The following is a 144,179-nucleotide window of genomic DNA, read 5'->3' on the forward strand; positions in this document are numbered from 1 at the left end:
CATACACTCAGCTAAGTGGAAGTTCACAGCACTGTGTACATATGCTGAGTCTGTGTATATGTTTACTGTTTTCCCTTTGCCTAATTTCAAAGCCTCTATCACTGCTTTTAGCTCGGCTGCTTGCGCTGAAGGTTTGTTTCGCAATTTCTCTGCTCGCAAGACGTTTGTTTCTTTGGTGGTGGGATCGCAACTTATTACCGCATAAGAAGCTACGAGGCCATCTTTAGGGTGTTTGTAGCAACAGCCATCTGTGAATAATGTCAGTTCGGGATCTTTTAAAACTTCTGACTCTAATTTTTCTGACGCTTTTATTTCTGTAGCTACTCTTTTCTCACAGCAATGTGGAGAGCCCTCCCCCATTCCTTCGGCAGCATTCACTCCCTCATGAGTGAATGTGATGTTGGCCTGTGTGATTATCTGTTCAATTCGGTTCTGTCGTACGGATGTCAGCGTGAAAGACTTCCCAGTAACATACGCCACTGTGCTGTGTGATGTTAGAATGGTCAGTGGATGTCTCAGCACTATGTGTGATGTTTTTAAAATTATCTTTGCAAGTCCTGCGGCGTACTGAGTGCATGATGGGTGCCTTTTCTCAATAGGTTCCAACAAAATGGAAGTGTACAACAAAATGTGTCTCTCTCCCCCCTTTTTCTGAAAAAGCACACCGGAAACAGAATCTGCTTTCTCAGAAACATCCAGATAGAAGGGAATGGTATAGTCTGGGACAGAAAGGTCTACTGCACTCGACAGTAGTTGCTTGAGAGTGATAAATGAGTTTTCAGCAGCATACGTCCAAACAAGAGGGGCCGGTAAGTCACGCAAACCCGCTGTCTTCAGCATCTCACGCAAGGGGGCCGTATGTTCAGCAAAATCAGGTACAAAATGGCGGCTGTAATTGGCCAAACCGATAAACGCCAACATCTGTTTGACAGTCTGAGGCTTGGGATGATGTAGAATGGAGTCTCGATGGTTAGAGGAGACACTAGTGCCATTGCGACGGCCGAGGAAAAGCAACTTCAGAGCGTGCGCACTGCACCTTGGCGCGGGAGACTTTAAATCCGCAAGCAGACAGGTGCAGTAACAGGTCCCACGTGACCTGCAACGCCACCTCCGCAGATGGGGCTACGATTAGTATTTCGTCAACATACTGAATGATGCACGTGTCAGCGGGAACCATGAACGGGTCCAACATTTGTCTCAGGCTGGCGTTGAACAGACCTGGCGAGAGTACGAACCCCTGAGGTAGACGATTGTAAGTGTATTTCTGCCCCATAAAAGAAAACGCAAACATTTCCTGCATTGTGGGGTCCAATGGGATGCAGAAAAATGCATTGGCCAGATCAATACAGGTGAAATGGGTGTGTGCAGGTGTCAATTGAGACAGAGCAGAATGGAGGTTCGGAACTGGAACGGTGGCGGTAGACACAATGTCATTAATGGCCCGAAGATCGTGGACTATCCGATATTTACCCGTACCTTTCTTTTCTTTTGGCAAGATAGGTGTGTTCCACCGAGAGGACGATATTTTGCGCAAAACACCTGCAGCCATAAGACCAGAGATGGTGTCAGAAATACCCCTCTCCCCCTCTGGGGAAATAGGGTATTGGGGACGCCAAATCGGATCCAGTGAATTAGTGGAGAAAACTACAGGTGGAGCCGCAACGCAAAAACCGACATAAGTGGGGCCCGTGGACCATACTTCAGATGGGAGAGAATCCAGCATTTGAGCTGCACATTCGTGATCCTCTCGTTCGCAACTGTGTGTTCGGGAAACTATACAATGTTGTAACGTAGATACAGCAACAGATGCGAACGCAATCCGAAAAATGCATGTCAAAGGAGACCACTCCACACCAGGAAACGGCGATGGTTGCCAATCTGTGGCCTCTGAGGCCGGCTTAGTCATTGGGCCTAAATCTTTGGCTTGATATGAGGCAGCGATGGCAAGAGTGACATGCAGAAAGGAACTCTCAGAGCAGTACTGTTCCTTCTGGAACGGGTCTAAATTTATAGAGAAAACCACACCCTCTGGCCCTGCGTACAAATGAGACAGGGGGAGGGACCACTGCTGGCCCTCCAGATGTTCAGCAAACCAGTCCTGGTAAAGCAAGTCACCTGTCCTATCACAATTGAGAGTACAGTGGAAAGAGTCAATTGGCTCTTGTAGGGGTGGAGGGTCTTTAACCAGGGCAACCACTGCTGGAACAGGTGCATCCCTGAGGCAAAACCCGGGTCATCATCGAGTATTTTAGCCCAATAAATGTCTGCTACCGCATCCAACTGCCGACTGATCGGTTGTGCTCCCGCCGCGAGTTGCGCCATTATCAGGTCCATCATAGGAAATTGTGAGTCTTCATCCGAAGAACAGTGGTACGTCTGCCCATCAGGAAATGTCAATATCAACCCATCAGGGGAACGGTGAATGAGAGACGACGACTGAATGAGTAAGTCTCGGCCCAAAAGATTTATAGGGCAGCACGGTGCATAAATGAGTCTGTGTTCATGAATCTGGCTTGATAGCTGAATGAGAACAGGCTTGGTAGATGACAGGCTAGTAGAAGTCCCAGAGAAACCGGAAAGGTCAACACTGTCATCAGACAGTTCGACCCCTGGTGGCAGATGAGTGATAGATGTGGCATAGACTGGCACTTTTGGACTCTGTTGAGGCTGAAACGTCTTTTCGGAGCATAAAAAGTAATAAATGCAACTTAAAGCAGTAAAACGTGATGAGAGCATCAGGGACTCTTACACTATAGTACAACTTGAATGTCTGGTATTCTATGATGCATTAAATGCAGGAAATCATAGAATCTAAGTGTTCGACAACAAAAAGCACTTTTGGACTCTGTTGAGTCTGAAACGTCTTTTCGGAGCATAAAAGATGGAAATGCAACTTAAAGCAGTAAAACGTGATGAGAGCATCATGTACTCTTATATTACAATGAAACATGAATTGCTGGTATTCTATGATGCATTAAATGCAGGAAATCATAGAATCTAAGTGTTCGACAACAAAATGCACTTATGGAATCTGTTGAGCCTGAAACATCTTTTCGGAGCATAAAAAGTTATAAATGCAACTTAAAGCAGTAAAACGTGATGAGAGCATCAGGAACTCTTATATTACAATGAAACATGAATGTCTGGTATTCTATGATGCATTAAATGCAGGAAATCATAGAATCTAAGTGTTCGACAACAAAAAGCACTTTTGGACTCTGTTGAGGCTGAAACGTCTTTTCGGAGCATAAAAGATGGAAATGCAACTTAAAGCAGTAAAACGTGATGAGAGCATCAGGGACTCTTACACTATAGTACAACTTGAATGTCTGCTTTTCTATGATTCATTAAATGCAGGAAATCATAGAATCTAAGTGTTTGACAACAAAATGCACTTTTGGACTCTGTTGAGGCTGAACGTCTTTTCGGAGCATGAAAAGTTATAAATGCAACTTAAAGCAGTAAAACGTGATGAGAGCATCAGGAACTCTTATATTACAATGAAACATGAATGTCTGGTATTCTATGATGCATTAAATGCAGGAAATCATAGAATCTAAGTGTTCGACAACAAAATGCACTTTTGGACTCTGTTGAGGCTGAAGCGTCTTTAAGGAGCATAAAAGTTGGAAATGCAACTTAAAGCAGTAAAACGTGATGAGAGCATCAGGTACTCTTATATTACAATGAAACATGAATGTCTGGTATTCTATGATGCATTAAATGCAGTAAATCATAGAATCTAAGTGTTTGACAACAAAATGCACTTTTGGACTCTATTGAGGCTGAAACGTCTTTTCGGAGCATAAAAAGTTATAAATGCAACTTAAAGCAGTAAAACGTGATGAGAGCATCAGGCACTCTTACACTATAGTACAACTTGAATGTCTGCTTTTCTATGATTCATTAAATGCAGGAAATCATAGAATCTAAGTGTTTGACAACAAAATGCACTTTTGGACTCTGTTGAGGCTGAACGTCTTTTCGGAGCATAAAAAGTTATAAATGCAACTTAAAGCAGTAAAACGTGATGAGAGCATCAGGGACTCTTACACTATAGTACAACTTGAATGTCTGGTATTCTATGATGCATTAAATGCAGGAAATCATAGAATCTAAGTGTTCGACAACAAAAAGCACTTTTGGACTCTGTTGAGTCTGAAACGTCTTTTCGGAGCATAAAAGATGGAAATGCAACTTAAAGCAGTAAAACGTGATGAGAGCATCAGGTACTCTTACACTATAGTACAACTTGAATGTCTGGTATTCTGTGATGCATTAAATGCAGGAAATCATAGAATCTAAGTGTTCGACAACAAAATGCACTTTTGGACTCTGTTGAGGCTGAAACGTCTTTTCGGAGCATACAAGTTGGAAATGTAACTTAAAGCAGTAAAACGTGATGAGAGCATCAGGTACTCTTATATTACAATGAAACATAAATGGCTGGTATTCTATGATGCATTAAATGCAGGAAATCATAGAATCTAAGTGTTTGACAACAAAATGCACTTTTGGACTCTGTTGAGGCTGAACGTCTTTTCGGAGCATAAAAAGTTATAAATGCAACTTAAAGCAGTAAAACGTGATGAGAGCATCAGGGACTCTTACACTATAGTACAACTTGAATGTCTGGTATTATATCATGCATTAAATGCAGGAAATCATAGAATCTAAGTGTTTGACAACAAAATGCACTTTTGGACTCTATTGAGGCTGAAACGTCTTTTCGGAGCGTAAAAGTTGGAAATGCAACTTAAAGCAGTAAAACGTGATGAGAGCATCAGGGACTCTTACACTATAGTACAACTTGAATGGCTGGTATTCTAGCATGCATTAAATGCAGGAAATCATAGAATCTAAGTGTTTGACAACAAAATGCACTTTTGGACTCTATTGAGGCTGAAACGTCTTTTCGGAGCATAAAAAGTTATAAATGCAACTTAAAGCAGTAAAACGTGATGAGAGCATCAGGCACTCTTACACTACAGTACAACTTGAATGTCTGGTATTCAATGATGCATTAAATGTAGGAAATCATAGAATCTAAGTGTTCGACAACAAAATGCACTTTTGGACTCTGTTGAGGCTGAACGTCTTTTCGGAGCATAAAAAGTTATAAATGCAACTTAAAGCAGTAAAACGTGATGAGAGCATCAGGAACTCTTATATTACAATGAAACATGAATGTCTGGTATTCTATGATGCATTAAATGCAGGAAATCATAGAATCTAAGTGTTCGACAACAAAATGCACTTTTGGACTCTGTTGAGGCTGAAACGTCTTTTCGGAGCATAAAAGTTGGAAATGCAACTTAAAGCAGTAAAACGTGATGAGAGCACCAGGTACTCTTATGTTACAATGAAACATGAATGGCTGGTATTCTGTGATGCATTAAATGCAGTAAATCATAGAATCTAAGTGTTTGACAACAAAATGCACTTTTGGACTCTGTTGAGGCTGAAATGTCTTTTCGGAGCATACAAGTTGGAAATGTAACTTAAAGCAGTAAAACGTGATGAGAGCATCAGGGACTCTTACACTATAGTACAACTTGAATGTCTGGTATTCTATCATGCATTAAATGCAGGAAATCATACAATCTAAGTGTTTGACAACAAAATGCACTTTTGGACTCTGTTAAGGCTGAAACGTCTTTTCGGAGCATAAAAGATGGAAATGCAACTTAAAGCAGTAAAACGTGATGAGAGCATCAGGGACTCTTACACTATAGTACAACTTGAATGTCTGGTATTATATCATGGATTAAATGCAGGAAATCATAGAATCTAAGTGTTTGACAACAAAATGCACTTTTGGACTCTGTTGAGGCTGAAACGTCTTTTCGGAGCATAAAAGTCAGAAATGTAACTTAAAGCAGTAAAACGTGATGAGAGCATCAGGTACTCTTACACTATAGTACAACTTGAATGTCTGGTATTCTATGATGAATTAAATGCAGGAAATCATAGAATCTAAGTGTTTGACAACAAAATGTAATTTTGTACTCTGTTGAGGCTGAAACGTCTTTTCGGAGCATAAAAGTTGGAAATGCAACTTAAAGCAGTAAAACGTGATGAGAGCACCAGGTACTCTTATATTACAATGAAACATGAATGTCTGGTATTCTATCATGCATTAAATGCAGGAAATCATAGAATCTAAGTGTTTGACAACAAAATGCACTTTTGGACTCTGTTGAGGCTGAAACGTCTTTTCGGAGCATAAAAGTTGGAAATGCAACTTAAAGCAGTAAAACGTGATGAGAGCACCAGGTACTCTTATATTACAATGAAACATGAATGGCTGGTATTCTATGATGCATTAAATGCAGTAAATCATAGAATCTAAGTGTTCGACAACAAAAAGCACTTTTGGACTCTGTTGAGGCTGAAACGTCTTTTCGGAGCATAAAAGATGGAAATGCAACTTAAAGCAGTAAAACGTGATGAGAGCATCAGGTACTCTTACACTATAGTACAACTTGAATGTCTGGTATTCTGTGATGCATTAAATGCAGGAAATCATAGAATCTAAGTGTTCGACAACAAAATGCACTTATGGAATCTCCTGAGCCTGAAACATCTTTTCGGAGCATAAAAAGTTATAAATGCAACTTAAAGCAGTAAAACGTGATGAGAGCATCATGAACTCTTATATTACAATGAAACATGAATGTCTGGTATTCTATGATGCATTAAATGCAGGAAATCATAGAATCTAAGTGTTCGACAACAAAATGCACTTTTGGACTCTGTTGAGGCTGAAGCGTCTTTAAGGAGCATAAAAGTTGGAAATGCAACTTAAAGCAGTAAAACGTGATGAGAGCATCAGGTACTCTTATATTACAATGAAACATGAATGTCTGGTATTCTATGATGCATTAAATGCAGTAAATCATAGAATCTAAGTGTTTGACAACAAAATGCACTTTTGGACTCTGTTGAGGCTGAAACGTCTTTTCGGAGCGTAAAAGTTGGAAATGCAACTTAAAGCAGTAAAACGTGATGAGAGCATCAGGGACTCTTACACTATAGTACAAATTGAATGGCTGGTATTCTAGCATGCATTAAATGCAGGAAATCATAGAATCTAAGTGTTTGACAACAAAATGCACTTTTGGACTCTATTGAGGCTGAAACGTCTTTTCGGAGCATAAAAAGTTATAAATGCAACTTAAAGCAGTAAAACGTGATGAGAGCATCAGGCACTCTTACACTACAGTACAACTTGAATGTCTGGTATTCAATGATGCATTAAATGGAGGAAATCATAGAATCTAAGTGTTCGACAACAAAATGCACTTTTGGACTCTGTTGAGGCTGAACGTCTTTTCGGAGCATAAAAAGTTATAAATGCAACTTAAAGCAGTAAAACGTGATGAGAGCATCAGGAACTCTTATATTACAATGAAACATGAATGTCTGGTATTCTATGATGCATTAAATGCAGGAAATCATAGAATCTAAGTGTTCGACAACAAAATGCACTTTTGGACTCTGTTGAGGCTGAAACGTCTTTTCGGAGCATAAAAGTTGGAAATGCAACTTAAAGCAGTAAAACGTGATGAGAGCACCAGGTACTCTTATATTACAATGAAACATGAATGTCTGGTATTCTATCATGCATTAAATGCAGGAAATCATAGAATCTAAGTGTTTGACAACAAAATGCACTTTTGGACTCTGTTGAGGCTGAAACGTCTTTTCGGAGCATAAAAGTTGGAAATGCAACTTAAAGCAGTAAAACGTGATGAGAGCACCAGGTACTCTTATATTACAATGAAACATGAATGTCTGGTATTCTATGATGCATTAAATGCAGGAAATCATAGAATCTAAGTGTTTGACAACAAAATGCACTTTTGGACTCTGATGAGGCTGAAACGTCTTTTCGGAGCATAAAAGATGGAAATGCAACTTAAAGCAGTAAAACGTGATGAGAGCATCAGGGACTCTTACACTATAGTACAACTTGAATGTCTGCTTTTCTATGATTCATTAAATGCAGGAAATCATAGAATCTAAGTGTTTGACAACAAAATGCACTTTTGGACTCTGTTGAGGCTGAAACGTCTTTTCGGAGCATAAAAGATGGAAATGCAACTTAAAGCAGTAAAACGTGATGAGAGCATCATGTACTCTTAAATTACAATGAAACATGAATTGCTGGTATTCTATGATGCATTAAATGCAGGAAATCATAGAATCTAAGTGTTCGACAACAAAATGCACTTATGGAATCTGTTGAGCCTGAAACATCTTTTCGGAGCATAAAAAGTTATAAATGCAACTTAAAGCAGTAAAACGTGATGAGAGCATCAGGAACTCTTATATTACAATGAAACATGAATGTCTGGTATTCTATGATGCATTAAATGCAGGAAATCATAGAATCTAAGTGTTCGACAACAAAATGCACTTTTGGACTCTGTTGAGGCTGAAACGTCTTTTCGGAGCATAAAAGTTGGAAATGCAACTTAAAGCAGTAAAACGTGATGAGAGCATCAGGGACTCTTACACTATAGTACAACTTGAATGTCTGGTATTCTATGATGCATTAAATGCAGGAAATCATAGAATCTAAGTGTTCGACAACAAAATGCACTTTTGGACTCTGTTGAGGCTGAAACGTCTTTTCGGAGCATACAAGTTGGAAATGTAACTTAAAGCAGTAAAACGTGATGAGAGCATCAGGTACTCTTATATTACAATGAAACATAAATGGCTGGTATTCTATGATGCATTAAATGCAGGAAATCATAGAATCTAAGTGTTTGACAACAAAATGCACTTTTGGACTCTGATGAGGCTGAAACGTCTTTTCGGAGCATAAAAGATGGAAATGCAACTTAAAGCAGTAAAACGTGATGAGAGCATCAGGGACTCTTACACTATAGTACAACTTGAATGTCTGCTTTTCTATGATTCATTAAATGCAGGAAATCATAGAATCTAAGTGTTTGACAACAAAATGCACTTTTGGACTCTGTTGAGGCTGAACGTCTTTTCGGAGCATAAAAAGTTATAAATGCAACTTAAAGCAGTAAAACGTGATGAGAGCATCAGGAACTCTTATATTACAATGAAACATGAATGTCTGGTATTCTATGATGCATTAAATGCAGGAAATCATAGAATCTAAGTGTTTGACAACAAAATGCACTTTTGGACTCTGTTGAGGCTGAAACGTCTTTTCGGAGCATAAAAGTTGGAAATGCAACTTAAAGCAGTAAAACGTGATGAGAGCATCAGGTACTCTTACACTATAGTACAACTTCAATGTCTGGTATTCCATGAGGCATTAAATGCAGGAAACCATAGAATCTAAGTGTTCAACAACAAAATGGACTTATGGACTCTACTGAGGCTGAAACGTCTTTTCGGAGCATAAAAGATGGAAATGCAACTTAAAGCAGTAAAACGTGATGAGAGCATCAGGTACTCTTACACTATAGTACAACTTGAATGTCTGGTATTCTATGATGCATTAAATGTAGGAAATCATAGAATCTAAGTGTTCGACAACAAAATGCACTTTTGGACTCTGTTGAGGCTGAAACGTCTTTTCGAAGCATAAAAAGTTATAAATGCAACTTAAAGCAGTAAAACGTGACGAGAGCATCAGGCACTCTTACACTGCAGTACAACTTGAATGTCTGGTATTCAATGATGCATTAAATGCAGGAAATCATAGAATCTAAGTGTTTGACAACAAAATGCACTTTTGGACTCTGTTGAGGCTGAACGTCTTTTCGGAGCATAAAAAGTTATAAATGCAACTTAAAGCAGTAAAACGTGATGAGAGCATCAGGAACTCTTATATTACAATAAAACATGAATGTCTGGTATTCTATGATGCATTAAATGCAGGAAATCATAGAATCTAAGTGTTCGACAACAAAATGCACTTTTGGACTCTGTTGAGGCTGAAACGTCTTTTCGGAGCATAAAAGATGGAAATGCAACTTAAAGCAGTAAAACGTGATGAGAGCATCAGGTACTCTTATATTACAATGAAACATAAATGGCTGGTATTCTATGATGCATTAAATGCAGGAAATCATAGAATCTAAGTGTTTGACAACAAAATGCACTTTTGGACTCTGATGAGGCTGAAACGTCTTTTCGGAGCATAAAAGATGGAAATGCAACTTAAAGCAGTAAAACGTGATGAGAGCATCAGGGACTCTTACACTATAGTACAACTTGAATGTCTGCTTTTATATGATTCATTAAATGCAGGAAATCATAGAATCTAAGTGTTTGACAACAAAATGCACTTTTGGACTCTGTTGAGGCTGAACGTCTTTTCGGAGCATAACAAGTTATAAATGCAACTTAAAGCAGTAAAACGTGATGAGAGCATCAGGAACTCTTATATTACAATAAAACATGAATGTCTGGTATTCTATGATGCATTAAATGCAGGAAATCATAGAATCTAAGTGTTCGACAACAAAATGCACTTTTGGACTCTGTTGAGGCTGAAGCGTCTTTAAGGAGCATAAAAGTTGGAAATGCAACTTAAAGCAGTAAAACGTGATGAGAGCATCAGGTACTCTTATATTACAATGAAACATAAATGGCTGATATTCTATGATGCATTAAATGCAGGAAATCATAGAATCTAAGTGTTCGACAACAAAAAGCACTTTTGGACTCTACTGAGGCTGAAACGTCTTTTCGGAGCATAAAAGATGGAAATGCAACTTAAAGCAGTAAAACGTGATGAGAGCATCAGGTACTCTCATATTACAATGAAAAATGAATGTCTGGTTTTCTATGATGCATTAAATGTAGGAAATCATAGAATCTAAGTGTTTGACAACAAAATGCACTTTTGGACTCTGTTGAGGCTGAAACGTCTTTTCGAAGCATAAAAAGTTATAAATGCAACTTAAAGCAGTAAAACGTGACGAGAGCATCAGGCACTCTTACACTACAGTACAACTTGAATGTCTGGTATTCAATGATGCATTAAATGCAGGAAATCATAGAATTTAAATGTTTGACAACAAAATGCACTTTTGGACTCTGTTGAGGCTGAACGTCTTTTCGGAGCATAAAAAGTTATAAATGCAACTTAAAGCAGTAAAACGTGATGAGAGCATCAGGCACTCTTACACTACAGTACAACTTGAATGTCTGGTATTCAATGATGCATTAAATGTAGGAAATAATAGAATCTAAGTGTTCGACAACAAAAAGCACTTTTGGACTCTGTTGAGGCTGAAACGTCTTTTCGGAGCATAAAAGATGGAAATGCAACTTAAAGCAGTAAAACGTGATGAGAGCATCAGGTACTCTTACACTATAGTACAACTTGAATGTCTGGTATTCTGTGATGCATTAAATGCAGGAAATCATAGAATCTAAGTGTTCGACAACAAAATGCACTTTTGGACTCTGTTGAGGCTGAAACGTCTTTTCGGAGCATACAAGTTGGAAATGTAACTTAAAGCAGTAAAACGTGATGAGAGCATCAGGTACTCTTATATTACAATGAAACATAAATGGCTGGTATTCTATGATGCATTAAATGCAGGAAATCATAGAATCTAAGTGTTTGACAACAAAATGCACTTTTGGACTCTGTTGAGGCTGAACGTCTTTTCGGAGCATAAAAAGTTATAAATGCAACTTAAAGCAGTAAAACGTGATGAGAGCATCAGGGACTCTTACACTATAGTACAACTTGAATGTCTGGTATTCTATGATGCATTAAATGCAGGAAATCATAGAATCTAAGTGTTTGACAACAAAATGCACTTTTGGACTCTGATGAGGCTGAAACGTCTTTTCGGAGCATAAAAGATGGAAATGCAACTTAAAGCAGTAAAACGTGACGAGAGCATCAGGGACTCTTACACTATAGTACAACTTGAATGTCTGCTTTTCTATGATTCATTAAATGCAGGAAATCATAGAATCTAAGTGTTTGACAACAAAATGCACTTTTGGACTCTGTTGAGGCTGAACGTCTTTTCGGAGCATAACAAGTTATAAATGCAACTTAAAGCAGTAAAACGTGATGAGAGCATCAGGAACTCTTATATTACAATAAAACATGAATGTCTGGTATTCTATGATGCATTAAATGCAGGAAATCATAGAATCTAAGTGTTCGACAACAAAATGCACTTTTGGACTCTGTTGAGGCTGAAGCGTCTTTAAGGAGCATAAAAGTTGGAAATGCAACTTAAAGCAGTAAAACGTGATGAGAGCATCAGGTACTCTTATATTACAATGAAACATAAATGGCTGATATTCTATGATGCATTAAATGCAGGAAATCATAGAATCTAAGTGTTTGACAACAAAATGCACTTTTGGACTCTGTTGAGGCTGAAACGTCTTTTCGAAGCATAAAAAGTTATAAATGCAACTTAAAGCAGTAAAACGTGACGAGAGCATCAGGCACTCTTACACTACAGTACAACTTGAATGTCTGGTATTCAATGATGCATTAAATGCAGGAAATCATAGAATTTAAATGTTTGACAACAAAATGCACTTTTGGACTCTGTTGAGGCTGAACGTCTTTTCGGAGCATAAAAAGTTATAAATGCAACTTAAAGCAGTAAAACGTGATGAGAGCATCAGGCACTCTTACACTACAGTACAACTTGAATGTCTGGTATTCAATGATGCATTAAATGTAGGAAATAATAGAATCTAAGTGTTCGACAACAAAAAGCACTTTTGGACTCTGTTGAGGCTGAAACGTCTTTTCGGAGCATAAAAGATGGAAATGCAACTTAAAGCAGTAAAACGTGATGAGAGCATCAGGTACTCTTACACTATAGTACAACTTGAATGTCTGGTATTCTGTGATGCATTAAATGCAGGAAATCATAGAATCTAAGTGTTCGACAACAAAATGCACTTTTGGACTCTGTTGAGGCTGAAACGTCTTTTCGGAGCGTAAAAGTTGGAAATGCAACTTAAAGCAGTAAAACGTGATGAGAGCATCAGGGACTCTTACACTATAGTACAACTTGAATGGCTGGTATTCTAGCATGCATTAAATGCAGGAAATCATAGAATCTAAGTGTTTGACAACAAAATGCACTTTTGGACTCTGTTGAGGCTGAAACGTCTTTTCGGAGCATAAAAGATGGAAATGCAACTTAAAGCAGTAAAACGTGATGAGAGCATCAGGTACTCTTATATTACAATGAAACATAAATGGCTGGTATTCTATGATGCATTAAATGCAGGAAATCATAGAATCTAAGTGTTTGACAACAAAATGCACTTTTGGACTCTGATGAGGCTGAAACGTCTTTTCGGAGCATAAAAGATGGAAATGCAACTTAAAGCAGTAAAACGTGATGAGAGCATCAGGGACTCTTACACTATAGTACAACTTGAATGTCTGCTTTTCTATGATTCATTAAATGCAGGAAATCATAGAATCTAAGTGTTTGACAACAAAATGCACTTTTGGACTCTGTTGAGGCTGAACGTCTTTTCGGAGCATAAAAGATGGAAATGCAACTTAAAGCAGTAAAACGTGATGAGAGCATCAGGTACTCTTATATTACAATGAAACATAAATGGCTGGTATTCTATGATGCATTAAATGCAGGAAATCATAGAATCTAAGTGTTTGACAACAAAATGCACTTTTGGACTCTGATGAGGCTGAAACGTCTTTTCGGAGCATAAAAGATGGAAATGCAACTTAAAGCAGTAAAACGTGATGAGAGCATCAGGGACTCTTACACTATAGTACAACTTGAATGTCTGCTTTTCTATGATTCATTAAATGCAGGAAATCATAGAATCTAAGTGTTTGACAACAAAATGCACTTTTGGACTCTGTTGAGGCTGAACGTCTTTTCGGAGCATAACAAGTTATAAATGCAACTTAAAGCAGTAAAACGTGATGAGAGCATCAGGAACTCTTATATTACAATAAAACATGAATGTCTGGTATTCTATGATGCATTAAATGCAGGAAATCATAGAATCTAAGTGTTCGACAACAAAATGCACTTTTGGACTCTGTTGAGGCTGAAGCGTCTTTAAGGAGCATAAAAGTTGGAAATGCAACTTAAAGCAGTAAAACGTGATGAGAGCATCAGGTACTCTTATATTACAATGAAACATAAATGGCTGATATTCTATGATGCATTAAATGCAGGAAATCATAGAATCTAAGTGTTCGACAACAAAAAGCACTTTTGGACTCTGTTGAGGCTGAAACGTCTTTTCGGAGCATAAAAGATGGAAATGCAACTTAAAGCAGTAAAACGTGATGAGAGCATCAGGTACTCTTACACTATAGTACAACTTGAATGTCTGGTATTCTGTGATGCATTAAATGCAGGAAATCATAGAATCTAAGTGTTCGACAACAAAATGCACTTTTGGACTCTGTTGAGGCTGAAACGTCTTTTCGGAGCATACAAGTTGGAAATGTAACTTAAAGCAGTAAAACGTGATGAGAGCATCAGGTACTCTTATATTACAATGAAACATAAATGGCTGGTACTCTATGATGCATTAAATGCAGGAAATCATAGAATCTAAGTGTTTGACAACAAAATGCACTTTTGGACTCTGTTGAGGCTGAAACGTCTTTTCGGAGCATAAAAGATGGAAATGCAACTTAAAGCAGTAAAACGTGATGAGAGCATCAGGTACTCTTACACTATAGTACAACTTGAATGTCTGGTATTCTATGATGCATTAAATGTAGGAAATCATAGAATCTAAGTGTTCGACAACAAAATGCACTTTTGGACTCTGTTGAGGCTGAAACGTCTTTTCGGAGCATAAAAGTTGGAAATGCAACTTAAAGCAGTAAAACGTGATGAGAGCATCAGGTACTCTTACACTATAGTACAACTTCAATGTCTGGTATTCCATGAGGCATTAAATGCAGGAAACCATAGAATCTAAGTGTTCAACAACAAAATGGACTTATGGACTCTACTGAGGCTGAAACGTCTTTTCGGAGCATAAAAGATGGAAATGCAACTTAAAGCAGTAAAACGTGATGAGAGCATCAGGTACTCTTATATTACAATGAAAAATGAATGTCTGGTTTTCTATGATGCATTAAATGTAGGAAATCATAGAATCTAAGTGTTTGACAACAAAATGCACTTTTGGACTCTGTTGAGGCTGAAACGTCTTTTCGGAGCATAAAAGTTGGAAATGCAACTTAAAGCAGTAAAACGTGATGAGAGCATCAGGTACTCTTACACTATAGTACAACTTGAATGTCTGGTCTTCTATGATGCATTAAATGTAGGAAATCATAGAATCTAAGTGTTCGACAACAAAATGCACTTTTGGACTCTGTTGAGGCTGAAACGTCTTTTCGAAGCATAAAAAGTTATAAATGCAACTTAAAGCAGTAAAACGTGACGAGAGCATCAGGCACTCTTACACTGCAGTACAACTTGAATGTCTGGTATTCAATGATGCATTAAATGCAGGAAATCATAGAATCTAAGTGTTTGACAACAAAATGCACTTTTGGACTCTGTTGAGGCTGAACGTCTTTTCGGAGCATAAAAAGTTATAAATGCAACTTAAAGCAGTAAAACGTGATGAGAGCATCAGGAACTCTTATATTACAATGAAACATAAATGGCTGGTATTCTATGATGCATTAAATGCAGGAAATCATAGAATCTAAGTGTTTGACAACAAAATGCACTTTTGGACTCTGATGAGGCTGAAACGTCTTTTCGGAGCATAAAAGATGGAAATGCAACTTAAAGCAGTAAAACGTGATGAGAGCATCAGGGACTCTTACACTATAGTACAACTTGAATGTCTGCTTTTCTATGATTCATTAAATGCAGGAAATCATAGAATCTAAGTGTTTGACAACAAAATGCACTTTTGGACTCTGTTGAGGCTGAACGTCTTTTCGGAGCATAACAAGTTATAAATGCAACTTAAAGCAGTAAAACGTGATGAGAGCATCAGGAACTCTTATATTACAATAAAACATGAATGTCTGGTATTCTATGATGCATTAAATGCAGGAAATCATAGAATCTAAGTGTTCGACAACAAAATGCACTTTTGGACTCTGTTGAGGCTGAAGCGTCTTTAAGGAGCATAAAAGTTGGAAATGCAACTTAAAGCAGTAAAACGTGATGAGAGCATCAGGTACTCTTATATTACAATGAAACATAAATGGCTGATATTCTATGATGCATTAAATGCAGGAAATCATAGAATCTAAGTGTTCGACAACAAAAAGCACTTTTGGACTCTGTTGAGGCTGAAACGTCTTTTCGGAGCATAAAAGATGGAAATGCAACTTAAAGCAGTAAAACGTGATGAGAGCATCAGGTACTCTTACACTATAGTACAACTTGAATGTCTGGTATTCTGTGATGCATTAAATGCAGGAAATCATAGAATCTAAGTGTTCGACAACAAAATGCACTTTTGGACTCTGTTGAGGCTGAAACGTCTTTTCGGAGCATACAAGTTGGAAATGTAACTTAAAGCAGTAAAACGTGATGAGAGCATCAGGTACTCTTATATTACAATGAAACATAAATGGCTGGTACTCTATGATGCATTAAATGCAGGAAATCATAGAATCTAAGTGTTTGACAACAAAATGCACTTTTGGACTCTGATGAGGCTGAAACGTCTTTTCGGAGCATAAAAGATGGAAATGCAACTTAAAGCAGTAAAACGTGATGAGAGCATCAGGCACTCTTACACTACAGTACAACTTGAATGTCTGGTATTCAATGATGCATTAAATGTAGGAAATAATAGAATCTAAGTGTTCGACAACAAAAAGCACTTTTGGACTCTGTTGAGGCTGAAACGTCTTTTCGGAGCATAAAAGATGGAAATGCAACTTAAAGCAGTAAAACGTGATGAGAGCATCAGGTACTCTTACACTATAGTACAACTTGAATGTCTGGTATTCTGTGATGCATTAAATGCAGGAAATCATAGAATCTAAGTGTTCGACAACAAAATGCACTTTTGGACTCTGTTGAGGCTGAAACGTCTTTTCGGAGCATACAAGTTGGAAATGTAACTTAAAGCAGTAAAACGTGATGAGAGCATCAGGTACTCTTATATTACAATGAAACATAAATGGCTGGTATTCTATGATGCATTAAATGCAGGAAATCATAGAATCTAAGTGTTTGACAACAAAATGCACTTTTGGACTCTGTTGAGGCTGAACGTCTTTTCGGAGCATAAAAAGTTATAAATGCAACTTAAAGCAGTAAAACGTGATGAGAGCATCAGGGACTCTTACACTATAGTACAACTTGAATGTCTGGTATTCTATGATGCATTAAATGCAGGAAATCATAGAATCTAAGTGTTTGACAACAAAATGCACTTTTGGACTCTGATGAGGCTGAAACGTCTTTTCGGAGCATAAAAGATGGAAATGCAACTTAAAGCAGTAAAACGTGACGAGAGCATCAGGGACTCTTACACTATAGTACAACTTGAATGTCTGCTTTTCTATGATTCATTAAATGCAGGAAATCATAGAATCTAAGTGTTTGACAACAAAATGCACTTTTGGACTCTGTTGAGGCTGAACGTCTTTTCGGAGCATAACAAGTTATAAATGCAACTTAAAGCAGTAAAACGTGATGAGAGCATCAGGAACTCTTATATTACAATAAAACATGAATGTCTGGTATTCTATGATGCATTAAATGCAGGAAATCATAGAATCTAAGTGTTCGACAACAAAATGCACTTTTGGACTCTGTTGAGGCTGAAGCGTCTTTAAGGAGCATAAAAGTTGGAAATGCAACTTAAAGCAGTAAAACGTGATGAGAGCATCAGGTACTCTTATATTACAATGAAACATAAATGGCTGATATTCTATGATGCATTAAATGCAGGAAATCATAGAATCTAAGTGTTTGACAACAAAATGCACTTTTGGACTCTGTTGAGGCTGAAACGTCTTTTCGAAGCATAAAAAGTTATAAATGCAACTTAAAGCAGTAAAACGTGACGAGAGCATCAGGCACTCTTACACTACAGTACAACTTGAATGTCTGGTATTCAATGATGCATTAAATGCAGGAAATCATAGAATTTAAATGTTTGACAACAAAATGCACTTTTGGACTCTGTTGAGGCTGAACGTCTTTTCGGAGCATAAAAAGTTATAAATGCAACTTAAAGCAGTAAAACGTGATGAGAGCATCAGGCACTCTTACACTACAGTACAACTTGAATGTCTGGTATTCAATGATGCATTAAATGTAGGAAATAATAGAATCTAAGTGTTCGACAACAAAAAGCACTTTTGGACTCTGTTGAGGCTGAAACGTCTTTTCGGAGCATAAAAGATGGAAATGCAACTTAAAGCAGTAAAACGTGATGAGAGCATCAGGTACTCTTACACTATAGTACAACTTGAATGTCTGGTATTCTGTGATGCATTAAATGCAGGAAATCATAGAATCTAAGTGTTCGACAACAAAATGCACTTTTGGACTCTGTTGAGGCTGAAACGTCTTTTCGGAGCGTAAAAGTTGGAAATGCAACTTAAAGCAGTAAAACGTGATGAGAGCATCAGGGACTCTTACACTATAGTACAACTTGAATGGCTGGTATTCTAGCATGCATTAAATGCAGGAAATCATAGAATCTAAGTGTTTGACAACAAAATGCACTTTTGGACTCTGTTGAGGCTGAAACGTCTTTTCGGAGCATAAAAGATGGAAATGCAACTTAAAGCAGTAAAACGTGATGAGAGCATCAGGTACTCTTATATTACAATGAAACATAAATGGCTGGTATTCTATGATGCATTAAATGCAGGAAATCATAGAATCTAAGTGTTTGACAACAAAATGCACTTTTGGACTCTGATGAGGCTGAAACGTCTTTTCGGAGCATAAAAGATGGAAATGCAACTTAAAGCAGTAAAACGTGATGAGAGCATCAGGGACTCTTACACTATAGTACAACTTGAATGTCTGCTTTTCTATGATTCATTAAATGCAGGAAATCATAGAATCTAAGTGTTTGACAACAAAATGCACTTTTGGACTCTGTTGAGGCTGAACGTCTTTTCGGAGCATAAAAGATGGAAATGCAACTTAAAGCAGTAAAACGTGATGAGAGCATCAGGTACTCTTATATTACAATGAAACATAAATGGCTGGTATTCTATGATGCATTAAATGCAGGAAATCATAGAATCTAAGTGTTTGACAACAAAATGCACTTTTGGACTCTGATGAGGCTGAAACGTCTTTTCGGAGCATAAAAGATGGAAATGCAACTTAAAGCAGTAAAACGTGATGAGAGCATCAGGGACTCTTACACTATAGTACAACTTGAATGTCTGCTTTTCTATGATTCATTAAATGCAGGAAATCATAGAATCTAAGTGTTTGACAACAAAATGCACTTTTGGACTCTGTTGAGGCTGAACGTCTTTTCGGAGCATAACAAGTTATAAATGCAACTTAAAGCAGTAAAACGTGATGAGAGCATCAGGAACTCTTATATTACAATAAAACATGAATGTCTGGTATTCTATGATGCATTAAATGCAGGAAATCATAGAATCTAAGTGTTCGACAACAAAATGCACTTTTGGACTCTGTTGAGGCTGAAGCGTCTTTAAGGAGCATAAAAGTTGGAAATGCAACTTAAAGCAGTAAAACGTGATGAGAGCATCAGGTACTCTTATATTACAATGAAACATAAATGGCTGATATTCTATGATGCATTAAATGCAGGAAATCATAGAATCTAAGTGTTCGACAACAAAAAGCACTTTTGGACTCTGTTGAGGCTGAAACGTCTTTTCGGAGCATAAAAGATGGAAATGCAACTTAAAGCAGTAAAACGTGATGAGAGCATCAGGTACTCTTACACTATAGTACAACTTGAATGTCTGGTATTCTGTGATGCATTAAATGCAGGAAATCATAGAATCTAAGTGTTCGACAACAAAATGCACTTTTGGACTCTGTTGAGGCTGAAACGTCTTTTCGGAGCATACAAGTTGGAAATGTAACTTAAAGCAGTAAAACGTGATGAGAGCATCAGGTACTCTTATATTACAATGAAACATAAATGGCTGGTACTCTATGATGCATTAAATGCAGGAAATCATAGAATCTAAGTGTTTGACAACAAAATGCACTTTTGGACTCTGATGAGGCTGAAACGTCTTTTCGGAGCATAAAAGATGGAAATGCAACTTAAAGCAGTAAAACGTGATGAGAGCATCAGGTACTCTTACACTATAGTACAACTTGAATGTCTGGTATTCTATGATGCATTAAATGTAGGAAATCATAGAATCTAAGTGTTCGACAACAAAATGCACTTTTGGACTCTGTTGAGGCTGAAACGTCTTTTCGGAGCATAAAAGTTGGAAATGCAACTTAAAGCAGTAAAACGTGATGAGAGCATCAGGTACTCTTACACTATAGTACAACTTCAATGTCTGGTATTCCATGAGGCATTAAATGCAGGAAACCATAGAATCTAAGTGTTCAACAACAAAATGGACTTATGGACTCTACTGAGGCTGAAACGTCTTTTCGGAGCATAAAAGATGGAAATGCAACTTAAAGCAGTAAAACGTGATGAGAGCATCAGGTACTCTTATATTACAATGAAAAATGAATGTCTGGTTTTCTATGATGCATTAAATATAGGAAATCATAGAATCTAAGTGTTTGACAACAAAATGCACTTTTGGACTCTGTTGAGGCTGAAACGTCTTTTCGGAGCATAAAAGTTGGAAATGCAACTTAAAGCAGTAAAACGTGATGAGAGCATCAGGTACTCTTACACTATAGTACAACTTGAATGTCTGGTATTCTATGATGCATTAAATGTAGGAAATCATAGAATCTAAGTGTTCGACAACAAAATGCACTTTTGGACTCTGTTGAGGCTGAAACGTCTTTTCGAAGCATAAAAAGTTATAAATGCAACTTAAAGCAGTAAAACGTGACGAGAGCATCAGGCACTCTTACACTGCAGTACAACTTGAATGTCTGGTATTCAATGATGCATTAAATGCAGGAAATCATAGAATCTAAGTGTTTGACAACAAAATGCACTTTTGGACTCTGTTGAGGCTGAACGTCTTTTCGGAGCATAAAAAGTTATAAATGCAACTTAAAGCAGTAAAACGTGATGAGAGCATCAGGAACTCTTATATTACAATGAAACATAAATGGCTGGTATTCTATGATGCATTAAATGCAGGAAATCATAGAATCTAAGTGTTTGACAACAAAATGCACTTTTGGACTCTGATGAGGCTGAAACGTCTTTTCGGAGCATAAAAGATGGAAATGCAACTTAAAGCAGTAAAACGTGATGAGAGCATCAGGGACTCTTACACTATAGTACAACTTGAATGTCTGCTTTTCTATGATTCATTAAATGCAGGAAATCATAGAATCTAAGTGTTTGACAACAAAATGCACTTTTGGACTCTGTTGAGGCTGAACGTCTTTTCGGAGCATAACAAGTTATAAATGCAACTTAAAGCAGTAAAACGTGATGAGAGCATCAGGAACTCTTATATTACAATAAAACATGAATGTCTGGTATTCTATGATGCATTAAATGCAGGAAATCATAGAATCTAAGTGTTCGACAACAAAATGCACTTTTGGACTCTGTTGAGGCTGAAGCGTCTTTAAGGAGCATAAAAGTTGGAAATGCAACTTAAAGCAGTAAAACGTGATGAGAGCATCAGGTACTCTTATATTACAATGAAACATAAATGGCTGATATTCTATGATGCATTAAATGCAGGAAATCATAGAATCTAAGTGTTCGACAACAAAAAGCACTTTTGGACTCTGTTGAGGCTGAAACGTCTTTTCGGAGCATAAAAGATGGAAATGCAACTTAAAGCAGTAAAACGTGATGAGAGCATCAGGTACTCTTACACTATAGTACAACTTGAATGTCTGGTATTCTGTGATGCATTAAATGCAGGAAATCATAGAATCTAAGTGTTCGACAACAAAATGCACTTTTGGACTCTGTTGAGGCTGAAACGTCTTTTCGGAGCATACAAGTTGGAAATGTAACTTAAAGCAGTAAAACGTGATGAGAGCATCAGGTACTCTTATATTACAATGAAACATAAATGGCTGGTACTCTATGATGCATTAAATGCAGGAAATCATAGAATCTAAGTGTTTGACAACAAAATGCACTTTTGGACTCTGATGAGGCTGAAACGTCTTTTCGGAGCATAAAAGATGGAAATGCAACTTAAAGCAGTAAAACGTGATGAGAGCATCAGGTACTCTTACACTATAGTACAACTTGAATGTCTGGTATTCTATGATGCATTAAATGTAGGAAATCATAGAATCTAAGTGTTCGACAACAAAATGCACTTTTGGACTCTGTTGAGGCTGAAGCGTCTTTTCGGAGCATAAAAGTTGGAAATGCAACTTAAAGCAGTAAAACGTGATGAGAGCATCAGGTACTCTTACACTATAGTACAACTTCAATGTCTGGTATTCCATGAGGCATTAAATGCAGGAAACCATAGAATCTAAGTGTTCAACAACAAAATGGACTTATGGACTCTACTGAGGCTGAAACGTCTTTTCGGAGCATAAAAGATGGAAATGCAACTTAAAGCAGTAAAACGTGATAAGAGCATCAGGTACTCTTATATCACAATGAAAAATGAATGTCTGGTTTTCTATGATGCATTAAATGTAGGAAATCATAGAATCTAAGTGTTTGACAACAAAATGCACTTTTGGACTCTGTTGAGGCTGAAGCGTCTTTTCGAAGCATAAAAAGTTATAAATGCAACTTAAAGCAGTAAAACGTGATGAGAGCATCAGGGACTCTTACACTATAGTACAACTTGAATGTCTGGTATTCTATGATGCATTAAATGCAGGAAATCATAGAATCTAAGTGTTCGACAACAAAAAGCACTTTTGGACTCTGTTGAGGCTGAAAAGTCTTTTCGGAGCATAAAAGTTGGAAATGCAACTTAAAGCAGTAAAACGTGATGACAGCATCAGGTACTCTTACAATATAGTACAACTTGAATGTCTGGTATTCTATGATGCACTAAATGCAGGAAATCATAGAATCTAAGTGTTCGACAACAAAATGCACTTTTGGACTCTGTTAAGGCTGAAAAGTCTTTTCGGAGCATAAAAGATGGAAATGCAACTTAAAGCAGTAAAACGTGATGAGAGCATCATGTACTCTCATATTACAATGAAACATGAATTGCTGGTATTCTATGATGCATTAAATGCAGGAAATCATAGAATCTAAGTGTTCGACAACAAAATGCACTTATGGAATCTCCTGAGCCTGAAACATCTTTTCGGAGCATAAAAAGTTATAAATGCAACTTAAAGCAGTAAAACGTGATGAGAGCATCAGGAACTCTTATATTACAATGAAACATGAATGTCTGGTATTCTATGATGCATTAAATGCAGGAAATCATAGAATCTAAGTGTTCGACAACAAAAAGCACTTTTGGACTCTGTTGAGGCTGAAACGTCTTTTCGGAGCATAAAAGATGGAAATGCAACTTAAAGCAGTAAAACGTGATGAGAGCATCAGGTACTCTTACACTATAGTACAACTTGAATGTCTGGTATTCTGTGATGCATTAAATGCAGGAAATCATAGAATCTAAGTGTTCGACAACAAAATGCACTTTTGGACTCTGTTGAGGCTGAAACGTCTTTTCGGAGCATACAAGTTGGAAATGTAACTTAAAGCAGTAAAACGTGATGAGAGCATCAGGTACTCTTATATTACAATGAAACATAAATGGCTGGTATTCTATGATGCATTAAATGCAGGAAATCATAGAATCTAAGTGTTTGACAACAAAATGCACTTTTGGACTCTGTTGAGGCTGAACGTCTTTTCGGAGCATAAAAGATGGAAATGCAACTTAAAGCAGTAAAACGTGATGAGAGCATCAGGGACTCTTACACTATAGTACAACTTGAATGTCTGCTTTTCTATGATTCATTAAATGCAGGAAATCATAGAATCTAAGTGTTTGACAACAAAATGCACTTTTGGACTCTGTTGAGGCTGAACGTCTTTTCGGAGCATAAAAGATGGAAATGCAACTTAAAGCAGTAAAACGTGATGAGAGCATCAGGTACTCTTATATTACAATGAAACATAAATGGCTGGTATTCTATGATGCATTAAATGCAGGAAATCATAGAATCTAAGTGTTTGACAACAAAATGCACTTTTGGACTCTGATGAGGCTGAAACGTCTTTTCGGAGCATAAAAGATGGAAATGCAACTTAAAGCAGTAAAACGTGATGAGAGCATCAGGGACTCTTACACTATAGTACAACTTGAATGTCTGCTTTTCTATGATTCATTAAATGCAGGAAATCATAGAATCTAAGTGTTTGACAACAAAATGCACTTTTGGACTCTGTTGAGGCTGAACGTCTTTTCGGAGCATAACAAGTTATAAATGCAACTTAAAGCAGTAAAACGTGATGAGAGCATCAGGAACTCTTATATTACAATAAAACATGAATGTCTGGTATTCTATGATGCATTAAATGCAGGAAATCATAGAATCTAAGTGTTCGACAACAAAATGCACTTTTGGACTCTGTTGAGGCTGAAGCGTCTTTAAGGAGCATAAAAGTTGGAAATGCAACTTAAAGCAGTAAAACGTGATGAGAGCATCAGGTACTCTTATATTACAATGAAACATAAATGGCTGATATTCTATGATGCATTAAATGCAGGAAATCATAGAATCTAAGTGTTCGACAACAAAAAGCACTTTTGGACTCTGTTGAGGCTGAAACGTCTTTTCGGAGCATAAAAGATGGAAATGCAACTTAAAGCAGTAAAACGTGATGAGAGCATCAGGTACTCTTACACTATAGTACAACTTGAATGTCTGGTATTCTGTGATGCATTAAATGCAGGAAATCATAGAATCTAAGTGTTCGACAACAAAATGCACTTTTGGACTCTGTTGAGGCTGAAACGTCTTTTCGGAGCATACAAGTTGGAAATGTAACTTAAAGCAGTAAAACGTGATGAGAGCATCAGGTACTCTTATATTACAATGAAACATAAATGGCTGGTACTCTATGATGCATTAAATGCAGGAAATCATAGAATCTAAGTGTTTGACAACAAAATGCACTTTTGGACTCTGATGAGGCTGAAACGTCTTTTCGGAGCATAAAAGATGGAAATGCAACTTAAAGCAGTAAAACGTGATGAGAGCATCAGGTACTCTTACACTATAGTACAACTTGAATGTCTGGTATTCTATGATGCATTAAATGTAGGAAATCATAGAATCTAAGTGTTCGACAACAAAATGCACTTTTGGACTCTGTTGAGGCTGAAACGTCTTTTCGGAGCATAAAAGTTGGAAATGCAACTTAAAGCAGTAAAACGTGATGAGAGCATCAGGTACTCTTACACTATAGTACAACTTCAATGTCTGGTATTCCATGAGGCATTAAATGCAGGAAACCATAGAATCTAAGTGTTCAACAACAAAATGGACTTATGGACTCTACTGAGGCTGAAACGTCTTTTCGGAGCATAAAAGATGGAAATGCAACTTAAAGCAGTAAAACGTGATGAGAGCATCAGGTACTCTTATATTACAATGAAAAATGAATGTCTGGTTTTCTATGATGCATTAAATGTAGGAAATCATAGAATCTAAGTGTTTGACAACAAAATGCACTTTTGGACTCTGTTGAGGCTGAAACGTCTTTTCGGAGCATAAAAGTTGGAAATGCAACTTAAAGCAGTAAAACGTGATGAGAGCATCAGGTACTCTTACACTATAGTACAACTTGAATGTCTGGTATTCTATGATGCATTAAATGTAGGAAATCATAGAATCTAAGTGTTCGACAACAAAATGCACTTTTGGACTCTGTTGAGGCTGAAACGTCTTTTCGAAGCATAAAAAGTTATAAATGCAACTTAAAGCAGTAAAACGTGACGAGAGCATCAGGCACTCTTACACTGCAGTACAACTTGAATGTCTGGTATTCAATGATGCATTAAATGCAGGAAATCATAGAATCTAAGTGTTTGACAACAAAATGCACTTTTGGACTCTGTTGAGGCTGAACGTCTTTTCGGAGCATAAAAAGTTATAAATGCAACTTAAAGCAGTAAAACGTGATGAGAGCATCAGGAACTCTTATATTACAATGAAACATAAATGGCTGGTATTCTATGATGCATTAAATGCAGGAAATCATAGAATCTAAGTGTTTGACAACAAAATGCACTTTTGGACTCTGATGAGGCTGAAACGTCTTTTCGGAGCATAAAAGATGGAAATGCAACTTAAAGCAGTAAAACGTGATGAGAGCATCAGGGACTCTTGCACTATAGTACAACTTGAATGTCTGCTTTTCTATGATTCATTAAATGCAGGAAATCATAGAATCTAAGTGTTTGACAACAAAATGCACTTTTGGACTCTGTTGAGGCTGAACGTCTTTTCGGAGCATAACAAGTTATAAATGCAACTTAAAGCAGTAAAACGTGATGAGAGCATCAGGAACTCTTATATTACAATAAAACATGAATGTCTGGTATTCTATGATGCATTAAATGCAGGAAATCATAGAATCTAAGTGTTCGACAACAAAATGCACTTTTGGACTCTGTTGAGGCTGAAGCGTCTTTAAGGAGCATAAAAGTTGGAAATGCAACTTAAAGCAGTAAAACGTGATGAGAGCATCAGGTACTCTTATATTACAATGAAACATAAATGGCTGATATTCTATGATGCATTAAATGCAGGAAATCATAGAATCTAAGTGTTCGACAACAAAAAGCACTTTTGGACTCTGTTGAGGCTGAAACGTCTTTTCGGAGCATAAAAGATGGAAATGCAACTTAAAGCAGTAAAACGTGATGAGAGCATCAGGTACTCTTACACTATAGTACAACTTGAATGTCTGGTATTCTGTGATGCATTAAATGCAGGAAATCATAGAATCTAAGTGTTCGACAACAAAATGCACTTTTGGACTCTGTTGAGGCTGAAACGTCTTTTCGGAGCATACAAGTTGGAAATGTAACTTAAAGCAGTAAAACGTGATGAGAGCATCAGGTACTCTTATATTACAATGAAACATAAATGGCTGGTACTCTATGATGCATTAAATGCAGGAAATCATAGAATCTAAGTGTTTGACAACAAAATGCACTTTTGGACTCTGATGAGGCTGAAACGTCTTTTCGGAGCATAAAAGATGGAAATGCAACTTAAAGCAGTAAAACGTGATGAGAGCATCAGGTACTCTTACACTATAGTACAACTTGAATGTCTGGTATTCTATGATGCATTAAATGTAGGAAATCATAGAATCTAAGTGTTCGACAACAAAATGCACTTTTGGACTCTGTTGAGGCTGAAACGTCTTTTCGGAGCATAAAAGTTGGAAATGCAACTTAAAGCAGTAAAACGTGATGAGAGCATCAGGTACTCTTACACTATAGTACAACTTCAATGTCTGGTATTCCATGAGGCATTAAATGCAGGAAACCATAGAATCTAAGTGTTCAACAACAAAATGGACTTATGGACTCTACTGAGGCTGAAACGTCTTTTCGGAGCATAAAAGTTGGAAATGCAACTTAAAGCAGTAAAACGTGATGAGAGCATCAGGTACTCTTACACTATAGTACAACTTGAATGTCTGGTATTCTATGATGCATTAAATGTAGGAAATCATAGAATCTAAGTGTTCGACAACAAAATGCACTTTTGGACTCTGTTGAGGCTGAAACGTCTTTTCGAAGCATAAAAAGTTATAAATGCAACTTAAAGCAGTAAAACGTGACGAGAGCATCAGGCACTCTTACACTGCAGTACAACTTGAATGTCTGGTATTCAATGATGCATTAAATGCAGGAAATCATAGAATCTAAGTGTTTGACAACAAAATGCACTTTTGGACTCTGTTGAGGCTGAACGTCTTTTCGGAGCATAAAAAGTTATAAATGCAACTTAAAGCAGTAAAACGTGATGAGAGCATCAGGAACTCTTATATTACAATGAAACATAAATGGCTGGTATTCTATGATGCATTAAATGCAGGAAATCATAGAATCTAAGTGTTTGACAACAAAATGCACTTTTGGACTCTGATGAGGCTGAAACGTCTTTTCGGAGCATAAAAGATGGAAATGCAACTTAAAGCAGTAAAACGTGATGAGAGCATCAGGGACTCTTACACTATAGTACAACTTGAATGTCTGCTTTTCTATGATTCATTAAATGCAGGAAATCATAGAATCTAAGTGTTTGACAACAAAATGCACTTTTGGACTCTGTTGAGGCTGAACGTCTTTTCGGAGCATAACAAGTTATAAATGCAACTTAAAGCAGTAAAACGTGATGAGAGCATCAGGAACTCTTATATTACAATAAAACATGAATGTCTGGTATTCTATGATGCATTAAATGCAGGAAATCATAGAATCTAAGTGTTCGACAACAAAATGCACTTTTGGACTCTGTTGAGGCTGAAGCGTCTTTAAGGAGCATAAAAGTTGGAAATGCAACTTAAAGCAGTAAAACGTGATGAGAGCATCAGGTACTCTTATATTACAATGAAACATAAATGGCTGATATTCTATGATGCATTAAATGCAGGAAATCATAGAATCTAAGTGTTCGACAACAAAAAGCACTTTTGGACTCTGTTGAGGCTGAAACGTCTTTTCGGAGCATAAAAGATGGAAATGCAACTTAAAGCAGTAAAACGTGATGAGAGCATCAGGTACTCTTACACTATAGTACAACTTGAATGTCTGGTATTCTGTGATGCATTAAATGCAGGAAATCATAGAATCTAAGTGTTCGACAACAAAATGCACTTTTGGACTCTGTTGAGGCTGAAACGTCTTTTCGGAGCATACAAGATGGAAATGTAACTTAAAGCAGTAAAACGTGATGAGAGCATCAGGTACTCTTATATTACAATGAAACATAAATGGCTGGTATTCTATGATGCATTAAATGCAGGAAATCATAGAATCTAAGTGTTTGACAACAAAATGCACTTTTGGACTCTGATGAGGCTGAAACGTCTTTTCGGAGCATAAAAGATGGAAATGCAACTTAAAGCAGTAAAACGTGATGAGAGCATCAGGTACTCTTACACTATAGTACAACTTGAATGTCTGGTATTCTATGATGCATTAAATGCAGGAAATCATAGAATCTAAGTGTTCGACAACAAAATGCACTTTTGGACTCTGTTGAGGCTGAAACGTCTTTTCGGAGCATAAAAGTTGGAAATGCAACTTAAAGCAGTAAAACGTGATGAGAGCATCAGGTACTCTTACACTATAGTACAACTTCAATGTCTGGTATTCCATGAGGCATTAAATGCAGGAAACCATAGAATCTAAGTGTTCAACAACAAAATGGACTTATGGACTCTACTGAGGCTGAAACGTCTTTTCGGAGCATAAAAGATGGAAATGCAACTTAAAGCAGTAAAACGTGATGAGAGCATCAGGTACTCTTATATTACAATGAAAAATGAATGTCTGGTTTTCTATGATGCATTAAATGTAGGAAATCATAGAATCTAAGTGTTTGACAACAAAATGCACTTTTGGACTCTGTTGAGGCTGAAACGTCTTTTCGGAGCATAAAAGTTGGAAATGCAACTTAAAGCAGTAAAACGTGATGAGAGCATCAGGTACTCTTACACTATAGTACAACTTGAATGTCTGGTATTCTATGATGCATTAAATGTAGGAAATCATAGAATCTAAGTGTTCGACAACAAAATGCACTTTTGGACTCTGTTGAGGCTGAAACGTCTTTTCGAAGCATAAAAAGTTATAAATGCAACTTAAAGCAGTAAAACGTGACGAGAGCATCAGGCACTCTTACACTGCAGTACAACTTGAATGTCTGGTATTCAATGATGCATTAAATGCAGGAAATCATAGAATCTAAGTGTTTGACAACAAAATGCACTTTTGGACTCTGTTGAGGCTGAACGTCTTTTCGGAGCATAAAAAGTTATAAATGCAACTTAAAGCAGTAAAACGTGATGAGAGCATCAGGAACTCTTATATTACAATGAAACATAAATGGCTGGTATTCTATGATGCATTAAATGCAGGAAATCATAGAATCTAAGTGTTTGACAACAAAATGCACTTTTGGACTCTGATGAGGCTGAAACGTCTTTTCGGAGCATAAAAGATGGAAATGCAACTTAAAGCAGTAAAACGTGATGAGAGCATCAGGGACTCTTACACTATAGTACAACTTGAATGTCTGCTTTTCTATGATTCATTAAATGCAGGAAATCATAGAATCTAAGTGTTTGACAACAAAATGCACTTTTGGACTCTGTTGAGGCTGAACGTCTTTTCGGAGCATAACAAGTTATAAATGCAACTTAAAGCAGTAAAACGTGATGAGAGCATCAGGAACTCTTATATTACAATAAAACATGAATGTCTGGTATTCTATGATGCATTAAATGCAGGAAATCATAGAATCTAAGTGTTCGACAACAAAATGCACTTTTGGACTCTGTTGAGGCTGAAGCGTCTTTAAGGAGCATAAAAGTTGGAAATGCAACTTAAAGCAGTAAAACGTGATGAGAGCATCAGGTACTCTTATATTACAATGAAACATAAATGGCTGATATTCTATGATGCATTAAATGCAGGAAATCATAGAATCTAAGTGTTCGACAACAAAAAGCACTTTTGGACTCTGTTGAGGCTGAAACGTCTTTTCGGAGCATAAAAGATGGAAATGCAACTTAAAGCAGTAAAACGTGATGAGAGCATCAGGTACTCTTACACTATAGTACAACTTGAATGTCTGGTATTCTGTGATGCATTAAATGCAGGAAATCATAGAATCTAAGTGTTCGACAACAAAATGCACTTTTGGACTCTGTTGAGGCTGAAACGTCTTTTCGGAGCATACAAGTTGGAAATGTAACTTAAAGCAGTAAAACGTGATGAGAGCATCAGGTACTCTTATATTACAATGAAACATAAATGGCTGGTACTCTATGATGCATTAAATGCAGGAAATCATAGAATCTAAGTGTTTGACAACAAAATGCACTTTTGGACTCTGATGAGGCTGAAACGTCTTTTCGGAGCATAAAAGATGGAAATGCAACTTAAAGCAGTAAAACGTGATGAGAGCATCAGGTACTCTTACACTATAGTACAACTTGAATGTCTGGTATTCTATGATGCATTAAATGTAGGAAATCATAGAATCTAAGTGTTCGACAACAAAATGCACTTTTGGACTCTGTTGAGGCTGAAACGTCTTTTCGGAGCATAAAAGTTGGAAATGCAACTTAAAGCAGTAAAACGTGATGAGAGCATCAGGTACTCTTACACTATAGTACAACTTCAATGTCTGGTATTCCATGAGGCATTAAATGCAGGAAACCATAGAATCTAAGTGTTCAACAACAAAATGGACTTATGGACTCTACTGAGGCTGAAACGTCTTTTCGGAGCATAAAAGATGGAAATGCAACTTAAAGCAGTAAAACGTGATGAGAGCATCAGGTACTCTTATATTACAATGAAAAATGAATGTCTGGTTTTCTATGATGCATTAAATGTAGGAAATCATAGAATCTAAGTGTTTGACAACAAAATGCACTTTTGGACTCTGTTGAGGCTGAAACGTCTTTTCGAAGCATAAAAAGTTATAAATGCAACTTAAAGCAGTAAAACGTGATGAGAGCATCAGGGACTCTTACACTATAGTACAACTTGAATGTCTGGTATTCTATGATGCATTAAATGCAGGAAATCATAGAATCTAAGTGTTCGACAACAAAAAGCACTTTTGGACTCTGTTGAGGCTGAAAAGTCTTTTCGGAGCATAAAAGTTGGAAATGCAACTTAAAGCAGTAAAACGTGATGACAGCATCAGGTACTCTTACAATATAGTACAACTTGAATGTCTGGTATTCTATGATGCACTAAATGCAGGAAATCATAGAATCTAAGTGTTCGACAACAAAATGCACTTTTGGACTCTGTTAAGGCTGAAAAGTCTTTTCGGAGCATAAAAGATGGAAATGCAACTTAAAGCAGTAAAACGTGATGAGAGCATCATGTACTCTCATATTACAATGAAACATGAATTGCTGGTATTCTATGATGCATTAAATGCAGGAAATCATAGAATCTAAGTGTTCGACAACAAAATGCACTTTTGGACTCTGTTGAGGCTGAAACGTCTTTTCGAAGCATAAAAAGTTATAAATGCAACTTAAAGCAGTAAAACGTGACGAGAGCATCAGGCACTCTTACACTGCAGTACAACTTGAATGTCTGGTATTCAATGATGCATTAAATGCAGGAAATCATAGAATCTAAGTGTTTGACAACAAAATGCACTTTTGGACTCTGTTGAGGCTGAACGTCTTTTCGGAGCATAAAAAGTTATAAATGCAACTTAAAGCAGTAAAACGTGATGAGAGCATCAGGAACTCTTATATTACAATGAAACATAAATGGCTGGTATTCTATGATGCATTAAATGCAGGAAATCATAGAATCTAAGTGTTTGACAACAAAATGCACTTTTGGACTCTGATGAGGCTGAAACGTCTTTTCGGAGCATAAAAGATGGAAATGCAACTTAAAGCAGTAAAACGTGATGAGAGCATCAGGGACTCTTACACTATAGTACAACTTGAATGTCTGCTTTTCTATGATTCATTAAATGCAGGAAATCATAGAATCTAAGTGTTTGACAACAAAATGCACTTTTGGACTCTGTTGAGGCTGAACGTCTTTTCGGAGCATAACAAGTTATAAATGCAACTTAAAGCAGTAAAACGTGATGAGAGCATCAGGAACTCTTATATTACAATAAAACATGAATGTCTGGTATTCTATGATGCATTAAATGCAGGAAATCATAGAATCTAAGTGTTCGACAACAAAATGCACTTTTGGACTCTGTTGAGGCTGAAGCGTCTTTAAGGAGCATAAAAGTTGGAAATGCAACTTAAAGCAGTAAAACGTGATGAGAGCATCAGGTACTCTTATATTACAATGAAACATAAATGGCTGATATTCTATGATGCATTAAATGCAGGAAATCATAGAATCTAAGTGTTCGACAACAAAAAGCACTTTTGGACTCTGTTGAGGCTGAAACGTCTTTTCGGAGCATAAAAGATGGAAATGCAACTTAAAGCAGTAAAACGTGATGAGAGCATCAGGTACTCTTACACTATAGTACAACTTGAATGTCTGGTATTCTGTGATGCATTAAATGCAGGAAATCATAGAATCTAAGTGTTCGACAACAAAATGCACTTTTGGACTCTGTTGAGGCTGAAACGTCTTTTCGGAGCATACAAGTTGGAAATGTAACTTAAAGCAGTAAAACGTGATGAGAGCATCAGGTACTCTTATATTACAATGAAACATAAATGGCTGGTATTCTATGATGCATTAAATGCAGGAAATCATAGAATCTAAGTGTTTGACAACAAAATGCACTTTTGGACTCTGATGAGGCTGAAACGTCTTTTCGGAGCATAAAAGATGGAAATGCAACTTAAAGCAGTAAAACGTGATGAGAGCATCAGGTACTCTTACACTATAGTACAACTTGAATGTCTGGTATTCTATGATGCATTAAATGTAGGAAATCATAGAATCTAAGTGTTCGACAACAAAATGCACTTTTGGACTCTGTTGAGGCTGAAACGTCTTTTCGGAGCATAAAAGTTGGAAATGCAACTTAAAGCAGTAAAACGTGATGAGAGCATCAGGTACTCTTACACTATAGTACAACTTCAATGTCTGGTATTCCATGAGGCATTAAATGCAGGAAACCATAGAATCTAAGTGTTCAACAACAAAATGGACTTATGGACTCTACTGAGGCTGAAACGTCTTTTCGGAGCATAAAAGATGGAAATGCAACTTAAAGCAGTAAAACGTGATGAGAGCATCAGGTACTCTTATATTACAATGAAAAATGAATGTCTGGTTTTCTATGATGCATTAAATGTAGGAAATCATAGAATCTAAGTGTTTGACAACAAAATGCACTTTTGGACTCTGTGAGGCTGAAACGTCTTTTCGGAGCATAAAAGTTGGAAATGCAACTTAAAGCAGTAAAACGTGATGAGAGCATCAGGTACTCTTACACTATAGTACAACTTGAATGTCTGGTATTCTATGATGCATTAAATGTAGGAAATCATAGAATCTAAGTGTTCGACAACAAAATGCACTTTTGGACTCTGTTGAGGCTGAAACGTCTTTTCGAAGCATAAAAAGTTATAAATGCAACTTAAAGCAGTAAAACGTGACGAGAGCATCAGGCACTCTTACACTGCAGTACAACTTGAATGTCTGGTATTCAATGATGCATTAAATGCAGGAAATCATAGAATCTAAGTGTTTGACAACAAAATGCACTTTTGGACTCTGTTGAGGCTGAACGTCTTTTCGGAGCATAAAAAGTTATAAATGCAACTTAAAGCAGTAAAACGTGATGAGAGCATCAGGAACTCTTATATTACAATGAAACATAAATGGCTGGTATTCTATGATGCATTAAATGCAGGAAATCATAGAATCTAAGTGTTTGACAACAAAATGCACTTTTGGACTCTGATGAGGCTGAAACGTCTTTTCGGAGCATAAAAGATGGAAATGCAACTTAAAGCAGTAAAACGTGATGAGAGCATCAGGGACTCTTACACTATAGTACAACTTGAATGTCTGCTTTTCTATGATTCATTAAATGCAGGAAATCATAGAATCTAAGTGTTTGACAACAAAATGCACTTTTGGACTCTGTTGAGGCTGAACGTCTTTTCGGAGCATAACAAGTTATAAATGCAACTTAAAGCAGTAAAACGTGATGAGAGCATCAGGAACTCTTATATTACAATAAAACATGAATGTCTGGTATTCTATGATGCATTAAATGCAGGAAATCATAGAATCTAAGTGTTCGACAACAAAATGCACTTTTGGACTCTGTTGAGGCTGAAGCGTCTTTAAGGAGCATAAAAGTTGGAAATGCAACTTAAAGCAGTAAAACGTGATGAGAGCATCAGGTACTCTTATATTACAATGAAACATAAATGGCTGATATTCTATGATGCATTAAATGCAGGAAATCATAGAATCTAAGTGTTCGACAACAAAAAGCACTTTTGGACTCTGTTGAGGCTGAAACGTCTTTTCGGAGCATAAAAGATGGAAATGCAACTTAAAGCAGTAAAACGTGATGAGAGCATCAGGTACTCTTACACTATAGTACAACTTGAATGTCTGGTATTCTGTGATGCATTAAATGCAGGAAATCATAGAATCTAAGTGTTCGACAACAAAATGCACTTTTGGACTCTGTTGAGGCTGAAACGTCTTTTCGGAGCATACAAGTTGGAAATGTAACTTAAAGCAGTAAAACGTGATGAGAGCATCAGGTACTCTTATATTACAATGAAACATAAATGGCTGGTACTCTATGATGCATTAAATGCAGGAAATCATAGAATCTAAGTGTTTGACAACAAAATGCACTTTTGGACTCTGATGAGGCTGAAACGTCTTTTCGGAGCATAAAAGATGGAAATGCAACTTAAAGCAGTAAAACGTGATGAGAGCATCAGGTACTCTTACACTATAGTACAACTTGAATGTCTGGTATTCTATGATGCATTAAATGTAGGAAATCATAGAATCTAAGTGTTCGACAACAAAATGCACTTTTGGACTCTGTTGAGGCTGAAACGTCTTTTCGGAGCATAAAAGTTGGAAATGCAACTTAAAGCAGTAAAACGTGATGAGAGCATCAGGTACTCTTACACTATAGTACAACTTCAATGTCTGGTATTCCATGAGGCATTAAATGCAGGAAACCATAGAATCTAAGTGTTCAACAACAAAATGGACTTATGGACTCTACTGAGGCTGAAACGTCTTTTCGGAGCATAAAAGATGGAAATGCAACTTAAAGCAGTAAAACGTGATGAGAGCATCAGGTACTCTTATATTACAATGAAAAATGAATGTCTGGTTTTCTATGATGCATTAAATGTAGGAAATCATAGAATCTAAGTGTTTGACAACAAAATGCACTTTTGGACTCTGTTGAGGCTGAAACGTCTTTTCGAAGCATAAAAAGTTATAAATGCAACTTAAAGCAGTAAAACGTGATGAGAGCATCAGGGACTCTTACACTATAGTACAACTTGAATGTCTGGTATTCTATGATGCATTAAATGCAGGAAATCATAGAATCTAAGTGTTCGACAACAAAAAGCACTTTTGGACTCTGTTGAGGCTGAAAAGTCTTTTCGGAGCATAAAAGTTGGAAATGCAACTTAAAGCAGTAAAACGTGATGACAGCATCAGGTACTCTTACAATATAGTACAACTTGAATGTCTGGTATTCTATGATGCACTAAATGCAGGAAATCATAGAATCTAAGTGTTCGACAACAAAATGCACTTTTGGACTCTGTTAAGGCTGAAAAGTCTTTTCGGAGCATAAAAGATGGAAATGCAACTTAAAGCAGTAAAACGTGATGAGAGCATCATGTACTCTCATATTACAATGAAACATGAATTGCTGGTATTCTATGATGCATTAAATGCAGGAAATCATAGAATCTAAGTGTTCGACAACAAAATGCACTTATGGAATCTCCTGAGCCTGAAACATCTTTTCGGAGCATAAAAAGTTATAAATGCAACTTAAAGCAGTAAAACGTGATGAGAGCATCAGGAACTCTTATATTACAATGAAACATGAATGTCTGGTATTCTATGATGCATTAAATGCAGGAAATCATAGAATCTAAGTGTTCGACAACAAAAAGCACTTTTGGACTCTGTTGAGGCTGAAACGTCTTTTCGGAGCATAAAAGATGGAAATGCAACTTAAAGCAGTAAAACGTGATGAGAGCATCAGGTACTCTTACACTATAGTACAACTTGAATGTCTGGTATTCTGTGATGCATTAAATGCAGGAAATCATAGAATCTAAGTGTTCGACAACAAAATGCACTTTTGGACTCTGTTGAGGCTGAAACGTCTTTTCGGAGCATACAAGTTGGAAATGTAACTTAAAGCAGTAAAACGTGATGAGAGCATCAGGTACTCTTATATTACAATGAAACATAAATGGCTGGTATTCTATGATGCATTAAATGCAGGAAATCATAGAATCTAAGTGTTTGACAACAAAATGCACTTTTGGACTCTGATGAGGCTGAAACGTCTTTTCGGAGCATAAAAGATGGAAATGCAACTTAAAGCAGTAAAACGTGATGAGAGCATCAGGGACTCTTACACTATAGTACAACTTGAATGTCTGCTTTTCTATGATTCATTAAATGCAGGAAATCATAGAATCTAAGTGTTTGACAACAAAATGCACTTTTGGACTCTGATGAGGCTGAACGTCTTTTCGGAGCATAAAAAGTTATAAATGCAACTTAAAGCAGTAAAACGTGATGAGAGCATCAGGGACTCTTACACTATAGTACAACTTGAATGTCTGCCTTTCTATGATTCATTAAATGCAGGAAATCATAGAATCTAAGTGTTTGACAACAAAATGCACTTTTGGACTCTGTTGAGGCTGAAACGTCTTTTCGGAGCATAAAAGATGGAAATGCAACTTAAAGCAGTAAAACGTGATGAGAGCATCATGTACTCTTAAATTACAATGAAACATGAATTGCTGGTATTCTATGATGCATTAAATGCAGGAAATCATAGAATCTAAGTGTTCGACAACAAAATGCACTTATGGAATCTTTTGAGCCTGAAACATCTTTTCGGAGCATAAAAAGTTATAAATGCAACTTAAAGCAGTAAAACGTGATGAGAGCATCAGGAACTCTTATATTACAATGAAACATGAATGTCTGGTATTCTATGATGCATTAAATGCAGGAAATCATAGAATCTAAGTGTTTGACAACAAAATGCACTTTTGGACTCTGTTGAGGCTGAAACGTCTTTTCGGAGCATAAAAGTTGGAAATGCAACTTAAAGCAGTAAAACGTGATGAGAGCATCAGGTACTCTTACACTATAATACAACTTCAATGTCTGGTATTCCATGAGGCATTAAATGCAGGAAACCATAGAATCTAAGTGTTCAACAACAAAATGGACTTATGGACTCTACTGAGGCTGAAACGTCTTTTCGGAGCATAAAAGATGGAAATGCAACTTAAAGCAGTAAAACGTGATGAGAGCATCAGGTACTCTTACACTATAGTACAACTTGAATGTCTGGTATTCTATGATGCATTAAATGTAGGAAATCATAGAATCTAAGTGTTTGACAACAAAATGCACTTTTGGACTCTGCTGAGGCTGAACGTCTTTTCGGAGCATAAAAAGTTATAAATGCAACTTAAAGCAGTAAAACGTGATGAGAGCATCAGGAACTCTTATATTACAATAAAACATGAATGTCTGGTATTCTATGATGCATTAAATGCAGGAAATCATAGAATCTAAGTGTTCGACAACAAAATGCACTTTTGGACTCTGTTGAGGCTGAAACGTCTTTTCGGAGCATAAAAGATGGAAATGCAACTTAAAGCAGTAAAACGTGATGAGAGCATCAGGTACTCTTATATTACAATGAAACATAAATGGCTGGTATTCTATGATGCATTAAATGCAGGAAATCATAGAATCTAAGTGTTTGACAACAAAATGCACTTTTGGACTCTGATGAGGCTGAAACGTCTTTTCGGAGCATAAAAGATGGAAATGCAACTTAAAGCAGTAAAACGTGATGAGAGCATCAGGGACTCTTACACTATAGTACAACTTGAATGTCTGCTTTTCTATGATTCATTAAATGCAGGAAATCATAGAATCTAAGTGTTTGACAACAAAATGCACTTTTGGACTCTGTTGAGGCTGAACGTCTTTTCGGAGCATAAAAAGTTATAAATGCAACTTAAAGCAGTAAAACGTGATGAGAGCATCAGGAACTCTTATATTACAATAAAACATGAATGTCTGGTATTCTATGATGCATTAAATGCAGGAAATCATAGAATCTAAGTGTTCGACAACAAAATGCACTTTTGGACTCTGTTGAGGCTGAAGCGTCTTTAAGGAGCATAAAAGTTGGAAATGCAACTTAAAGCAGTAAAACGTGATGAGAGCATCAGGTACTCTTATATTACAATGAAACATAAATGGCTGATATTCTATGATGCATTAAATGCAGGAAATCATAGAATCTAAGTGTTTGACAACAAAATGCACTTTTGGACTCTGTTGAGGCTGAAGCGTCTTTAAGGAGCATAAAAGTTGGAAATGCAACTTAAAGCAGTAAAACGTGATGAGAGCATCAGGTACTCTTATATTACAATGAAACATGAATGTCTGGTATTCTATGATGCATTAAATGCAGTAAATCATAGAATCTAAGTGTTTGACAACAAAATGCACTTTTGGACTCTGTTGAGGCTGAAACGTCTTTTCGGAGCATAACAGATGGAAATGCAACTTAAAGCAGTAAAACGTGATGAGAGCATCAGGTACTCTTACACTATAGTACAACTTGAATGTCTGGTATTCAATGATGCATTAAATGCAGGAAATCATAGAATTTAAATGTTTGACAACAAAATGCACTTTTGGACTCTGGTGAGGCTGAAACGTCTTTTCGGAGCATAAAAAGTTATAAACGCAACTTAAAGCAGTAAAACGTGATGAGAGCATCAGGGACTCTTACACTATAGTACAACTTGAATGTCTGCTTTTCTATGATTCATTCAATGCAGGAAATCATAGAATCTAAGTGTTTGACAACAAAATGCACTTTTGGACTCTGTTGAGTCTGAACGTCTTTTCGGAGCATAAAAAGTTATAAATGCAACTTAAAGCAGTAAAACGTGATGAGAGCATCAGGGACTCTTACACTATAGTACAACTTGAATGTCTGGTATTCTATGATGCATTAAATGCAGGAAATCATAGAATCTAAGTGTTCGACAACAAAAAGCACTTTTGGACTCTGTTGAGTCTGAAACGTCTTTTCGGAGCATAAAAGATGGAAATGCAACTTAAAGCAGTAAAACGTGATGAGAGCATCATGTACTCTTAAATTACAATGAAACATGAATTGCTGGTATTCTATGATGCATTAAATGCAGGAAATCATAGAATCTAAGTGTTCGACAACAAAATGCACTTATGGAATCTGTTGAGCCTGAAACATCTTTTCGGAGCATAAAAAGTTATAAATGCAACTTAAAGCAGTAAAACGTGATGAGAGCATCAGGAACTCTTATATTACAATGAAACATGAATGTCTGGTATTCTATGATGCATTAAATGCAGGAAATCATAGAATCTAAGTGTTCGACAACAAAATGCACTTTTGGACTCTGTTGAGGCTGAAACGTCTTTTCGGAGCATAAAAGTTGGAAATGCAACTTAAAGCAGTAAAACGTGATGAGAGCATCAGGGACTCTTACACTATAGTACAACTTGAATGTCTGCTTTTCTATGATTCATTAAACGCAGGAAATCATAGAATCCAAGTGTTTGACAACAAAATGCACTTTTGGACTCTGTTGAGGCTGAACGTCTTTTCGGAGCATAAAAAGTTATAAATGCAACTTAAAGCAGTAAAACGTGATGAGAGCATCAGGAACTCTTATATTACAATGAAACATGATTGTCTGGTATTCTATGATGCATTAAATGCAGGAAATCATAGAATCTAAGTGTTTGACAACAAAATGCACTTTTGGACTCTGTTGAGGCTGAAACGTCTTTTCGGAGCATAAAAGTTGGAAATGCAACTTAAAGCAGTAAAACGTGATGAGAGCATCAGGTACTCTTACACTATAGTACAACTTCAATGTCTGGTATTCCATGAGGCATTAAATGCAGGAAACCATAGAATCTAAGTGTTCAACAACAAAATGGACTTATGGACTCTACTGAGGCTGAAACGTCTTTTCAGAGCATAAAAGATGGAAATGCAACTTAAAGCAGTAAAACGTGATGAGAGCATCAGGTACTCTTACACTATAGTACAACTTGAATGTCTGGTATTCTATGATGCATTAAATGTAGGAAATCATAGAATCTAAGTGTTCGACAACAAAATGCACTTTTGGACTCTGTTGAGGCTGAAACGTCTTTTCGGAGCACAAAAGTTGGAAATGCAACTTAAAGCAGTAAAACGTGATGAGAGCATCAGGTACTCTTATATTACAATGAAAAATGAATGTCTGGTTTTCTATGATGCATTAAATGCAGGAAATCATAGAATCTAAGTGTTCGACAACAAAAAGCACTTTTGGACTCTGTTGAGGCTGAAACGTCTTTTCGGAGCATAAAAGATGGAAATGCAACTTAAAGCAGTAAAACGTGATGAGAGCATCAGGGACTCTTACACTATAGTACAACTTGAATGTCTGCTTTTCTATGATTCATTCAATGCAGGAAATCATAGAATCTAAGTGTTTGACAACAAAATGCACTTTTGGACTCTGTTGAGTCTGAACGTCTTTTCGGAGCATAAAAAGTTATAAATGCAACTTAAAGCAGTAAAACGTGATGAGAGCATCAGGTACTCTTACACTATAGTACAACTTGAATGTCTGGTATTCTATGATGCATTAAATGCAGGAAATCATAGAATCTAAGTGTTCGACAACAAAAAGCACTTTTGGACTCTGTTGAGTCTGAAACGTCTTTTCGGAGCATAAAAGATGGAAATGCAACTTAAAGCAGTAAAACGTGATGAGAGCATCATGTACTCTTAAATTACAATGAAACATGAATTGCTGGTATTCTATGATGCATTAAATGCAGGAAATCATAGAATCTAAGTGTTCGACAACAAAATGCACTTTTGGACTCTGTTGAGGCTGAAACGTCTTTTCGGAGCATAAAAGTTGGAAATGCAACTTAAAGCAGTAAAACGTGATGAGAGCATCAGGGACTCTTACACTATAGTACAACTTGAACGTCTGCTTTTCTATGATTCATTAAATGCAGGAAATCATAGAATCTAAGTGTTTGACAACAAAATGCACTTTTGGACTCTGTTGAGGCTGAACGTCTTTTCGGAGCATAAAAAGTTATAAATGCAACTTAAAGCAGTAAAACGTGATGAGAGCATCAGGAACTCTTATATTACAATGAAACATGAATGTCTGGTATTCTATGATGCATTAAATGCAGGAAATCATAGAATCTAAGTGTTCAACAACAAAATGGACTTATGGACTCTACTGAGGCTGAAACGTCTTTTCAGAGCATAAAAGATGGAAATGCAACTTAAAGCAGTAAAACGTGATGAGAGCATCAGGCACTCTTACACTACAGTACAACTTGAATGTCTGGTATTCAATGATGCATTAAATGTAGGAAATAATAGAATCTAAGTGTTTGACAACAAAATGCACTTTTGGACTCTGATGAGGCTGAAACGTCTTTTCGGAGCATAAAAGATGGAAATGCAACTTAAAGCAGTAAAACGTTATGAGAGCATCAGGAACTCTTATATTACAATGAAACATGAATGTCTGGTATTCTATGATGCATTAAATGCAGGAAATCATAGAATCTAAGTGTTCGACAACAAAAAGCACTTTTGGACTCTGTTGAGGCTGAAACGTCTTTTCGGAGCATAAAAGATGGAAATGCAACTTAAAGCAGTAAAACGTGATGAGAGCATCAGGTACTCTTACACTATAGTACAACTTGAATGTCTGGTATTCTGTGATGCATTAAATGCAGGAAATCATAGAATCTAAGTGTTCGACAACAAAATGCACTTTTGGACTCTGTTGAGTCTGAAACGTCTTTTCGGAGCATAAAAGATGGAAATGCAACTTAAAGCAGTAAAACGTGATGAGAGCATCAGGAACTCTTATATTACAATGAAACATGAATGTCTGGTATTCTATGATGCATTAAATGCAGGAAATCATAGAATCTAAGTGTTCGACAACAAAAAGCACTTTTGGACTCTGTTGAGGCTGAAACGTCTTTTCGGAGCATAAAAGATGGAAATGCAACTTAAAGCAGTAAAACGTGATGAGAGCATCAGGTACTCTTACACTATAGTACAACTTCAATGTCTGGTATTCCATGAGGCATTAAATGCAGGAAACCATAGAATCTAAGTGTTCAACAACAAAATGGACTTATGGACTCTACTGAGGCTGAAACGTCTTTTCGGAGCATAAAAGATGGAAATGCAACTTTAAGCAGTAAAACGTGATGAGAGCATCAGTTACTCTTATATTACAATGAAACATGAATGTCTGGTATTCTATGATGCATTAAATGCAGGAAATCATAGAATCTAAGTGTTCGACAACAAAATGCACTTTTGGACTCTGTTGAGGCTGAAGCGTCTTTAAGGAGCATAAAAGTTGGAAATGCAACTTAAAGCAGTAAAACGTGATGAGAGCATCAGGTACTCTTACACTACAGTACAACTTGAATGTCTGGTATTCTATGATGCATTAAATGCAGGAAATCATAGAATCTAAGTGTTCGACAACAAAAAGCACTTTTGGACTCTGTTGAGTCTGAAACGTCTTTTCGGAGCATAAAAGATGGAAATGCAACTTAAAGCAGTAAAACGTGATGAGAGCATCATGTACTCTTAAATTACAATGAAACATGAATTGCTGGTATTCTATGATGCATTAAATGCAGGAAATCATAGAATCTAAGTGTTCGACAACAAAATGCACTTATGGAATCTGTTGAGCCTGAAACATCTTTTCGGAGCATAAAAAGTTATGAATGCAACTTAAAGCAGTAAAACGTGATGAGAGCATCAGGGACTCTTACACTATAGTACAACTTGAATGTCTGGTATTCCATGAGGCATTAAATGCAGGAAATCATAGAATCTAAGTGTTCGACAACAAAATGCACTTTTGGACTCTACTGAGGCTGAAACGTCTTTTCGGAGCATAAAAGATGGAAATGCAACTTAAAGCAGTAAAACGTGATGAGAGCATCAGGTACTCTTACACTATAGTACAACTTGAATGTCTGGTATTCAATGATGCATTAAATGCAGGAAATCATAGAATTTAAATGTTTGACAACAAAATGCACTTTTGGACTCTGGTGAGGCTGAAACGTCTTTTCGGAGCATAAAAAGTTATAAACGCAACTTAAAGCAGTAAAACGTGATGAGAGCATCAGGGACTCTTACACTATAGTACAACTTGAATGTCTGCTTTTCTATGATTCATTCAATGCAGGAAATCATAGAATCTAAGTGTTTGACAACAAAATGCACTTTTGGACTCTGTTGAGGCTGAACGTCTTTTCGGAGCATAAAAAGTTATAAATGCAACTTAAAGCAGTAAAACGTGATGAGAGCATCAGGAACTCTTATATTACAATGAAACATGAATGTCTGGTATTCTATGATGCATTAAATGCAGGAAATCATAGAATCTAAGTGTTCGACAACAAAAAGCACTTTTGGACTCTGTTGAGGCTGAAACGTCTTTTCGGAGCATAAAAGATGGAAATGCAACTTAAAGCAGTAAAACGTGATGAGAGCATCAGGTACTCTTACACTATAGTACAACTTCAATGTCTGGTATTCCATGAGGCATTAAATGCAGGAAACCATAGAATCTAAGTGTTCAACAACAAAATGGACTTATGGACTCTACTGAGGCTGAAACGTCTTTTCGGAGCATAAAAGATGGAAATGCAACTTTAAGCAGTAAAACGTGATGAGAGCATCAGTTACTCTTATATTACAATGAAACATGAATGTCTGGTATTCTATGATGCATTAAATGCAGGAAATCATAGAATCTAAGTGTTCGACAACAAAAAGCACTTTTGGACTCTGTTGAGTCTGAAACGTCTTTTCGGAGCATAAAAGATGGAAATGCAACTTAAAGCAGTAAAACGTGATGAGAGCATCATGTACTCTTAAATTACAATGAAACATGAATTGCTGGTATTCTATGATGCATTAAATGCAGGAAATCATAGAATCTAAGTGTTCGACAACAAAATGCACTTATGGAATCTGTTGAGCCTGAAACATCTTTTCGGAGCATAAAAAGTTATGAATGCAACTTAAAGCAGTAAAACGTGATGAGAGCATCAGGGACTCTTACACTATAGTACAACTTCAATGTCTGGTATTCCATGAGGCATTAAATGCAGGAAATCATAGAATCTAAGTGTTCGACAACAAAATGCACTTTTGGACTCTACTGAGGCTGAAACGTCTTTTCGGAGCATAAAAGATGGAAATGCAACTTAAAGCAGTAAAACGTGATGAGAGCATCAGGTACTCTTACACTATAGTACAACTTGAATGTCTGGTATTCAATGATGCATTAAATGCAGGAAATCATAGAATTTAAATGTTTGACAACAAAATGCACTTTTGGACTCTGGTGAGGCTGAAACGTCTTTTCGGAGCATAAAAAGTTATAAACGCAACTTAAAGCAGTAAAACGTGATGAGAGCATCAGGGACTCTTACACTATAGTACAACTTGAATGTCTGCTTTTCTATGATTCATTCAATGCAGGAAATCATAGAATCTAAGTGTTTGACAACAAAATGCACTTTTGGACTCTGTTGAGGCTGAACGTCTTTTCGGAGCATAAAAAGTTATAAATGCAACTTAAAGCAGTAAAACGTGATGAGAGCATCAGGAACTCTTATATTACAATGAAACATGAATGTCTGGTATTCTATGATGCATTAAATGCAGGAAATCATAGAATCTAAGTGTTCGACAACAAAAAGCACTTTTGGACTCTGTTGAGGCTGAAACGTCTTTTCGGAGCATAAAAGATGGAAATGCAACTTAAAGCAGTAAAACGTGATGAGAGCATCAGGTACTCTTACACTATAGTACAACTTCAATGTCTGGTATTCCATGAGGCATTAAATGCAGGAAACCATAGAATCTAAGTGTTCAACAACAAAATGGACTTATGGACTCTACTGAGGCTGAAACGTCTTTTCGGAGCATAAAAGATGGAAATGCAACTTTAAGCAGTAAAACGTGATGAGAGCATCAGGTACTCTTACACTATAGTACAACTTGAATGTCTGTTATTCTATGATGCATTAAATGTAGGAAATCATAGAATCTAAGTGTTCGACAACAAAATGCACTTTTGGACTCTGTTGAGGCTGAAACGTCTTTTCGAAGCATACAAAGTTATAAATACAACTTAAAGCAGTAAAACGTGACGAGAGCATCAGGCACTCTTACACTACAGTACAACTTGAATGTCTGGTATTCAATGATGCATTAAATGCAGGAAATCATAGAATTTAAATGTTTGACAACAAAATGCACTTTTGGACTCTGTTGAGGCTGAAGCGTCTTTAAGGAGCATAAAAGTTGGAAATGCAACTTAAAGCAGTAAAACGTGATGAGAGCATCAGGTACTCTTATATTACAATGAAACATGAATGTCTGGTATTCTATGATGCATTAAATGCAGGAAATCATAGAATCTAAGTGTTCGACAACAAAATGCACTTTTGGACTCTGTTGAGGCTGAAGCGTCTTTAAGGAGCATAAAAGTTGGAAATGCAACTTAAAGCAGTAAAACGTGATGAGAGCATCAGGTACTCTTATATTACAATGAAACATGAATGTCTGGTATTCTATGATGCATTAAATGCAGGAAATCATAGAATCTAAGTGTTTGACAACAAAATGCACTTTTGGACTCTGTTGAGGCTGAAACGTCTTTTCGGAGCATAAAAAGTTATAAATGCAACTTAAAGCAGTAAAACGTGATGAGAGCATCAGAGACTCTTACACTATAGTACAACTTGAATGTCTGGTATTCTATGATGCATTAAATGCAGGAAATCATAGAATCTAAGTGTTCGACAACAAAAAGCACTTTTGGACTCTGTTGAGGCTGAAACGTCTTTTCGGAGCATAAAAGATGGAAATGCAACTTAAAGCAGTAAAACGTGATGAGAGCATCAGGTACTCTTACACTATAGTACAACTTCAATGTCTGGTATTCCATGAGGCATTAAATGCAGGAAACCATTGAATCTAAGTGTTCAACAACAAAATGGACTTATGGACTCTACTGAGGCTGAAACGTCTTTTCGGAGCATAAAAGATGGAAATGCAACTTTAAGCAGTAAAACGTGATGAGAGCATCAGGTACTCTTACACTATAGTACAACTTGAATGTCTGGTATTCTATGATGCATTAAATGTAGGAAATCATAGAATCTAAGTGTTCGACAACAAAATGCACTTTTGGACTCTGTTGAGGCTGAAACGTCTTTTCGAAGCATAAAAAGTTATAAATGCAACTTAAAGCAGTAAAACGTGACGAGAGCATCAGGCACTCTTACACTACAGTACAACTTGAATGTCTGGTATTCAATGATGCATTAAATGCAGGAAATCATAGAATCTAAGTGTTTGACAACAAAATGCACTTTTGGACTCTGTTGAGGCTGAACGTCTTTTCGGAGCATAAAAAGTTATAAATGCTACTTAAACTCTTACACTATAGTACAACTTGAATGTCTGGTATTATATCATGCATTAAATGCAGGAAATCATAGAATCTAAGTGTTTGACAACAAAATGCACTTTTGGACTCTGTTAAGGCTGAAACGTCTTTTCGGAGCATAAAAGTTAAAAATGCAACTTAAAGCAGTAAAACGTGATGAGAGCATCAGGGACTCTTACACTATAGTACAACTTGAATGTCTGGTATTATATCATGGATTAAATGCAGGAAATCATAGAATCTAAGTGTTTGACAACAAAATGCACTTTTGGACTCTGTTGAGGCTGAAACGTCTTTTCGGAGCATAAAAGTCGGAAATGTAACTTAAAGCAGTAAAACGTGATGAGAGCATCAGGTACTCTTACACTATAGTACAACTTGAATGTCTGGTATTCTATGATGAATTAAATGCAGGAAATCATAGAATCTAAGTGTTTGACAACAAAATGTAATTTTGTACTCTGTTGAGGCTGAAACGTCTTTTCGGAGCATACAAGTTGGAAATGTAACTTAAAGCAGTAAAACGTGATGAGATTATCAGGGACTCTTACACTATAGTACAACTTGAATGGCTGGTATTCTGTCATGCATTAAATGCAGGAAATCATAGAATCTAAGTGTTTGACAACAAAATGCACTTTTGGACTCTGTTGAGGCTGAAACGTCTTTTCGGAGCATAAAAGTTGGAAATGCAACTTAAAGCAGTAAAACGTGATGAGAGCATCAGGGACTCTTATATTACAATGAAACATGAATGGTTGGTATTCTATGATGCATTAAATGCAGTAAATCATAGAATCTAAGTGTTTGACAACAAAATGCACTTTTGGACTCTGTTGAGGCTGAAATGTCTTTTCGGAGCATACAAGTTGGAAATGTAACTTAAAGAAGTAAAACGTGATGAGAGCATCAGGGACTCTTACACTATAGTACAACTTGAATGTCTGGTATTCTATCATGCATTAAATGCAGGAAATCATACAATCTAAGTGTTTGACAACAAAATGCACTTTTGGACTCTGTTGAGGCTGAAACGTCTTTTCGGAGCATAAAAGTTGGAAATGCAACTTAAAGCAGTAAAACGTGATGAGAGCATCAGGTACTCTTATACTACAATGAAACATGAATGGCTGGTATTCTATGATGCATTAAATGCAGGAAATCATAGAACCTAAGTGTTTGACAACAAAATGCACTTTTGGACTCTGTTAAGGCTGAAACGTCTTTTCGGAGCATAAAAGTTGAAAATGCAACTTAAAGCAGTAAAACGTGATGAGAGCATCAGGGACTCTTACACTATAGTACAACTTGAATGGCTGGTATTCTATCATGCAATAAATGCAGGAAATCATACAATCTAAGTGTTTGACAACAAAATGCACTTTTGGACTCTGTTGAGGCTGAAACGTCTTTTCGGAGCATACAAGTTGGAAATGTAACTTAAAGCAGTAAAACGTGATGAGAGCATCAGGGACTCTTACACTATAGTACAACTTGAATGGCTGGTATTCTATCATGCATTAAATGCAGGAAATCATAGAATCTAAGTGTTTGACAACAAAATGCACTTTTGGACTCTGTTAAGGCTGAAACGTCTTTTCGGAGCATAAAAGTTGAAAATGCAACTTAAAGCAGTAAAACGTGATGAGAGCATCAGGGACTCTTACACTATAGTACAACTTGAATGTCTGGTATTATATCATGGATTAAATGCAGGAAATCATAGAATCTAAGTGTTTGACAACAAAATGCACTTTTGGACTCTGTTAAGGCTGAAATGTCTTTTCGGAGCATAAAAGTTGGAAATGTAACTTAAAGCAGTAAAACATGATGAGAGCATCAGGGACTCTTACACTATAGTACAACTTGAATGGCTGGTATTCTATCATGCATTAAATGCAGGAAATCATAGAATCTAAGTGTTTGACAACAAAATGCACTTTTGGACTCTGTTAAGGCTGAAACGTCTTTTCGGAGCATAAAAGTTGAAAATGCAACTTAAAGCAGTAACACGTGATGAGACCATCAGGGACTCTTACACTATAGTACAACTTGAATGTCTGGTATTCTATGATGCATTAAATGCAGGAAATCATAGAATCTAAGTGTTCGACAACAAAAAGCACTTTTGGACTCTGTGAGGCTGAAACGTCTTTTCGGAGCATAAAAGATGGAAATGCAACTTAAAGCAGTAAAACGTGATGAGAGCATCAGGTACTCTTACACTATAGTACAACTTCAATGTCTGGTATTCCATGAGGCATTAAATGCAGGAAACCATTGAATCTAAGTGTTCAACAACAAAATGGACTTATGGACTCTACTGAGGCTGAAACGTCTTTTCGGAGCATAAAAGATGGAAATGCAACTTTAAGCAGTAAAACGTGATGAGAGCATCAGGTACTCTTACACTATAGTACAACTTGAATGTCTGGTATTCTATGATGCATTAAATGTAGGAAATCATAGAATCTAAGTGTTCGACAACAAAATGCACTTTTGGACTCTGTTGAGGCTGAAACGTCTTTTCGAAGCATAAAAAGTTATAAATGCAACTTAAAGCAGTAAAACGTGACGAGAGCATCAGGCACTCTTACACTACAGTACAACTTGAATGTCTGGTATTCAATGATGCATTAAATGCAGGAAATCATAGAATCTAAGTGTTTGACAACAAAATGCACTTTTGGACTCTGTTGAGGCTGAACGTCTTTTCGGAGCATAAAAAGTTATAAATGCAACTTAAACTCTTACACTATAGTACAACTTGAATGTCTGGTATTATATCATGCATTAAATGCAGGAAATCATAGAATCTAAGTGTTTGACAACAAAATGCACTTTTGGACTCTGTTAAGGCTGAAACGTCTTTTCGGAGCATAAAAGTTAAAAATGCAACTTAAAGCAGTAAAACGTGATGAGAGCATCAGGGACTCTTACACTATAGTACAACTTGAATGTCTGGTATTATATCATGGATTAAATGCAGGAAATCATAGAATCTAAGTGTTTGACAACAAAATGCACTTTTGGACTCTGTTGAGGCTGAAACGTCTTTTCGGAGCATAAAAGTCGGAAATGTAACTTAAAGCAGTAAAACGTGATGAGAGCATCAGGTACTCTTACACTACAGTACAACTTGAATGTCTGGTATTCTACGATGAATTAAATGCAGGAAATCATAGAATCTAAGTGTTTGACAACAAAATGTAATTTTGTACTCTGTTGAGGCTGAAACGTCTTTTCGGAGCATACAAGTTGGAAATGTAACTTAAAGCAGTAAAACGTGATGAGACTATCAGGGACTCTTACACTATAGTACAACTTGAATGGCTGGTATTCTGTCATGCATTAAATGCAGGAAATCATAGAATCTAAGTGTTTGACAACAAAATGCACTTTTGGACTCTGTTGAGGCTGAAACGTCTTTTCGGAGCATAAAAGTTGGAAATGCAACTTAAAGCAGTAAAACGTGATGAGAGCATCAGGTACTCTTATATTACAATGAAACATGAATGGTTGGTATTCTATGATGCATTAAATGCAGTAAATCATAGAATCTAAGTGTTTGACAACAAAATGCACTTTTGGACTCTGTTGAGGCTGAAATGTCTTTTCGGAGCATACAAGTTGGAAATGTAACTTAAAGAAGTAAAACGTGATGAGAGCATCAGGGACTCTTACACTATAGTACAACTTGAATGTCTGGTATTCTATCATGCATTAAATGCAGGAAATCATACAATCTAAGTGTTTGACAACAAAATGCACTTTTGGACTCTGTTGAGGCTGAAACGTCTTTTCGGAGCATAAAAGTTGGAAATGCAACTTAAAGCAGTAAAACGTGATGAGAGCATCAGGTACTCTTATACTACAATGAAACATGAATGGCTGGTATTCTATGATGCATTAAATGCAGGAAATCATAGAACCTAAGTGTTTGACAACAAAATGCACTTTTGGACTCTGTTAAGGCTGAAACGTCTTTTCGGAGCATAAAAGTTGAAAATGCAACTTAAAGCAGTAAAACGTGATGAGAGCATCATGGACTCTTACACTATAGTACAACTTGAATGGCTGGTATTCTATCATGCATTAAATGCAGGAAATCATAGAATCTAAGTGTTTGACAACAAAATGCACTTTTGGACTCTGTTAAGGCTGAAACGTCTTTTCGGAGCATAAAAGTTGGAAATGCAACTTAAAGCAGTAAAACGTGATGAGAGCATCAGGTACTCTTATACTACAATGAAACATGAATGGCTGGTATTCTATGATGCATTAAATGCAGGAAATCATAGAACCTAAGTGTTTGACAACAAAATGCACTTTTGGACTCTGTTAAGGCTGAAACGTCTTTTCGGAGCATAAAAGTTGAAAATGCAACTTAAAGCAGTAAAACGTGATGAGAGCATCAGGGACTCTTACACTATAGTACAACTTGAATGTCTGGTATTATATCATGGATTAAATGCAGGAAATCATAGAATCTAAGTGTTTGACAACAAAATGCACTTTTGGACTCTGTTAAGGCTGAAACGTCTTTTCGGAGCATAAAAGTTGAAAATGCAACTTAAAGCAGTAAAACGTGATGAGAGCATCAGGGACTCTTACACTATAGTACAACTTGAATGTCTGGTATTATATCATGCATTAAATGCAGGAAATCATAGAATCTAAGTGTTTGACAACAAAATGCACTTTTGGACTCTGTTAAGGCTGAAACGTCTTTTCGGAGCATGAAAGTTAAAAATGCAACTTAAAGCAGTAAAACGTGATGAGAGCATCAGGGACTCTTACACTATAGTACAACTTGAATGTCTGGTATTATATCATGGATTAAATGCAGGAAATCATAGAATCTAAGTGTTTGACAACAAAATGCACTTTTGGACTCTGTTGAGGCTGAAACGTCTTTTCGGAGCATAAAAGTCAGAAATGTAACTTAAAGCAGTAAAACGTGATGAGAGCATCAGGTACTCTTACACTATAGTACAACTTGAATGTCTGGTATTCTATGATGAATTAAATGCAGGAAATCATAGAATCTAAGTGTTTGACAACAAAATGTAATTTTGTACTCTGTTGAGGCTGAAACGTCTTTTCGGAGCATACAAGTTGGAAATGTAACTTAAAGCAGTAAAACGTGATGAGATTATCAGGGACTCTTACACTATAGTACAACTTGAATGGCTGGTATTCTGTCATGCATTAAATGCAGGAAATCATAGAATCTAAGTGTTTGACAACAAAATGCACTTTTGGACTCTGTTGAGGCTGAATTGTCTTTTCGGAGCATAAAAGTTGGAAATGCAACTTAAAGCAGTAAAACGTGATGAGAGCACCAGGTACTCTTATATTGCAATGAAACATAAATGGCTGGTATTATATGATGCATTAAATGCAGTAAATCATAGAATCTAAGTGTTTGACAACAAAATGCACTTTTGGACTCTGTTGAGGCTGAAACGTCTTTTCGGAGCATAAAAGTTGGAAATGCAACTTAAAGCAGTAAAACGTGATGAGAGCATCAGGGACTCTTACACTATAGTACAACTTGAATGTCTGGTATTCTATCATGCATTAAATGCAGGAAATCATACAATCTAAGTGTTTGACAACAAAATGCACTTTTGGACTCTGTTGAGGCTGAAACGTCTTTTTGGTGCATAAAAGTTGGAAATGTAACTCAAAGCAGTAAAACGTGATGAGAGCACCAGGTACTCTTATATTACAATGAAACATAAATGGCTGGTATTCTATGATGCATTAAATGCAGTAAATCATAGAATCTAAGTGTTTGACAACAAAATGCACTTTTGGACTCTGTTGAGGCTGAAACGTCTTTTCGGAGCATACAAGTTGGAAATGTAACTTAAAGCAGTAAAACGTGATGAGAGCATCAGGGACTCTTACACTATAGTACAACTTGAATGTTTGGTATTCTATGATGCATTAAATGTAGGAAATCATAGAATCTAAGTGTTCGACAACAAAATGCACTTTTGGACTCTGTTGAGGCTGAAACGTCTTTTCGAAGCATAAAAAGTTATAAATGCAACTTAAAGCAGTAAAACGTGACGAGAGCATCAGGCACTCTTACACTACAGTACAACTTGAATGTCTGGTATTCAATGATGCATTAAATGCAGGAAATCATAGAATCTAAGTGTTTGACAACAAAATGCACTTTTGGACTCTGTTGAGGCTGAACGTCTTTTCGGAGCATAAAAAGTTATAAATGCAACTTAAACTCTTACACTATAGTACAACTTGAATGTCTGGTATTATATCATGCATTAAATGCAGGAAATCATAGAATCTAAGTGTTTGACAACAAAATGCACTTTTGGACTCTGTTAAGGCTGAAACGTCTTTTCGGAGCATAAAAGTTAAAAATGCAACTTAAAGCAGTAAAACGTGATGAGAGCATCAGGGACTCTTACACTATAGTACAACTTGAATGTCTGGTATTATATCATGGATTAAATGCAGGAAATCATAGAATCTAAGTGTTTGACAACAAAATGCACTTTTGGACTCTGTTGAGGCTGAAACGTCTTTTCGGAGCATAAAAGTCGGAAATGTAACTTAAAGCAGTAAAACGTGATGAGAGCATCAGGTACTCTTACACTATAGTACAACTTGAATGTCTGGTATTCTATGATGAATTAAATGCAGGAAATCATAGAATCTAAGTGTTTGACAACAAAATGTAATTTTGTACTCTGTTGAGGCTGAAACGTCTTTTCGGAGCATACAAGTTGGAAATGTAACTTAAAGCAGTAAAACGTGATGAGATTATCAGGGACTCTTACACTATAGTACAACTTGAATGGCTGGTATTCTGTCATGCATTAAATGCAGGAAATCATAGAATCTAAGTGTTTGACAACAAAATGCACTTTTGGACTCTGTTGAGGCTGAAACGTCTTTTCGGAGCATAAAAGTTGGAAATGCAACTTAAAGCAGTAAAACGTGATGAGAGCATCAGGTACTCTTATATTACAATGAAACATGAATGGTTGGTATTCTATGATGCATTAAATGCAGTAAATCATAGAATCTAAGTGTTTGACAACAAAATGCACTTTTGGACTCTGTTGAGGCTGAAATGTCTTTTCGGAGCATACAAGTTGGAAATGCAACTTAAAGAAGTAAAACGTGATGAGAGCATCAGGGACTCTTACACTATAGTACAACTTGAATGTCTGGTATTCTATCATGCATTAAATGCAGGAAATCATACAATCTAAGTGTTTGACAACAAAATGCACTTTTGGACTCTGTTGAGGCTGAAACGTCTTTTCGGAGCATAAAAGTTGGAAATGCAACTTTAAGCAGTAAAACGTGATGAGAGCATCAGGTACTCTTATACTACAATGAAACATGAATGGCTGGTATTCTATGATGCATTAAATGCAGGAAATCATAGAACCTAAGTGTTTGACAACAAAATGCACTTTTGGACTCTGTTAAGGCTGAAACGTCTTTTCGGAGCATAAAAGTTGAAAATGCAACTTAAAGCAGTAAAACGTGATGAGAGCATCAGGGACTCTTACACTATAGTACAACTTGAATGGCTGGTATTCTATCATGCAATAAATGCAGGAAATCATACAATCTAAGTGTTTGACAACAAAATGCACTTTTGGACTCTGTTGAGGCTGAAATGTCTTTTCGGAGCATACAAGTTGGAAATGTAACTTAAAGCAGTAAAACGTGATGAGAGCATCAGGGACTCTTACACTATAGTACAACTTGAATGGCTGGTATTCTATCATGCATTAAATGCAGGAAATCATAGAATCTAAGTGTTTGACAACAAAATGCACTTTTGGACTCTGTTAAGGCTGAAACGTCTTTTCGGAGCATAAAAGTTGAAAATGCAACTTAAAGCAGTAAAACGTGATGAGAGCATCAGGGACTCTTACACTATAGTACAACTTGAATGTCTGGTATTATATCATGGATTAAATGCAGGAAATCATAGAATCTAAGTGTTTGACAACAAAATGCACTTTTGGACTCTGTTAAGGCTGAAATGTCTTTTCGGAGCATAAAAGTTGGAAATGTAACTTAAAGCAGTAAAACATGATGAGAGCATCAGGGACTCTTACACTATAGTACAACTTGAATGGCTGGTATTCTATCATGCATTAAATGCAGGAAATCATAGAATCTAAGTGTTTGACAACAAAATGCACTTTTGGACTCTGTTAAGGCTGAAACGTCTTTTCGGAGCATAAAAGTTGAAAATGCAACTTAAAGCAGTAACACGTGATGAGACCATCAGGGACTCTTACACTATAGTACAACTTGAATGTCTGGTATTCTATGATGCATTAAATGCAGGAAATCATAGAATCTAAGTGTTCGACAACAAAAAGCACTTTTGGACTCTGTGAGGCTGAAACGTCTTTTCGGAGCATAAAAGATGGAAATGCAACTTAAAGCAGTAAAACGTGATGAGAGCATCAGGTACTCTTACACTATAGTACAACTTCAATGTCTGGTATTCCATGAGGCATTAAATGCAGGAAACCATTGAATCTAAGTGTTCAACAACAAAATGGACTTATGGACTCTACTGAGGCTGAAACGTCTTTTCGGAGCATAAAAGATGGAAATGCAACTTTAAGCAGTAAAACGTGATGAGAGCATCAGGTACTCTTACACTATAGTACAACTTGAATGTCTGGTATTCTATGATGCATTAAATGTAGGAAATCATAGAATCTAAGTGTTCGACAACAAAATGCACTTTTGGACTCTGTTGAGGCTGAAACGTCTTTTCGAAGCATAAAAAGTTATAAATGCAACTTAAAGCAGTAAAACGTGACGAGAGCATCAGGCACTCTTACACTATAGTACAACTTGAATGTCTGGTATTCTATGATGCATTAAATGTAGGAAATCATAGAATCTAAGTGTTCGACAACAAAATGCACTTTTGGACTCTGTTGAGGCTGAAACGTCTTTTCGAAGCATAAAAAGTTATAAATGCAACTTAAAGCAGTAAAACGTGACGAGAGCATCAGGGACTCTTACACTATAGTACAACTTGAATGTCTGGTATTATATCATGGATTAAATGCAGGAAATCATAGAATCTAAGTGTTTGACAACAAAATGCACTTTTGGACTCTGTTGAGGCTGAACGTCTTTTCGGAGCATAAAAAGTTATAAATGCAACTTAAACTCTTACACTATAGTACAACTTGAATGTCTGGTATTATATCATGCATTAAATGCAGGAAATCATAGAATCTAAGTGTTTGACAACAAAATGCACTTTTGGACTCTGTTAAGGCTGAAACGTCTTTTCGGAGCATAAAAGTTAAAAATGCAACTTAAAGCAGTAAAACGTGATGAGAGCATCAGGGACTCTTACACTATAGTACAACTTGAATGTCTGGTATTATATCATGGATTAAATGCAGGAAATCATAGAATCTAAGTGTTTGACAACAAAATGCACTTTTGGACTCTGTTGAGGCTGAAACGTCTTTTCGGAGCATAAAAGTCGGAAATGTAACTTAAAGCAGTAAAACGTGATGAGAGCATCAGGGACTCTTACACTATAGTACAACTTGAATGTCTGGTATTCTACGATGAATTAAATGCAGGAAATCATAGAATCTAAGTGTTTGACAACAAAATGTAATTTTGTACTCTGTTGAGGCTGAAACGTCTTTTCGGAGCATACAAGTTGGAAATGTAACTTAAAGCAGTAAAACGTGATGAGACTATCAGGGACTCTTACACTATAGTACAACTTGAATGGCTGGTATTCTGTCATGCATTAAATGCAGGAAATCATAGAATCTAAGTGTTTGACAACAAAATGCACTTTTGGACTCTGTTGAGGCTGAAACGTCTTTTCGGAGCATAAAAGTTGGAAATGCAACTTAAAGCAGTAAAACGTGATGAGAGCATCAGGTACTCTTATATTACAATGAAACATGAATGGTTGGTATTCTATGATGCATTCAATGCAGTAAATCATAGAATCTAAGTGTTTGACAACAAAATGCACTTTTGGACTCTGTTGAGGCTGAAATGTCTTTTCGGAGCATACAAGTTGGAAATGTAACTTAAAGAAGTAAAACGTGATGAGAGCATCAGGGACTCTTACACTATAGTACAACTTGAATGTCTGGTATTCTATCATGCATTAAATGCAGGAAATCATACAATCTAAGTGTTTGACAACAAAATGCACTTTTGGACTCTGTTGAGGCTGAAACGTCTTTTCGGAGCATAAAAGTTGGAAATGCAACTTAAAGCAGTAAAACGTGATGAGAGCATCAGGTACTCTTATACTACAATGAAACATGAATGGCTGGTATTCTATGATGCATTAAATGCAGGAAATCATAGAACCTAAGTGTTTGACAACAAAATGCACTTTTGGACTCTGTTAAGGCTGAAACGTCTTTTCGGAGCATAAAAGTTGAAAATGCAACTTAAAGCAGTAAAACGTGATGAGAGCATCATGGACTCTTACACTATAGTACAACTTGAATGGCTGGTATTCTATCATGCATTAAATGCAGGAAATCATAGAATCTAAGTGTTTGACAACAAAATGCACTTTTGGACTCTGTTAAGGCTGAAACGTCTTTTCGGAGCATAAAAGTTGAAAATGCAACTTAAAGCAGTAACACGTGATGAGACCATCAGGGACTCTTACACTATAGTACAACTTGAATGGCTGGTATTCTATCATGCATTAAATGCAGGAAATCATAGAACCTAAGTGTTTGACAACAAAATGCACTTTTGGACTCTGTTAAGGCTGAAACGTCTTTTCGGAGCATAAAAGTTGAAAATGCAACTTAAAGCAGTAAAACGTGATGAGAGCATCAGGGACTCTTACACTATAGTACAACTTGAATGTCTGGTATTATATCATGGATTAAATGCAGGAAATCATAGAATCTAAGTGTTTGACAACAAAATGCACTTTTGGACTCTGTTAAGGCTGAAACGTCTTTTCGGAGCATAAAAGTTGAAAATGCAACTTAAAGCAGTAAAACGTGATGAGAGCATCAGGGACTCTTACACTATAGTACAACTTGAATGTCTGGTATTATATCATGCATTAAATGCAGGAAATCATAGAATCTAAGTGTTTGACAACAAAATGCACTTTTGGACTCTGTTAAGGCTGAAACGTCTTTTCGGAGCATGAAAGTTAAAAATGCAACTTAAAGCAGTAAAACGTGATGAGAGCATCAGGGACTCTTACACTATAGTACAACTTGAATGTCTGGTATTATATCATGGATTAAATGCAGGAAATCATAGAATCTAAGTGTTTGACAACAAAATGCACTTTTGGACTCTGTTGAGGCTGAAACGTCTTTTCGGAGCATAAAAGTCAGAAATGTAACTTAAAGCAGTAAAACGTGATGAGAGCATCAGGTACTCTTACACTATAGTACAACTTGAATGTCTGGTATTCTATGATGAATTAAATGCAGGAAATCATAGAATCTAAGTGTTTGACAACAAAATGTAATTTTGTACTCTGTTGAGGCTGAAACGTCTTTTCGGAGCATACAAGTTGGAAATGTAACTTAAAGCAGTAAAACGTGATGAGATTATCAGGGACTCTTACACTATAGTACAACTTGAATGGCTGGTATTCTGTCATGCATTAAATGCAGGAAATCATAGAATCTAAGTGTTTGACAACAAAATGCACTTTTGGACTCTGTTGAGGCTGAATTGTCTTTTCGGAGCATAAAAGTTGGAAATGCAACTTAAAGCAGTAAAACGTGATGAGAGCACCAGGTACTCTTATATTGCAATGAAACATAAATGGCTGGTATTATATGATGCATTAAATGCAGTAAATCATAGAATCTAAGTGTTTGACAACAAAATGCACTTTTGGACTCTGTTGAGGCTGAAACGTCTTTTCGGAGCATACAAGTTGGAAATGTAACTTAAAGCAGTAAAACGTGATGAGAGCATCAGGGACTCTTACACTATAGTACAACTTGAATGGCTGGTATTCTATCATGCATTAAATGCAGGAAATCATACAATCTAAGTGTTTGACAACAAAATGCACTTTTGGACTGTGTTGAGGCTGAAACGTCTTTTCGGAGCATAAAAGTTGGAAATGCAACTTAAAGCAGTAAAACGTGATGAGAGCATCAGGTACTCTTATATTACAATGAAACATGAATGGCTGGTATTCTATGATGCATTAAATGCAGGAAATCATAGAACCTAAGTGTTTGACAACAAAATGCACTTTTGACTCTGTTAAGGCTGAAACGTCTTTTCGGAGCATAAAAGTTGAAAATGCAACTTAAAGCAGTAAAACGTGATGAGAGCATCAGGGACTCTTACACTATAGTACAACTTGAATGTCTGGTATTCTATCATGCATTAAATGCAGGAAATCATACAATCTAAGTGTTTGACAACAAAATGCACTTTTGGACTCTGTTGAGGCTGAAACGTCTTTTCGGAGCATAAAAGTTGGAAATGCAACTTAAAGCAGTAAAACGTGATGAGAGCATCAGGGACTCTTACACTATAGTACAACTTGAATGGCTGGTATTCTATCATGCATTCAATGCAGGAAATCATACAATCTAAGTGTTTGACAACAAAATGCACTTTTGGACTCTGTTAAGGCTGAAACGTCTTTTCGGAGCATAAAAGTTAAAAATGCAACTTAAAGCAGTAAAACGTGATGAGAGCATCAGGGACTCTTACACTATAGTACAACTTGAATGTCTGGTATTCTATCATGCATTAAATGCAGGAAATCATACAATCTAAGTGTTTGACAACAAAATGCACTTTTGGACTCTGTTGAGGCTGAAACGTCTTTTCGGAGCATAAAAGTTGGAAATGCAACTTAAAGCAGTAAAACGTGATGAGAGCATCAGGTACTCTTATATTACAATGAAACATGAATGGCTGGTATTCTATGATGCATTAAATGCAGGAAATCATACAATCTAAGTGTTTGACAACAAAATGCACTTTTGGACTCTGTTAAGGCTGAAACGTCTTTTCGGAGCATAAAAGTTGAAAATGCAACTTAAAGCAGTAAAACGTGATGAGAGCATCAGGAGCTCTTACACTATAGTACAACTTGAATGTCTGGTATTATAGCATGCATTAAATGCAGGAAATCATAGAATCTAAGTGTTTGACAACAAAATGCACTTTTGGACTCTGTTGAGGCTGAAATGTCTTTTCGGAGCATACAAGTTGGAAATGTAACTTAAAGAAGTAAAACGTGATGAGAGCATCAGGGACTCTTACACTATAGTACAACTTGAATGGCTGGTATTCTATCATGCATTAAATGCAGGAAATCATAGAATCTAAGTGTTTGACAACAAAATGCACTTTTGGACTCTGTTGAGGCTGAAATGTCTTTTCGGAGCATACAAGTTGGAAATGTAACTTAAAGCAGTAAAACGTGATGAGAGCATCAGGGACTCTTACACCTAAGTGTTTGACAACAAAATGCACTTTTGGACTCTGTTGAGGCTGAAACGTCTTTTCGGAGCATAAAAGTTGAAAATGCAACTTAAAGCAGTAAAACATGATGAGAGCATCAGGGACTCTTACACTATAGTACAACTTGAATGTCTGGTATTATATCATGCATTAAATGCAGGAAATCATAGAATCTAAGTGTTTGACAACAAAATGCACTTTTGGACTCTGTTGAGGCTGAAATGTCTTTTCGGAGCATACAAGTTGGAAATGTAACTTAAAGCAGTAAAACGTGATGAGAGCATCAGGTACTCTTATATTACAATGAAACATGAATGGCTGGTATTCTATCATGCAATAAATGCAGGAAATCATACAATCTAAGTGTTTGACAACAAAATGCACTTTTGGACTCTGTTGAGGCTGAAACGTCTTTTCGGAGCATACAAGTTGGAAATGTAACTTAAAGCAGTAAAACGTTATGAGATTATCAGGGACTCTTACACTATAGTACAACTTGAATGGCTGGTATTATATCATGCATTAAATGCAGTTAATCATAGAATCTAAGTGTTTGACAACAAAATGCACTTTTGGACTCTGTTGAGGCTGAAATGTCTTTTCGGAGCATACAAGTTGGAAATGTAACTTAAAGAAGTAAAACGTGATGAGAGCATCAGGTACTCTTACACTATAGTACAACTTGAATGTCTGGTATTCTATCATGCATTAAATGCAGGAAATCATACAATCTAAGTGTTTGACAACAAAATGCACTTTTGGACTCTGTTAAGGCTGAAACGTCTTTTCGGAGCATAAAAGTTAAAAATGCAACTTAAAGCAGTAAAACGTGATGAGAGCATCAGGTACTCTTACACTATAGTACAACTTGAATGTCTGGTATTCTATCATGCATTAAATGCAGGAAATCATACAATCTAAGTGTTTGACAACAAAATGCACTTTTGGACTCTGTTAAGGCTGAAATGTCTTTTCGGAGCATACAAGTTGGAAATGTAACTTAAAGAAGTAAAACGTGATGAGAGCATCAGGGACTCTTACACTATAGTACAACTTGAATGGCTGGTATTCTATCATGCATTAAATGCAGGAAATCATAGAATCTAAGTGTTTGACAACAAAATGCACTTTTGGACTCTGTTGAGGCTGAAATGTCTTTTCGGAGCATACAAGTTGGAAATGTAACTTAAAGCAGTAAAACGTGATGAGAGCATCAGGGACTCTTACACCTAAGTGTTTGACAACAAAATGCACTTTTGGACTCTGTTGAGGCTGAAACGTCTTTTCGGAGCATAAAAGTTGAAAATGCAACTTAAAGCAGTAAAACATGATGAGAGCATCAGGGACTCTTACACTATAGTACAACTTGAATGTCTGGTATTATATCATGCATTAAATGCAGGAAATCATAGAATCTAAGTGTTTGACAACAAAATGCACTTTTGGACTCTGTTGAGGCTGAAATGTCTTTTCGGAGCATACAAGTTGGAAATGTAACTTAAAGCAGTAAAACGTGATGAGAGCATCAGGTACTCTTATATTACAATGAAACATGAATGGCTGGTATTCTATCATGCAATAAATGCAGGAAATCATACAATCTAAGTGTTTGACAACAAAATGCACTTTTGGACTCTGTTGAGGCTGAAACGTCTTTTCGGAGCATACAAGTTGGAAATGTAACTTAAAGCAGTAAAACGTTATGAGATTATCAGGGACTCTTACACTATAGTACAACTTGAATGGCTGGTATTATATCATGCATTAAATGCAGTTAATCATAGAATCTAAGTGTTTGACAACAAAATGCACTTTTGGACTCTGTTGAGGCTGAAATGTCTTTTCGGAGCATACAAGTTGGAAATGTAACTTAAAGAAGTAAAACGTGATGAGAGCATCAGGTACTCTTACACTATAGTACAACTTGAATGTCTGGTATTCTATCATGCATTAAATGCAGGAAATCATACAATCTAAGTGTTTGACAACAAAATGCACTTTTGGACTCTGTTAAGGCTGAAACGTCTTTTCGGAGCATAAAAGTTAAAAATGCAACTTAAAGCAGTAAAACGTGATGAGAGCATCAGGTACTCTTACACTATAGTACAACTTGAATGTCTGGTATTCTATCATGCATTAAATGCAGGAAATCATACAATCTAAGTGTTTGACAACAAAATGCACTTTTGGACTCTGTTAAGGCTGAAACGTCTTTTCGGAGCATAAAAGTTAAAAATGCAACTTAAAGCAGTAAAACGTGATGAGAGCATCAGGTACTCTTATATTACAATGAAACATGAATGGCTGGTATTCTATGATGCATTAAATGCAGGAAATCATAGAACCTAAGTGTTTGACAACAAAATGCACTTTTGGACTCTGTTGAGGCTGAAACGTCTTTTCGGAGCATAAAAGTTGAAAATGCAACTTAAAGCAGTAAAACGTGATGAGAGCATCAGGGACTCTTACACTATAGTACAACTTGAATGGCTGGTATTCTATCATGCAATAAATGCAGGAAATCATACAATCTAAGTGTTTGACAACAAAATGCACTTTTGGACTCTGTTGAGGCTGAAATGTCTTTTCGGAGCATACAAGTTGGAAATGTAACTTAAAGCAGTAAAACGTGATGAGAGCATCAGGGACTCTTACACTATAGTACAACTTGAATGGCTGGTATTCTATCATGCATTAAATGCAGGAAATCATAGAATCTAAGTGTTTGACAACAAAATGCACTTTTGGACTCTGTTAAGGCTGAAACGTCTTTTCGGAGCATAAAAGTTAAAAATGCAACTTAAAGCAGTAAAACGTGATGAGAGCATCAGGTACTCTTATATTACAATGAAACATGAATGGTTGGTATTCTATGATGCATTAAATGCAGTAAATCATAGAATCTAAGTGTTTGACAACAAAATGCACTTTTGGACTCTGTTGAGGCTGAAACGTCTTTTCGGAGCATAAAAGTTGAAAATGCAACTTAAAGCAGTAAAACGTGATGAGAGCATCAGGGACTCTTACACTATAGTACAACTTGAATGTCTGGTATTATATCATGCATTAAATGCAGGAAATCATAGAATCTAAGTGTTTGACAACAAAATGCACTTTTGGACTCTGTTGAGGCTGAAATGTCTTTTCGGAGCATACAAGTTGGAAATGTAACTTAAAGAAGTAAAACGTGATGAGAGCATCAGGTACTCTTACACTATAGTACAACTTGAATGTCTGGTATTCTATCATGCATTAAATGCAGGAAATCATACAATCTAAGTGTTTGACAACAAAATGCACTTTTGGACTCTGTTAAGGCTGAAACGTCTTTTCGGAGCATAAAAGTTGAAAATGCAACTTAAAGCAGTAAAACGTGATGAGAGCATCAGGTACTCTTACACTATAGTACAACTTGAATGTCTGGTATTCTATCATGCATTAAATGCAGGAAATCATACAATCTAAGTGTTTGACAACAAAATGCACTTTTGGACTCTGTTAAGGCTGAAACGTCTTTTCGGAGCATAAAAGTTAAAAATGCAACTTAAAGCAGTAAAACGTGATGAGAGCATCAGGTACTTTTATATTACAATGAAACATGAATGGCTGGTATTCTATGATGCATTAAATGCAGGAAATCATAGAACCTAAGTGTTTGACAACAAAATGCACTTTTGGACTCTGTTGAGGCTGAAACGTCTTTTCGGAGCATAAAAGTTGAAAATGCAACTTAAAGCAGTAAAACGTGATGAGAGCATCAGGGACTCTTACACTATAGTACAACTTGAATGGCTGGTATTCTATCATGCAATAAATGCAGGAAATCATAGAATCTAAGTGTTTGACAACAAAATGCACTTTTGGACTCTGTTGAGGCTGAAATGTCTTTTCGGAGCATACAAGTTGGAAATGTAACTTAAAGCAGTAAAACGTGATGAGAGCATCAGGGACTCTTACACTATAGTACAACTTGAATGGCTGGTATTCTATCATGCATTAAATGCAGGAAATCATACAATCTAAGTGTTTGACAACAAAATGCACTTTTGGACTCTGTTAAGGCTGAAACGTCTTTTCGGAGCATAAAAGTTAAAAATGCAACTTAAAGCAGTAAAACGTGATGAGAGCATCAGGTACTCTTATATTACAATGAAACATGAATGGTTGGTATTCTATGATGCATTAAATGCAGTAAATCATAGAATCTAAGTGTTTGACAACAAAATGCACTTTTGTACTCTGTTGAGGCTGAAACGTCTTTTCGGAGCATAAAAGTTGAAAATGCAACTTAAAGCAGTAAAACGTGATGAGAGCATCAGGGACTCTTACACTATAGTACAACTTGAATGTCTGGTATTATATCATGCATTAAATGCAGGAAATCATAGAATCTAAGTGTTTGACAACAAAATGCACTTTTGGACTCTGTTGAGGCTGAAATGTCTTTTCGGAGCATACAAGTTGGAAATGTAACTTAAAGAAGTAAAACGTGATGAGAGCATCAGGTACTCTTACACTATAGTACAACTTGAATGTCTGGTATTCTATGATGCATTAAATGCAGGAAATCATACAATCTAAGTGTTTGACAACAAAATGCACTTTTGGACTCTGTTAAGGCTGAAACGTCTTTTCGGAGCATAAAAGTTAAAAATGCAACTTAAAGCAGTAAAACGTGATGAGAGCATCAGGTACTCTTATATTACAATGAAACATGAATGGCTGGTATTCTATCATGCAATAAATGCAGGAAATCATACAATCTAAGTGTTTGACAACAAAATGCACTTTTGGACTCTGTTGAGGCTGAAACGTCTTTTCGGAGCATACAAGTTGGAAATGTAACTTAAAGCAGTAAAACGTTATGAGATTATCAGGGACTCTTACACTATAGTACAACTTGAATGTCTGGTATTCTATGATGCATTAAATGCAGTAAATCATAGAATCTAAGTGTTTGACAACAAAATGCACTTTTGGACTCTGTTGAGGCTGAAATGTCTTTTCGGAGCATACAAGTTGGAAATGTAACTTAAAGAAGTAAAACGTGATGAGAGCATCAGGTACTCTTACACTATAGTACAACTTGAATGTCTGGTATTCTATCATGCATTAAATGCAGGAAATCATACAATCTAAGTGTTTGACAACAAAATGCACTTTTGGACTCTGTTAAGGCTGAAACGTCTTTTCGGAGCATAAAAGTTAAAAATGCAACTTAAAGCAGTAAAACGTGATGAGAGCATCAGGTACTCTTATATTACAATGAAACATGAATGGCTGGTATTCTATGATGCATTAAATGCAGGAAATCATAGAACCTAAGTGTTTGACAACAAAATGCACTTTTGGACTCTGTTAAGGCTGAAACGTCTTTTCGGAGCATAAAAGTTGAAAATGCAACTTAAAGCAGCAAAACGTGATGAGAGCATCAGGTACTCTTACACTATAGTACAACTTGAATTGCTGGTATTCTATGATGCATTAAATGCAGGAAATCATAGAATCTAAGTGTTTGACAACAAAATGCACTTTTGGACTCTGTTGAGGCTGAAATGTCTTTTCGGAGCATACAAGTTGGAAATGTAACTTAAAGAAGTAAAACGTGATGAGAGCATCAGGGACTCTTACACTATAGTACAACTTGAATGTCTGGTATTCTATCATGCATTAAATGCAGGAAATCATACAATCTAAGTGTTTGACAACAAAATGCACTTTTGGACTCTGTTAAGGCTGAAACGTCTTTTCGGAGCATAAAAGTTAAAAATGCAACTTAAAGCAGTAAAACGTGATGAGAGCATCAGGTACTTTTATATTACAATGAAACATGAATGGCTGGTATTCTATGATGCATTAAATGCAGGAAATCATAGAACCTAAGTGTTTGACAACAAAATGCACTTTTGGACTCTGTTGAGGCTGAAACGTCTTTTCGGAGCATAAAAGTTGAAAATGCAACTTAAAGCAGTAAAACGTGATGAGAGCATCAGGGACTCTTACACTATAGTACAACTTGAATGGCTGGTATTCTATCATGCAATAAATGCAGGAAATCATACAATCTAAGTGTTTGACAACAAAATGCACTTTTGGACTCTGTTGAGGCTGAAATGTCTTTTCGGAGCATACAAGTTGGAAATGTAACTTAAAGCAGTAAAACGTGATGAGAGCATCAGGGACTCTTACACTATAGTACAACTTGAATGGCTGGTATTCTATCATGCATTAAATGCAGGAAATCATAGAATCTAAGTGTTTGACAACAAAATGCACTTTTGGACTCTGTTGAGGCTGAAACGTCTTTTCGGAGCATAAAAGTTGGAAATGTAACTTAAAGCAGTAAAACGTGATGAGAGCATCAGCTACTCTTACACTATAGTACAACTTGAATGTCTGGTATTCTATGATGAATTAAATGCAGGAAATCATAGAATCTAAGTGTTTGACAACAAAATGCACTTTTGGACTCTGTTGAGGCTGAAATGTCTTTTCGGAGCATACAAGTTGGAAATGTAACTTAAAGAAGTAAAACGTGATGAGAGCATCAGGTACTCTTACACTATAGTACAACTTGAATGTCTGGTATTCTATCATGCATTAAATGCAGGAAATCATAGAATCTAAGTGTTTGACAACAAAATGCACTTTTGGACTCTGTTGAGGCTGAAACGTCTTTTCGGAGCATAAAAGTTGAAAATGCAACTTAAAGCAGTAAAACGTGATGAGAGCATCAGGGACTCTTACACTATAGTACAACTTGAATGTCTGGTATTATATCATGCATTAAATGCAGTAAATCATAGAATCTAAGTGTTTGACAACAAAATGCACTTTTGGACTCTGTTGAGGCTGAAATGTCTTTTCGGAGCATACAAGTTGGAAATGTAACTTAAAGAAGTAAAACGTGATGAGAGCATCAGGTACTCTTACACTATAGTACAACTTGAATGTCTGGTATTCTATCATGCATTAAATGCAGGAAATCATACAATCTAAGTGTTTGACAACAAAATGCACTTTTGGACTCTGTTGAGGCTGAAATGTCTTTTCGGAGCATACAAGTTGGAAATGTAACTTAAAGAAGTAAAACGTGATGAGAGCATCAGGTACTCTTACACTATAGTACAACTTGAATGTCTGGTATTCTATCATGCATTAAATGCAGGAAATCATACAATCTAAGTGTTTGACAACAAAATGCACTTTTGGACTCTGTTAAGGCTGAAACGTCTTTTCGGAGCATAAAAGTTAAAAATGCAACTTAAAGCAGTAAAACGTGATGAGAGCATCAGGTACTCTTATATTACAATGAAACATGAATGGCTGGTATTCTATCATGCAATAAATGCAGGAAATCATACAATCTAAGTGTTTGACAACAAAATGCACTTTTGGACTCTGTTGAGGCTGAAACGTCTTTTCGGAGCATACAAGTTGGAAATGTAACTTAAAGCAGTAAAACGTTATGAGATTATCAGGGACTCTTACACTATAGTACAACTTGAATGGCTGGTATTCTATGATGCATTAAATGCAGTAAATCATAGAATCTAAGTGTTTGACAACAAAATGCACTTTTGGACTCTGTTGAGGCTGAAATGTCTTTTCGGAGCATACAAGTTGGAAATGTAACTTAAAGAAGTAAAACGTGATGAGAGCATCAGGTACTCTTACACTATAGTGCAACTTGAATGTCTGGTATTCTATCATGCATTAAATGCAGGAAATCATACAATCTAAGTGTTTGACAACAAAATGCACTTTTGGACTCTGTTGAGGCTGAAATGTCTTTTCGGAGCATACAAGTTGGAAATGTAACTTAAAGAAGTAAAACGTGATGAGAGCATCAGGTACTCTTACACTATAGTACAACTTGAATGTCTGGTATTCTATCATGCATTAAATGCAGGAAATCATACAATCTAAGTGTTTGACAACAAAATGCACTTTTGGACTCTGTTAAGGCTGAAACGTCTTTTCGGAGCATAAAAGTTAAAAATGCAACTTAAAGCAGTAAAACGTGATGAGAGCATCAGGTACTTTTATATTACAATGAAACATGAATGGCTGGTATTCTATGATGCATTAAATGCAGGAAATCATAGAACCTAAGTGTTTGACAACAAAATGCACTTTTGGACTCTGTTGAGGCTGAAACGTCTTTTCGGAGCATAAAAGTTGAAAATGCAACTTAAAGCAGTAAAACGTGATGAGAGCATCAGGGACTCTTACACTATAGTACAACTTGAATGGCTGGTATTCTATCATGCAATAAATGCAGGAAATCATACAATCTAAGTGTTTGACAACAAAATGCACTTTTGGACTCTGTTGAGGCTGAAACGTCTTTTCGGAGCATAAAAGTCGGAAATGTAACTTAAAGCAGTAAAACGTGATGAGAGCATCAGGTACTCTTACACTATAGTACAACTTGAATGTCTGGTATTCTATCATGCATTAAATGCAGGAAATCATACAATCTAAGTGTTTGACAACAAAATGCACTTTTGGACTCTGTTAAGGCTGAAACGTCTTTTCGGAGCATAAAAGTTAAAAATGCAACTTAAAGCAGTAAAACGTGATGAGAGCATCAGGTACTCTTATATTACAATGAAACATGAATGGTTGGTATTCTATGATGCATTAAATGCAGTAAATCATAGAATCTAAGTGTTTGACAACAAAATGCACTTTTGGACTCTGTTGAGGCTGAAACGTCTTTTCGGAGCATAAAAGTTGAAAATGCAACTTAAAGCAGTAAAACGTGATGAGAGCATCAGGGACTCTTACACTATAGTACAACTTGAATGTCTGGTATTATATCATGCAATAAATGCAGGAAATCATACAATCTAAGTGTTTGACAACAAAATGCACTTTTGGACTCTGTTGAGGCTGAAATGTCTTTTCGGAGCATACAAGTTGGAAATGTAACTTAAAGAAGTAAAACGTGATGAGAGCATCAGGTACTCTTACACTATAGTACAACTTGAATGTCTGGTATTCTATCATGCATTAAATGCAGGAAATCATACAATCTAAGTGTTTGACAACAAAATGCACTTTTGGACTCTGTTGAGGCTGAAACGTCTTTTCGGAGCATAAAAGTTGAAAATGCAACTTAAAGCAGTAAAACGTGATGAGAGCATCAGGGACTCTTACACTATAGTACAACTTGAATGTCTGGTATTATATCATGCATTAAATGCAGTAAATCATAGAATCTAAGTGTTTGACAACAAAATGCACTTTTGGACTCTGTTGAGGCTGAAATGTCTTTTCGGAGCATACAAGTTGGAAATGTAACTTAAAGAAGTAAAACGTGATGAGAGCATCAGGTACTCTTACACTATAGTACAACTTGAATGTCTGGTATTCTATCATGCATTAAATGCAGGAAATCATACAATCTAAGTGTTTGACAACAAAATGCACTTTTGGACTCTGTTGAGGCTGAAATGTCTTTTCGGAGCATACAAGTTGGAAATGTAACTTAAAGAAGTAAAACGTGATGAGAGCATCAGGTACTCTTACACTATAGTACAACTTGAATGTCTGGTATTCTATCATGCATTAAATGCAGGAAATCATACAATCTAAGTGTTTGACAACAAAATGCACTTTTGGACTCTGTTAAGGCTGAAACGTCTTTTCGGAGCATAAAAGTTAAAAATGCAACTTAAAGCAGTAAAACGTGATGAGAGCATCAGGTACTCTTATATTACAATGAAACATGAATGGCTGGTATTCTATCATGCAATAAATGCAGGAAATCATACAATCTAAGTGTTTGACAACAAAATGCACTTTTGGACTCTGTTAAGGCTGAAACGTCTTTTCGGAGCATACAAGTTGGAAATGTAACTTAAAGCAGTAAAACGTTATGAGATTATCAGGGACTCTTACACTATAGTACAACTTGAATGGCTGGTATTCTATCATGCAATAAATGCAGGAAATCATACAATCTAAGTGTTTGACAACAAAATGCACTTTTGGACTCTGTTAAGGCTGAAACGTCTTTTCGGAGCATAAAAGTTAAAAATGCAACTTAAAGCAGTAAAACGTGATGAGAGCATCAGGTACTCTTATATTACAATGAAACATGAATGGCTGGTATTCTATGATGCATTAAATGCAGGAAATCATAGAACCTAAGTGTTTGACAACAAAATGCACTTTTGGACTCTGTTAAGGCTGAAACATCTTTTCGGAGCATAAAAGTTGAAAATGCAACTTAAAGCAGCAAAACGTGATGAGAGCATCAGGTACTCTTACACTATAGTACAACTTGAATGGCTGGTATTCTATGATGCATTAAATGCAGGAAATCATACAATCTAAGTGTTTGACAACAAAATGCACTTTTGGACTCTGTTGAGGCTGAAATGTCTTTTCGGAGCATACAAGTTGGAAATGTAACTTAAAGCAGTAAAACGTGATGAGAGCATCAGGGACTCTTACACTATAGTACAACTTGAATGGCTGGTATTCTATCATGCATTAAATGCAGGAAATCATAGAATCTAAGTGTTTGACAACAAAATGCACTTTTGGACTCTGTTAAGGCTGAAACGTCTTTTCGGAGCATAAAAGTCGGAAATGTAACTTAAAGCAGTAAAACGTGATGAGAGCATCAGGTACTCTTACACTATAGTACAACTTGAATGTCTGGTATTCTATGATGAATTAAATGCAGGAAATCATAGAATCTAAGTGTTTGACAACAAAATGCACTTTTGGACTCTGTTGAGGCTGAAATGTCTTTTCGGAGCATACAAGTTGGAAATGTAACTTAAAGAAGTAAAACGTGATGAGAGCATCAGGTACTCTTACACTATAGTACAACTTGAATGTCTGGTATTCTATCATGCATTAAATGCAGGAAATCATACAATCTAAGTGTTTGACAACAAAATGCACTTTTGGACTCTGTTAAGGCTGAAACGTCTTTTCGGAGCATAAAAGTTAAAAATGCAACTTAAAGCAGTAAAACGTGATGAGAGCATCAGGTACTCTTATATTACAATGAAACATGAATGGTTGGTATTCTATGATGCATTAAATGCAGTAAATCATAGAATCTAAGTGTTTGACAACAAAATGCACTTTTGGACTCTGTTGAGGCTGAAACGTCTTTTCGGAGCATAAAAGTTGAAAATGCAACTTAAAGCAGTAAAACGTGATGAGAGCATCAGGGACTCTTACACTATAGTACAACTTGAATGTCTGGTATTATATCATGCATTAAATGCAGGAAATCATAGAATCTAAGTGTTTGACAACAAAATGCACTTTTGGACTCTGTTGAGGCTGAAATGTCTTTTCGGAGCATACAAGTTGGAAATGTAACTTAAAGAAGTAAAACGTGATGAGAGCATCAGGTACTCTTACACTATAGTACAACTTGAATGTCTGGTATTCTATCATGCATTAAATGCAGGAAATCATACAATCTAAGTGTTTGACAACAAAATGCACTTTTGGACTCTGTTAAGGCTGAAACGTCTTTTCGGAGCAAAAAAGTTAAAAATGCAACTTAAAGCAGTAAAACGTGATTAGAGCATCAGGGACTCTTACACTATAGTACAACTTGAATGTCTGGTATTCTATCATGCATTAAATGCAGGAAATCATACAATCTAAGTGTTTGACAACAAAATGCACTTTTGGACTCTGTTAAGGCTGAAACGTCTTTTCGGAGCATAAAAGTTAAAAATGCAACTTAAAGCAGTAAAACGTGATGAGAGCATCAGGTACTCTTATATTACAATGAAACATGAATGGCTGGTATTCTATGATGCATTAAATGCAGGAAATCATAGAACCTAAGTGTTTGACAACAAAATGCACTTTTGGACTCTGTTAAGGCTGAAACGTCTTTTCGGAGCATAAAAGTTGAAAATGCAACTTAAAGCAGCAAAACGTGATGAGAGCATCAGGTACTCTTACACTATAGTACAACTTGAATGGCTGGTATTCTATGATGCATTAAATGCAGGAAATCATAGAATCTAAGTGTTTGACAACAAAATGCACTTTTGGACTCTGTTGAGGCTGAAATGTCTTTTCGGAGCATACAAGTTGGAAATGTAACTTAAAGAAGTAAAACGTGATGAGAGCATCAGGTACTCTTACACTATAGTACAACTTGAATGTCTGGTATTCTATCATGCATTAAATGCAGGAAATCATACAATCTAAGTGTTTGACAACAAAATGCACTTTTGGACTCTGTTAAGGCTGAAACGTCTTTTCGGAGCATAAAAGTTAAAAATGCAACTTAAAGCAGTAAAACGTGATGAGAGCATCAGGTACTTTTATATTACAATGAAGCATGAATGGCTGGTATTCTATGATGCATTAAATGCAGGAAATCATAGAACCTAAGTGTTTGACAACAAAATGCACTTTTGGACTCTGTTGAGGCTGAAACGTCTTTTCGGAGCATAAAAGTTGAAAATGCAACTTAAAGCAGTAAAACGTGATGAGAGCATCAGGGACTCTTACACTATAGTACAACTTGAATGGCTGGTATTCTATCATGCAATAAATGCAGGAAATCATACAATCTAAGTGTTTGACAACAAAATGCACTTTTGGACTCTGTTGAGGCTGAAACGTCTTTTCGGAGCATAAAAGTTGAAAATGCAACTTAAAGCAGTAAAACGTGATGAGAGCATCAGGGACTCTTACACTATAGTACAACTTGAATGTCTGGTATTATATCATGCATTAAATGCAGGAAATCATAGAATCTAAGTGTTTGACAACAAAATGCACTTTTGGACTCTGTTGAGGCTGAAACGTCTTTTCGGAGCATAAAAGATGGAAATGCAACTTAAAGCAGTAAAACGTGATGAGAGCATCAGGTACTCTTACACTATAGTACAACTTGAATGTCTGGTATTCTATCATGCATTAAATGCAGGAAATCATACAATCTAAGTGTTTGACAACAAAATGCACTTTTGGACTCTGTTAAGGCTGAAACGTCTTTTCGGAGCATAAAAGTTAAAAATGCAACTTAAAGCAGTAAAACGTGATGAGAGCATCAGGTACTTTTATATTACAATGAAACATGAATGGCTGGTATTCTATGATGCATTAAATGCAGGAAATCATAGAACCTAAGTGTTTGACAACAAAATGCACTTTTGGACTCTGTTGAGGCTGAAACGTCTTTTCGGAGCATAAAAGTTGAAAATGCAACTTAAAGCAGTAAAACGTGATGAGAGCATCAGGGACTCTTACACTATAGTACAACTTGAATGGCTGGTATTCTATCATGCATTAAATGCAGGAAATCATAGAATCTAAGTGTTTGACAACAAAATGCACTTTTGGACTCTGTTGAGGCTGAAACGTCTTTTCGGAGCATAAAAGTCGGAAATGTAACTTAAAGCAGTAAAACGTGATGAGAGCATCAGGTACTCTTACACTATAGTACAACTTGAATGTCTGGTATTCTATGATGAATTAAATGCAGGAAATCATAGAATCTAAGTGTTTGACAACAAAATGCACTTTTGGACTCTGTTGAGGCTGAAATGTCTTTTCGGAGCATACAAGTTGGAAATGTAACTTAAAGAAGTAAAACGTGATGAGATCATCAGGTACTCTTACACTATAGTACAACTTGAATGTCTGGTATTCTATCATGCATTAAATGCAGGAAATCATACAATCTAAGTGTTTGACAACAAAATGCACTTTTGGACTCTGTTAAGGCTGAAACGTCTTTTCGGAGCATAAAAGTTAAAAATGCAACTTAAAGCAGTAAAACGTGATGAGAGCATCAGGTACTCTTACACTATAGTACAACTTGAATGTCTGGTATTCTATCATGCATTAAATGCAGGAAATCATACAATCTAAGTGTTTGACAACAAAATGCACTTTTGGACTCTGTTAAGGCTGAAACGTCTTTTCGGAGCATAAAAGTTAAAAATGCAACTTAAAGCAGTAAAACGTGATGAGAGCATCAGGTACTTTTATATTACAATGAAACATGAATGGCTGGTATTCTATGATGCATTAAATGCAGGAAATCATAGAACCTAAGTGTTTGACAACAAAATGCACTTTTGGACTCTGTTGAGGCTGAAACGTCTTTTCGGAGCATAAAAGTTGAAAATGCAACTTAAAGCAGTAAAACGTGATGAGAGCATCAGGTACTCTTACACTATAGTACAACTTGAATGGCTGGTATTCTATCATGCAATAAATGCAGGAAATCATACAATCTAAGTGTTTGACAACAAAATGCACTTTTGGACTCTGTTGAGGCTGAAATGTCTTTTCGGAGCATACAAGTTGGAAATGTAACTTAAAGCAGTAAAACGTGATGAGAGCATCAGGGACTCTTACACTATAGTACAACTTGAATGGCTGGTATTCTATCATGCATTAAATGCAGGAAATCATACAATCTAAGTGTTTGACAACAAAATGCACTTTTGGACTCTGTTAAGGCTGAAACGTCTTTTCGGAGCATAAAAGTTAAAAATGCAACTTAAAGCAGTAAAACGTGATGAGAGCATCAGGTACTCTTATATTACAATGAAACATGAATGGTTGGTATTCTATGATGCATTAAATGCAGTAAATCATAGAATCTAAGTGTTTGACAACAAAATGCACTTTTGGACTCTGTTGAGGCTGAAACGTCTTTTCGGAGCATAAAAGTTGAAAATGCAACTTAAAGCAGTAAAACGTGATGAGAGCATCAGGGACTCTTACACTATAGTACAACTTGAATGTCTGGTATTATATCATGCATTAAATGCAGGAAATCATAGAATCTAAGTGTTTGACAACAAAATGCACTTTTGGACTCTGTTGAGGCTGAAATGTCTTTTCGGAGCATACAAGTTGGAAATGTAACTTAAAGAAGTAAAACGTGATGAGAGCATCAGGTACTCTTACACTATAGTACAACTTGAATGTCTGGTATTCTATCATGCATTAAATGCAGGAAATCATAGAATCTAAGTGTTTGACAACAAAATGCACTTTTGGACTCTGTTAAGGCTGAAACGTCTTTTCGGAGCATAAAAGTTGAAAATGCAACTTAAAGCAGTAAAACGTGATGAGAGCATCAGGTACTCTTACACTATAGTACAACTTGAATGTCTGGTATTCTATCATGCATTAAATGCAGGAAATCATACAATCTAAGTGTTTGACAACAAAATGCACTTTTGGACTCTGTTAAGGCTGAAACGTCTTTTCGGAGCATAAAAGTTAAAAATGCAACTTAAAGCAGTAAAACGTGATGAGAGCATCAGGTACTTTTATATTACAATGAAACATGAATGGCTGGTATTCTATGATGCATTAAATGCAGGAAATCATAGAACCTAAGTGTTTGACAACAAAATGCACTTTTGGACTCTGTTGAGGCTGAAACGTCTTTTCGGAGCATAAAAGTTGAAAATGCAACTTAAAGCAGTAAAACGTGATGAGAGCATCAGGGACTCTTACACTATAGTACAACTTGAATGGCTGGTATTCTATCATGCAATAAATGCAGGAAATCATAGAATCTAAGTGTTTGACAACAAAATGCACTTTTGGACTCTGTTGAGGCTGAAATGTCTTTTCGGAGCATACAAGTTGGAAATGTAACTTAAAGCAGTAAAACGTGATGAGAGCATCAGGGACTCTTACACTATAGTACAACTTGAATGGCTGGTATTCTATCATGCATTAAATGCAGGAAATCATACAATCTAAGTGTTTGACAACAAAATGCACTTTTGGACTCTGTTAAGGCTGAAACGTCTTTTCGGAGCATAAAAGTTAAAAATGCAACTTAAAGCAGTAAAACGTGATGAGAGCATCAGGTACTCTTATATTACAATGAAACATGAATGGTTGGTATTCTATGATGCATTAAATGCAGTAAATCATAGAATCTAAGTGTTTGACAACAAAATGCACTTTTGGACTCTGTTGAGGCTGAAACGTCTTTTCGGAGCATAAAAGTTGAAAATGCAACTTAAAGCAGTAAAACGTGATGAGAGCATCAGGGACTCTTACACTATAGTACAACTTGAATGTCTGGTATTATATCATGCATTAAATGCAGGAAATCATAGAATCTAAGTGTTTGACAACAAAATGCACTTTTGGACTCTGTTGAGGCTGAAATGTCTTTTCGGAGCATACAAGTTGGAAATGTAACTTAAAGAAGTAAAACGTGATGAGAGCATCAGGTACTCTTACACTATAGTACAACTTGAATGTCTGGTATTCTATGATGCATTAAATGCAGGAAATCATACAATCTAAGTGTTTGACAACAAAATGCACTTTTGGACTCTGTTAAGGCTGAAACGTCTTTTCGGAGCATAAAAGTTAAAAATGCAACTTAAAGCAGTAAAACGTGATGAGAGCATCAGGTACTCTTATATTACAATGAAACATGAATGGCTGGTATTCTATCATGCAATAAATGCAGGAAATCATACAATCTAAGTGTTTGACAACAAAATGCACTTTTGGACTCTGTTGAGGCTGAAACGTCTTTTCGGAGCATACAAGTTGGAAATGTAACTTAAAGCAGTAAAACGTTATGAGATTATCAGGGACTCTTACACTATAGTACAACTTGAATGTCTGGTATTCTATGATGCATTAAATGCAGTAAATCATAGAATCTAAGTGTTTGACAACAAAATGCACTTTTGGACTCTGTTGAGGCTGAAATGTCTTTTCGGAGCATACAAGTTGGAAATGTAACTTAAAGAAGTAAAACGTGATGAGAGCATCAGGTACTCTTACACTATAGTACAACTTGAATGTCTGGTATTCTATCATGCATTAAATGCAGGAAATCATACAATCTAAGTGTTTGACAACAAAATGCACTTTTGGACTCTGTTAAGGCTGAAACGTCTTTTCGGAGCATAAAAGTTAAAAATGCAACTTAAAGCAGTAAAACGTGATGAGAGCATCAGGTACTCTTATATTACAATGAAACATGAATGGCTGGTATTCTATGATGCATTAAATGCAGGAAATCATAGAACCTAAGTGTTTGACAACAAAATGCACTTTTGGACTCTGTTAAGGCTGAAACGTCTTTTCGGAGCATAAAAGTTGAAAATGCAACTTAAAGCAGCAAAACGTGATGAGAGCATCAGGTACTCTTACACTATAGTACAACTTGAATTGCTGGTATTCTATGATGCATTAAATGCAGGAAATCATAGAATCTAAGTGTTTGACAACAAAATGCACTTTTGGACTCTGTTGAGGCTGAAATGTCTTTTCGGAGCATACAAGTTGGAAATGTAACTTAAAGAAGTAAAACGTGATGAGAGCATCAGGTACTCTTACACTATAGTACAACTTGAATGTCTGGTATTCTATCATGCATTAAATGCAGGAAATCATACAATCTAAGTGTTTGACAACAAAATGCACTTTTGGACTCTGTTAAGGCTGAAACGTCTTTTCGGAGCATAAAAGTTAAAAATGCAACTTAAAGCAGTAAAACGTGATGAGAGCATCAGGTACTTTTATATTACAATGAAACATGAATGGCTGGTATTCTATGATGCATTAAATGCAGGAAATCATAGAACCTAAGTGTTTGACAACAAAATGCACTTTTGGACTCTGTTGAGGCTGAAACGTCTTTTCGGAGCATAAAAGTTGAAAATGCAACTTAAAGCAGTAAAACGTGATGAGAGCATCAGGGACTCTTACACTATAGTACAACTTGAATGGCTGGTATTCTATCATGCAATAAATGCAGGAAATCATACAATCTAAGTGTTTGACAACAAAATGCACTTTTGGACTCTGTTGAGGCTGAAATGTCTTTTCGGAGCATACAAGTTGGAAATGTAACTTAAAGCAGTAAAACGTGATGAGAGCATCAGGGACTCTTACACTATAGTACAACTTGAATGGCTGGTATTCTATCATGCATTAAATGCAGGAAATCATAGAATCTAAGTGTTTGACAACAAAATGCACTTTTGGACTCTGTTGAGGCTGAAACGTCTTTTCGGAGCATAAAAGTCGGAAATGTAACTTAAAGCAGTAAAACGTGATGAGAGCATCAGCTACTCTTACACTATAGTACAACTTGAATGTCTGGTATTCTATGATGAATTAAATGCAGGAAATCATAGAATCTAAGTGTTTGACAACAAAATGCACTTTTGGACTCTGTTGAGGCTGAAATGTCTTTTCGGAGCATACAAGTTGGAAATGTAACTTAAAGAAGTAAAACGTGATGAGAGCATCAGGTACTCTTACACTATAGTACAACTTGAATGTCTGGTATTCTATCATGCATTAAATGCAGGAAATCATACAATCTAAGTGTTTGACAACAAAATGCACTTTTGGACTCTGTTGAGGCTGAAACGTCTTTTCGGAGCATAAAAGTTGAAAATGCAACTTAAAGCAGTAAAACGTGATGAGAGCATCAGGGACTCTTACACTATAGTACAACTTGAATGTCTGGTATTATATCATGCATTAAATGCAGTAAATCATAGAATCTAAGTGTTTGACAACAAAATGCACTTTTGGACTCTGTTGAGGCTGAAATGTCTTTTCGGAGCATACAAGTTGGAAATGTAACTTAAAGAAGTAAAACGTGATGAGAGCATCAGGTACTCTTACACTATAGTACAACTTGAATGTCTGGTATTCTATCATGCATTAAATGCAGGAAATCATACAATCTAAGTGTTTGACAACAAAATGCACTTTTGGACTCTGTTGAGGCTGAAATGTCTTTTCGGAGCATACAAGTTGGAAATGTAACTTAAAGAAGTAAAACGTGATGAGAGCATCAGGTACTCTTACACTATAGTACAACTTGAATGTCTGGTATTCTATCATGCATTAAATGCAGGAAATCATACAATCTAAGTGTTTGACAACAAAATGCACTTTTGGACTCTGTTAAGGCTGAAACGTCTTTTCGGAGCATAAAAGTTAAAAATGTAACTTAAAGCAGTAAAACGTGATGAGATCATCAGGTACTCTTATATTACAATGAAACATGAATGGCTGGTATTCTATCATGCAATAAATGCAGGAAATCATACAATCTAAGTGTTTGACAACAAAATGCACTTTTGGACTCTGTTGAGGCTGAAACGTCTTTTCGGAGCATACAAGTTGGAAATGTAACTTAAAGCAGTAAAACGTTATGAGATTATCAGGGACTCTTACACTATAGTACAACTTGAATGGCTGGTATTCTATGATGCATTAAATGCAGTAAATCATAGAATCTAAGTGTTTGACAACAAAATGCACTTTTGGACTCTGTTGAGGCTGAAATGTCTTTTCGGAGCATACAAGTTGGAAATGTAACTTAAAGAAGTAAAACGTGATGAGAGCATCAGGTACTCTTACACTATAGTGCAACTTGAATGTCTGGTATTCTATCATGCATTAAATGCAGGAAATCATACAATCTAAGTGTTTGACAACAAAATGCACTTTTGGACTCTGTTGAGGCTGAAATGTCTTTTCGGAGCATACAAGTTGGAAATGTAACTTAAAGAAGTAAAACGTGATGAGAGCATCAGGTACTCTTACACTATAGTACAACTTGAATGTCTGGTATTCTATCATGCATTAAATGCAGGAAATCATACAATCTAAGTGTTTGACAACAAAATGCACTTTTGGACTCTGTTAAGGCTGAAACGTCTTTTCGGAGCATAAAAGTTAAAAATGCAACTTAAAGCAGTAAAACGTGATGAGAGCATCAGGTACTTTTATATTCCAATGAAACATGAATGGCTGGTATTCTATGATGCATTAAATGCAGGAAATCATAGAACCTAAGTGTTTGACAACAAAATGCACTTTTGGACTCTGTTGAGGCTGAAACGTCTTTTCGGAGCATAAAAGTTGAAAATGCAACTTAAAGCAGTAAAACGTGATGAGAGCATCAGGGACTCTTACACTATAGTACAACTTGAATGGCTGGTATTCTATCATGCAATAAATGCAGGAAATCATACAATCTAAGTGTTTGACAACAAAATGCACTTTTGGACTCTGTTGAGGCTGAAATGTCTTTTCGGAGCATACAAGTTGGAAATGTAACTTAAAGCAGTAAAACGTGATGAGAGCATCAGGGACTCTTACACTATAGTACAACTTGAATGGCTGGTATTCTATCATGCATTAAATGCAGGAAATCATAGAATCTAAGTGTTTGACAACAAAATGCACTTTTGGACTCTGTTGAGGCTGAAACGTCTTTTCGGAGCATAAAAGTCGGAAATGTAACTTAAAGCAGTAAAACGTGATGAGAGCATCAGGTACTCTTACACTATAGTACAACTTGAATGTCTGGTATTCTATCATGCATTAAATGCAGGAAATCATACAATCTAAGTGTTTGACAACAAAATGCACTTTTGGACTCTGTTAAGGCTGAAACGTCTTTTCGGAGCATAAAAGTTAAAAATGCAACTTAAAGCAGTAAAACGTGATGAGAGCATCAGGTACTCTTATATTACAATGAAACATGAATGGCTGGTATTCTATGATGCATTAAATGCAGGAAATCATAGAACCTAAGTGTTTGACAACAAAATGCACTTTTGGACTCTGTTAAGGCTGAAACGTCTTTTCGGAGCATAAAAGTTGAAAATGCAACTTAAAGCAGCAAAACGTGATGAGAGCATCAGGTACTCTTACACTATAGTACAACTTGAATTGCTGGTATTCTATGATGCATTAAATGCAGGAAATCATAGAATCTAAGTGTTTGACAACAAAATGCACTTTTGGACTCTGTTGAGGCTGAAATGTCTTTTCGGAGCATACAAGTTGGAAATGTAACTTAAAGAAGTAAAACGTGATGAGAGCATCAGGTACTCTTACACTATAGTACAACTTGAATGTCTGGTATTCTATCATGCATTAAATGCAGGAAATCATACAATCTAAGTGTTTGACAACAAAATGCACTTTTGGACTCTGTTAAGGCTGAAACGTCTTTTCGGAGCATAAAAGTTAAAAATGCAACTTAAAGCAGTAAAACGTGATGAGAGCATCAGGTACTTTTATATTACAATGAAACATGAATGGCTGGTATTCTATGATGCATTAAATGCAGGAAATCATAGAACCTAAGTGTTTGACAACAAAATGCACTTTTGGACTCTGTTGAGGCTGAAACGTCTTTTCGGAGCATAAAAGTTGAAAATGCAACTTAAAGCAGTAAAACGTGATGAGAGCATCAGGGACTCTTACACTATAGTACAACTTGAATGGCTGGTATTCTATCATGCAATAAATGCAGGAAATCATACAATCTAAGTGTTTGACAACAAAATGCACTTTTGGACTCTGTTGAGGCTGAAATGTCTTTTCGGAGCATACAAGTTGGAAATGTAACTTAAAGCAGTAAAACGTGATGAGAGCATCAGGGACTCTTACACTATAGTACAACTTGAATGGCTGGTATTCTATCATGCATTAAATGCAGGAAATCATAGAATCTAAGTGTTTGACAACAAAATGCACTTTTGGACTCTGTTGAGGCTGAAACGTCTTTTCGGAGCATAAAAGTCGGAAATGTAACTTAAAGCAGTAAAACGTGATGAGAGCATCAGCTACTCTTACACTATAGTACAACTTGAATGTCTGGTATTCTATGATGAATTAAATGCAGGAAATCATAGAATCTAAGTGTTTGACAACAAAATGCACTTTTGGACTCTGTTGAGGCTGAAATGTCTTTTCGGAGCATACAAGTTGGAAATGTAACTTAAAGAAGTAAAACGTGATGAGAGCATCAGGTACTCTTACACTATAGTACAACTTGAATGTCTGGTATTCTATCATGCATTAAATGCAGGAAATCATACAATCTAAGTGTTTGACAACAAAATGCACTTTTGGACTCTGTTGAGGCTGAAACGTCTTTTCGGAGCATAAAAGTTGAAAATGCAACTTAAAGCAGTAAAACGTGATGAGAGCATCAGGGACTCTTACACTATAGTACAACTTGAATGTCTGGTATTATATCATGCATTAAATGCAGTAAATCATAGAATCTAAGTGTTTGACAACAAAATGCACTTTTGGACTCTGTTGAGGCTGAAATGTCTTTTCGGAGCATACAAGTTGGAAATGTAACTTAAAGAAGTAAAACGTGATGAGAGCATCAGGTACTCTTACACTATAGTACAACTTGAATGTCTGGTATTCTATCATGCATTAAATGCAGGAAATCATACAATCTAAGTGTTTGACAACAAAATGCACTTTTGGACTCTGTTGAGGCTGAAATGTCTTTTCGGAGCATACAAGTTGGAAATGTAACTTAAAGAAGTAAAACGTGATGAGAGCATCAGGTACTCTTACACTATAGTACAACTTGAATGTCTGGTATTCTATCATGCATTAAATGCAGGAAATCATACAATCTAAGTGTTTGACAACAAAATGCACTTTTGGACTCTGTTAAGGCTGAAACGTCTTTTCGGAGCATAAAAGTTAAAAATGCAACTTAAAGCAGTAAAACGTGATGAGAGCATCAGGTACTCTTATATTACAATGAAACATGAATGGCTGGTATTCTATCATGCAATAAATGCAGGAAATCATACAATCTAAGTGTTTGACAACAAAATGCACTTTTGGACTCTGTTGAGGCTGAAACGTCTTTTCGGAGCATACAAGTTGGAAATGTAACTTAAAGCAGTAAAACGTTATGAGATTATCAGGGACTCTTACACTATAGTACAACTTGAATGGCTGGTATTCTATGATGCATTAAATGCAGTAAATCATAGAATCTAAGTGTTTGACAACAAAATGCACTTTTGGACTCTGTTGAGGCTGAAATGTCTTTTCGGAGCATACAAGTTGGAAATGTAACTTAAAGAAGTAAAACGTGATGAGAGCATCAGGTACTCTTACACTATAGTGCAACTTGAATGTCTGGTATTCTATCATGCATTAAATGCAGGAAATCATACAATCTAAGTGTTTGACAACAAAATGCACTTTTGGACTCTGTTGAGGCTGAAATGTCTTTTCGGAGCATACAAGTTGGAAATGTAACTTAAAGAAGTAAAACGTGATGAGAGCATCAGGTACTCTTACACTATAGTACAACTTGAATGTCTGGTATTCTATCATGCATTAAATGCAGGAAATCATACAATCTAAGTGTTTGACAACAAAATGCACTTTTGGACTCTGTTAAGGCTGAAACGTCTTTTCGGAGCATAAAAGTTAAAAATGCAACTTAAAGCAGTAAAACGTGATGAGAGCATCAGGTACTTTTATATTCCAATGAAACATGAATGGCTGGTATTCTATGATGCATTAAATGCAGGAAATCATAGAACCTAAGTGTTTGACAACAAAATGCACTTTTGGACTCTGTTGAGGCTGAAACGTCTTTTCGGAGCATAAAAGTTGAAAATGCAACTTAAAGCAGTAAAACGTGATGAGAGCATCAGGGACTCTTACACTATAGTACAACTTGAATGGCTGGTATTCTATCATGCAATAAATGCAGGAAATCATACAATCTAAGTGTTTGACAACAAAATGCACTTTTGGACTCTGTTGAGGCTGAAATGTCTTTTCGGAGCATAAAAGTCGGAAATGTAACTTAAAGCAGTAAAACGTGATGAGAGCATCAGGTACTCTTACACTATAGTACAACTTGAATGTCTGGTATTCTATCATGCATTAAATGCAGGAAATCATACAATCTAAGTGTTTGACAACAAAATGCACTTTTGGACTCTGTTAAGGCTGAAACGTCTTTTCGGAGCATAAAAGTTAAAAATGCAACTTAAAGCAGTAAAACGTGATGAGAGCATCAGGTACTCTTATATTACAATGAAACATGAATGGTTGGTATTCTATGATGCATTAAATGCAGTAAATCATAGAATCTAAGTGTTTGACAACAAAATGCACTTTTGGACTCTGTTGAGGCTGAAACGTCTTTTCGGAGCATAAAAGTTGAAAATGCAACTTAAAGCAGTAAAACGTGATGAGAGCATCAGGGACTCTTACACTATAGTACAACTTGAATGTCTGGTATTATATCATGCAATAAATGCAGGAAATCATACAATCTAAGTGTTTGACAACAAAATGCACTTTTGGACTCTGTTGAGGCTGAAATGTCTTTTCGGAGCATACAAGTTGGAAATGTAACTTAAAGAAGTAAAACGTGATGAGAGCATCAGGTACTCTTACACTATAGTACAACTTGAATGTCTGGTATTCTATCATGCATTAAATGCAGGAAATCATAGAATCTAAGTGTTTGACAACAAAATGCACTTTTGGACTCTGTTGAGGCTGAAACGTCTTTTCGGAGCATAAAAGTCGGAAATGTAACTTAAAGCAGTAAAACGTGATGAGAGCATCAGGTACTCTTACACTATAGTACAACTTGAATGTCTGGTATTCTATGATGAATTAAATGCAGGAAATCATAGAATCTAAGTGTTTGACAACAAAATGCACTTTTGGACTCTGTTGAGGCTGAAATGTCTTTTCGGAGCATACAAGTTGGAAATGTAACTTAAAGAAGTAAAACGTGATGAGAGCATCAGGTACTCTTACACTATAGTACAACTTGAATGTCTGGTATTCTATCATGCATTAAATGCAGGAAATCATACAATCTAAGTGTTTGACAACAAAATGCACTTTTGGACTCTGTTGAGGCTGAAACGTCTTTTCGGAGCATAAAAGTTGAAAATGCAACTTAAAGCAGTAAAACGTGATGAGAGCATCAGGGACTCTTACACTATAGTACAACTTGAATGTCTGGTATTATATCATGCATTAAATGCAGTAAATCATAGAATCTAAGTGTTTGACAACAAAATGCACTTTTGGACTCTGTTGAGGCTGAAATGTCTTTTCGGAGCATACAAGTTGGAAATGTAACTTAAAGAAGTAAAACGTGATGAGAGCATCAGGTACTCTTACACTATAGTACAACTTGAATGTCTGGTATTCTATCATGCATTAAATGCAGGAAATCATACAATCTAAGTGTTTGACAACAAAATGCACTTTTGGACTCTGTTGAGGCTGAAATGTCTTTTCGGAGCATACAAGTTGGAAATGTAACTTAAAGAAGTAAAACGTGATGAGAGCATCAGGTACTCTTACACTATAGTACAACTTGAATGTCTGGTAGTCTATCATGCATTAAATGCAGGAAATCATACAATCTAAGTGTTTGACAACAAAATGCACTTTTGGACTCTGTTAAGGCTGAAACGTCTTTTCGGAGCATAAAAGTTAAAAATGCAACTTAAAGCAGTAAAACGTGATGAGAGCATCAGGTACTCTTATATTACAATGAAACATGAATGGCTGGTATTCTATCATGCAATAAATGCAGGAAATCATACAATCTAAGTGTTTGACAACAAAATGCACTTTTGGACTCTGTTAAGGCTGAAACGTCTTTTCGGAGCATACAAGTTGGAAATGTAACTTAAAGCAGTAAAACGTTATGAGATTATCAGGGACTCTTACACTATAGTACAACTTGAATGGCTGGTATTCTATCATGCAATAAATGCAGGAAATCATACAATCTAAGTGTTTGACAACAAAATGCACTTTTGGACTCTGTTAAGGCTGAAACGTCTTTTCGGAGCATAAAAGTTAAAAATGCAACTTAAAGCAGTAAAACGTGATGAGAGCATCAGGTACTCTTATATTACAATGAAACATGAATGGCTGGTATTCTATGATGCATTAAATGCAGGAAATCATAGAACCTAAGTGTTTGACAACAAAATGCACTTTTGGACTCTGTTAAGGCTGAAACATCTTTTCGGAGCATAAAAGTTGAAAATGCAACTTAAAGCAGCAAAACGTGATGAGAGCATCAGGTACTCTTACACTATAGTACAACTTGAATGGCTGGTATTCTATGATGCATTAAATGCAGGAAATCATACAATCTAAGTGTTTGACAACAAAATGCACTTTTGGACTCTGTTGAGGCTGAAATGTCTTTTCGGAGCATACAAGTTGGAAATGTAACTTAAAGCAGTAAAACGTGATGAGAGCATCAGGGACTCTTACACTATAGTACAACTTGAATGGCTGGTATTCTATCATGCATTAAATGCAGGAAATCATAGAATCTAAGTGTTTGACAACAAAATGCACTTTTGGACTCTGTTGAGGCTGAAACGTCTTTTCGGAGCATAAAAGTCGGAAATGTAACTTAAAGCAGTAAAACGTGATGAGAGCATCAGGTACTCTTACACTATAGTACAACTTGAATGTCTGGTATTCTATGATGAATTAAATGCAGGAAATCATAGAATCTAAGTGTTTGACAACAAAATGCACTTTTGGACTCTGTTGAGGCTGAAATGTCTTTTCGGAGCATACAAGTTGGAAATGTAACTTAAAGAAGTAAAACGTGATGAGAGCATCAGGTACTCTTACACTATAGTACAACTTGAATGTCTGGTATTCTATCATGCATTAAATGCAGGAAATCATACAATCTAAGTGTTTGACAACAAAATGCACTTTTGGACTCTGTTAAGGCTGAAACGTCTTTTCGGAGCATAAAAGTTAAAAATGCAACTTAAAGCAGTAAAACGTGATGAGAGCATCAGGTACTCTTATATTACAATGAAACATGAATGGTTGGTATTCTATGATGCATTAAATGCAGTAAATCATAGAATCTAAGTGTTTGACAACAAAATGCACTTTTGGACTCTGTTGAGGCTGAAACGTCTTTTCGGAGCATAAAAGTTGAAAATGCAACTTAAAGCAGTAAAACGTGATGAGAGCATCAGGGACTCTTACACTATAGTACAACTTGAATGTCTGGTATTATATCATGCATTAAATGCAGGAAATCATAGAATCTAAGTGTTTGACAACAAAATGCACTTTTGGACTCTGTTGAGGCTGAAATGTCTTTTCGGAGCATACAAGTTGGAAATGTAACTTAAAGAAGTAAAACGTGATGAGAGCATCAGGTACTCTTACACTATAGTACAACTTGAATGTCTGGTATTCTATCATGCATTAAATGCAGGAAATCATACAATCTAAGTGTTTGACAACAAAATGCACTTTTGGACTCTGTTAAGGCTGAAACGTCTTTTCGGAGCATAAAAGTTAAAAATGCAACTTAAAGCAGTAAAACGTGATTAGAGCATCAGGGACTCTTACACTATAGTACAACTTGAATGTCTGGTATTCTATCATGCATTAAATGCAGGAAATCATACAATCTAAGTGTTTGACAACAAAATGCACTTTTGGACTCTGTTAAGGCTGAAACGTCTTTTCGGAGCATAAAAGTTAAAAATGCAACTTAAAGCAGTAAAACGTGATGAGAGCATCAGGTACTCTTATATTACAATGAAACATGAATGGCTGGTATTCTATGATGCATTAAATGCAGGAAATCATAGAACCTAAGTGTTTGACAACAAAATGCACTTTTGGACTCTGTTAAGGCTGAAACGTCTTTTCGGAGCATAAAAGTTGAAAATGCAACTTAAAGCAGCAAAACGTGATGAGAGCATCAGGTACTCTTACACTATAGTACAACTTGAATGGCTGGTATTCTATGATGCATTAAATGCAGGAAATCATAGAATCTAAGTGTTTGACAACAAAATGCACTTTTGGACTCTGTTGAGGCTGAAATGTCTTTTCGGAGCATACAAGTTGGAAATGTAACTTAAAGAAGTAAAACGTGATGAGAGCATCAGGTACTCTTACACTATAGTACAACTTGAATGTCTGGTATTCTATCATGCATTAAATGCAGGAAATCATAGAACCTAAGTGTTTGACAACAAAATGCACTTTTGGACTCTGTTGAGGCTGAAACGTCTTTTCGGAGCATAAAAGTTGAAAATGCAACTTAAAGCAGTAAAACGTGATGAGAGCATCAGGGACTCTTACACTATAGTACAACTTGAATGGCTGGTATTCTATCATGCAATAAATGCAGGAAATCATACAATCTAAGTGTTTGACAACAAAATGCACTTTTGGACTCTGTTGAGGCTGAAACGTCTTTTCGGAGCATAAAAGTTGAAAATGCAACTTAAAGCAGTAAAACGTGATGAGAGCATCAGGGACTCTTACACTATAGTACAACTTGAATGTCTGGTATTATATCATGCATTAAATGCAGGAAATCATAGAATCTAAGTGTTTGACAACAAAATGCACTTTTGGACTCTGTTGAGGCTGAAACGTCTTTTCGGAGCATAAAAGATGGAAATGCAACTTAAAGCAGTAAAACGTGATGAGAGCATCAGGTACTCTTACACTATAGTGCAACTTGAATGTCTGGTATTCTATCATGCATTAAATGCAGGAAATCATACAATCTAAGTGTTTGACAACAAAATGCACTTTTGGACTCTGTTAAGGCTGAAACGTCTTTTCGGAGCATAAAAGTTAAAAATGCAACTTAAAGCAGTAAAACGTGATGAGAGCATCAGGTACTTTTATATTACAATGAAACATGAATGGCTGGTATTCTATGATGCATTAAATGCAGGAAATCATAGAACCTAAGTGTTTGACAACAAAATGCACTTTTGGACTCTGTTGAGGCTGAAACGTCTTTTCGGAGCATAAAAGTTGAAAATGCAACTTAAAGCAGTAAAACGTGATGAGAGCATCAGGGACTCTTACACTATAGTACAACTTGAATGGCTGGTATTCTATCATGCATTAAATGCAGGAAATCATAGAATCTAAGTGTTTGACAACAAAATGCACTTTTGGACTCTGTTGAGGCTGAAACGTCTTTTCGGAGCATAAAAGTCGGAAATGTAACTTAAAGCAGTAAAACGTGATGAGAGCATCAGGTACTCTTACACTATAGTACAACTTGAATGTCTGGTATTCTATGATGAATTAAATGCAGGAAATCATAGAATCTAAGTGTTTGACAACAAAATGCACTTTTGGACTCTGTTGAGGCTGAAATGTCTTTTCGGAGCATACAAGTTGGAAATGTAACTTAAAGAAGTAAAACGTGATGAGATCATCAGGTACTCTTACACTATAGTACAACTTGAATGTCTGGTATTCTATCATGCATTAAATGCAGGAAATCATACAATCTAAGTGTTTGACAACAAAATGCACTTTTGGACTCTGTTAAGGCTGAAACGTCTTTTCGGAGCATAAAAGTTAAAAATGCAACTTAAAGCAGTAAAACGTGATGAGAGCATCAGGTACTCTTATATTACAATGAAACATGAATGGTTGGTATTCTATGATGCATTAAATGCAGTAAATCATAGAATCTAAGTGTTTGACAACAAAATGCACTTTTGGACTCTGTTGAGGCTGAAACGTCTTTTCGGAGCATAAAAGTTGAAAATGCAACTTAAAGCAGTAAAACGTGATGAGAGCATCAGGTACTCTTACACTATAGTACAACTTGAATGTCTGGTATTATATCATGCATTAAATGCAGGAAATCATAGAATCTAAGTGTTTGACAACAAAATGCACTTTTGGACTCTGTTGAGGCTGAAATGTCTTTTCGGAGCATACAAGTTGGAAATGTAACTTAAAGAAGTAAAACGTGATGAGAGCATCAGGTACTCTTACACTATAGTACAACTTGAATGTCTGGTATTCTATCATGCATTAAATGCAGGAAATCATACAATCTAAGTGTTTGACAACAAAATGCACTTTTGGACTCTGTTAAGGCTGAAACGTCTTTTCGGAGCATAAAAGTTAAAAATGCAACTTAAAGCAGTAAAACGTGATGAGAGCATCAGGTACTCTTATATTACAATGAAACATGAATGGCTGGTATTCTATGATGCATTAAATGCAGGAAATCATAGAACCTAAGTGTTTGACAACAAAATGCACTTTTGGACTCTGTTAAGGCTGAAACGTCTTTTCGGAGCATAAAAGTTGAAAATGCAACTTAAAGCAGCAAAACGTGATGAGAGCATCAGGTACTCTTACACTATAGTACAACTTGAATGGCTGGTATTCTATGATGCATTAAATGCAGGAAATCATAGAATCTAAGTGTTTGACAACAAAATGCACTTTTGGACTCTGTTGAGGCTGAAATGTCTTTTCGGAGCATACAAGTTGGAAATGTAACTTAAAGAAGTAAAACGTGATGAGAGCATCAGGTACTCTTACACTATAGTACAACTTGAATGTCTGGTATTCTATCATGCATTAAATGCAGGAAATCATACAATCTAAGTGTTTGACAACAAAATGCACTTTTGGACTCTGTTAAGGCTGAAACGTCTTTTCGGAGCATAAAAGTTAAAAATGCAACTTAAAGCAGTAAAACGTGATGAGAGCATCAGGTACTTTTATATTACAATGAAACATGAATGGCTGGTATTCTATGATGCATTAAATGCAGGAAATCATAGAACCTAAGTGTTTGACAACAAAATGCACTTTTGGACTCTGTTGAGGCTGAAACGTCTTTTCGGAGCATAAAAGTTGAAAATGCAACTTAAAGCAGTAAAACGTGATGAGAGCATCAGGGACTCTTACACTATAGTACAACTTGAATGGCTGGTATTCTATCATGCAATAAATGCAGGAAATCATACAATCTAAGTGTTTGACAACAAAATGCACTTTTGGACTCTGTTGAGGCTGAAATGTCTTTTCGGAGCATACAAGTTGGAAATGTAACTTAAAGCAGTAAAACGTGATGAGAGCATCAGGGACTCTTACACTATAGTACAACTTGAATGGCTGGTATTCTATCATGCATTAAATGCAGGAAATCATAGAATCTAAGTGTTTGACAACAAAATGCACTTTTGGACTCTGTTGAGGCTGAAACGTCTTTTCGGAGCATAAAAGTCGGAAATGTAACTTAAAGCAGTAAAACGTGATGAGAGCATCAGGTACTCTTACACTATAGTACAACTTGAATGTCTGGTATTCTATGATGAATTAAATGCAGGAAATCATAGAATCTAAGTGTTTGACAACAAAATGCACTTTTGGACTCTGTTGAGGCTGAAATGTCTTTTCGGAGCATACAAGTTGGAAATGTAACTTAAAGAAGTAAAACGTGATGAGAGCATCAGGTACTCTTACACTATAGTACAACTTGAATGTCTGGTATTCTATCATGCATTAAATGCAGGAAATCATACAATCTAAGTGTTTGACAACAAAATGCACTTTTGGACTCTGTTAAGGCTGAAACGTCTTTTCGGAGCATAAAAGTTAAAAATGCAACTTAAAGCAGTAAAACGTGATGAGAGCATCAGGTACTCTTATATTACAATGAAACATGAATGGTTGGTATTCTATGATGCATTAAATGCAGTAAATCATAGAATCTAAGTGTTTGACAACAAAATGCACTTTTGGACTCTGTTGAGGCTGAAACGTCTTTTCGGAGCATAAAAGTTGAAAATGCAACTTAAAGCAGTAAAACGTGATGAGAGCATCAGGGACTCTTACACTATAGTACAACTTGAATGTCTGGTATTATATCATGCATTAAATGCAGGAAATCATAGAATCTAAGTGTTTGACAACAAAATGCACTTTTGGACTCTGTTGAGGCTGAAACGTCTTTTCGGAGCATAAAAGTCGGAAATGTAACTTAAAGCAGTAAAACGTGATGAGAGCATCAGGTACTCTTACACTATAGTACAACTTGAATGTCTGGTATTCTATGATGAATTAAATGCAGGAAATCATAGAATCTAAGTGTTTGACAACAAAATGCACTTTTGGACTCTGTTGAGGCTGAAATGTCTTTTCGGAGCATACAAGTTGGAAATGTAACTTAAAGAAGTAAAACGTGATGAGAGCATCAGGTACTCTTACACTATAGTACAACTTGAATGTCTGGTATTCTATCATGCATTAAATGCAGGAAATCATACAATCTAAGTGTTTGACAACAAAATGCACTTTTGGACTCTGTTAAGGCTGAAACGTCTTTTCGGAGCATAAAAGTTAAAAATGCAACTTAAAGCAGTAAAACGTGATGAGAGCATCAGGTACTCTTATATTACAATGAAACATGAATGGTTGGTATTCTATGATGCATTAAATGCAGTAAATCATAGAATCTAAGTGTTTGACAACAAAATGCACTTTTGGACTCTGTTGAGGCTGAAACGTCTTTTCGGAGCATAAAAGTTGAAAATGCAACTTAAAGCAGTAAAACGTGATGAGAGCATCAGGGACTCTTACACTATAGTACAACTTGAATGTCTGGTATTATATCATGCATTAAATGCAGGAAATCATAGAATCTAAGTGTTTGACAACAAAATGCACTTTTGGACTCTGTTGAGGCTGAAATGTCTTTTCGGAGCATACAAGTTGGAAATGTAACTTAAAGAAGTAAAACGTGATGAGAGCATCAGGTACTCTTACACTATAGTACAACTTGAATGTCTGGTATTCTATCATGCATTAAATGCAGGAAATCATGCAATCTAAGTGTTTGACAACAAAATGCACTTTTGGACTCTGTTAAGGCTGAAACGTCTTTTCGGAGCATAAAAGTTAAAAATGCAACTTAAAGCAGTAAAACGTGATGAGAGCATCAGGTACTCTTATATTACAATGAAACATGAATGGCTGGTATTCTATGATGCATTAAATGCAGGAAATCATAGAACCTAAGTGTTTGACAACAAAATGCACTTTTGGACTCTGTTAAGGCTGAAACGTCTTTTCGGAGCATAAAAGTTGAAAATGCAACTTAAAGCAGTAAAACGTGATGAGAGCATCAGGGACTCTTACACTATAGTACAACTTGAATGTCTGGTATTCTATCATGCAATAAATGCAGGAAATCATACAATCTAAGTGTTTGACAACAAAATGCACTTTTGGACTCTGTTAAGGCTGAAACGTCTTTTCGGAGCATAAAAGTTGAAAATGCAACTTAAAGCAGTAAAACGTGATGAAAGCATCAGGTACTCTTATATTACAATGAAACATGAATGGTTGGTATTCTATGATGCATTAAATGCAGTAAATCATAGAATCTAAGTGTTTGACAACAAAATGCACTTTTGGACTCTGTTGAGGCTGAAATGTCTTTTCGGAGCAGACAAGTTGGAAATGTAACTTAAAGAAGTAAAACGTGATGAGAGCATCAGGTACTCTTACACTATAGTACAACTTGAATGTCTGGTATTCTATCATGCATTAAATGCAGGAAATCATACAATCTAAGTGTTTGACAACAAAATGCACTTTTGGACTCTGTTAAGGCTGAAACGTCTTTTCGGAGCATAAAAGTTAAAAATGCAACTTAAAGCAGTAAAACGTGATGAGAGCATCAGGGACTCTTACACTATAGTACAACTTGAATGTCTGGTATTCTATCATGCATTAAATGCAGGAAATCATACAATCTAAGTGTTTGACAACAAAATGCACTTTTGGACTCTGTTAAGGCTGAAACGTCTTTTCAGAGCATAAAAGTTAAAAATGCAACTTAAAGCAGTAAAACGTGATGAGAGCATCAGGTACTCTTATATTACAATGAAACATGAATGGCTGGTATTCTATGATGCATTAAATGCAGGAAATCATAGAATCTAAGTGTTTGACAACAAAATGCACTTTTGGACTCTGTTGAGGCTGAAATGTCTTTTCGGAGCATACAAGTTGGAAATGTAACTTAAAGCAGTAAAACGTGATGAGAGCATCAGGGACTCTTACACTATAGTACAACTTGAATGTCTGGTATTCTATCATGCATTAAATGCAGGAAATCATACAATCTAAGTGTTTGACAACAAAATGCACTTTTGGACTCTGTTAAGGCTGAAACGTCTTTTCGGAGCATAAAAGTTGAAAATGCAACTTAAAGCAGTAAAACGTGATGAGAGCATCAGGGACTCTTACACTATAGTACAACTTGAATGGCTGGTATTCTATCATGCATTAAATGCAGGAAATCATAGAATCTAAGTGTTTGACAACAAAATGCACTTTTGGACTCTGTTGAGGCTGAAACGTCTTTTCGGAGCATAAAAGTTGGAAATGCAACTTAAAGCAGTAAAACGTGATGAGAGCATCAGGTACTCTTATATTACAATGAAACATGAATGGCTGGTATTCTATGATGCATTAAATGCAGGAAATCATAGAACCTAAGTGTTTGACAACAAAATGCACTTTTGGACTCTGTTAAGGCTGAAACGTCTTTTCGGAGCATAAAAGTTGAAAATGCAACTTAAAGCAGCAAAACGTGATGAGAGCATCAGGTACTCTTACACTATAGTACAACTTGAATGGCTGGTATTCTATGATGCATTAAATGCAGGAAATCATAGAATCTAAGTGTTTGACAACAAAATGCACTTTTGGACTCTGTTGAGGCTGAAATGTCTTTTCGGAGCATACAAGTTGGAAATGTAACTTAAAGAAGTAAAACGTGATGAGAGCATCAGGTACTCTTACACTATAGTACAACTTGAATGTCTGGTATTCTATCATGCATTAAATGCAGGAAATCATACAATCTAAGTGTTTGACAACAAAATGCACTTTTGGACTCTGTTAAGGCTGAAACGTCTTTTCGGAGCATAAAAGTTAAAAATGCAACTTAAAGCAGTAAAACGTGATGAGAGCATCAGGTACTTTTATATTACAATGAAACATGAATGGCTGGTATTCTATGATGCATTAAATGCAGGAAATCATAGAACCTAAGTGTTTGACAACAAAATGCACTTTTGGACTCTGTTGAGGCTGAAACGTCTTTTCGGAGCATAAAAGTTGAAAATGCAACTTAAAGCAGTAAAACGTGATGAGAGCATCAGGGACTCTTACACTATAGTACAACTTGAATGGCTGGTATTCTATCATGCAATAAATGCAGGAAATCATACAATCTAAGTGTTTGACAACAAAATGCACTTTTGGACTCTGTTGAGGCTGAAATGTCTTTTCGGAGCATACAAGTTGGAAATGTAACTTAAAGCAGTAAAACGTGATGAGAGCATCAGGGACTCTTACACTATAGTACAACTTGAATGGCTGGTATTCTATCATGCATTAAATGCAGGAAATCATAGAATCTAAGTGTTTGACAACAAAATGCACTTTTGGACTCTGTTGAGGCTGAAACGTCTTTTCGGAGCATAAAAGTCGGAAATGTAACTTAAAGCAGTAAAACGTGATGAGAGCATCAGGTACTCTTACACTATAGTACAACTTGAATGTCTGGTATTCTATGATGAATTAAATGCAGGAAATCATAGAATCTAAGTGTTTGACAACAAAATGCACTTTTGGACTCTGTTGAGGCTGAAATGTCTTTTCGGAGCATACAAGTTGGAAATGTAACTTAAAGAAGTAAAACGTGATGAGAGCATCAGGTACTCTTACACTATAGTACAACTTGAATGTCTGGTATTCTATCATGCATTAAATGCAGGAAATCATACAATCTAAGTGTTTGACAACAAAATGCACTTTTGGACTCTGTTAAGGCTGAAACGTCTTTTCGGAGCATAAAAGTTAAAAATGCAACTTAAAGCAGTAAAACGTGATGAGAGCATCAGGTACTCTTATATTACAATGAAACATGAATGGTTGGTATTCTATGATGCATTAAATGCAGTAAATCATAGAATCTAAGTGTTTGACAACAAAATGCACTTTTGGACTCTGTTGAGGCTGAAACGTCTTTTCGGAGCATAAAAGTTGAAAATGCAACTTAAAGCAGTAAAACGTGATGAGAGCATCAGGGACTCTTACACTATAGTACAACTTGAATGTCTGGTATTATATCATGCATTAAATGCAGGAAATCATAGAATCTAAGTGTTTGACAACAAAATGCACTTTTGGACTCTGTTGAGGCTGAAATGTCTTTTCGGAGCATACAAGTTGGAAATGTAACTTAAAGAAGTAAAACGTGATGAGAGCATCAGGTACTCTTACACTATAGTACAACTTGAATGTCTGGTATTCTATCATGCATTAAATGCAGGAAATCATACAATCTAAGTGTTTGACAACAAAATGCACTTTTGGACTCTGTTAAGGCTGAAACGTCTTTTCGGAGCATAAAAGTTAAAAATGCAACTTAAAGCAGTAAAACGTGATGAGAGCATCAGGTACTCTTATATTACAATGAAACATGAATGGCTGGTATTCTATGATGCATTAAATGCAGGAAATCATAGAACCTAAGTGTTTGACAACAAAATGCACTTTTGGACTCTGTTAAGGCTGAAACGTCTTTTCGGAGCATAAAAGTTGAAAATGCAACTTAAAGCAGTAAAACGTGATGAGAGCATCAGGGACTCTTACACTATAGTACAACTTGAATGTCTGGTATTCTATCATGCAATATATGCAGGAAATCATACAATCTAAGTGTTTGACAACAAAATGCACTTTTGGACTCTGTTAAGGCTGAAACGTCTTTTCGGAGCATAAAAGTTGAAAATGCAACTTAAAGCAGTAAAACGTGATGAAAGCATCAGGTACTCTTATATTACAATGAAACATGAATGGTTGGTATTCTATGATGCATTAAATGCAGTAAATCATAGAATCTAAGTGTTTGACAACAAAATGCACTTTTGGACTCTGTTGAGGCTGAAATGTCTTTTCGGAGCAGACAAGTTGGAAATGTAACTTAAAGAAGTAAAACGTGATGAGAGCATCAGGTACTCTTACACTATAGTACAACTTGAATGTCTGGTATTCTATCATGCATTAAATGCAGGAAATCATACAATCTAAGTGTTTGACAACAAAATGCACTTTTGGACTCTGTTAAGGCTGAAACGTCTTTTCGGAGCATAAAAGTTAAAAATGCAACTTAAAGCAGTAAAACGTGATGAGAGCATCAGGGACTCTTACACTATAGTACAACTTGAATGTCTGGTATTCTATCATGCATTAAATGCAGGAAATCATACAATCTAAGTGTTTGACAACAAAATGCACTTTTGGACTCTGTTAAGGCTGAAACGTCTTTTCAGAGCATAAAAGTTAAAAATGCAACTTAAAGCAGTAAAGCGTGATGAGAGCATCAGGTACTCTTATATTACAATGAAACATGAATGGCTGGTATTCTATGATGCATTAAATGCAGGAAATCATAGAATCTAAGTGTTTGACAACAAAATGCACTTTTGGACTCTGTTGAGGCTGAAATGTCTTTTCGGAGCATACAAGTTGGAAATGTAACTTAAAGCAGTAAAACGTGATGAGAGCATCAGGGACTCTTACACTATAGTACAACTTGAATGTCTGGTATTCTATCATGCATTAAATGCAGGAAATCATACAATCTAAGTGTTTGACAACAAAATGCACTTTTGGACTCTGTTAAGGCTGAAACGTCTTTTCGGAGCATAAAAGTTGAAAATGCAACTTAAAGCAGTAAAACGTGATGAGAGCATCAGGGACTCTTACACTATAGTACAACTTGAATGGCTGGTATTCTATCATGCATTAAATGCAGGAAATCATAGAATCTAAGTGTTTGACAACAAAATGCACTTTTGGACTCTGTTGAGGCTGAAACGTCTTTTCGGAGCATAAAAGTTGGAAATGCAACTTAAAGCAGTAAAACGTGATGAGAGCATCAGGTACTCTTATATTACAATGAAACATGAATGGCTGGTATTCTATCATGCATTAAATGCAGTAAATCATAGAATCTAAGTGTTTGACAACAAAATGCACTTTTGGACTCTGTTAAGGCTGAAACGTCTTTTCGGAGCATAAAAGTTAAAAATGCAACTTAAAGCAGTAAAACGTGATTAGAGCATCAGGGACTCTTACACTATAGTACAACTTGAATGTCTGGTATTCTATCATGCATTAAATGCAGGAAATCATACAATCTAAGTGTTTGACAACAAAATGCACTTTTGGACTCTGTTAAGGCTGAAACGTCTTTTCGGAGCATAAAAGTTAAAAATGCAACTTAAAGCAGTAAAACGTGATGAGAGCATCAGGTACTCTTATATTACAATGAAACATGAATGGCTGGTATTCTATGATGCATTAAATGCAGGAAATCATAGAATCTAAGTGTTTGACAACAAAATGCACTTTTGGACTCTGTTGAGGCTGAAACGTCTTTTCGGAGCATAAAAGTCGGAAATGTAACTTAAAGCAGTAAAACGTGATGAGAGCATCAGGTACTCTTACACTATAGTACAACTTGAATGTCTGGTATTCTATGATGCATTAAATGCAGGAAATCATAGAATCTAAGTGTTTGACAACAAAATGCACTTTTGGACTCTGTTGAGGCTGAAATGTCTTTTCGGAGCATACAAGTTGGAAATGTAACTTAAAGAAGTAAAACGTGATGAGAGCATCAGGTACTCTTACACTATAGTACAACTTGAATGTCTGGTATTCTATCATGCATTAAATGCAGGAAATCATACAATCTAAGTGTTTGACAACAAAATGCACTTTTGGACTCTGTTAAGGCTGAAACGTCTTTTCGGAGCATAAAAGTTAAAAATGCAACTTAAAGCAGTAAAACGTGATGAGAGCATCAGGTACTTTTATATTACAATGAAACATGAATGGCTGGTATTCTATGATGCATTAAATGCAGGAAATCATAGAACCTAAGTGTTTGACAACAAAATGCACTTTTGGACTCTGTTGAGGCTGAAACGTCTTTTCGGAGCATAAAAGTTGAAAATGCAACTTAAAGCAGTAAAACGTGATGAGAGCATCAGGGACTCTTACACTATAGTACAACTTGAATGGCTGGTATTCTATCATGCATTAAATGCAGGAAATCATAGAATCTAAGTGTTTGACAACAAAATGCACTTTTGGACTCTGTTGAGGCTGAAACGTCTTTTCGGAGCATAAAAGTTGGAAATGCAACTTAAAGCAGTAAAACGTGATGAGAGCATCAGGTACTCTTATATTACAATGAAACATGAATGGCTGGTATTCTATCATGCATTAAATGCAGTAAATCATAGAATCTAAGTGTTTGACAACAAAATGCACTTTTGGACTCTGTTGAGGCTGAAATGTCTTTTCGGAGCATACAAGTTGGAAATGTAACTTAAAGAAGTAAAACGTGATGAGAGCATCAGGGACTCTTACACTATAGTACAACTTGAATGTCTGGTATTCTATCATGCATTAAATGCAGGAAATCATACAATCTAAGTGTTTGACAACAAAATGCACTTTTGGACTCTGTTAAGGCTGAAACGTCTTTTCGGAGCATAAAAGTTAAAAATGCAACTTAAAGCAGTAAAACGTGATTAGAGCATCAGGGACTCTTACACTATAGTACAACTTGAATGTCTGGTATTCTATCATGCATTAAATGCAGGAAATCATACAATCTAAGTGTTTGACAACAAAATGCACTTTTGGACTCTGTTAAGGCTGAAACGTCTTTTCGGAGCATAAAAGTTAAAAATGCAACTTAAAGCAGTAAAACGTGATGAGAGCATCAGGTACTCTTATATTACAATGAAACATGAATGGCTGGTATTCTATGATGCATTAAATGCAGGAAATCATAGAATCTAAGTGTTTGACAACAAAATGCACTTTTGGACTCTGTTGAGGCTGAAACGTCTTTTCGGAGCATAAAAGTCGGAAATGTAACTTAAAGCAGTAAAACGTGATGAGAGCATCAGGTACTCTTACACTATAGTACAACTTGAATGTCTGGTATTCTATCATGCATTAAATGCAGGAAATCATACAATCTAAGTGTTTGACAACAAAATGCACTTTTGGACTCTGTTAAGGCTGAAACGTCTTTTCGGAGCATAAAAGTTAAAAATGCAACTTAAAGCAGTAAAACGTGATGAGAGCATCAGGTACTCTTATATTACAATGAAACATGAATGGTTGGTATTCTATGATGCATTAAATGCAGTAAATCATAGAATCTAAGTGTTTGACAACAAAATGCACTTTTGGACTCTGTTGAGGCTGAAGCGTCTTTTCGGAGCATAAAAGTTGAAAATGCAACTTAAAGCAGTAAAACGTGATGAGAGCATCAGGGACTCTTACACTATAGTACAAATTGAATGTCTGGTATTCTATGATGCATTAAATGCAGGAAATCATAGAATCTAAGTGTTTGACAACAAAATGCACTTTTGGACTCTGTTGAGGCTGAAATGTCTTTTCGGAGCATACAAGTTGGAAATGTAACTTAAAGAAGTAAAACGTGATGAGAGCATCAGGTACTCTTACACTATAGTACAACTTGAATGTCTGGTATTCTATCATGCATTAAATGCAGGAAATCATACAATCTAAGTGTTTGACAACAAAATGCACTTTTGGACTCTGTTAAGGCTGAAACGTCTTTTCGGAGCATAAAAGTTAAAAATGCAACTTAAAGCAGTAAAACGTGATGAGAGCATCAGGGACTCTTACACTATAGTACAACTTGAATGGCTGGTATTCTATCATGCAATAAATGCAGGAAATCATACAATCTAAGTGTTTGACAACAAAATGCACTTTTGGACTCTGTTGAGGCTGAAATGTCTTTTCGGAGCATACAAGTTGGAAATGTAACTTAAAGCAGTAAAACGTGATGAGAGCATCAGGGACTCTTACACTATAGTACAACTTGAATGGCTGGTATTCTATCATGCATTAAATGCAGGAAATCATAGAATCTAAGTGTTTGACAACAAAATGCACTTTTGGACTCTGTTGAGGCTGAAACGTCTTTTCGGAGCATAAAAGTCGGAAATGTAACTTAAAGTAGTAAAACGTAATGAGAGCATCAGGTACTCTTACACTATAGTACAACTTGAATGTCTGGTATTCTATGATGAATTAAATGCAGGAAATCATAGAATCTAAGTGTTTGACAACAAAATGCACTTTTGGACTCTGTTGAGGCTGAAATGTCTTTTCGGAGCATACAAGTTGGAAATGTAACTTAAAGAAGTAAAACGTGATGAGAGCATCAGGTACTCTTACACTATAGTACAACTTGAATGTCTGGTATTCTATCATGCATTAAATGCAGGAAATCATACAATCTAAGTGTTTGACAACAAAATGCACTTTTGGACTCTGTTAAGGCTGAAACGTCTTTTCGGAGCATAAAAGTTAAAAATGCAACTTAAAGCAGTAAAACGTGATGAGAGCATCAGGTACTCTTATATTACAATGAAACATGAATGGTTGGTATTCTATGATGCATTAAATGCAGTAAATCATAGAATCTAAGTGTTTGACAACAAAATGCACTTTTGGACTCTGTTAAGGCTGAAACGTCTTTTCGGAGCATAAAAGTTAAAAATGCAACTTAAAGCAGTAAAACGTGATGAGAGCATCAGGTACTCTTATATTACAATGAAACATGAATGGCTGGTATTCTATGATGCATTAAATGCAGGAAATCATAGAACCTAAGTGTTTGACAACAAAATGCACTTTTGGACTCTGTTAAGGCTGAAACGTCTTTTCGGAGCATAAAAGTTGAAAATGCAACTTAAAGCAGTAAAACGTGATGAGAGCATCAGGGACTCTTACACTATAGTACAACTTGAATGTCTGGTATTCTATCATGCAATAAATGCAGGAAATCATACAATCTAAGTGTTTGACAACAAAATGCACTTTTGGACTCTGTTAAGGCTAAAACGTCTTTTCGGAGCATAAAAGTTGAAAATGCAACTTAAAGCAGTAAAACGTGATGAGAGCATCAGGTACTCTTATATTACAATGAAACATGAATGGTTGGTATTCTATGATGCATTAAATGCAGTAAATCATAGAATCTAAGTGTTTGACAACAAAATGCACTTTTGGACTCTGTTGAGGCTGAAATGTCTTTTCGGAGCAGACAAGTTGGAAATGTAACTTAAAGAAGTAAAACGTGATGAGAGCATCAGGTACTCTTACACTATAGTACAACTTGAATGTCTGGTATTCTATCATGCATTAAATGCAGGAAATCATACAATCTAAGTGTTTGACAACAAAATGCACTTTTGGACTCTGTTAAGGCTGAAACGTCTTTTCGGAGCATAAAAGTTAAAAATGCAACTTAAAGCAGTAAAACGTGATGAGAGCATCAGGTACTCTTATATTACAATGAAACATGAATGGCTGGTATTCTATGATGCATTAAATGCAGGAAATCATAGAACCTAAGTGTTTGACAACAAAATGCACTTTTGGACTCTGTTAAGGCTGAAACGTCTTTTCGGATCATAAAAGTTGAAAATGCAACTTAAAGCAGTAAAACGTGATGAGAGCATCAGGGACTCTTACACTATAGTACAACTTGAATGTCTGGTATTCTATCATGCAATAAATGCAGGAAATCATACAATCTAAGTGTTTGACAACAAAATGCACTTTTGGACTCTGTTAAGGCTGAAACGTCTTTTCGGAGCATAAAAGTTGAAAATGCAACTTAAAGCAGTAAAACGTGATGAGAGCATCAGGGACTCTTACACTATAGTACAACTTGAATGTCTGGTATTATATCATGCATTAAATGCAGGAAATCATAGAATCTAAGTGTTTGACAACAAAATGCACTTTTGGACTCTGTTGAGGCTGAAACGTCTTTTCGGAGCATAAAAGTCGGAAATGTAACTTAAAGCAGTAAAACGTGATGAGAGCATCAGGTACTCTTACACTATAGTACAACTTGAATGTCTGGTATTCTATCATGCATTAAATGCAGGAAATCATACAATCTAAGTGTTTGACAACAAAATGCACTTTTGGACTCTATTAAGGCTGAAACGTCTTTTCGGAGCATAAAAGTTGAAAATGCAACTTAAAGCAGTAAAACGTGATGAGAGCATCAGGGACTCTTACACTATAGTACAACTTGAATGTCTGGTATTCTATCATGCATTAAATGCAGGAAATCATACAATCTAAGTGTTTGACAACAAAATGCACTTTTGGACTCTGTTAAGGCTGAAACGTCTTTTCGGAGCATAAAAGTTAAAAATGCAACTTAAAGCAGTAAAACGTGATGAGAGCATCAGGTACTCTTATATTACAATGAAACATGAATGGTTGGTATTCTATGATGCATTAAATGCAGTAAATCATAGAATCTAAGTGTTTGACAACAAAATGCACTTTTGGACTCTGTTGAGGCTGAAATGTCTTTTCGGAGCAGACAAGTTGGAAATGTAACTTAAAGAAGTAAAACGTGATGAGAGCATCAGGTACTCTTACACTATAGTACAACTTGAATGTCTGGTATTCTATCATGCATTAAATGCAGGAAATCATACAATCTAAGTGTTTGACAACAAAATGCACTTTTGGACTCTGTTAAGGCTGAAACGTCTTTTCGGAGCATAAAAGTTAAAAATGCAACTTAAAGCAGTAAAACGTGATGAGAGCATCAGGGACTCTTACACTATAGTACAACTTGAATGTCTGGTATTCTATCATGCATTAAATGCAGGAAATCATACAATCTAAGTGTTTGACAACAAAATGCACTTTTGGACTCTGTTAAGGCTGAAACGTCTTTTCGGAGCATAAAAGTTAAAAATGCAACTTAAAGCAGTAAAACGTGATGAGAGCATCAGGTACTCTTATATTACAATGAAACATGAATGGCTGGTATTCTATGATGCATTAAATGCAGGAAATCATAGAACCTAAGTGTTTGACAACAAAATGCACTTTTGGACTCTGTTAAGGCTGAAACGTCTTTTCGGATCATAAAAGTTGAAAATGCAACTTAAAGCAGTAAAACGTGATGAGAGCATCAGGGACTCTTACACTATAGTACAACTTGAATGTCTGGTATTCTATCATGCAATAAATGCAGGAAATCATACAATCTAAGTGTTTGACAACAAAATGCACTTTTGGACTCTGTTAAGGCTGAAACGTCTTTTCGGAGCATAAAAGTTGAAAATGCAACTTAAAGCAGTAAAACGTGATGAGAGCATCAGGGACTCTTACACTATAGTACAACTTGAATGTCTGGTATTATATCATGCATTAAATGCAGGAAATCATAGAATCTAAGTGTTTGACAACAAAATGCACTTTTGGACTCTGTTGAGGCTGAAACGTCTTTTCGGAGCATAAAAGTCGGAAATGTAACTTAAAGCAGTAAAACGTGATGAGAGCATCAGGTACTCTTACACTATAGTACAACTTGAATGTCTGGTATTCTATCATGCATTAAATGCAGGAAATCATACAATCTAAGTGTTTGACAACAAAATGCACTTTTGGACTCTGTTAAGGCTGAAACGTCTTTTCGGAGCATAAAAGTTAAAAATGCAACTTAAAGCAGTAAAACGTGATGAGAGCATCAGGTACTCTTATATTACAATGAAACATGAATGTCTGGTATTCTATCATGCATTAAATGCAGGAAATCATACAATCTAAGTGTTTGACAACAAAATGCACTTTTGGACTCTATTAAGGCTGAAACGTCTTTTCGGAGCATAAAAGTTGAAAATGCAACTTAAAGCAGTAAAACGTGATGAGAGCATCAGGGACTCTTACACTATAGTACAACTTGAATGTCTGGTATTCTATCATGCATTAAATGCAGGAAATCATACAATCTAAGTGTTTGACAACAAAATGCACTTTTGGACTCTGTTAAGGCTGAAACGTCTTTTCGGAGCATAAAAGTTAAAAATGCAACTTAAAGCAGTAAAACGTGATGAGAGCATCAGGTACTCTTATATTACAATGAAACATGAATGGTTGGTATTCTATGATGCATTAAATGCAGTAAATCATAGAATCTAAGTGTTTGACAACAAAATGCACTTTTGGACTCTGTTGAGGCTGAAATGTCTTTTCGGAGCAGACAAGTTGGAAATGTAACTTAAAGAAGTAAAACGTGATGAGAGCATCAGGTACTCTTACACTATAGTACAACTTGAATGTCTGGTATTCTATCATGCATTAAATGCAGGAAATCATACAATCTAAGTGTTTGACAACAAAATGCACTTTTGGACTCTGTTAAGGCTGAAACGTCTTTTCGGAGCATAAAAGTTAAAAATGCAACTTAAAGCAGTAAAACGTGATGAGAGCATCAGGGACTCTTACACTATAGTACAACTTGAATGTCTGGTATTCTATCATGCATTAAATGCAGGAAATCATACAATCTAAGTGTTTGACAACAAAATGCACTTTTGGACTCTGTTAAGGCTGAAACGTCTTTTCGGAGCATAAAAGTTAAAAATGCAACTTAAAGCAGTAAAACGTGATGAGAGCATCAGGTACTCTTATATTACAATGAAACATGAATGGCTGGTATTCTATGATGCATTAAATGCAGGAAATCATAGAACCTAAGTGTTTGACAACAAAATGCACTTTTGGACTCTGTTAAGGCTGAAACGTCTTTTCGGATCATAAAAGTTGAAAATGCAACTTAAAGCAGTAAAACGTGATGAGAGCATCAGGGACTCTTACACTATAGTACAACTTGAATGTCTGGTATTCTATCATGCAATAAATGCAGGAAATCATACAATCTAAGTGTTTGACAACAAAATGCACTTTTGGACTCTGTTAAGGCTGAAACGTCTTTTCGGAGCATAAAAGTTGAAAATGCAACTTAAAGCAGTAAAACGTGATGAGAGCATCAGGGACTCTTACACTATAGTACAACTTGAATGTCTGGTATTATATCATGCATTAAATGCAGGAAATCATAGAATCTAAGTGTTTGACAACAAAATGCACTTTTGGACTCTGTTGAGGCTGAAACGTCTTTTCGGAGCATAAAAGTCGGAAATGTAACTTAAAGCAGTAAAACGTGATGAGAGCATCAGGTACTCTTACACTATAGTACAACTTGAATGTCTGGTATTCTATCATGCATTAAATGCAGGAAATCATACAATCTAAGTGTTTGACAACAAAATGCACTTTTGGACTCTATTAAGGCTGAAACGTCTTTTCGGAGCATAAAAGTTGAAAATGCAACTTAAAGCAGTAAAACGTGATGAGAGCATCAGGGACTCTTACACTATAGTACAACTTGAATGTCTGGTATTCTATCATGCATTAAATGCAGGAAATCATACAATCTAAGTGTTTGACAACAAAATGCACTTTTGGACTCTGTTAAGGCTGAAACGTCTTTTCGGAGCATAAAAGTTAAAAATGCAACTTAAAGCAGTAAAACGTGATGAGAGCATCAGGTACTCTTACATTACAATGAAACATGAATGGTTGGTATTCTATGATGCATTAAATGCAGTAAATCATAGAATCTAAGTGTTTGACAACAAAATGCACTTTTGGACTCTGTTGAGGCTGAAACGTCTTTTCGGAGCATAAAAGTTGAAAATGCAACTTAAAGCAGTAAAACGTGATGAGAGCATCAGGGACTCTTACACTATAGTACAACTTGAATGTCTGGTATTCTATCATGCAATAAATGCAGGAAATCATACAATCTAAGTGTTTGACAACAAAATGCACTTTTGGACTCTGTTAAGGCTGAAACGTCTTTTCGGAGCATAAAAGTTGAAAATGCAACTTAAAGCAGTAAAACGTGATGAGAGCATCAGGGACTCTTACACTATAGTACAACTTGAATGTCTGGTATTATATCATGCATTAAATGCAGGAAATCATAGAATCTAAGTGTTTGACAACAAAATGCACTTTTGGACTCTGTTGAGGCTGAAACGTCTTTTCGGAGCATAAAAGTCGGAAATGTAACTTAAAGCAGTAAAACGTGATGAGAGCATCAGGTACTCTTACACTATAGTACAACTTGAATGTCTGGTATTCTATCATGCATTAAATGCAGGAAATCATACAATCTAAGTGTTTGACAACAAAATGCACTTTTGGACTCTATTAAGGCTGAAACGTCTTTTCGGAGCATAAAAGTTGAAAATGCAACTTAAAGCAGTAAAACGTGATGAGAGCATCAGGGACTCTTACACTATAGTACAACTTGAATGTCTGGTATTCTATCATGCATTAAATGCAGGAAATCATACAATCTAAGTGTTTGACAACAAAATGCACTTTTGGACTCTGTTAAGGCTGAAACGTCTTTTCGGAGCATAAAAGTTAAAAATGCAACTTAAAGCAGTAAAACGTGATGAGAGCATCAGGTACTCTTACATTACAATGAAACATGAATGGTTGGTATTCTATGATGCATTAAATGCAGTAAATCATAGAATCTAAGTGTTTGACAACAAAATGCACTTTTGGACTCTGTTGAGGCTGAAATGTCTTTTCGGAGCAGACAAGTTGGAAATGTAACTTAAAGAAGTAAAACGTGATGAGAGCATCAGGTACTCTTACACTATAGTACAACTTGAATGTCTGGTATTCTATCATGCATTAAATGCAGGAAATCATACAATCTAAGTGTTTGACAACAAAATGCACTTTTGGACTCTGTTAAGGCTGAAACGTCTTTTCGGAGCATAAAAGTTAAAAATGCAACTTAAAGCAGTAAAACGTGATGAGAGCATCAGGGACTCTTACACTATAGTACAACTTGAATGTCTGGTATTCTATCATGCATTAAATGCAGGAAATCATACAATCTAAGTGTTTGACAACAAAATGCACTTTTGGACTCTGTTAAGGCTGAAACGTCTTTTCGGAGCATAAAAGTTGAAAATGCAACTTAAAGCAGTAAAACGTCATGAGAGCATCAGGGACTCTTACACTATAGTACAACTTGAATGTCTGGTATTATATCATGCATTAAATGCAGGAAATCATAGAATCTAAGTGTTTGACAACAAAATGCACTTTTGGACTCTGTTGAGGCTGAAACGTCTTTTCGGAGCATAAAAGTTAAAAATGCAACTTAAAGCAGTAAAACGTGATGAGAGCATCAGGTACTCTTATATTACAATGAAACATGAATGGTTGCTATTCTATGATGCATTAAATGCAGGAAATCATAGAATCTAAGTGTTTGACAACAAAATGCACTTTTGGACTCTGTTGAGGCTGAAATGTCTTTTCGGAGCATACAAGTTGGAAATGTAACTTAAAGCAGTAAAACGTGATGAGAGCATCAGGGACTCTTACACTATAGTACAACTTGAATGTCTGGTATTCTATCATGCATTAAATGCAGGAAATCATACAATCTAAGTGTTTGACAACAAAATGCACTTTTGGACTCTGTTAAGGCTGAAACGTCTTTTCGGAGCATAAAAGTTGAAAATGCAACTTAAAGCAGTAAAACGTGATGAGAGCATCAGGGACTCTTACACTATAGTACAACTTGAATGGCTGGTATTCTATGATGCATTAAATGCAGGAAATCATAGAATCTAAGTGTTTGACAACAAAATGCACTTTTGGACTCTGTTGAGGCTGAAACGTCTTTTCGGAGCATAAAAGTTGGAAATGCAACTTAAAGCAGTAAAACGTGATGAGAGCATCAGGTACTCTTATATTACAATGAAACATGAATGGTTGCTATTCTATGATGCATTAAATGCAGGAAATCATAGAATCTAAGTGTTTGACAACAAAATGCACTTTTGGACTCTGTTGAGGCTGAAATGTCTTTTCGGAGCATACAAGTTGGAAATGTAACTTAAAGCAGTAAAACGTGATGAGAGCATCAGGGACTCTTACACTATAGTACAACTTGAATGTCTGGTATTCTATCATGCATTAAATGCAGGAAATCATACAATCTAAGTGTTTGACAACAAAATGCACTTTTGGACTCTGTTGAGGCTGAAACGTCTTTTCGGAGCATACAAGTTGGAAATGTAACTTAAAGCAGTAAAACGTTATGAGATTATCAGGGACTCTTACACTATAGTACAACTTGAATGGCTGGTATTATATGATGCATTAAATGCAGTAAATCATAGAATCTAAGTGTTTGACAACAAAATGCACTTTTGGACTCTGTTGAGGCTGAAATGTCTTTTCGGAGCATACAAGTTGGAAATGTAACTTAAAGAAGTAAAACGTGATGAGAGCATCAGGTACTCTTACACTATAGTACAACTTGAATGTCTGGTATTCTATCATGCATTAAATGCAGGAAATCATACAATCTAAGTGTTTGACAACAAAATGCACTTTTGGACTCTGTTAAGGCTGAAACGTCTTTTCGGAGAATAAAAGTTAAAAATGCAACTTAAAGCAGTAAAACGTGATGAGAGCATCAGTGACTCTTACACTATAGTACAACTTGAATGTCTGGTATTCTATCATGCATTAAATGCAGGAAATCATACAATCTAAGTGTTTGACAACAAAATGCACTTTTGGACTCTGTTAAGGCTGAAACGTCTTTTCGGAGCATAAAAGTTAAAAATGCAACTTAAAGCAGTAAAACGTGATGAGAGCATCAGGTACTCTTATATTACAATGAAACATGAATGGCTGGTATTCTATGATGCATTAAATGCAGGAAATCACAGAACCTAAGTGTTTGACAACAAAATGCACTTTTGGACTCTGTTGAGGCTGAAACGTCTTTTCGGAGCATAAAAGTCGGAAATGTAACTTAAAGCAGTAAAACGTGATGAGAGCATCAGGTACTCTTACACTATAGTACAACTTGAATGTCTGGTATTCTATCATGCATTAAATGCAGGAAATCATACAATCTAAGTGTTTGACAACAAAATGCACTTTTGGACTCTGTTAAGGCTGAAACGTCTTTTCGGAGCATAAAAGTTAAAAATGCAACTTAAAGCAGTAAAACGTGATTAGAGCATCAGGGACTCTTACACTATAGTACAACTTGAATGTCTGGTAGTCTATCATGCATTAAATGCAGGAAATCATAGAACCTAAGTGTTTGACAACAAAATGCACTTTTGGACTCTGTTAAGGCTGAAACGTCTTTTCGGAGCATAAAAGTTGAAAATGCAACTTAAAGCAGTAAAACGTGATGAGAGCATCAGGGACTCTTACACTATAGTACAACTTGAATGTCTGGTATTCTATCATGCAATAAATGCAGGAAATCATACAATCTAAGTGTTTGACAACAAAATGCACTTTTGGACTCTGTTAAGGCTGAAACGTCTTTTCGGAGCATAAAAGTTGAAAATGCAACTTAAAGCAGTAAAACGTGATGAGAGCATCAGGTACTCTTATATTACAATGAAACATGAATGGCTGGTATTCTATGATGCATTAAATGCAGGAAATCATAGAACCTAAGTGTTTGACAACAAAATGCACTTTTGGACTCTGTTGAGGCTGAAACGTCTTTTCGGAGCATAAAAGTCGGAAATGTAACTTAAAGCAGTAAAACGTGATGAGAGCATCAGGTACTCTTACACTATAGTACAACTTGAATGTCTGGTATTCTATCATGCATTAAATGCAGGAAATCATACAATCTAAGTGTTTGACAACAAAATGCACTTTTGGACTCTGTTAAGGCTGAAACGTCTTTTCGGAGCATAAAAGTTAAAAATGCAACTTAAAGCAGTAAAACGTGATTAGAGCATCAGGGACTCTTACACTATAGTACAACTTGAATGTCTGGTAGTCTATCATGCATTAAATGCAGGAAATCATACAATCTAAGTGTTTGACAACAAAATGCACTTTTGGACTCTGTTAAGGCTGAAACGTCTTTTCGGAGCATAAAAGTTAAAAATGCAACTTAAAGCAGTAAAACGTGATGAGAGCATCAGGTACTCTTACACTATAGTACAACTTGAATGTCTGGTATTCTATCATGCATTAAATGCAGGAAATCATACAATCTAAGTGTTTGACAACAAAATGCACTTTTGGACTCTGTTAAGGCTGAAACGTCTTTTCGGAGCATAAAAGTTAAAAATGCAACTTAAAGCAGTAAAACGTGATTAGAGCATCAGGGACTCTTACACTATAGTACAACTTGAATGTCTGGTAGTCTATCATGCATTAAATGCAGGAAATCATAGAACCTAAGTGTTTGACAACAAAATGCACTTTTGGACTCTGTTAAGGCTGAAACGTCTTTTCGGAGCATAAAAGTTGAAAATGCAACTTAAAGCAGTAAAACGTGATGAGAGCATCAGGGACTCTTACACTATAGTACAACTTGAATGTCTGGTATTCTATCATGCAATAAATGCAGGAAATCATACAATCTAAGTGTTTGACAACAAAATGCACTTTTGGACTCTGTTAAGGCTGAAACGTCTTTTCGGAGCATAAAAGTTGAAAATGCAACTTAAAGCAGTAAAACGTGATGAGAGCATCAGGGACTCTTACACTATAGTACAACTTGAATGTCTGGTATTATATCATGCATTAAATGCAGGAAATCATAGAATCTAAGTGTTTGACAACAAAATGCACTTTTGGACTCTGTTGAGGCTGAAACGTCTTTTCGGAGCATAAAAGTCGGAAATGTAACTTAAAGCAGTAAAACGTGATGAGAGCATCAGGTACTCTTACACTATAGTACAACATGATTGTCTGGTATTCTATCATGCATTAAATGCAGGAAATCATACAATCTAAGTGTTTGACAACAAAATGCACTTTTGGACGCTGTTAAGGCTGAAACGTCTTTTCGGAGCATAAAAGTTGAAAATGCAACTTAAAGCAGTAAAACGTGATGAGAGCATCAGGGACTCTTACACTATAGTACAACTTGAATGTCTGGTATTCTATCATGCATTAAATGCAGGAAATCATACAATCTAAGTGTTTGACAACAAAATGCACTTTTGGACTCTGTTAAGGCTGAAACGTCTTTTCGGAGCATAAAAGTTAAAAATGCAACTTAAAGCAGTAAAACGTGATGAGAGCATCAGGTACTCTTATATTACAATGAAACATGAATGGCTGGTATTCTATGATGCATTAAATGCAGGAAATCATAGAACCTAAGTGTTTGACAACAAAATGCACTTTTGGACTCTGTTGAGGCTGAAACGTCTTTTCGGAGCATAAAAGTTGAAAATGCAACTTAAAGCAGTAAAACGTGATGAGAGCATCAGGGACTCTTACACTATAGTACAACATGAATGTCTGGTATTCTATCATGCATTAAATGCAGGAAATCATACAATCTAAGTGTTTGACAACAAAATGCACTTTTGGACTCTGTTAAGGCTGAAACGTCTTTTCGGAACATAAAAGTTGAAAATGCAACTTAAAGCAGTAAAACGTGATGAGAGCATCAGGGACTCTTACACTATAGTACAACTTGAATGTCTGGTATTCTATCATGCATTAAATGCAGGAAATCATACAATCTAAGTGTTTGACAACAAAATGCACTTTTGGACTCTATTAAGGCTGAAACGTCTTTTCGGAGCATAAAAGTTGAAAATGCAACTTAAAGCAGTAAAACGTGATGAGAGCATCAGGGACTCTTACACTATAGTACAACTTGAATGTCTGGTATTCTATCATGCATTAAATGCAGGAAATCATACAATCTAAGTGTTTGACAACAAAATGCACTTTTGGACTCTGTTCAGGCTGAAACGTCTTTTCGGAGCATAAAAGTTAAAAATGCAACTTAAAGCAGTAAAACGTGATGAGAGCATCAGGTACTCTTACATTACAATGAAACATGAATGGTTGGTATTCTATGATGCATTAAATGCAGTAAATCATAGAATCTAAGTGTTTGACAACAAAATGCACTTTTGGACTCTGTTGAGGCTGAAATGTCTTTTCGGAGCAGACAAGTTGGAAATGTAACTTAAAGAAGTAAAACGTGATGAGAGCATCAGGTACTCTTACACTATAGTACAACTTGAATGTCTGGTATTCTATCATGCATTAAATGCAGGAAATCATACAATCTAAGTGTTTGACAACAAAATGCACTTTTGGACTCTGTTAAGGCTGAAACGTCTTTTCGGAGCATAAAAGTTAAAAATGCAACTTAAAGCAGTAAAACGTGATGAGAGCATCAGGGACTCTTACACTATAGTACAACTTGAATGTCTGGTATTCTATCATGCATTAAATGCAGGAAATCATACAATCTAAGTGTTTGACAACAAAATGCACTTTTGGACTCTGTTAAGGCTGAAACGTCTTTTCGGAGCATAAAAGTTAAAAATGCAACTTAAAGCAGTAAAACGTGATGAGAGCATCAGGGTCTCTTACACTATAGTACAACTTGAATGTCTGGTATTCTATCATGCATTAAATGCAGGAAATCATACAATCTAAGTGTTTGACAACAAAATGCACTTTTGGACTCTGTTAAGGCTGAAACGTCTTTTCGGAGCATAAAAGTTAAAAATGCAACTTAAAGCAGTAAAACGTGATGAGAGCATCAGGTACGCTTATATTACAATGAAACATGAATGGTTGGTATTCTATGATGCATTAAATGCAGTAAATCATAGAATCTAAGTGTTTGACAACAAAATGCACTTTTGGACTCTGTTGAGGCTGAAATGTCTTTTCGGAGCAGACAAGTTGGAAATGTAACTTAAAGAAGTAAAACGTGATGAGAGCATCAGGTACTCTTACACTATAGTACAACTTGAATGTCTGGTATTCTATCATGCATTAAATGCAGGAAATCATACAATCTAAGTGTTTGACAACAAAATGCACTTTTGGACTCTGTTAAGGCTGAAACGTCTTTTCGGAGCATAAAAGTTAAAAATGCAACTTAAAGCAGTAAAACGTGATGAGAGCATCAGGTACGCTTATATTACAATGAAACATGAATGGTTGGTATTCTATGATGCATTAAATGCAGTAAATCATAGAATCTAAGTGTTTGACAACAAAATGCACTTTTGGACTCTGTTGAGGCTGAAATGTCTTTTCGGAGCAGACAAGTTGGAAATGTAACTTAAAGAAGTAAAACGTGATGAGAGCATCAGGTACTCTTACACTATAGTACAACTTGAATGTCTGGTATTCTATCATGCATTAAATGCAGGAAATCATACAATCTAAGTGTTTGACAACAAAATGCACTTTTGGACTCTGTTAAGGCTGAAACGTCTTTTCGGAGCATAAAAGTTAAAAATGCAACTTAAAGCAGTAAAACGTGATGAGAGCATCAGGGACTCTTACACTATAGTACAACTTGAATGTCTGGTATTCTATCATGCATTAAATGCAGGAAATCATACAATCTAAGTGTTTGACAACAAAATGCACTTTTGGACTCTGTTAAGGCTGAAACGTCTTTTCGGAGCATAAAAGTTAAAAATGCAACTTAAAGCAGTAAAACGTGATGAGAGCATCAGGTACGCTTATATTACAATGAAACATGAATGGCTGGTATTCTATGATGCATTAAATGCAGGAAATCATAGAACCTAAGTGTTTGACAACAAAATGCACTTTTGGACTCTGTTAAGGCTGAAACGTCTTTTCGGAGCATAAAAGTTGAAAATGCAACTTAAAGCAGTAAAACGTGATGAGAGCATCAGGGACTCTTACACTATAGTACAACTTGAATGTCTGGTATTATATCATGCATTAAATGCAGGAAATCATAGAATCTAAGTGTTTGACAACAAAATGCACTTTTGGACTCTGTTGAGGCTGAAACGTCTTTTCGGAGCATAAAAGTCGGAAATGTAACTTAAAGCAGTAAAACGTGATGAGAGCATCAGGTACTCTTACACTATAGTACAACTTGAATGTCTGGTATTCTATCATGCATTAAATGCAGGAAATCATACAATCTAAGTGTTTGACAACAAAATGCACTTTTGGACTCTGTTGAGGCTGAAACGTCTTTTCGGAGCACAAAAGTTGAAAATGCAACTTAAAGCAGTAAAACGTGATGAGAGCATCAGGGACTCTTACACTATAGTACAACTTGAATGTCTGGTATTCTATCATGCATTAAATGCAGGAAATCATACAATCTAAGTGTTTGACAACAAAATGCACTTTTGGACTCTGTTAAGGCTGAAACGTCTTTTCGGAGCATAAAAGTTAAAAATGCAACTTAAAGCAGTAAAACGTGATGAGAGCATCAGGTACTCTTACATTACAATGAAACATGAATGGTTGGTATTCTATGATGCATTAAATGCAGTAAATCATAGAATCTAAGTGTTTGACAACAAAATGCACTTTTGGACTCTGTTGAGGCTGAAATGTCTTTTCGGAGCAGACAAGTTGGAAATGTAACTTAAAGAAGTAAAACGTGATGAGAGCATCAGGTACTCTTACACTATAGTACAACTTGAATGTCTGGTATTCTATCATGCATTAAATGCAGGAAATCATACAATCTAAGTGTTTGACAACAAAATGCACTTTTGGACTCTGTTGAGGCTGAAACGTCTTTTCGGAGCATAAAAGTTAAAAATGCAACTTAAAGCAGTAAAACGTGATGAGAGCATCAGGGACTCTTACACTATAGTACAACTTGAATGTCTGGTATTCTATCATGCATTAAATGCAGGAAATCATACAATCTAAGTGTTTGACAACAAAATGCACTTTTGGACTCTGTTAAGGCTGAAACGTCTTTTCGGAGCATAAAAGTTAAAAATGCAACTTAAAGCAGTAAAACGTGATGAGAGCATCAGGTACTCTTATATTACAATGAAACATGAATGGCTGGTATTCTATGATGCATTAAATGCAGGAAATCATAGAACCTAAGTGTTTGACAACAAAATGCACTTTTGGACTCTGTTAAGGCTGAAACGTCTTTTCGGAGCATAAAAGTTGAAAATGCAACTTAAAGCAGTAAAACGTGATGAGAGCATCAGGGACTCTTACACTATAGTACAACTTGAATGTCTGGTATTATATCATGCATTAAATGCAGGAAATCATAGAATCTAAGTGTTTGACAACAAAATGCACTTTTGGACTCTGTTGAGGCTGAAACGTCTTTTCGGAGCATAAAAGTCGGAAATGTAACTTAAAGCAGTAAAACGTGATGAGAGCATCAGGTACTCTTACACTATAGTACAACTTGAATGTCTGGTATTCTATCATGCATTAAATGCAGGAAATCATAGAATCTAAGTGTTTGACAACAAAATGCACTTTTGGACTCTGTTAAGGCTGAAACGTCTTTTCGGAGCATAAAAGTTGAAAATGCAACTTAAAGCAGTAAAACGTGATGAGAGCATCAGGGACTCTTACACTATAGTACAACTTGAATGTCTGGTATTATATCATGCATTAAATGCAGGAAATCATAGAATCTAAGTGTTTGACAACAAAATGCACTTTTGGACTCTGTTGAGGCTGAAACGTCTTTTCGGAGCATAAAAGTTGGAAATGCAACTTAAAGCAGTAAAACGTGATGAGAGCATCAGGTACTCTTATATTACAATGAAACATGAATGGTTGCTATTCTATGATGCATTAAATGCAGGAAATCATAGAATCTAAGTGTTTGACAACAAAATGCACTTTTGGACTCTGTTGAGGCTGAAATGTCTTTTCGGAGCATACAAGTTGGAAATGTAACTTAAAGCAGTAAAACGTGATGAGAGCATCAGGGACTCTTACACTATAGTACAACTTGAATGTCTGGTATTTTATCATGCATTAAATGCAGGAAATCATACAATCTAAGTGTTTGACAACAAAATGCACTTTTGGACTCTGTTAAGGCTGAAACGTCTTTTCGGAGCATAAAAGTTGAAAATGCAACTTAAAGCAGTAAAACGTGATGAGAGCATCAGGGACTCTTACACTATAGTACAACTTGAATGGCTGGTATTCTATGATGCATTAAATGCAGGAAATCATAGAATCTAAGTGTTTGACAACAAAATGCACTTTTGGACTCTGTTGAGGCTGAAACGTCTTTTCGGAGCATAAAAGTTGGAAATGCAACTTAAAGCAGTAAAACGTGATGAGAGCATCAGGTACTCTTATATTACAATGAAACATGAATGGTTGCTATTCTATGATGCATTAAATGCAGTAAATCATAGAATCTAAGTGTTTGACAACAAAATGCACTTTTGGACTCTGTTGAGGCTGAAATGTCTTTTCGGAGCAGACAAGTTGGAAATGTAACTTAAAGAAGTAAAACGTGATGAGAGCATCAGGTACTCTTACACTATAGTACAACTTGAATGTCTGGTATTCTATCATGCATTAAATGCAGGAAATCATACAATCTAAGTGTTTGACAACAAAATGCACTTTTGGACTCTGTTAAGGCTGAAACGTCTTTTCGGAGCATAAAAGTTAAAAATGCAACTTAAAGCAGTAAAACGTGATGAGAGCATCAGGTACTCTTATATTACAATGAAACATGAATGGTTGGTATTCTATGATGCATTAAATGCAGTAAATCATAGAATCTAAGTGTTTGACAACAAAATGCACTTTTGGACTCTGTTGAGGCTGAAATGTCTTTTCGGAGCAGACAAGTTGGAAATGTAACTTAAAGAAGTAAAACGTGATGAGAGCATCAGGTACTCTTACACTATAGTACAACTTGAATGTCTGGTATTCTATCATGCATTAAATGCAGGAAATCATACAATCTAAGTGTTTGACAACAAAATGCACTTTTGGACTCTGTTAAGGCTGAAACGTCTTTTCGGAGCATAAAAGTTAAAAATGCAACTTAAAGCAGTAAAACGTGATGAGAGCATCAGGGACTCTTACACTATAGTACAACTTGAATGTCTGGTATTCTATCATGCATTAAATGCAGGAAATCATACAATCTAAGTGTTTGACAACAAAATGCACTTTTGGACTCTGTTAAGGCTGAAACGTCTTTTCGGAGCATAAAAGTTAAAAATGCAACTTAAAGCAGTAAAACGTGATGAGAGCATCAGGTACGCTTATATTACAATGAAACATGAATGGCTGGTATTCTATGATGCATTAAATGCAGGAAATCATAGAACCTAAGTGTTTGACAACAAAATGCACTTTTGGACTCTGTTGAGGCTGAAACGTCTTTTCGGAGCATAAAAGTTGAAAATGCAACTTAAAGCAGTAAAACGTGATGAGAGCATCAGGGACTCTTACACTATAGTACAACATGAATGTCTGGTATTCTATCATGCATTAAATGCAGGAAATCATACAATCTAAGTGTTTGACAACAAAATGCACTTTTGGACTCTGTTAAGGCTGAAACGTCTTTTCGGAACATAAAAGTTGAAAATGCAACTTAAAGCAGTAAAACGTGATGAGAGCATCAGGGACTCTTACACTATAGTACAACTTGAATGTCTGGTATTCTATCATGCATTAAATGCAGGAAATCATACAATCTAAGTGTTTGACAACAAAATGCACTTTTGGACTCTATTAAGGCTGAAACGTCTTTTCGGAGCATAAAAGTTGAAAATGCAACTTAAAGCAGTAAAACGTGATGAGAGCATCAGGGACTCTTACACTATAGTACAACTTGAATGTCTGGTATTCTATCATGCATTAAATGCAGGAAATCATACAATCTAAGTGTTTGACAACAAAATGCACTTTTGGACTCTGTTAAGGCTGAAACGTCTTTTCGGAGCATAAAAGTTAAAAATGCAACTTAAAGCAGTAAAACGTGATGAGAGCATCAGGTACTCTTACATTACAATGAAACATGAATGGTTGGTATTCTATGATGCATTAAATGCAGTAAATCATAGAATCTAAGTGTTTGACAACAAAATGCACTTTTGGACTCTGTTGAGGCTGAAATGTCTTTTCGGAGCAGACAAGTTGGAAATGTAACTTAAAGAAGTAAAACGTGATGAGAGCATCAGGTACTCTTACACTATAGTACAACTTGAATGTCTGGTATTCTATCATGCATTAAATGCAGGAAATCATACAATCTAAGTGTTTGACAACAAAATGCACTTTTGGACTCTGTTAAGGCTGAAACGTCTTTTCGGAGCATAAAAGTTAAAAATGCAACTTAAAGCAGTAAAACGTGATGAGAGCATCAGGGACTCTTACACTATAGTACAACTTGAATGTCTGGTATTCTATCATGCATTAAATGCAGGAAATCATACAATCTAAGTGTTTGACAACAAAATGCACTTTTGGACTCTGTTAAGGCTGAAACGTCTTTTCGGAGCATAAAAGTTAAAAATGCAACTTAAAGCAGTAAAACGTGATGAGAGCATCAGGGTCTCTTACACTATAGTACAACTTGAATGTCTGGTATTCTATCATGCATTAAATGCAGGAAATCATACAATCTAAGTGTTTGACAACAAAATGCACTTTTGGACTCTGTTAAGGCTGAAACGTCTTTTCGGAGCATAAAAGTTAAAAATGCAACTTAAAGCAGTAAAACGTGATGAGAGCATCAGGTACGCTTATATTACAATGAAACATGAATGGTTGGTATTCTATGATGCATTAAATGCAGTAAATCATAGAATCTAAGTGTTTGACAACAAAATGCACTTTTGGACTCTGTTGAGGCTGAAATGTCTTTTCGGAGCAGACAAGTTGGAAATGTAACTTAAAGAAGTAAAACGTGATGAGAGCATCAGGTACTCTTACACTATAGTACAACTTGAATGTCTGGTATTCTATCATGCATTAAATGCAGGAAATCATACAATCTAAGTGTTTGACAACAAAATGCACTTTTGGACTCTGTTAAGGCTGAAACGTCTTTTCGGAGCATAAAAGTTAAAAATGCAACTTAAAGCAGTAAAACGTGATGAGAGCATCAGGTACGCTTATATTACAATGAAACATGAATGGTTGGTATTCTATGATGCATTAAATGCAGTAAATCATAGAATCTAAGTGTTTGACAACAAAATGCACTTTTGGACTCTGTTGAGGCTGAAATGTCTTTTCGGAGCAGACAAGTTGGAAATGTAACTTAAAGAAGTAAAACGTGATGAGAGCATCAGGTACTCTTACACTATAGTACAACTTGAATGTCTGGTATTCTATCATGCATTAAATGCAGGAAATCATACAATCTAAGTGTTTGACAACAAAATGCACTTTTGGACTCTGTTAAGGCTGAAACGTCTTTTCGGAGCATAAAAGTTAAAAATGCAACTTAAAGCAGTAAAACGTGATGAGAGCATCAGGGACTCTTACACTATAGTACAACTTGAATGTCTGGTATTCTATCATGCATTAAATGCAGGAAATCATACAATCTAAGTGTTTGACAACAAAATGCACTTTTGGACTCTGTTAAGGCTGAAACGTCTTTTCGGAGCATAAAAGTTAAAAATGCAACTTAAAGCAGTAAAACGTGATGAGAGCATCAGGTACGCTTATATTACAATGAAACATGAATGGCTGGTATTCTATGATGCATTAAATGCAGGAAATCATAGAACCTAAGTGTTTGACAACAAAATGCACTTTTGGACTCTGTTAAGGCTGAAACGTCTTTTCGGAGCATAAAAGTTGAAAATGCAACTTAAAGCAGTAAAACGTGATGAGAGCATCAGGGACTCTTACACTATAGTACAACTTGAATGTCTGGTATTATATCATGCATTAAATGCAGGAAATCATAGAATCTAAGTGTTTGACAACAAAATGCACTTTTGGACTCTGTTGAGGCTGAAACGTCTTTTCGGAGCATAAAAGTCGGAAATGTAACTTAAAGCAGTAAAACGTGATGAGAGCATCAGGTACTCTTACACTATAGTACAACTTGAATGTCTGGTATTCTATCATGCATTAAATGCAGGAAATCATACAATCTAAGTGTTTGACAACAAAATGCACTTTTGGACTCTGTTGAGGCTGAAACGTCTTTTCGGAGCATAAAAGTTGAAAATGCAACTTAAAGCAGTAAAACGTGATGAGAGCATCAGGGACTCTTACACTATAGTACAACTTGAATGTCTGGTATTCTATCATGCATTAAATGCAGGAAATCATACAATCTAAGTGTTTGACAACAAAATGCACTTTTGGACTCTGTTAAGGCTGAAACGTCTTTTCGGAGCATAAAAGTTAAAAATGCAACTTAAAGCAGTAAAACGTGATGAGAGCATCAGGTACTCTTACATTACAATGAAACATGAATGGTTGGTATTCTATGATGCATTAAATGCAGTAAATCATAGAATCTAAGTGTTTGACAACAAAATGCACTTTTGGACTCTGTTGAGGCTGAAATGTCTTTTCGGAGCAGACAAGTTGGAAATGTAACTTAAAGAAGTAAAACGTGATGAGAGCATCAGGTACTCTTACACTATAGTACAACTTGAATGTCTGGTATTCTATCATGCATTAAATGCAGGAAATCATACAATCTAAGTGTTTGACAACAAAATGCACTTTTGGACTCTGTTAAGGCTGAAACGTCTTTTCGGAGCATAAAAGTTAAAAATGCAACTTAAAGCAGTAAAACGTGATGAGAGCATCAGGGACTCTTACACTATAGTACAACTTGAATGTCTGGTATTCTATCATGCATTAAATGCAGGAAATCATACAATCTAAGTGTTTGACAACAAAATGCACTTTTGGACTCTGTTAAGGCTGAAACGTCTTTTCGGAGCATAAAAGTTAAAAATGCAACTTAAAGCAGTAAAACGTGATGAGAGCATCAGGTACTCTTATATTACAATGAAACATGAATGGCTGGTATTCTATGATGCATTAAATGCAGGAAATCATAGAACCTAAGTGTTTGACAACAAAATGCACTTTTGGACTCTGTTAAGGCTGAAACGTCTTTTCGGAGCATAAAAGTTGAAAATGCAACTTAAAGCAGTAAAACGTGATGAGAGCATCAGGGACTCTTACACTATAGTACAACTTGAATGTCTGGTATTATATCATGCATTAAATGCAGGAAATCATAGAATCTAAGTGTTTGACAACAAAATGCACTTTTGGACTCTGTTGAGGCTGAAACGTCTTTTCGGAGCATAAAAGTCGGAAATGTAACTTAAAGCAGTAAAACGTGATGAGAGCATCAGGTACTCTTACACTATAGTACAACTTGAATGTCTGGTATTCTATCATGCATTAAATGCAGGAAATCATACAATCTAAGTGTTTGACAACAAAATGCACTTTTGGACTCTGTTAAGGCTGAAACGTCTTTTCGGAGCATAAAAGTTGAAAATGCAACTTAAAGCAGTAAAACGTGATGAGAGCATCAGGGACTCTTACACTATAGTACAACTTGAATGTCTGGTATTATATCATGCATTAAATGCAGGAAATCATAGAATCTAAGTGTTTGACAACAAAATGCACTTTTGGACTCTGTTGAGGCTGAAACGTCTTTTCGGAGCATAAAAGTTGGAAATGCAACTTAAAGCAGTAAAACGTGATGAGAGCATCAGGTACTCTTATATTACAATGAAACATGAATGGTTGCTATTCTATGATGCATTAAATGCAGGAAATCATAGAATCTAAGTGTTTGACAACAAAATGCACTTTTGGACTCTGTTGAGGCTGAAATGTCTTTTCGGAGCATACAAGTTGGAAATGTAACTTAAAGCAGTAAAACGTGATGAGAGCATCAGGGACTCTTACACTATAGTACAACTTGAATGTCTGGTATTTTATCATGCATTAAATGCAGGAAATCATACAATCTAAGTGTTTGACAACAAAATGCACTTTTGGACTCTGTTAAGGCTGAAACGTCTTTTCGGAGCATAAAAGTTGAAAATGCAACTTAAAGCAGTAAAACGTGATGAGAGCATCAGGGACTCTTACACTATAGTACAACTTGAATGGCTGGTATTCTATGATGCATTAAATGCAGGAAATCATAGAATCTAAGTGTTTGACAACAAAATGCACTTTTGGACTCTGTTGAGGCTGAAACGTCTTTTCGGAGCATAAAAGTTGGAAATGCAACTTAAAGCAGTAAAACGTGATGAGAGCATCAGGTACTCTTATATTACAATGAAACATGAATGGTTGCTATTCTATGATGCATTAAATGCAGGAAATCATAGAATCTAAGTGTTTGACAACAAAATGCACTTTTGGACTCTGTTAAGGCTGAAACGTCTTTTCGGAGAATAAAAGTTAAAAATGCAACTTAAAGCAGTAAAACGTGATGAGAGCATCAGTGACTCTTACACTATAGTACAACTTGAATGTCTGGTATTCTATCATGCATTAAATGCAGGAAATCATACAATCTAAGTGTTTGACAACAAAATGCACTTTTGGACTCTGTTAAGGCTGAAACGTCTTTTCGGAGCATAAAAGTTAAAAATGCAACTTAAAGCAGTAAAACGTGATGAGAGCATCAGGTACTCTTATATTACAATGAAACATGAATGGCTGGTATTCTATGATGCATTAAATGCAGGAAATCATAGAACCTAAGTGTTTGACAACAAAATGCACTTTTGGACTCTGTTGAGGCTGAAACGTCTTTTCGGAGCATAAAAGTCGGAAATGTAACTTAAAGCAGTAAAACGTGATGAGAGCATCAGGTACTCTTACACTATAGTACAACTTGAATGTCTGGTATTCTATCATGCATTAAATGCAGGAAATCATACAATCTAAGTGTTTGACAACAAAATGCACTTTTGGACTCTGTTAAGGCTGAAACGTCTTTTCGGAGCATAAAAGTTAAAAATGCAACTTAAAGCAGTAAAACGTGATTAGAGCATCAGGGACTCTTACACTATAGTACAACTTGAATGTCTGGTAGTCTATCATGCATTAAATGCAGGAAATCATACAATCTAAGTGTTTGACAACAAAATGCACTTTTGGACTCTGTTAAGGCTGAAACGTCTTTTCGGAGCATAAAAGTTAAAAATGCAACTTAAAGCAGTAAAACGTGATGAGAGCATCAGGTACTCTTATATTACAATGAAACATGAATGGCTGGTATTCTATGATGCATTAAATGCAGGAAATCATAGAACCTAAGTGTTTGACAACAAAATGCACTTTTGGACTCTGTTAAGGCTGAAACGTCTTTTCGGAGCATAAAAGTTGAAAATGCAACTTAAAGCAGTAAAACGTGATGAGAGCATCAGGGACTCTTACACTATAGTACAACTTGAATGTCTGGTATTCTATCATGCATTAAATGCAGGAAATCATAGAATCTAAGTGTTTGACAACAAAATGCACTTTTGGACTCTGTTGAGGCTGAAACGTCTTTTCGGAGCATAAAAGTCGGAAATGTAACTTAAAGCAGTAAAACGTGATGAGAGCATCAGGTACTCTTACACTATAGTACAACATGAATGTCTGGTATTCTATCATGCATTAAATGCAGGAAATCATACAATCTAAGTGTTTGACAACAAAATGCACTTTTGGACTCTGTTAAGGCTGAAACGTCTTTTCGGAGCATAAAAGTTGAAAATGCAACTTAAAGCAGTAAAACGTGATGAGAGCATCAGGGACTCTTACACTATAGTACAACTTGAATGTCTGGTATTCTATCATGCATTAAATGCAGGAAATCATACAATCTAAGTGTTTGACAACAAAATGCACTTTTGGACTCTGTTAAGGCTGAAACGTCTTTTCGGAGCATAAAAGTTAAAAATGCAACTTAAAGCAGTAAAACGTGATGAGAGCATCAGGTACTCTTATATTACAATGAAACATGAATGGTTGGTATTCTATGATGCATTAAATGCAGTAAATCATAGAATCTAAGTGTTTGACAACAAAATGCACTTTTGGACTCTGTTGAGGCTGAAATGTCTTTTCGGAGCAGACAAGTTGGAAATGTAACTTAAAGAAGTAAAACGTGATGAGAGCATCAGGTACTCTTACACTATAGTACAACTTGAATGTCTGGTATTCTATCATGCATTAAATGCAGGAAATCATACAATCTAAGTGTTTGACAACAAAATGCACTTTTGGACTCTGTTAAGGCTGAAACGTCTTTTCGGAGCATAAAAGTTAAAAATGCAACTTAAAGCAGTAAAACGTGATGAGAGCATCAGGGACTCTTACACTATAGTACAACTTGAATGTCTGGTATTCTATCATGCATTAAATGCAGGAAATCATACAATCTAAGTGTTTGACAACAAAATGCACTTTTGGACTCTGTTAAGGCTGAAACGTCTTTTCGGAGCATAAAAGTTAAAAATGCAACTTAAAGCAGTAAAACGTGATGAGAGCATCAGGTACGCTTATATTACAATGAAACATGAATGGCTGGTATTCTATGATGCATTAAATGCAGGAAATCATAGAACCTAAGTGTTTGACAACAAAATGCACTTTTGGACTCTGTTAAGGCTGAAACGTCTTTTCGGAGCATAAAAGTTGAAAATGCAACTTAAAGCAGTAAAACGTGATGAGAGCATCAGGGACTCTTACACTATAGTACAACTTGAATGTCTGGTATTATATCATGCATTAAATGCAGGAAATCATAGAATCTAAGTGTTTGACAACAAAATGCACTTTTGGACTCTGTTGAGGCTGAAACGTCTTTTCGGAGCATAAAAGTCGGAAATGTAACTTAAAGCAGTAAAACGTGATGAGAGCATCAGGTACTCTTACACTATAGTACAACTTGAATGTCTGGTATTCTATCATGCATTAAATGCAGGAAATCATACAATCTAAGTGTTTGACAACAAAATGCACTTTTGGACTCTGTTAAGGCTGAAACGTCTTTTCGGAGCATAAAAGTTGAAAATGCAACTTAAAGCAGTAAAACGTGATGAGAGCATCAGGGACTCTTACACTATAGTCCAACTTGAATGTCTGGTATTATATCATGCATTAAATGCAGGAAATCATAGAATCTAAGTGTTTGACAACAAAATGCACTTTTGGACTCTGTTGAGGCTGAAACGTCTTTTCGGAGCATAAAAGTTGGAAATGCAACTTAAAGCAGTAAAACGTGATGAGAGCATCAGGTACTCTTATATTACAATGAAACATGAATGGTTGCTATTCTATGATGCATTAAATGCAGGAAATCATAGAACCTAAGTGTTTGACAACAAAATGCACTTTTGGACTCTGTTAAGGCTGAAACGTCTTTTCGGAGCATAAAAGTTGAAAATGCAACTTAAAGCAGTAAAACGTGATGAGAGCATCAGGGACTCTTACACTATAGTACAACTTGAATGTCTGGTATTATATCATGCATTAAATGCAGGAAATCATAGAATCTAAGTGTTTGACAACAAAATGCACTTTTGGACTCTGTTGAGGCTGAAACGTCTTTTCGGAGCATAAAAGTCGGAAATGTAACTTAAAGCAGTAAAACGTGATGAGAGCATCAGGTACTCTTACACTATAGTACAACTTGAATGTCTGGTATTCTATCATGCATTAAATGCAGGAAATCATACAATCTAAGTGTTTGACAACAAAATGCACTTTTGGACTCTGTTAAGGCTGAAACGTCTTTTCGGAGCATAAAAGTTGAAAATGCAACTTAAAGCAGTAAAACGTGATGAGAGCATCAGGGACTCTTACACTATAGTCCAACTTGAATGTCTGGTATTATATCATGCATTAAATGCAGGAAATCATAGAATCTAAGTGTTTGACAACAAAATGCACTTTTGGACTCTGTTGAGGCTGAAACGTCTTTTCGGAGCATAAAAGTTGGAAATGCAACTTAAAGCAGTAAAACGTGATGAGAGCATCAGGTACTCTTATATTACAATGAAACATGAATGGTTGCTATTCTATGATGCATTAAATGCAGGAAATCATAGAATCTAAGTGTTTAACAACAAAATGCACTTTTGGACTCTGTTGAGGCTGAAATGTCTTTTCGGAGCATACAAGTTGGAAATGTAACTTAAAGCAGTAAAACGTGATGAGAGCATCAGGGACTCTTACACTATAGTACAACTTGAATGTCTGGTATTCTATCATGCATTAAATGCAGGAAATCATACAATCTAAGTGTTTGACAACAAAATGCACTTTTGGACTCTGTTGAGGCTGAATGAGTGCATTTGAGTGCATTTTGTTATCAAACACTTAGATTCTATGATTTCCTGCATTTAATCCATGATATAATACCAGACATTCAAGTTGTACTATAGTGTAAGAGTCCCTGATGCTCTCATCACGTTTTACTGCTTTAAGTTGCATTTTTAACTTTTATGCTCCGAAAAGACGTTTCAGCCTTAACAGAGTCCAAAAGTGCATTTTGTTGTCAAACACTTAGGTTCTATGATTTCCTGCATTTAATGCATCATAGAATACCAGCCATTCATGTTTCATTGTAATATAAGAGTACCTGATGCTCTCATCACGTTTTACTGCTTTAAGTTGCATTTCCAACTTTTATGCTCCGAAAAGACGTTTCAGCCTCAACAGAGTCCAAAAGTGCATTTTGTTGTCAAACACTTAGATTCTATGATTTCCTGCATTTAATGCATGATAGAATACCAGACATTCAAGTTGTACTATAGTGTAAGAGTCCCTGATGCTCTCATCACGTTTTACTGCTTTAAGTTGCATTTCCAACTTTTATGCTCCGAAAAGACGTTTCAGCCTCAACAGAGTCCAAAAGTGCATTTTGTTGTCAAACACTTAGATTCTATGATTTCCTGCATTTAATGCATGATAGAATACCAGCCATTCAAGTTGTACTATAGTGTAAGAGTCCCTGATGCTCTCATCACGTTTTACTGCTTTAAGTTACATTTCCAACTTGTATGCTCCGAAAAGACATTTCAGCCTCAACAGAGTCCAAAAGTGCATTTTGTTGTCAAACACTTAGATTGTATGATTTCCTGCTTTTATTGCATGATAGAATACCAGCCATTCAAGTTGTACTATAGTGTAAGAGTCCCTGATGCTCTCATCACGTTTTACTGCTTTAAGTTGCATTTCCAACTTTTATCCTCCGAAAAGACGTTTTAGCCTCAACAGAGTCCAAAAGTGCATTTTGTTGTCAAACACTTAGATTCTATGATTTCCTGCATTTAATGCATGATATAATACCAGACATTCAAGTTGTACTATAGTGTAAGAGTCCCTGATGCTCTCATCACGTTTTACTGCTTTAAGTTGCATTTTCAACTTTTATGCTCCGAAAAGACGATTCAGCCTTAACAGAGTCCAAAAGTGCATTTTGTTGTCAAACACTTAGGTTCTATGATTTCCTGCATTTAATGCATCATAGAATACCAGCCATTCATGTTTTATTGTAATATAAGAGTACCTGATGCTCTCATCACGTTTTACTGCTTTAAGTTGCATTTCCAACTTTTATGCTCCGAAAAGACGTTTCAGCCTCAACAGAGTCCAAAAGTGCATTTTGTTGTCAAACACTTAGATTGTATGATTTCCTGCATTTAATGCATGATAGAATACCAGACATTCAAGTTGTACTATAGTGTAAGAGTCCCTGATGCTCTCATCACGTTTTACTTCTTTAAGTTACATTTCCAACTTGTATGCTCCGAAAAGACATTTCAGCCTCAACAGAGTCCAAAAGTGCATTTTGTTGTCAAACACTTAGATTGTATGATTTCCTGCATTTATTGCATGATAGAATACCAGCCATTCAAGTTGTACTATAGTGTAAGAGTCCCTGATGCTCTCATCACGTTTTACTGCTTTAAGTTGCATTTCCAACTTTTATGCTCCGAAAAGACGTTTTAGCCTCAACAGAGTCCAAAAGTGCATTTTGTTGTCAAACACTTAGATTCTATGATTTACTGCATTTAATGCATCATAGAATACCAGCCATTTATGTTTCATTGTAATATAAGAGTACCTGGTGCTCTCATCACGTTTTACTGCTTTAAGTTGCATTTCCAACTTTTATGCTCCGAAAAGACGTTTTAGCCTCAACAGAGTCCAAAAGTGCATTTTGTTGTCAAACACTTAGATTGTATGATTTCCTGCATTTATTGCATGATAGAATACCAGCCATTCAAGTTGTACTATAGTGTAAGAGTCCCTGATGCTCTCATCACGTTTTACTGCTTTAAGTTGCATTTCCAACTTTTATGCTCCGAAAAGACGTTTCAGCCTCAACAGAGTCCAAAAGTGCATTTTGTTGTCAAACACTTAGATTGTATGATTTCCTGCATTTAATGCATGATAGAATACCAGACATTCAAGTTGTACTATAGTGTAAGAGTCCCTGATGCTCTCATCACGTTTTACTTCTTTAAGTTACATTTCCAACTTGTATGCTCCGAAAAGACATTTCAGCCTCAACAGAGTCCAAAAGTGCATTTTGTTGTTAAACACTTAGATTGTATGATTTACTGCATTTAATGCATCATAGAATACCAACCATTCATGTTTCATTGTAATATAAGAGTACCTGATGCTCTCATCACGTTTTACTGCTTTAAGTTACATTTCCGACTTTTATGCTCAGAAAAGACGTTTCAGCCTCAACAGAGTCCAAAAGTGCATTTTGTTGTCAAACACTTAGATTCTATGATTTCCTGCATTTAATGCATGATAGAATACCAGACATTCAAGTTGTACTATAGTGTAAGAGTCCCTGATGCTCTCATCACGTTTTACTGCTTTAAGTTGCATTTCCAACTTTTATGCTCCGAAAAGACGTTTCAGCCTCAACAGAGTCCAAAAGTGCATTTTGTTGTCAAACACTTAGATTCTATGATTTCCTGCATTTAATGCATGATATAATACCAGACATTCAAGTTGTACTATAGTGTAAGAGTCCCTGATGCTCTCATCACGTTTTACTGCTTTAAGTTGCATTTTCAACTTTTATGCTCCGAAAAGACGTTTCAGCCTCAACAGAGTCCAAAAGTGCATTTTGTTGTCAAACACTTAGATTCTATGATTTCCTGCATTTAATGCATGATATAATACCAGACATTCAAGTTGTACTATAGTGTAAGAGTCCCTGATGCTCTCATCACGTTTTACTGCTTTAAGTTGCATTTCCAACTTTTATGCTCCGAAAAGACGTTTCAGCCTCAACAGAGTCCAAAAGTGCATTTTGTTGTCAAACACTTAGATTCTATGATTTCCTGCATTTAATGCATGATATAATACCAGACATTCAAGTTGTACTATAGTGTAAGAGTCCCTGATGCTCTCATCACGTTTTACTGCTTTAAGTTGCATTTTCAACTTTTATGCTCCGAAAAGACGTTTCAGCCTCAACAGAGTCCAAAAGTGCATTTTGTTGTCAAACACTTAGGTTCTATGATTTCCTGCATTTAATGCATCATAGAATACCAGCCATTCATGTTTCATTGTAATATAAAAGTACCTGATGCTCTCATCACGTTTTACTGCTTTAAGTTGCATTTTTAACTTTTATGCTCCGAAAAGACGTTTCAGCCTTAACAGAGTCCAAAAGTGCATTTTGTTGTCAAACACTTAGATTCTATGATTTACTGCATTTAATGCATCATAGAATACCAGCCATTTATGCTTCATTGTAATATAAGAGTTCCTGGTGCTCTCATCACGTTTTACTGCTTTAAGTTGCATTTCCAACTTTTATGCTCCGAAAAGACGTTTCAGCCTCAACAGAGTCCAAAAGTGCATTTTGTTGTCAAACACTTAGATTGTATGATTTCCTGCATTTATTGCATGATAGAATACCAGCCATTCAAGTTGTACTATAGTGTAAGAGTCCCTGATGCTCTCATCACGTTTTACTGCTTTAAGTTGCATTTCCAACTTGTATGCTCCGAAAAGACATTTCAGCCTCAACAGAGTCCAAAAGTGCATTTTGTTGTCAAACACTTAGATTCTATGATTTCCTGCATTTAATGCATGATATAATACCAGACATTCAAGTTGTACTATAGTGTAAGAGTCCCTGATGCTCTCATCACGTTTTACTGCTTTAAGTTGCATTTTCAACTTTTATGCTCCGAAAAGACGATTCAGCCTTAACAGAGTCCAAAAGTGCATTTTGTTGTCAAACACTTAGGTTCTAAGATTTCCTGCATTTAATGCATCATAGAATACCAGCCATTCATGTTTCATTGTAATATAAGAGTACCTGATGCTCTCATCACGTTTTACTGCTTTAAGTTGCATTTCCAACTTTTATGCTCCGAAAAGACGTTTCAGCCTCAACAGAGTCCAAAAGTGCATTTTGTTGTCAAACACTTAGATTCTATGATTTCCTGCATTTAATGCATGATATAATACCAGACATTCAAGTTGTACTATAGTGTAAGAGTCCCTGATGCTCTCATCACGTTTTACTGCTTTAAGTTGCATTTTCAACTTTTATGCTCCGAAAAGACGTTTCAGCCTCAACAGAGTCCAAAAGTGCATTTTGTTGTCAAACACTTAGGTTCTATGATTTCCTGCATTTAATGCATCATAGAATACCAGCCATTCATGTCTCATTGTAATATAAAAGTACCTGATGCTCTCATCACGTTTTACTGCTTTAAGTTGCATTTTTAACTTTTATGCTCCGAAAAGACGATTCAGCCTTAACAGAGTCCAAAAGTGCATTTTGTTGTCAAACACTTAGGTTCTATGATTTCCTGCATTTAATGCATCATAGAATACCAGCCATTCATGTTTCATTGTAATATAAGAGTACCTGATGCTCTCATCACGTTTTACTGCTTTAAGTTGCATTTCCAACTTTTATGCTCCGAAAAGACGTTTCAGCCTCAACAGAGTCCAAAAGTGCATTTTGTTGTCAAACACTTAGATTGTATGATTTCCTGCATTTAATGCATGATAGAATACCAGACATTCAAGTTGTACTATAGTGTAAGAGTCCCTGATGCTCTCATCACGTTTTACTTCTTTAAGTTACATTTCCAACTTGTATGCTCCGAAAAGACATTTCAGCCTCAACAGAGTCCAAAAGTGCATTTTGTTGTCAAACACTTAGATTGTATGATTTCCTGCATTTATTGCATGATAGAATACCAGCCATTCAAGTTGTACTATAGTGTAAGAGTCCCTGATGCTCTCATCACGTTTTACTGCTTTAAGTTGCATTTCCAACTTTTATGCTCCGAAAAGACGTTTTAGCCTCAACAGAGTCCAAAAGTGCATTTTGTTGTCAAACACTTAGATTCTATGATTTACTGCATTTAATGCATCATAGAATACCAGCCATTTATGTTTCATTGTAATATAAGAGTACCTGGTGCTCTCATCACGTTTTACTGCTTTAAGTTACATTTCCGACTTTTATGCTCAGAAAAGACGTTTCAGCCTCAACAGAGTCCAAAAGTGCATTTTGTTGTCAAACACTTAGATTCTATGATTTCCTGCATTTAATGCATGATAGAATACCAGACATTCAAGTTGTACTATAGTGTAAGAGTCCCTGATGCTCTCATCACGTTTTACTGCTTTAAGTTGCATTTCCAACTTTTATGCTCCGAAAAGACGTTTCAGCCTCAACAGAGTCCAAAAGTGCATTTTGTTGTCAAACACTTAGATTCTATGATTTCCTGCATTTAATGCATGATATAATACCAGACATTCAAGTTGTACTAGAGTGTAAGAGTCCCTGATGCTCTCATCACGTTTTACTGCTTTAAGTTGCATTTTCAACTTTTATGCTCCGAAAAGACGTTTCAGCCTCAACAGAGTCCAAAAGTGCATTTTGTTGTCAAACACTTAGATTCTATGATTTCCTGCATTTAATGCATGATATAATACCAGACATTCAAGTTGTACTATAGTGTAAGAGTCCCTGATGCTCTCATCACGTTTTACTGCTTTAAGTTGCATTTCCAACTTTTATGCTCCGAAAAGACGTTTCAGCCTCAACAGAGTCCAAAAGTGCATTTTGTTGTCAAACACTTAGATTGTATGATTTCCTGCATTTAATGCATGATATAATACCAGACATTCAAGTTGTACTATAGTGTAAGAGTCCCTGATGCTCTCATCACGTTTTACTGCTTTAAGTTGCATTTCCAACTTTTATGCTCCGAAAAGACGTTTCAGCCTCAACAGAGTCCAAAAGTGCATTTTGTTGTCAAACACTTAGGTTCTATGATTTCCTGCATTTAATGCATCATAGAATACCAGCCATTCATGTTTCATTGTAATATAAAAGTACCTGATGCTCTCATCACGTTTTACTGCTTTAAGTTGCATTTTTAACTTTTATGCTCCGAAAAGACGTTTCAGCCTTAACAGAGTCCAAAAGTGCATTTTGTTGTCAAACACTTAGATTCTATGATTTACTGCATTTAATGCATCATAGAATACCAGCCATTTATGTTTCATTGTAATATAAGAGTACCTGGTGCTCTCATCACGTTTTACTGCTTTAAGTTGCATTTCCAACTTTTATGCTCCGAAAAGACGTTTCAGCCTCAACAGAGTCCAAAAGTGCATTTTGTTGTCAAACACTTAGATTGTATGATTTCCTGCATTTATTGCATGATAGAATACCAGCCATTCAAGTTGTACTATAGTGTAAGAGTCCCTGATGCTCTCATCACGTTTTACTGCTTTAAGTTGCATTTCCAACTTGTATGCTCCGAAAAGACATTTCAGCCTCAACAGAGTCCAAAAGTGCATTTTGTTGTCAAACACTTAGATTCTATGATTTCCTGCATTTAATGCATGATATAATACCAGACATTCAAGTTGTACTATAGTGTAAGAGTCCCTGATGCTCTCATCACGTTTTACTGCTTTAAGTTGCATTTTCAACTTTCATGCTCCGAAAAGACGATTCAGCCTTAACAGAGTCCAAAAGTGCATTTTGTTGTCAAACACTTAGGTTCTAAGATTTCCTGCATTTAATGCATCATAGAATACCAGCCATTCATGTTTCATTGTAATATAAGAGTACCTGATGCTCTCATCACGTTTTACTGCTTTAAGTTGCATTTCCAACTTTTATGCTCCGAAAAGACGTTTCAGCCTCAACAGAGTCCAAAAGTGCATTTTGTTGTCAAACACTTAGATTCTATGATTTCCTGCATTTAATGCATGATATAATACCAGACATTCAAGTTGTACTATAGTGTAAGAGTCCCTGATGCTCTCATCACGTTTTACTGCTTTAAGTTGCATTTTCAACTTTTATGCTCCGAAAAGACGTTTCAGCCTCAACAGAGTCCAAAAGTGCATTTTGTTGTCAAACACTTAGGTTCTATGATTTCCTGCATTTAATGCATCATAGAATACCAGCCATTCATGTCTCATTGTAATATAAAAGTACCTGATGCTCTCATCACGTTTTACTGCTTTAAGTTGCATTTTTAACTTTTATGCTCCGAAAAGACGTTTCAGCCTTAACAGAGTCCAAAAGTGCATTTTGTTGTCAAACACTTAGATTCTATGATTTACTGCATTTAATGCATCATAGAATACCAGCCATTTATGTTTCATTGTAATATAAGAGTACCTGGTGCTCTCATCACGTTTTACTGCTTTAAGTTGCATTTCCAACTTTTATGCTCCGAAAAGACGTTTCAGCCTCAACAGAGTCCAAAAGTGCATTTTGTTGTCAAACACTTAGATTGTATGATTTCCTGCATTTATTGCATGATAGAATACCAGCCATTCAAGTTGTACTATAGTGTAAGAGTCCCTGATGCTCTCATCACGTTTTACTGCTTTAAGTTGCATTTCCAACTTGTATGCTCCGAAAAGACGTTTCAGCCTCAACAGAGTCCAAAAGTGCATTTTGTTGTCAAACACTTAGATTCTATGATTTCCTGCATTTAATGCATGATATAATACCAGACATTCAAGTTGTACTATAGTGTAAGAGTCCCTGATGCTCTCATCACGTTTTACTGCTTTAAGTTGCATTTTCAACTTTTATGCTCCGAAAAGACGATTCAGCCTTAACAGAGTCCAAAAGTGCATTTTGTTGTCAAACACTTAGGTTCTATGATTTCCTGCATTTAATGCATCATAGAATACCAGCCATTCATGTTTCATTGTAATATAAGAGTACCTGATGCTCTCATCACGTTTTACTGCTTTAAGTTGCATTTCCAACTTTTATGCTCCGAAAAGACGTTTCAGCCTCAACAGAGTCCAAAAGTGCATTTTGTTGTCAAACACTTAGATTGTATGATTTCCTGCATTTAATGCATGATAGAATACCAGACATTCAAGTTGTACTATAGTGTAAGAGTCCCTGATGCTCTCATCACGTTTTACTTCTTTAAGTTACATTTCCAACTTGTATGCTCCGAAAAGACATTTCAGCCTCAACAGAGTCCAAAAGTGCATTTTGTTGTCAAACACTTAGATTGTATGATTTCCTGCATTTATTGCATGATAGAATACCAGCCATTCAAGTTGTACTATAGTGTAAGAGTCCCTGATGCTCTCATCACGTTTTACTGCTTTAAGTTGCATTTCCAACTTTTATGCTCCGAAAAGACGTTTTAGCCTCAACAGAGTCCAAAAGTGCATTTTGTTGTCAAACACTTAGATTCTATGATTTACTGCATTTAATGCATCATAGAATACCAGCCATTTATGTTTCATTGTAATATAAGAGTACCTGGTGCTCTCATCACGTTTTACTGCTTTAAGTTACATTTCCGACTTTTATGCTCAGAAAAGACGTTTCAGCCTCAACAGAGTCCAAAAGTGCATTTTGTTGTCAAACACTTAGATTCTATGATTTCCTGCATTTAATGCATGATAGAATACCAGACATTCAAGTTGTACTATAGTGTAAGAGTCCCTGATGCTCTCATCACGTTTTACTGCTTTAAGTTGCATTTCCAACTTTTATGCTCCGAAAAGACGTTTCAGCCTCAACAGAGTCCAAAAGTGCATTTTGTTGTCAAACACTTAGATTCTATGATTTCCTGCATTTAATGCATGATATAATACCAGACATTCAAGTTGTACTATAGTGTAAGAGTCCCTGATGCTCTCATCACGTTTTACTGCTTTAAGTTGCATTTTCAACTTTTATGCTCCGAAAAGACGTTTCAGCCTCAACAGAGTCCAAAAGTGCATTTTGTTGTCAAACACTTAGATTCTATGATTTCCTGCATTTAATGCATGATATAATACCAGACATTCAAGTTGTACTATAGTGTAAGAGTCCCTGATGCTCTCATCACGTTTTACTGCTTTAAGTTGCATTTCCAACTTTTATGCTCCGAAAAGACGTTTCAGCCTCAACAGAGTCCAAAAGTGCATTTTGTTGTCAAACACTTAGATTGTATGATTTCCTGCATTTAATGCATGATATAATACCAGACATTCAAGTTGTACTATAGTGTAAGAGTCCCTGATGCTCTCATCACGTTTTACTGCTTTAAGTTGCATTTTCAACTTTTATGCTCCGAAAAGACGTTTCAGCCTCAACAGAGTCCAAAAGTGCATTTTGTTGTCAAACACTTAGGTTCTATGATTTCCTGCATTTAATGCATCATAGAATACCAGCCATTCATGTTTCATTGTAATATAAAAGTACCTGATGCTCTCATCACGTTTTACTGCTTTAAGTTGCATTTTTAACTTTTATGCTCCGAAAAGACGTTTCAGCCTTAACAGAGTCCAAAAGTGCATTTTGTTGTCAAACACTTAGATTCTATGATTTACTGCATTTAATGCATCATAGAATACCAGCCATTTATGTTTCATTGTAATATAAGAGTACCTGGTGCTCTCATCACGTTTTACTGCTTTAAGTTGCATTTCCAACTTTTATGCTCCGAAAAGACGTTTCAGCCTCAACAGAGTCCAAAAGTGCATTTTGTTGTCAAACACTTAGATTGTATGATTTCCTGCATTTATTGCATGATAGAATACCAGCCATTCAAGTTGTACTACAGTGTAAGAGTCCCTGATGCTCTCATCACGTTTTACTGCTTTAAGTTGCATTTCCAACTTGTATGCTCCGAAAAGACATTTCAGCCTCAACAGAGTCCAAAAGTGCATTTTGTTGTCAAACACTTAGATTCTATGATTTCCTGCATTTAATGCATGATATAATACCAGACATTCAAGTTGTACTATAGTGTAAGAGTCCCTGATGCTCTCATCACGTTTTACTGCTTTAAGTTGCATTTTCAACTTTTATGCTCCGAAAAGACGATTCAGCCTTAACAGAGTCCAAAAGTGCATTTTGTTGTCAAACACTTAGGTTCTATGATTTCCTGCATTTAATGCATCATAGAATACCAGCCATTCATGTTTCATTGTAATATAAGAGTACCTGATGCTCTCATCACGTTTTACTGCTTTAAGTTGCATTTCCAACTTTTATGCTCCGAAAAGACGTTTCAGCCTCAACAGAGTCCAAAAGTGCATTTTGTTGTCAAACACTTAGATTGTATGATTTCCTGCATTTAATGCATGATAGAATACCAGACATTCAAGTTGTACTATAGTGTAAGAGTCCCTGATGCTCTCATCACGTTTTACTTCTTTAAGTTACATTTCCAACTTGTATGCTCCGAAAAGACATTTCAGCCTCAACAGAGTCCAAAAGTGCATTTTGTTGTCAAACACTTAGATTGTATGATTTCCTGCATTTATTGCATGATAGAATACCAGCCATTCAAGTTGTACTATAGTGTAAGAGTCCCTGATGCTCTCATCACGTTTTACTGCTTTAAGTTGCATTTCCAACTTTTATGCTCCGAAAAGACGTTTTAGCCTCAACAGAGTCCAAAAGTGCATTTTGTTGTCAAACACTTAGATTCTATGATTTACTGCATTTAATGCATCATAGAATACCAGCCATTTATGTTTCATTGTAATATAAGAGTACCTGGTGCTCTCATCACGTTTTACTGCTTTAAGTTGCATTTCCAACTTTTATCCTCCGAAAAGACGTTTTAGCCTCAACAGAGTCCAAAAGTGCATTTTGTTGTCAAACACTTAGATTGTATGATTTCCTGCATTTAATGCATGAAAGAATACCAGCCATTCAAGTTGTACTATAGTGTAAGAGTCCCTGATGCTCTCATCACGTTTTACTGCTTTAAGTTGCATTTCCAACTTTTATGCTCCGAAAAGACGTTTTAGCCTCAACAGAGTCCAAAAGTGCATTTTGTTGTCAAACACTTAGATTCTATGATTTACTGCATTTAATGCATCATAGAATACCAGCCATTTATGTTTCATTGTAATATAAGAGTACCTGGTGCTCTCATCACGTTTTACTGCTTTAAGTTGCATTTCCAACTTTTATGCTCCGAAAAGACGTTTTAGCCTCAACAGAGTCCAAAAGTGCATTTTGTTGTCAAACACTTAGATTGTATGATTTCCTGCATTTATTGCATGATATAATACCAGCCATTCAAGTTGTACTATAGTGTAAGAGTCCCTGATGCTCTCATCACGTTTTACTGCTTTAAGTTGCATTTCCAACTTTTATGCTCCGAAAAGACGTTTCAGCCTCAACAGAGTCCAAAAGTGCATTTTGTTGTCAAACACTTAGATTGTATGATTTCCTGCATTTAATGCATGATAGAATACCAGACATTCAAGTTGTACTATAGTGTAAGAGTCCCTGATGCTCTCATCACGTTTTACTTCTTTAAGTTACATTTCCAACTTGTATGCTCCGAAAAGACATTTCAGCCTCAGCAGAGTCCAAAAGTGCATTTTGTTGTCAAACACTTAGATTCTATGATTTACTGCATTTAATGCATCATAGAATACCAGCCATTCATGTTTCATTGTAATATAAGAGTACCTGATGCTCTCATCACGTTTTACTGCTTTAAGTTGCATTTCCAATTTTTATGCTCCGAAAAGACGTTTCAGCCTCAACAGAGTCCAAAAGTGCATTTTGTTGTCAAACACTTAGATTGTATGATTTCCTGCATTTAATGCATGAAAGAATACCAGCCATTCAAGTTGTACTATAGTGTAAGATTCCCTGATGCTCTCATCACGTTTTACTGCTTTAAGTTACATTTCCAACTTGTATGCTCCGAAAAGACGTTTCAGCCTCAGCAGAGTCCAAAAGTGCATTTTGTTGTCAAACACTTAGATTCTATGATTTCCTGCATTTAATGCATGATATAATACCAGACATTCAAGTTGTACTATAGTGTAAGAGTCCCTGATGCTCTCATCAAGTTTTACTGCTTTAAGTTGCATTTTCAACTTTTATGCTCCGAAAAGACGTTTCAGCCTTAACAGAGTCCAAAAGTGCATTTCGTTGTCAAACACTTAGATTGTATGATTTCCTGCATTTATTGCATGATAGAATACCAGCCATTCAAGTTGTACTATAGTGTAAGAGTCCCTGATGCTCTCATCACGTTTTACTGCTTTAAGTTGCATTTCCAACTTGTATGCTCCGAAAAGACATTTCAGCCTCAACAGAGTCCAAAAGTGCATTTTGTTGTCAAACACTTAGATTGTATGATTTCCTGCTTTTATTGCATGATAGAATACCAGCCATTCAAGTTGTACTATAGTGTAAGAGTCCCTGATGCTCTCATCACGTTTTACTGCTTTAAGTTGCATTTCCAACTTTTATCCTCCGAAAAGACGTTTTAGCCTCAACAGAGTCCAAAAGTGCATTTTGTTGTCAAACACTTAGATTCTATGATTTCCTGCATTTAATGCATGATATAATACCAGACATTCAAGTTGTACTATAGTGTAAGAGTCCCTGATGCTCTCATCACGTTTTACTGCTTTAAGTTGCATTTTCAACTTTTATGCTCCGAAAAGACGATTCAGCCTTAACAGAGTCCAAAAGTGCATTTTGTTGTCAAACACTTAGGTTCTATGATTTCCTGCATTTAATGCATCATAGAATACCAGCCATTCATGTTTCATTGTAATATAAGAGTACCTGATGCTCTCATCACGTTTTTCTGCTTTAAGTTGCATTTCCAACTTTTATGCTCCGAAAAGACGTTTCAGCCTCAACAGAGTCCAAAAGTGCATTTTGTTGTCAAACACTTAGATTGTATGATTTCCTGCATTTAATGCATGATAGAATACCAGACATTCAAGTTGTACTATAGTGTAAGAGTCCCTGATGCTCTCATCACGTTTTACTTCTTTAAGTTACATTTCCAACTTGTATGCTCCGAAAAGACATTTCAGCCTCAACAGAGTCCAAAAGTGCATTTTGTTGTCAAACACTTAGATTGTATGATTTCCTGCATTTATTGCATGATAGAATACCAGCCATTCAAGTTGTACTATAGTGTAAGAGTCCCTGATGCTCTCATCACGTTTTACTGCTTTAAGTTGCATTTCCAACTTTTATGCTCCGAAAAGACGTTTTAGCCTCAACAGAGTCCAAAAGTGCATTTTGTTGTCAAACACTTAGATTCTATGATTTCCTGCATTTAATGCATGATATAATACCAGACATTCAAGTTGTACTATAGTGTAAGAGTCCCTGATGCTCTCATCACGTTTTACTGCTTTAAGTTGCATTTTCAACTTTTATGCTCCGAAAAGACGATTCAGCCTTAACAGAGTCCAAAAGTGCATTTTGTTGTCAAACACTTAGGTTCTATGATTTCCTGCATTTAATGCATCATAGAATACCAGCCATTCATGTTTCATTGTAATATAAGAGTACCTGATGCTCTCATCACGTTTTTCTGCTTTAAGTTGCATTTCCAACTTTTATGCTCCGAAAAGACGTTTCAGCCTCAACAGAGTCCAAAAGTGCATTTTGTTGTCAAACACTTAGATTGTATGATTTCCTGCATTTAATGCATGATAGAATACCAGACATTCAAGTTGTACTATAGTGTAAGAGTCCCTGATGCTCTCATCACGTTTTACTGCTTTAAGTTACATTTCCAACTTGTATGCTCCGAAAAGACATTTCAGCCTCAACAGAGTCCAAAAGTGCATTTTGTTGTCAAACACTTAGATTGTATGATTTCCTGCATTTATTGCATGATAGAATACCAGCCATTCAAGTTGTACTATAGTGTAAGAGTCCCTGATGCTCTCATCACGTTTTACTGCTTTAAGTTGCATTTCCAACTTTTATGCTCCGAAAAGACGTTTTAGCCTCAACAGAGTCCAAAAGTGCATTTTGTTGTCAAACACTTAGATTCTATGATTTACTGCATTTAATGCATCATAGAATACCAGCCATTTATGTTTCATTGTAATATAAGAGTACCTGGTGCTCTCATCACGTTTTACTGCTTTAAGTTGCATTTCCAACTTTTATGCTCCGAAAAGACGTTTTAGCCTCAACAGAGTCCAAAAGTGCATTTTGTTGTCAAACACTTAGATTGTATGATTTCCTGCATTTATTGCATGATATAATACCAGCCATTCAAGTTGTACTATAGTGTAAGAGTCCCTGATGCTCTCATCACGTTTTACTGCTTTAAGTTGCATTTCCAACTTTTATGCTCCGAAAAGACGTTTCAGCCTCAACAGAGTCCAAAAGTGCATTTTGTTGTCAAACACTTAGATTGTATGATTTCCTGCATTTAATGCATGATAGAATACCAGACATTCAAGTTGTACTATAGTGTAAGAGTCCCTGATGCTCTCATCACGTTTTACTTCTTTAAGTTACATTTCCAACTTGTATGCTCCGAAAAGACATTTCAGCCTCAACAGAGTCCAAAAGTGCATTTTGTTGTTAAACACTTAGATTCTATGATTTACTGCATTTAATGCATCATAGAATACCAACCAATCATGTTTCATTGTAATATAAGAGTACCTGATGCTCTCATCACGTTTTACTGCTTTAAGTTACATTTCCGACTTTTATGCTCAGAAAAGACGTTTCAGCCTCAACAGAGTCCAAAAGTGCATTTTGTTGTCAAACACTTAGATTCTATGATTTCCTGCATTTAATGCATGATATAATACCAGACATTCAAGTTGTACTATAGTGTAAGAGTCCCTGATGCTCTCATCACGTTTTACTGCTTTAAGTTGCATTTCCAACTTTTATGCTCCGAAAAGACGTTTCAGCCTCAACAGAGTCCAAAAGTGCATTTTGTTGTCAAACACTTAGATTGTATGATTTCCTGCATTTAATGCATGAAAGAATACCAGCCATTCAAGTTGTACTATAGTGTAAGATTCCCTGATGCTCTCATCACGTTTTACTGCTTTAAGTTACATTTCCAACTTGTATGCTCCGAAAAGACGTTTCAGCCTCAGCAGAGTCCAAAAGTGCATTTTGTTGTCAAACACTTAGATTCTATGATTTACTGCATTTAATGCATCATAGAATACCAGCCATTCATGTTTCATTGTAATATAAGAGTACCTGATGCTCTCATCACGTTTTACTGCTTTAAGTTGCATTTCCAACTTTTATGCTCCGAAAAGACGTTTCAGCCTCAACAGAGTCCAAAAGTGCATTTTGTTGTCAAACACTTAGATTGTATGATTTCCTGCATTTAATGCATGAAAGAATACCAGCCATTCAAGTTGTACTATAGTGTAAGATTCCCTGATGCTCTCATCACGTTTTACTGCTTTAAGTTACATTTCCAACTTGTATGCTCCGAAAAGACGTTTCAGCCTCAGCAGAGTCCAAAAGTGCATTTTGTTGTCAAACACTTAGATTCTATGATTTACTGCATTTAATGCATCATAGAATACCAGCCATTTATGTTTCATTGTAATATAAGAGTACCTGGTGCTCTCATCACGTTTTACTGCTTTAAGTTGCATTTCCAACTTTTATGCTCCGAAAAGACGTTTTAGCCTCAACAGAGTCCAAAAGTGCATTTTGTTGTCAAACACTTAGATTGTATGATTTCCTGCATTTATTGCATGATAGAATACCAGCCATTCAAGTTGGACTATAGTGTAAGAGTCCCTGATGCTCTCATCACGTTTTACTGCTTTAAGTTGCATTTCCAACTTTTATGCTCCGAAAAGACGTTTCAGCCTCAACAGAGTCCAAAAGTGCATTTTGTTGTCAAAACACTTAGATTGTATGATTTCCTGCATTTAATGCATGAAAGAATACCAGCCATTCAAGTTGTACTATAGTGTAAGATTCCCTGATGCTCTCATCACGTTTTACTGCTTTAAGTTACATTTCCAACTTGTATGCTCCGAAAAGACGTTTCAGCCTCAGCAGAGTCCAAAAGTGCATTTTGTTGTCAAACACTTAGATTCTATGATTTACTGCATTTAATGCATCATAGAATACCAGCCATTCATGTTTCATTGTAATATAAGAGTACCTGATGCTCTCATCACGTTTTACTGCTTTAAGTTGCATTTCCAACTTTTATGCTCCGAAAAGACGTTTCAGCCTCAACAGAGTCCAAAAGTGCATTTTGTTGTCAAACACTTAGATTGTGTGATTTCCTGCATTTAATGCATGAAAGAATACCAGCCATTCAAGTTGTACTATAGTGTAAGATTCCCTGATGCTCTCATCACGTTTTACTGCTTTAAGTTACATTTCCAACTTGTATGCTCCG

The sequence above is a fragment of the Taurulus bubalis genome (assembly GCF_910589615.1).
Source record: "Taurulus bubalis genome assembly, chromosome: 7".
In the NCBI taxonomy this organism is placed as follows: domain Eukaryota; kingdom Metazoa; phylum Chordata; class Actinopteri; order Perciformes; family Cottidae; genus Taurulus; species Taurulus bubalis.